The 138,261-nt window shown below is 49.3% G+C and overlaps 6 protein-coding genes and 1 long non-coding RNA gene across 13 annotated transcripts; 3 read left to right on the top strand and 4 right to left on the bottom strand.

Annotated features, from left to right (window-relative positions):
• The first annotated feature begins 42,691 nt into the window (after positions 1-42,691).
• Positions 42,692-66,204, top strand: RAD54L (RAD54 like). 3 transcript variants are annotated; one of them, XM_037403792.1, is made up of 19 exons: positions 42,692-42,824; positions 42,944-43,036; positions 44,077-44,196; positions 44,949-45,009; positions 46,758-46,893; positions 47,662-47,731; positions 50,179-50,467; positions 50,945-51,069; positions 52,903-53,053; positions 54,925-55,051; positions 57,199-57,273; positions 57,693-57,823; positions 57,930-58,040; positions 58,185-58,308; positions 58,627-58,705; positions 58,809-58,988; positions 60,354-60,517; positions 61,686-61,890; positions 65,846-66,204. In XM_037403792.1, the coding sequence occupies exons 1-18, from the start codon at positions 42,822-42,824 to the stop codon at positions 61,885-61,887; spliced, it is 2,241 nt and encodes a 746-aa protein (XP_037259689.1). In that variant the 5' UTR covers positions 42,692-42,821; the 3' UTR covers positions 61,888-61,890; positions 65,846-66,204. The 3 variants fall into 3 exon arrangements, with proteins under 3 accessions (XP_037259689.1, XP_037259688.1, XP_037259690.1); XM_037403791.1 differs by lacking the exon at positions 65,846-66,204 and having other exon boundaries at positions 61,686-62,577; XM_037403793.1 differs by lacking the exons at positions 46,758-46,893; positions 65,846-66,204 and adding an exon at positions 46,947-47,031 and having other exon boundaries at positions 42,693-42,824; positions 61,686-62,577.
• Positions 62,565-71,461, bottom strand: LRRC41 (leucine rich repeat containing 41). Of its 2 annotated transcripts, XM_037403788.1 has the most exons (10): positions 71,155-71,461; positions 70,992-71,078; positions 70,328-70,398; positions 68,369-69,533; positions 67,707-67,952; positions 66,651-66,815; positions 66,212-66,310; positions 65,648-65,770; positions 64,681-64,756; positions 62,565-63,480 (listed from the first exon to the last, which is right to left on the bottom strand). In XM_037403788.1, the coding sequence occupies exons 1-10, from the start codon at positions 71,336-71,338 to the stop codon at positions 63,246-63,248; spliced, it is 2,451 nt and encodes an 816-aa protein (XP_037259685.1). In that variant the 5' UTR covers positions 71,339-71,461; the 3' UTR covers positions 62,565-63,245. The 2 variants fall into 2 exon arrangements, with proteins under 2 accessions (XP_037259685.1, XP_037259686.1); XM_037403789.1 differs by lacking the exon at positions 66,651-66,815.
• Positions 71,462-71,585: 124 nt separating this feature from the next.
• Positions 71,586-73,065, top strand: LOC119155313 (cytochrome b-c1 complex subunit 6, mitochondrial). The gene is made up of 4 exons (XM_037403794.1): positions 71,586-71,701; positions 71,807-71,830; positions 72,138-72,299; positions 72,803-73,065. The coding sequence occupies exons 1-4, from the start codon at positions 71,660-71,662 to the stop codon at positions 72,833-72,835; spliced, it is 261 nt and encodes an 86-aa protein (XP_037259691.1). The 5' UTR covers positions 71,586-71,659; the 3' UTR covers positions 72,836-73,065.
• Positions 73,066-74,017: 952 nt separating this feature from the next.
• NSUN4 (NOP2/Sun RNA methyltransferase 4) lies at positions 74,018-77,551 on the top strand. 2 transcript variants are annotated; one of them, XM_037403798.1, is made up of 6 exons: positions 74,018-74,133; positions 74,521-74,951; positions 75,111-75,265; positions 75,431-75,585; positions 76,237-76,361; positions 77,129-77,551. In XM_037403798.1, exons 1-6 carry the CDS (start codon positions 74,032-74,034, stop codon positions 77,400-77,402), a joined length of 1,242 nt encoding a protein of 413 aa, XP_037259695.1. In that variant the 5' UTR covers positions 74,018-74,031; the 3' UTR covers positions 77,403-77,551. The 2 variants fall into 2 exon arrangements, with proteins under 2 accessions (XP_037259695.1, XP_037259696.1); XM_037403799.1 differs by having other exon boundaries at positions 75,431-75,568; positions 77,129-77,320.
• Positions 77,552-78,113: 562 nt separating this feature from the next.
• On the bottom strand, positions 78,114-90,576 carry LOC119155314 (vitamin D3 hydroxylase-associated protein-like). 3 transcript variants are annotated; one of them, XM_037403795.1, is made up of 15 exons: positions 88,277-90,576; positions 86,818-86,931; positions 86,361-86,504; positions 85,270-85,403; positions 84,681-84,887; positions 84,148-84,188; positions 83,796-83,920; positions 83,034-83,159; positions 82,108-82,205; positions 81,911-82,010; positions 81,017-81,060; positions 80,446-80,485; positions 79,863-79,971; positions 79,365-79,510; positions 78,114-78,717 (listed from the first exon to the last, which is right to left on the bottom strand). In XM_037403795.1, exons 1-15 carry the CDS (start codon positions 88,484-88,486, stop codon positions 78,592-78,594), a joined length of 1,764 nt encoding a protein of 587 aa, XP_037259692.1. In that variant the 5' UTR covers positions 88,487-90,576; the 3' UTR covers positions 78,114-78,591. The 3 variants fall into 3 exon arrangements, 2 of the variants coding, with proteins under 2 accessions (XP_037259692.1, XP_037259693.1); XM_037403796.1 differs by having other exon boundaries at positions 86,818-87,279; positions 88,277-88,357; XR_005106685.1 differs by having other exon boundaries at positions 78,607-78,717; positions 79,859-79,971.
• A 15-nt stretch (positions 90,577-90,591) lies between these two features.
• Positions 90,592-100,301, bottom strand: LOC119155318. The gene is made up of 6 exons (XR_005106686.1): positions 97,602-100,301; positions 96,027-96,375; positions 95,252-95,393; positions 94,781-94,966; positions 92,976-94,511; positions 90,592-91,927 (listed from the first exon to the last, which is right to left on the bottom strand). It is a non-coding gene; the product is annotated as an uncharacterized LOC119155318 (long non-coding RNA).
• A 4,053-nt stretch (positions 100,302-104,354) lies between these two features.
• Positions 104,355-114,399, bottom strand: FAAH (fatty acid amide hydrolase). Its single transcript, XM_037403797.1, has 15 exons — positions 114,128-114,399; positions 112,914-113,027; positions 112,052-112,195; positions 111,569-111,702; positions 110,316-110,522; positions 109,846-109,886; positions 109,152-109,276; positions 108,821-108,946; positions 107,637-107,734; positions 107,143-107,242; positions 106,799-106,839; positions 105,942-105,981; positions 105,269-105,377; positions 104,789-104,934; positions 104,355-104,700 (listed from the first exon to the last, which is right to left on the bottom strand). The coding sequence occupies exons 1-15, from the start codon at positions 114,293-114,295 to the stop codon at positions 104,572-104,574; spliced, it is 1,722 nt and encodes a 573-aa protein (XP_037259694.1). The 5' UTR covers positions 114,296-114,399; the 3' UTR covers positions 104,355-104,571.
• Positions 114,400-138,261: the final 23,862 nt, after the last annotated feature.

The following is a 138,261-nucleotide window of genomic DNA, read 5'->3' as shown; positions in this document are numbered from 1 at the left end:
CTTTCATTGCAGTGCAAGCTGCTGTTCCTGGGGACTGTACTTGCTGCCTCTTATCTGTAACCTCAGGAGTGAGATGTAAGGCAAGGTGACTGTGAAGCCAAAGTTCCCTAGGTATTTCCTAGACGGGTACTTTGTTTGTTGCTTGTACCATGCTCCAACTCATCAGATATGCAGTGTGTTTTTTTCTGTGCAGGCTGTGCAAAGTATGGCCCACTGGAAGCAGCTAAGCATTGGCTTTTAATGCAGCTGAGAGATGGTATTGCCCTGAATCCCCAAACCCAGTGTTTTATTTCAAACAGTGGCTAAACCGTGAAAAATCTCCAGTTATTTATTGCCATGGCCTCCCATGGGATGAATTTGCCTGCTGCCAACATGACCATCCTATTGATGAATTCTTCCTGAAACACGAAACACCACCATCCCCACCCCACCCCTTTCTTTTCTTAATGGACACCTTTGTTTCTGCCATGACCCTCTCCCTTCCCAACCATCCGGGGAAATATGCTCACATTTCAGGGCTGAATATCTTAGAAAAGAATTCTCTTACTTCATTATCCTGCTCAGCACCTCTAAGAAGGTATGATAAGAGTTGAATTCCTCCCTCCCTTTTATTGCTGGTTGGCAATAAGCTGTTAACAGGAAAAGATCTGGAAACACCCCTTGCTACTTTAGATTTGTTTTCACTTGTCTGGGCCTGATGTATCACTTTACTTCCCCTGGGACTGTCAGTGGACCTGTCACATCAGCACCCTGCTCTGCTACCCCTGTTCAGGTGCTGGGGCATCCTGCCCTGCTCTTACTGCTCTCTAACACCCAGCCTGTTTTTGTTTCCAACTGAACTGTGATTGGCAAATGCACAAATATAAATGTTAGTGTGAGTATTTGCTGAAGAGATTAAGTGTCCTTCTACCTTTTCTTTCTTTAGCTGCTTTTATCCCATTACCTGATATGGCTCTAGCTAAGCCCCTTTTGCCAGTTAAACGGGTGCTGCCCTGCCCCTCCCCGGGGAGCAGGAGCTGGACTTTGACCTCCAAAGCTGGTTATTCTCCTTCAGGAGCTGAAAGAACAAGTAGGTTTTTATCTTCTTCCTGAGTCAGAGGGCCAGCCTGATGGATCATTGTGTCCCTGGTCTGATGGGAGTGGGTGTGTGCCTGGCCTTGCAGCATGTGGAAGTGTCCTGAAGCTGCGGAGGTCATGACTCCCAACCCTCCTGTTTGCTCCACTGAGCCTTAGGCTGGGACCAGGGATGGCAGCTGCGGCTTGTTCATTCATAAGTGCCTTCACCAAGGCTGTGGAGCTCTACGCTGGCCCAAAGTGCTGTGTGACCCCTGAGGCAGGGGACAGAGGTTGTGGGCTGACCTCTACAGCTTTTGCACAAATAGTCTCTGCTGGCAGCCTCATTGCTGCTTCCTGTGTCCCAGAACTTGGTATACTCAGAGAAGGTGGTGCCACGCTGTGTTTTAGGAGAGAGATCATTGAAACACAGATCCGCCTCTTCTACCTAGAGAAATTGCTGTGTTCCACCCCTCAGTGCTCTCTGATGTAGCTGTAGTCAGGGCATCTTGATGCTCACAGACCTTTGGATTGAGTCTCCAGTTTTTCACGATCCCAGACACCCCTTAATACTTCCATACACCAAACATAAAATGTAGGTTTTCTTAACTAAAACTTCCCAAACTGTCCCCTATGTGAAATGCAAACTGAGCTGGCTGCAGCAAAGAGGTTCTCCTGGTGCATTGGTATCAGTATGAGAGAGATTTTTCCATCTGTGTCCTGCTGATACCATTTCTGGAGGTTTCTCTGCTCTTCAGGCAGTGAGTGCAACAGCCCTTGCCTCCTCTGCTGTACTGTTAGCTCATTTTGCTATGAAAATGACAAATGGAGGAGGGTGGGGGATACACCTACCTGTCCTTCAGCAGCAGTACTGAAAAATATTCTTATACATCAGGGTCATGCTTCAACCCAGGTGGTCCTGCCTGCAGATGGGTGGTTCTAGGGAAGGCTACAGGCACCTCACCCTCTCCAAGGCCCCTGGCATTGATTTCTCCTCTGGGCAAGTTGTGTTTTTCCAAACGCAGGACTTGGGAAATCAGAATGCCTTGTTCTGACAGTTTGGGGACTGGATGGGTCCTGGCTCAGAAAGGAAGTTTTCCTGAATTTTGATGTTACTGTGCTGTAAGTACCAAGCAGCTCCAGCACCGCTTTGCGTGCGTGGATGTGTAAGACAGCCAGATAGATGTCGGTAGGAATAAAGGAGTGGAAAGTTGGATGGTAGGAATGAAGGGGTGGATGCACGAGTAGAAAGATGTATGTGGCATACACAGACCAAGGCCTTTCAATCAGTAATGGGGCTTTCTTGTTCCACTTAAGGGCTGTTGTCTGGGACTTACTCCTGAAGTAACAGGGGGGACAGCTCCTGCCTGACTCCAGCAGGATTTGTTCAGTTACCGTCAGCGTATCTGTAATTCTCTGTATACCTCTGAACGCTGCTGCCTGTGACAGGATCAGGCCAAGGGGAGAGTGTCCTGACCGCTAGCAGCGCACACATTCTTCCCCAAAGCACCTGCCTTTCTCTCAGGTCTATTTCTGTCCTCCAGTGTCCTTTGATCCTCACTTCCAGGGGATGCTGTGACTCTGTTTTCTGCTGTCCTTTTTTCTTGCGGTTAAATAAGCATTTTACTTTAAAGTGAGAAGACAGGGGTGAGCGGAAAGGTTAAACCAGTGACTCTGGCACCTAGCGAGAAACCCATTCCCTGTCCACACTGGGGAGTGTATTGTTTTGACAGTTGGTTTCAGGTTGCTTCTTTTCCTCATTCCCTTTGGGAACCTGGCAATATTATTAGATGTTGGTTTGCAGATTATTTTGCATGGCTTCCCTCCGGTGCCTGTCTCATCAGGTTCTTCGTAGCTCCCAGCTGCAGCATGACAGGAGGGACTGTGCACTGTGCTGTGCAACACGACGGCTGGTGAGCTCTGAGTCACCAGCTCCAGGGCCTTTCTGCTGCTGAGTGTCTAATGGGGGGGAGACAGAGGACCTCACTCAAAGCACCAGTCCTACACATGAGCTCAGCTCTAAGCATGTGGGAAATGGATCCAAATCCTTTTGAGCAAACCTAGAGGTCTCCTGGAAGATGTATTTGAGTTCATACCTAGTATGAACTCTTCTGGTAGCAGAAATGGATGATTTGGGGACATAAGTTCTGCCTCTTTTTTTTGAGGGGGGATGTCATGACTTTTGGCAGGGTTTGTCTGACCCAGCTGTTGGGGAAGGCAAATCCTGTTCACCTGGGAAATAGTCCTGGGGAGAGGGGCAAGTGACAACACACAAGAGGTACTGGGGTGTTCATCTTAGGGTCAGCTGGTGGTGTGTTGGTTTCTGTGCACCACGGGGTTGAATTCATTCTAAAGGCATCTTCCTGGAGCTGACTTGGAGATGCTTGTGAGACATGGCCTGCTTACTGCCACATTTGAGCCCTCTTGCCTGCCAGCTGGTGGGGTGAACAGGCTGCCTACCTGGGGGGAGAATCCCTGGGGAACCAGCTGCCAGCCTCACCCCTCCTATTCATAAGGGCAAAGAAATGTTGCCTCCACCCTGTGACTATGCCAAGGCTCCAGCCATCCGAGGTGTAGAAAGTGCTTCTTGGCTCTGAAGGCTTTGTGGTGTGGCTTGTAGGTGCAGAAGGATTCTCTTCCTATGCCAGTCACCAGGTTTTAACAGGGCTGGAGCTTTCATTCCTTGGGTTCTCAGCTGTTCAGGCTACAAAGACCACTGTGAAGGTCAGACCCAGGTGCTCTCTTGTTCCCAGCCTAGCACTTCAGTAGGCAGGTTATATGAGGACCTGCAGCTTTTTTCAATGCAGACTATCCCTCCACTGTCTCTTATTTGCACAGTTGAGTTTATTGATCATAGGCTCTCTGCTCTGAGACTCCTCTCTGATTTTCTTCTCCGCAGCCCCCCACTGGGTGCTTTCCAGTGCCTCCCCAGCTCACTCTATAATCAGATCAGCTCCCTGCAGGGATCCATGGAGGGACACTCATTCTCAGTGTCTAACTGATTGGGTTTGTTTCAACACAGGCTGATTGTGAAGAGGTTTTCTCAGGGCTGTGTGGTAGCTCTGCCTTTGGAAATGGAAATGCCCTGCTATTTCAGCAGTTAATCATGGTGTTTTGCTGATGAGCCCTGACGGAGCTTTGCACAGAGATTTTTCTTGGGAAGGTTTTCATTCCAGGTGGCGTGGGTTGGTTTTTTGCTGGTATGTGTGGTTTTTGTATTTTTTCTCCCCCTTTTGTTTGAGGCTGGCTACAGGAGGAAACAAGAAAAGGGGCAAGCATCAACCTGCAGCCAAATGTCTTGGCTTGACTTCTGTGGTCAGATTCCTCCTTTCGGAAGATGTGCCCCTGGGGCTGACTTACTATTTTCTTGGTTTGCAGCTTGCATTTTGAAATGACTGCCATTTGGATCAGAGTTGGTCACCTTTTTAATGATTCTGATGCAGGTTCCTTTGTGGCTCTGTCCTCGCTCGTCTGTATCCTGCATTCTGACTCTGCTCCTCTGCATTTTCTGTGACCAGTCACACCTCCATCTGTCTGCTCATAGACTACCCAAAAGCATTAAATGGTGACAACAGTGGTGAGGTATAAGCCCAAGCTCTAGCTAGGTAGAAGCTTCCTGGAAGGATGGCTGAGTTCAAGACCCTGTTAGGTGACCAGATCCCACCTCAAGGCTGGAAGTGTCTCTTGATGTTCCCTGTGTAGTGGACCTTCTTCTTGCACAGGAAAATTTTTGGTCTTGTAGAGGGCTGCAGAAATTCAAGCTCCTACTTTCCCCCAAAGGAGGACGTGTTCATTAAAATAGACTGTGCTCCATGCTCAGTCTCCAGCCAGATGTGTTCCCCCAATGGGTTTTCCTATTGTTTAAGCCAACAGAGTCCAGGACTTCTCCCAGCGAGCTCAATCTCCTATCTGCTGTTTCCATGGCAACCTCTTATCCTAAAAGACCCTGAAAACCCTTTGTAAACACAGCTTGAGGATATGCCCACAAACACACGTGGGAGGGAGGATGGCAGGTGCCCCAGAGCCCAGAGGGGCACCCAGAGGAAGTCAAGAGTCATCTTGTACCACTCTGGCTTTACAAGCAGATTTAAGAGATTTATTTTTGCCAGCCCAGCTGGTGCTTTAATAACTCTGCTGCTGTTTTGTACTCAGAGGAAATGGGTCAGAAGACCCGTTGTGCCTGTAAGTGGCTCTGGCTGTGGGCTACAGAGAGACCTTCATAGCCTGGACCTGGTACCTCCATGGCCCAGAGACCCTGGCCTCCTCCTGGCAGCTTGCATCTAAGGAAGGCTTGATCCAGCATCCCTGGGCATCAGGGGAGAGGTTCCCTTGAGTTTAATGGGAATGGCTCACATGTGGTATGAGCAGGGCCCAACCTGCTTTCTCCGCAGGATTGTGAAGCCAAGCACAATATGCCATTGGGATAGAAACAGTGAACTCAAGCATAGTTCCATATTTGTGATGGGCCGTAAATCCTTGTAGCTCCCCTGGTTAAATCCAGCATGGATCACAATCCTCTGAATACAAATTTGCTGCTGCTCTCCTGTTCCTGAGGGGTGCTGAAGTCCTTCCTCTGGCTGAGACACCGTGTTGCTGGTGCGTGCTGAAAGCACTTGCTAATTGTTATTCTTTATTTGCCTGATGATGGCACACAAAGGCACCCAAGTTGGTGGCAATATGAACAGCTGATCAGAAATCAAAGCTGCCTTTAGGGATACAGGCATTCATCTTGCCTTTGGCCATGTGTACCTGCTACCTACCGAGTCCTTGAATTCCTCAATGGCTGTGTGGGACTTAACTACTCAGGGCTATTTTTCTACTCACCTGTGGGTTTTTGGCTTGAAATTTTCTAGAGGAAATCTCATGGCATTAGACAGCATGTTTTCCTATCTTCTGCCTAGGATAGACAAAGGGGTGGTGTAAAGGGCACACAAATGCTCAGAATAAAAACTTTCTGGTCCCCCATCATCATTGAGACCAGTAAGCAATGGATGGACACCCACAATATGTTTCTGGAATGGTTTTGTTGAGGCAATAGAGAGCAACTGATTTTCCCCAGCACGCAGGCAGTCCAAACCATTTGGAAGCTGAAATAATTGTTTGATGGCAAAGTTTCCAGCAAAAGTCAGAAGAACTATTTGTTCTAGATCTGGTATTTCCTGATAGTCAAAGTGAGGACAGCTGAAAATGTCAGGAAAACACATTTATAAAGGTGTCAGATTCTGCTATCCCCAGGCAGGCATGGCTGACCATGCATGTGGGTAGGCTGATGGGAGCCCTTTCAGAGCCATCTCAGAAGAGGTGCCCAGCCGCAACCTCTTCTCAACAGGTCTTTTCCTGGAAGTCCTTAAACACTGATTGTGCTTGACTTTGATGTGCCAATGGCCTTCTGAGGATGAACTTCTGACTCTGCCCAGCTGTGTTGTGACACTAGTTGTGTGAATGATTTTGAGGATGTGGAAGTTGTGGTTTAGCACTTATTCAATTTCATTGAAAAGAGCAGAGGGGTTGAGGAGCAGAGGAGCAGAGAAACTCTGTGGTGCAGAAACACAAAACAATTGGCATGAAATTATGCTGATTATTCATGTATTAATTGGAAAAAGGAAAAGGTCTGGAGGAGGCTCAGACTGCTAATTTCCCTCCTGAGACAGGCACAGAAATGTCTCTTAGAGCAAAATGCACCCCCTGGGAAGCCTTCCCTCAGCCTTGCTGAAGCAACATTAATAACACAAACCCAGGGAACTTGTCCTGGGGTTAATGTGACTGGTTAGACAGAGTGAGGTAGCAGTGTCTTCTCACACGCTTACGTTCCACCTCCCCTCCCAGGGTTAGGTCTAGGTGGAAACACTGAGCTGCCTTCTTGACACTTAGGCATCAGCCCAGACATTGTCACCAGCTGCTCAGGTCTGGAATGGGATTGGGAATCTTCACAGACAGGGGTCTGAGAGCTGATGGTTAGAAGTAAACCAAGAACCATCGCCTCTGCAGGTGAAGAGATCATCCTCATGCTAGACTGAAGCATCAGACCCTCCCAGGCAGCCCTCACTGCAGGAAGTCTTGTTTGTTTGTAGGAAAATCTCTGCCAGCTGTGAGAGGCTGGAAGGGAAGCAGAGAGGAAAAGCAGGGTTGTTGCTGGGAGACAGGGAATGACAACGGCTGAAGTCACTTCCCTGTTTTTTGGTGTGTTGGTTGTTTTTTGTTTTTTTGTTTGTTTTTTTTTTTTCTCACAGGCTTGTAACTGTCTGTACCTGTGAAAAATGGAATCTGAAAGCCAATACACAGGAGAAGGAGGTGTAAAATTCCTGACCTTGGAGATGCTGGGAGTGTGACTGTTTCAGTGACTTCATTTATTTTGCTGTGTTCCTCTAAGGGTGTGCTGCTGTGTAGTTTAAACCCTGGCCAGAAGTTCAGCTGTTTTAAGCCTTTGGTGTAGGTTGATCTTTAGATCCCAGTCCTTTTCTTTATAGTTGCTTATTGCCAGTTCAAACAGGGATGTGCTCCACCCCAGAGGTGATGTGGGCGCTTGGGGTTTCTCACCACAAGGAAGTTGGTCAGTCCTCGAACACTGTTTGCGCACAACACAGAGTAGTCTGATGTGGGTCAGGGATCAAATTGCTGGACATGGCGAAATCGTCCCTTCCTGCCCCCACTGAGGGGACAGGGGAGCCTAAATCATGGCAGTAACAACTGAGATTTTACTAAAGGAGGAGCAGTTATGAAAGTATTAATCTGCCTCACACAGACATGTATCAGGGCCATATTGCTTTCCACAAAAAGCATATAAAGTAGCAAAAACAGTGCCCCTCTGCTTACTTAAAACAGATTATTTGCCTTAGTAATGAAGGAAGAAAACACGAGCAAGGACAAATCGCTCTAGACCTGCTGTTTAGTTAAGAGCCTGTCTATATGTATTGCTAAACAGAGTGATCCCATAGTGAGAAGCCTGGTCACAGCTGCGTGGGTGTGGGCTGAAGTGACAGACTAAACCACATGTGAGCTCCAGGTAATCGATAAAGAGATCTCCCAGCTCCTCAGGGGTCTGCAGTGTGAGGAGCAGGGATTCTTGGCTGAATTGTGCCCGTGGCTTGGACTGGCTTCAGCTTTCATGGGAAACCCTCCCTGTGCTTGCTAGTCTGGCTGCTTGCCTGGGTTACTGCCGGGGTGATGGATGGTGGTTTGGATGTCACGCAGGCAATGAAACATTGGCCTTGCCCTCCTGGGCATGCAGCATCACCTGTGGTTGAGTGTGAAGGCTTATATTCCCTGTTCTTCCCCTGGGCTGTTAAAGGGGATGGGCAGCTCTGACCTCCCCAGAGAAGAGCTAACCTGCTTCCCTGAGCAGCCCATGAGAAAATCAACAGTCCTTGGAGACAATTAATTGAAGAATATGGAGGGATGAGTTAAAAGCCTTTGAGAGCCAGTGTCAAAATAGGTCTGACTGGGAACTGTGGTGTTAGCAGTGGGGCTGAGTTGTGTGGGGTTGGAGGAACCACTATGAAGGAGGCTGCTTGACTGTTCAGACCAGGACTGGGTCCCTGCAGAGGAGCACTGTGCAGCTGCTGAGTTTGGATTAGGGTGAGCAGTTATCCCTGTTTAGCCAGCCCAGTCTGGAGGTCCTGAAAAAGTCCTTGGGAGTCTCTTTCAGACAGGGGATGTGTCAGTACTTCTCCCAAACTGAGGTTTTGGGGAGTGCCTGCTGCCAGCACTATGGCAGGACAAAGGGGGACAGAGGACTCAACCCCAGCCTCCCTCAGGTCCTGTAGCTTGGTGCTGGCTCCATCCTGGACCAGAGAACCAGCAAGATATTCTATGAGCAGCAGAGCTTAAAAAAAAAAAAACACAAGCTGTTTTTCTGGTTTTCCCTGGGGTCTAAAAATGTATGAGGTGGGGCACTGCACACTCTCCCAGGGTGCTCTCTGGTGTCTAGTAAGGGGCTGAGCTGTCTTCACAGCCTGTCTCATCAGGGTCACTGTTCTACCCTGTCCCAATACCTGTTCCAGTGACACATGCACAAACTGAGTCTTCTGGCAACCTCCACCTTTTGAGTTACGTGGGTTGAAATTAGCTGACCGATTAAAATGTTACCAAGGTTGGCTGACACTCAGGCAGTTACATGTGGTGTGCTGTTGCCTTTCTTTAGAAAACCTGGTTAATAACAGTAATAAAGCCAGCAGCTTTGCTGCTCTGGTGATGTATCAGCATGCTGTCATGCTCTGATAGCAAAACACTTCAATCCAAGCAAGTAGAAGGTGATGGGCCTGTGGAAAGAGTTCTTTTATTTTTATTGTTCTTAATAGCAGTGTTTTTAAAAGCCCTTCATTTCCTGATCACACCTTTAAGTGACAAAAGCTGGCCTCCATACGGTGAGAGGGCAGGAGGAGAGACCCAGAGGAGGCAGGGACGGCCTCTCAGGCAGCCTCTGTTTAAGCTCCATGGCTGTGGGCAGAGCAGGCTGTGCTGTCGAGATGGCAGTTTTCCTGAGAAACCCTTTGCTTTCTGTTTAACCTTCCCTGGCTGGTAGTAGCAGCGTGTGCTGAGAAAGCTCTGCCACACTTATCAGCTCATCTTTGTACAAGCTGCCCTGAAGAGGTCTCAGCTCTCAGCAGATTAGTGATGCCCCATCTGGACTGATTTACAGGCAGAAGAAGCACCTGGTTTCCTTGCTGTCCTCCCCAGAACCATCGTTGATATCTCCCTCCTGAAGCACCACGATCTTTGTAGCCAGCTTCAGCTCAGCTAGCATCATGGACCAGGATGGGGACAGGGTGCATTTAACCTTTCTCTGCTGTCCTCAGCTAATAACCAAAGCAGGAATGGGGGGGTGCAGCCCCACAGCAGTCTTTTGGAGTGGGATGACTCTAAAACTGTATCTTTTGCTGAGAGTTGGTGAATTCCTCCCTGTCAGGGGTTACCAAATGATTTAGCTGAGCCATGGGCTTGTGTCCCTCACTGTAGAGTCACATCGGCTCTGACTGGGACCCAGATCCTGGCCCAGGGGCTGTCATCTAGGTAGGGCAGCAACCTGCTCTGTGCTCAGAGATCCTCAGAAGCTGCTAAATCAAGGATCGTTGCAGAGATCAGAAAGAACCTGTAATGTTGGTGCTGAGACTTTTGGTGTGACAACTTCTGCTTCCAAAGCATTAGAGAAAAATATCACCCTGCAGCAGCAGTAAAGAGTGCACCTGGCCCTGGGCTGGTGACGAATTGCAAATCACTGGTGTTTTGTAATGGGGTAACTTCTGGTTTTTCTCTCCAACTGCAGGAAAAGACATCTCTCTTGCAGATCAAAACAAAATAGATTGAAGTAAGAGTTCAGACAAAATAGATTGAAGTAAGAGTTCAGATGAAGAAGCCTGTCCACCCAGGGAACCCTGTAAATTGCTCTGCCGCCTGCCTGGGAGAGCAGGGGGATACATATGTATTTGCTCACCATTTCCAAAGAAAATGCAATGCAGGGAGGTTTGGAGGCAGCGAGACAGAGCTCAGGAGAGAGCCACCTGCGTGGGTGGAAGCGCTGACAACCAGGAAACCTCCGGTCTAATAGAAAATGCAACCTGATGGATGCGTTTAACGGCAAAGAGATCTGGGGTTTCAATGCCTGACAATCAACTGTGCGTGTGGGGATGGATGGGGCCTGCTGAGGAGAGTCCTGATCCAGCAGCTCCTGTATACACGTGACGGCAGGGCCTGCCTGGGGGTGTAAAGCTAAGCCTGTGCCTAAGTGATGGTTTGAGCAGAACTGACTGTTATGTGGTGGAAATGGTCTGGTCTCCCCCATCAGTGATTGCTCTCGCCCAGTAAATTCAGGGTATTTCCTTTCAGATGCATTAGTGCAGGGGTCCCTGCCTGCTGCAGTCCGTCCTGCAGCACAGCCACAGGGCAGCACCGCACCTGGGCCAAGCCTGTCTGAGCCCAGTATGCAGCATCGTCTATGTGACCTTTCTGACCTTCATGGGCCACAGCCAGGGCATTTGACTCTGTTTTCCCTGCTGGTCAAATGACAGGTCCTTTACACTGCAAAACGCTTGGAGCAGCAGCAGGAAGAAAGAAACCAGTTTGGACTGAATTGAGTTAGGGGGAGAGGGAGAAAATGAAAGGATGCATCCCTGACAGTCTGTGAGCTGGGTTGGTTTCAGTGATCAAAGGTGACATTAGAGTGGTGCTGGGAGAGGAGCCGCTTTAAATAAGTGGGTTTCATCTTAATTGCATCTCTCTAAGGCCAGTGTAGCTGTTGTGTGAGGAAACCTTTCTGAGCCAGAGCCTGATTGACAGGATGGAGCAAAGGAGGTAGGAAGGGGAAGGGGGAGAGCACTGTCGCATCCACTGCCTTCATTGAGGAAGGCTGGAAGAGGCTGAGACTTGCCAGGACACAGTGGTGTGTGTGTCCCTGGCACTCTACTGTACTGGGGTCTTGATTTTAAGACCTCTTTGGGTAGAGCTGTCAGGATGATGGGCCCAAAGGAAAGAGCAGTGGCTTCTGCAGAGAGTCCCCAGGGACTGCAGGCAGCCCAGGGGTATTTCTGTCCCATGTCACAGCTGTGAAGGAGGACAGATGAGACCGGTGGTGACTTCTGCCTGCCCAGGGCTTGGCTTTTGGAGCTGCCACATCCACAGCGACACAGACAGGAGCTGGAGTCCTCTCTGACTCCAGCACTGAGGGTCCCTCCTCCCTCTAGCCGAGGGGTCAGGTCTCTCCAAGTGCCTATCCTCAGACATCTTAGAGATTTCCCGTGCAAACAGAGGTAACCTGCCTCATTGCTGCTAGCAGTGAGCGTCTGGGTCCCCACGTTGCAACCAGGCTTTGTAGTGCACCAGGCAAATCACCCCTGTCACATCCTCTAGTCCCCAACAAACTTGCTGAGGTCTCTGCTCTCCCCAGATTCTGTCCTGCTGCTTGATTTTGAGCTGGTAATACACAGGTGCTCTGTGCATGCATATGCTGAAATAACCCTTCTGAGATATGAAAGTGGGTGGCAGAGCATGGGTTAATTATTTCATGTGAATTAGCAGGGGCTGGCAGGATGTGGGGGTGTGAGGATAACGGGATGGATGGCACCTACAGAGCACAATCCTCTGGCTCAGCCTCCTAAGGGGATACAATTTCATTGCCATAAATACCCTCTCCTGGCTCTCTTCCTTGCTGATAGACCGTTAGATCTGGAGTTGAAACATTCTGGAGCAGCTTTAACCCCATCACAGACCTGGGACGTCTGGTGGTGCGAGAGGCAAGGTGGTGGCCATGGGGATCAGCTGCCCAAGGGCTGTGGAGGCAGGTGGGATTGGTTTTGGAGTGGCTGTGGGTGATGTGAGGATGGAGATGGGAGGAGACAGAAGCACACTCTAGGGGTGTGAACCAGGAAAGGGGGTGAGAAAGGGGGGGGCTACATGGAGACCTGAAGGGAGGTTTGGACAGGTTATAAAGTACATGCTTTTTTCTTTGGTTTTGCCAGCCAGCAAAACTCTTCCTTTCCAACAATATTGGTTTGCAGCAGCTGCACTGTGGCTGAAAGGCTGGATCCAAAGCTGCCATGAAAGTGATGGTGCTTATGCTGCTCTTCTATAATCAGCTGGCTTCCCCGCTGGCTGTTTTTAGGGTCAGAGCTGTTGGCTCTGTGGCCATCTGCAACTCACTAGAGGTTGGCCTGAGCATCCTCTGTGGAGGCTATGTTGACGGGTAAATGATGTGGCTCTCAGACCTCTCTCAGCATGCTAAGTTGTGTAGCACCTCTTGTATAGCCCTCAGTCCATGGTGGCAGTTGGCTATCCCCTGGAAGCCTCTCAGGGTCCAAAAATCCCTATCTGAGACTCAGAGGCACGGTGCTGTAGTGATCAATCCACAGTCTGAAAGAGAGCTCATATCTGCTGGGATGAGATTTGCTTGCCAGGATTCAGCAGCAGTGCCCTGGACCAGGTGGGGATAGCAAGAGAGCTGCAGAACTTCAACATCCCCCAGTGACAGAGGTGGCTGTACACCGTGGGGCTGGTATATGATCAGCTGAAGCCAAGTAACACTAATGAGCAGTTGATTAGTATAATCACAGCTTCACCTATTCATCAGGGGGAATGGAGCACTTCCTAATCAGCTACAGGATGGGCCTGGGAGAGTGGTCCAAGGTCGAGGAATTTGAGAAATAACAGGCAGGAAGGGGATACTTGTCTTCGCATGTGTTGGAGATAGCAAGAGTTGCTCCTCTTCCTTGTTTTTGTTTTGGTACCCTGATGGTATTGTTGCAAAGTTATTCCCTGGCACAGGAACCAAGTGTCTATGAGAACCAGCAGGGAGCACAGTGGGGCTGCGGAGGAGTGGGGACTCTTTTGGAGGTTTATGATGTTTGTTGGGTTGCTGATGGGGTGTGAATTTTGAGCTTAGAGCCAGAGATACTCTGCAGATGACCAAAAACATGGTGTTAGTACTTTAGGTTTGTTAGCAGCCTGGGAGTATTTGGACAGAGAGCACTTCTGCTTCTCTTGAATACATTTTTTGCCCAAGATGTGGCTGTAATCTGAAATGGGAAATGCTTTGCCTGCTGCAGGAATGCAGCTGTCCCCAGGGAGCAGCACCACATTTCACATCACTGAGAAGCGCTCAAAAATTGCCTTAAGATTCAAGCCACGGCACAGGCTGTGCAGTCTCCCTGTTCCTCAGTTTCCCCACTGGGTTTGATTGCTCCTAGAAGCTGCCTAGAACCAGCCCCTTCAGTTGAAACCACCAGAGCTCCCACCCCTGGTACCTGCTGCCCTGGGGGCCCCTAAACTGTGGTCTGCCAAGGCTCGGCTGGGAGGGAAGGGCTGAGTCTTCTCCCCTAGGAGCAGCTTCTGATGCCTTCACCTTCAGAGCTACCTGCTTTGCCCTTTGCTTTTCACTGTCTTTGACTTCCAAGCCCACTTCTCCTCTGCTAGCCTGCTCCTCAGTCCTCCAGCATGCATCCTGCCAGCCTGGCTCTGCCCGATGGAGGAGGACGGGGACAGTTGCATAAGCCACATGCTGTCCTCCAGCCTGCATCCACATCGGCATTCATGCTGCACAGCCCCTATTATTGGGCTTGCAAATGACACTAATTTCCCTTCCCAAGCCCTCCCTATAATTTAGCAGCAATGTCCTGTACTCAGATATTATTAGCTGTGTCTTACGTGAACGGTTGCCCTCCTTCTGTTGGCGGGGGGAGATAATGAATTTGATAGGGACAGCAGACCCGGACCAAGTGCCTCTGTCTTTTATTTTTTAATTGACCCCTCTGGCTGGGGTTGGAATGGCATTAAGCAGACTCTGCTTAATGCCAGTCTCATTCCTCCTCAGCTGTGACCATCAGCTCAGAGGGGATCCCCAGACCTTTGCACTATAGGAGCAGTGTGTCTTAGGAAGCAACCCACGAAGGCAATGGACATAAGGCTTTCTAGCCTCCAGGTAGCTGTGATCTATTTCAAGACCCATCACTCCTTGAGAGGCTCAAAGCCACCCATCTCTTTTGTTATACTCCATTCCTTTAAAGTTTTATTGCGCTGGGCTGAATACAAGGTGACCTTGAACCTAAGACATACCACACATACACGTGCACATGTTTTGTCAAGAGCAGAGAGAAAAATGAACTGTGAAAAGATAAGCTCCAAATACAGTGACCTGTTCCAACGCATGGCTGCCTGTGCTGCGAGCGGCTCTGCCCACGCAGTGCTGCCTTCCTGTCGCTTCCTGCCTCGCCTTCCAGCCAGCTCACCATTTCCAGCCCAATACAAGATATTATATGGGGAATTTCTGGCCCCACAGCCACGCAATAAGACTTGGCTTGGCCTCCAGTTCCTCCTGCTCCTCCATCAAGATCAAACCTATGAACAGCCTAATGCAGCGTCCCCACTTTCCAAGTGATGCTTTGTCCTTGTCCCAGCAGGCAATAAGGTGGCCATGAGAGGTTTCCACCCCAGCAGAGTGGTCACTAGGATGCCTCTCTAGTCTACATCAAAGAAAATAACCCCCAGCCAGCAGGCAGGAGGCAGCAAGATTGTCTTCAGTAGGTACAGGATACTCTGGTGACAGGGTATCCATCTACTCCTGACCACACTTGGAGATGGTTTTGCACTTGATGCCATTACTGGTTTTCTGAAGTTTCCTGCTTTAGCAGGTTCGCTGGCCATGGGCAGACTCTGCTGTGGGTATGGACAAGGGCAAGACTCAAACCCTGGGGACTCAGAGAAGGAGCAGCCCAGGAGCAGATGAGGGAAGGAGGGCAGCCAGGAGAGAGAGTGAAACAGTGAGGTGCTGGGCAGGATCTCTTGGTTAAGAATTAGAGAATACTGCTGGAAACTCAGCTGCTGCTCCCTGGACACTGGAGAAGAGACTATTTTCCTTCCACATACTCACCAGGAGTCTTGTACTGGAGATAGATGAGGAACTGATGCTCCAGCTTTGTTAATTCTCTGCATACTTGTACTCAGCACTGCCATGAGTTTGTGAAAAGGATTTGCATCTGGCTAAGTAAACATATTAGGGATTCAGTCTATAGAGGAAGACTTAGAAGATCATCTTCTGTTGACCCCTCTCTTCCTGACTCCCAGCCTTCCCTTGAGCAGATGCTCAGCCCCACAGCAGGGATCACAGATGCTGGCTTTTTCTTAACTCATTTTCAGCAAGAATGTAATATTCCTGACGATAATTAAAGATAAAATCCAAGGCTCTGCTATGGGCCGTCTCTGCTGGTGACCCAGGAACTTAATCTGAAGCTTAGCAAAGATTTTGCTAGTTTAAAACCAGGAGGGGCCATTGGGCTGGACACAGTAACAAGGGGAAGGAGAAACCCCCAGGCAGAGTCAGACCAGCTTGTGCTGTCATTTCTTCTGGCTTTGATTTCACTTCTCCTGAGAAGACACCCAGCTGGGCCCTGCTTGTTCTCCATGTCACCTGAGGTTGCTCCACCAGCTGGCTTCAAAGCTTCAGAGTTGGCAGAGATCTCTTTGATATATCCTGTGTTCACCTGAGACTGCAAAAAACAGAAGGAGGAGGAAGAAGAAAGCAAGGAGAACAAAACCCTCTGTGGGCTTTTGTAATGTGTGATGGACTTCCCCCTGCCAGCTGTGTGCTGGATCAGCCGTGCACCACCATGGGGGCTTTGGGAAGATCCACCCAACTCACCTGCTGTTGAAAGGGTTCAGGCTGGGTGGAGAGGAAAGCACAAAGCACCTGTGTCACTAGAGCCTTTGCAGGTCCTTGGAGCTTCCTAGCCCTTGGCTGATAGGAGGGGACAGGGCTCAGCTACCACACAGCAGAAAGAAGGGGGGTCCAGCCACAGGGAAGGGGAGAGAGCTTTCTCCAGCTAGCTCTGCAAATCAGTTTCTTCCATCCCTACATTGGGGAGCTCCGCTGTAGTCTCCATAGCTATTCCTCCCAGGGGTTAATTCACGGCTTGATTAAGACTTCCCCTTCCAGGCTTCGGTCTTTGACATGATGGCAACATGACTCATTCTGCATGGTCCAAACGAAATAAACCAACCAAATGAATTCAGAGGGCTCAAAAAAGAAACCAGGGCCATGACAGAGGATGAAGACATACTCCTTGGACATGAAGGAAATACCCAGGGTATATTCTCCAAGGCCTTTCCCTTCTCCTGCCTTCACCCTTAGAAAAGCACCGAGCTCAGCAGAATTTCTCAGCAATATTCTTAACCCTGCAGATGTCAAGGTGCTGGTGTTTGCTGAACAAACCCAGAAGAATCTGCACCAAGTGTCAGAACCCTTCAGTGGCTGTGATGATATCTTAATCGTGATGCCACATGGGTGTCTTAGACAAGAGCAGCTGGTTGTGAAGCCACCCCTCTCTCTGGTTCAGCCTTCTCCCATGCAGAGCTGGTCTTTAGCAGTGATAGGGGTTGGGGATGGGAGGAGGAGGATGAAGCCCTCATCCCTCTCCTGGTATGTGAGGAGAGGCTGAAATTGAGAGGGCTTCATGTGAGTCAGCTAGGTTAAGGAATTGCTCTGGGCAAGCTGGAGCAGTGAAGAGCCAGAGATGCCCAAACTTGATATGCCCGCTTGGAACCCACTGGAGAATTTCTCAGAAGTCCCTGGAACCACTTGCTGGGGCCTTCCCAGCATGACCCAGTAACAAGGTAGACTTCACTCTCACACTGTCACTGATCCACACCGGTGACACACCAGGGACTGTGGGAAGAATAGCTACAGCAGAAGAGCCCTTCCCATGGTAGAGCTGAGGCCCCCACAGCAGCATGGCCAGCTGAGCTCCTGTTGGCTCTGAGCAGGTCCTATCCTGCTTGGGTCCTGGCCTCCTGGGGAAAGCAGATGACAAGCCTATGAGGCTGGAGAGAGAGTCTGAGCAGGAGCTTTCATCTCTTCCACTTTGTACTGACTCTGGTTATTTGAATTCAGCTAAAACATCCTCACAGAAAAAAATAGAAGCATCTGTCTGTGATTTGAATCCATCAAAATCCAGAGGCCCCACTGCTCTCCTGGGCAGGTTGCTCCTGTGGTTGATCTGTACTAGGGGAAGAAAAACAATATTCTGGTCACATTTGCATTTCTCTGACTTCAAATGAGGCCCTTGTAGCCCCATTCTCTGCTGGACCCTGTAGCCCTGGGAAGGTGTTTGTATGGGACACGCAGATCACCTCATTTCTCTCTGTGGAGGCTGCCAGTTGGGTTGCAGGCAGCCAAACGAGGACCAGGACCACAGGGAGGAACAGGCAGGGGACAGTGATGCCAGGAGAGGCTGATCTCTGTAGTGTCTGTTTGGAAGGATGTAGTGGGGGGATGACAGATTCTCTTTCCTGGGCAAGATGCTGCTGGGGGGTGGGTTAGCATTAGTTTCGCTGGCTCTTGGTATATTAAGAAACCTCCAAAATAAATACGGGAGCAAGTGGAGAAGGTGAGCTCATGCTGGTGATTATCATCACTCCAATCAGAGACACTCTGTAATTGTGCAGTCTTTTTTGGAGATAATGAGGTGATCTTTGTCGCTGCTGAAATCAGCTGGGGCTATCTGTTGTGGAGTAGGACTGGGCAAACCCTGCTCCCTCCCTCATGTCTCACCTGCTGGCCAGCAAAAGCAGTTTGCACATGGAGTGCGTGGTGTCTGGTGGAGCTGTGCATCCCTGCTCCCCGGGCATCCCTGCTCCCCGTGCATCCCCTCCTTCCAGCTGCTGGCAGCTGGCCTCTTCACCTGGCAGCAGGATTTTATCTGCCAAGTTCACGATGCCTGTTAACCTGTCTTTTTGCACCAGCGTGGTGATTGCTGATACCTTCTGTCTCCTGAGGGCAGAAGCAGATATGCCACCTCTAAAAGTTTCGGAGAAGGGGTATTAGACATGCAGCCATTGGGTGTGGGTGGAGCAGGGTCCTGCTGAAGGGCATGAGATGTCATAGGTGTCCATTGGAAGTCCCTAATTTTTATAATTGGATGACAACGTGGCCCTGGTAGGACTTGATAAACCAGAAGGTAAATCATCCTGACACAAAATCTTTCCAGCTGGGGTCATGAGAAAGGGAAGCCCCCCAGGCTGGGGCCGGCAGGGCACAGCTCTGCCTGTCCGGAGGGGACTGCCCAGAGACAGCTGGGACAGGAGGTGGATGAAGGCTTCCTCTCTTTCTGCTCATTCCTCCAGCCCAGTGGCAAGGTGCTTCCCCTCTGGGAAGGCTGCTGGGAGAATGAATCCCAAGGGGCAGAGATGTTAAGAGACAGCTGAAGGGAGCAGTGAAAGCAGAAAAATGAATCCTGGTGCCCTACAGAAGTGAATTTATGCTCTGAGAACATGCCAGGGGAGCACACCAGGGAGAGGTGATTAGGTGACCTCTCGGGACGCCTTCCCCTCTTGTTTTCTTCAGTGTACTGATGCAAAGATCCTTCCCCTAATCTCCGAATGACCAATGCAATCATGACCAGCCATTAAAAAAAATAATCCGTTGACCTGAATTTTTTCAACAGCTGTAAACAGCTTTTAATGTAGTTCCAGCTACCAGAGTCTGGCCTTTTGTGCCTGGAGTGGAAAAAAAAATGAAAAATCCAAGATTGAAAATACTACTTTTTCTCATTCCTTTGGTTGGAGGGGAACTACTCTCAATGCAACCAGTGCCCTTCTGCCAAAAGACTCACAGTTGTATACGGGTCTTGCATGGTGTCTTCTGATCCTCTGGTCCTAATGTCTAAGCAAATATTTGAAGCATGAAAATTAAGGAGAGACCAACAGATCAAACCATAGGGGTGAGGTGTGTGGAGAGGGACGTTGTGCTGATTCCCAAACCCTGATGTCCCACGAGCCTGCCAAGATTTCCTGCAGTCTGGCAGCAGATCACACCCAGGAATATTTGCTAATGAAACAGCTTTGAGATGTGTGGAAGGATGGGAGCTACTACACCTTCCCTGGGGCTTTCTGGGCTTCTGGAGATTACAGAAGTTGTGGGGAGATGGTCCTGAATTGTGAGGAGGGGATTTCTGCTGAAGCTTGGCCCGTGAACTTGGAACGGCATCTCAGCCCTGTTCCATGGTCCGGAGGAGTAGCACATGTTTGCAGAGCACTCTTGTGACTTCTCCTGTTGCTGCAAGAAGTTATTAGGAAAGGATAAAAGAAGAGAGCAGGGAACGTCTCTGAGCCACTGTATAAACCCAGGAACAAGAATCTTTAAGATTGTGTTTCATCCCTACACCCAAAGTCCTCATCTCCAAAGGTATGGCAGAACAGGGAGAGGCAAAAAGGGTGGCCACCAGTGCGGAATGTGTCTGTACAAAGAACAAGGGAGATGCGATTGTTTGGGCTTGGAGCATCTTTGCTGCACATAGTGGTCACACTTTGGCTAACCCTGAGACCACCTTTCTCAACAGATGTGCAGAGTCCACAGTGCTATCATTGGAGAAAAGCAGAAGACTGTCATTGCAAAGCTGGAGAAGGCAGAAATAGCCACCAGGCAAACAAAACTGGCAGGTGAGATATTTTCATGGATCCTATTTCAGAGAACAAAATTTCCAGCCTGGGGGGAGAAGAGCTGCAAGCATGGCAGCCTTTGCTAGCATGTGCTGTGTTGGCAGAAACATGCTTTAATGTGTGATCTTTTCAAATTCTCCTATGAAATCAAATATGTCTTGATTAACAAGGAGGAAATGCAAAGTGCATGGCACAGGGCTGATGATAGGAAATCCCTCTCTTGCTTTGTCTCAAGGACTTATTCCCCAACCTTGCAGGCACTGAGCTCCTCCAGAGAAGTGGTAGATGGTCCCTGCAATAGTCAGACAAGAAGCCTCAATGCCAGGCACATCGGTGCCACGTAAACAGCCCCCTGGTATCTCTGAGTTTGTTCCACTTGGGAGATAGTGTCTGCTCTACGAGTCTGCAGCCAGAGTGGTTTAGGCAATGGGGGCCAATTACCTTACACGTCAAACAATTTGGGAGTGATTTCATGCTTCTTGGGCATACCAAAGCCATGTCTGGAGAATCCATCCTTCTGGAGCATTGACGCTAAATATCAAACAGGGCTTGAATCTTCCAGCATTTAATTTTCCATTTATCCAAGGCAATTAAAAGCATCACCATGTAGCATGGCTGATTTTCTCCTGCATTTTTATTTGCCTGTGCCCTTAAAGAGATGGCTCAGAAGCAATCATATCCATTCCAGAGCAGTGTCCTGCTGCAGCATGAACAAGCCTGGATGCTTGCCCTGTCAAAGGCATTCAAATGTCTCTCCCATAATTACACAGCCATGAAAGCCTGGCCTCTAAGAGGATGCCCTAACCCACCTGGAGAACTGCTGTGCAGGCATGTCTCTGTACGAGATGGCTGTTGTAATGCTGGTTAGCCAGCAAGGCAGCAAGGGAAGGAGGATGAAAATGAACTTTGAGGACAGGGCCACTGATTGGGATGGGAGAGTTCTGAGAAGATGGAGCCAGGCTCTTCTAGGAGATGCTAAGTTAAAGGAAGAGAGCAATGGACACAAGTTGCAACCAGCGAAATTGCAATTAGGCATTAGGAAAAGAAATTCACCCTCAGGATGGCCAGACATTGGCACAGGAGCCCAGAGAGGTGGGGAATCTCAGCCCTTAGAGATATTCAAAACTTGGCTGGACAAAGCCCTAGGCAACCTGATCTAAGTTGCCTTTGCTTTAAGGGGTGTTGGATCAGAGACTTTCAGAGAGGTTCCTTCCAACTTAAATTATTTTGTGACCTGATGAACAAATCCATGTATGGGCATGATACCAGTAAGACTGAGGGATACAGTCCTGGTGTTAATGGTCAAGGCTGTCCGCAACTGGAGTACATCTGCAAATATTTGCCCCAGCACCCTGCTGGTGGATACGTCCCACAGGAGAGAGGGACAGTTTTTCTGTTGCTCTCTGGAGCTCCCATGTAGTACCTACCAAACTTCAGAGGACTTCAGAGCTGCCACTGAATCTGCTTGGTTGTGGCCATGGGATGTTTGTAGCCTCCCTAGCCAGTACCAGAGGTGTGAAGAGCGCTGGCAGACCTTCCCTGGGCTTTTCTGCCTGAGCTGTAGGCAACGCTGCCTGCTCACTTACCTGGAGGGGGAGCAGGTTACAGGGACAAATACCTGAAAACGGTGGTACTCCTGCTTCAGGCCAGGCACAGCAGGAGTGTCTCAAGGCATCAGCCTCTGTCTGAAAAATGGAGAACAGCACAGGTGACTGTAAAATAGGTGAGAGGTACCTGAATGAGATGGTTAAAGTCTTCCTGAAAGCAGGATAGAAATAACCCAGCTCTACACCGGCAAGTGAAGTTTGCTCCCAGTTGCAGGTCATCCCTCTGGCTGGCTGTTCCCCAGTCCCCAACCGTTCCTCGGGGCACAGCTAGTTATTTACTTCAGCGCTGGCTCTTGGGGGACTTTGAAGTGTGTTTCCTTCTATTCAATTATCTCTGGGAGCTATAAAGTGCAGCGGCAGAGGTGGCTGTATCGTTCCATTTGTTCCCCGGCAGCCAACAGGTTTTTAACCAAGTAATTAAGGGTTGGTTTTGTTTGTACCTGAGAATCAACCAGTGAGGCAGAGATAAGTTAATAACAACACAGCAGGTACTCCGCTGTTATTTCTGGCTATGAATTAATCACAGACGCTATGGCTCTGCGAATAAGTGCATTGATCATTTGCTACAACAATAAGAGTTTCAACCAGTTATGCTCTTTTCCTTTCTATAAATACTTTGGAGACTGCAGACTTAATGAGTACAAGTCCAGGCTCTTCCCAGAACACTAATAGCATCCATGTAAAAAAAAAAAAAAATCCAGCCCTTTATTTCGTGCCTGCTGAAAAGCCTGTCACTGTTAACTGCCCACGTCTGGGGTCTGCTGAGGGAGACTGAACTCTCCAATTCACAGGAGGATCCAAGCTGTTCCCTCAGAGAGCCTGGGAAAGATTAAAAGCAGCTGAAAGCAAATCACGCTGGCTTGATGAATGGCATTTGGATGCTGTCGTGCTGCAGCTGCTGGCACTGTCTTCCTTTAGAGCTGTAGCATGAGTCTCATGAAAACCAGTGCTTTGGGTAAAGCCTTGGGGAGTCACAAGGTGAGTCGAGAATCCCACCTTGCGTTTCTACTTTGGTTTTTACAGCTCCACAGTGATGGCAGATGAAGCCTCAGACTGGGAAATGAGATCGGATGGCCCCAAAAGGCTTGAAGGCAAAAAAGCATTGAAGCAAAGTGGATTATTACCTTTTGAAGTCAGGCATGTGATTTTCTGAATACTTGAAATTCACCCTCTGGGGTGAGGAAAGAGAGGAAGCTCAGGACTGGTCACTCCTTTATCCAGACCAGAACAAGCCTGTATCATGGGGGCGGCTTTAACCCCATATACCATTTATTTGATCATCCTGTTGCTGCCCGCACGGATGGTCGCCATGGCATGAGTGCTGTGGGGATGGGATGACATGAATGAATATGAAGCCAGGCTTTGTCACTCCTGCTGTCCAGAAAACCAGCGCTGATGGTGCTGAGCAAACAGCCTGACATGCATCCCAACAGGCACGACTCCAACCTGTGCTCAGGACCCCGTGCCGTCCCCGCTGCACTCTTGGGGTGGGTGGCATGGCTGTGAGAGTGGGCATGGGGATGGTCCAGCTGGACCAGGATTGTCTCCAGATGGCTGCTGTCGCATGCTTACATCCTCACGTGGCTTCCAAGGAATAGGAGTGATTAAACACAACTCTGGAGAAGCCGCATTTAACACTGTGTTTCCCTTACCCTTAAGTAGGTACTTGAGGAAAAAGTCCATGTCGTCAAGTGATGTTTTGGGCAAGTTTTTTCCCTCTTGGAGAAAGGATGATCTACTCAAAGGTAGGAAGATAGATTCAGAAAATCAAATCTAAGTTCTGTGCAACTCTCTAGCCTTTACTGAAATAATTAAATTCCAGTTTTCAAGGCTCTGGGTTTTGTTATGCACTTGATAAAAAAAGAGTAACAATCTTTGTTCTGTGTATTTACACCACAAACTCTTCCATGTCAAGACTATCCCCTAGTTTGTCCAGCTGGGATTGGTGGTCCGATTTTCAGATGGAAACTCGGCACATGCTGTTTTGTAACAAACAGGAAAGAAAATTCCCATGCAACCCTAATGACTTGAATAGGCAGGATTATTCACTCCAGTTTCCCATCCAAACAAATACAGGAAACAGCTGTCACAACTGACATACCTTTCAGGAGCAGAAAAGTCTTTCTGAACATGGGCTGGATTGGAAAGCTCAACCTTGACTTCTGTTGCATTCCCAAACTACTTAACTCTCAGCATGGGTCGAGTAGTATGTCTTCTATAGATACTCTGGTATGTTTTATTTTCTTTTTTAGCTAGTTAACCATTATTTGAACTTCTATTTTATGAATTATATTAATTAAAAAGATTAATCGTTTAAAAATTGATGTATGAAACTGGATTTTTTATTGTTAGAGCCATATTTGAGAAAAAGAATGTGGACTGAGTCAAAGTGCTTTTTCACGGGTTTTTTTTTGTTTGTTTCAGACAAAATAGCTGCCTTAAGCAGGCTTGGGCAAACATTTGGCAGGGTGACCTGCTTTTGGCCCACCTTTCCCACCTATGGATGGACCCTCGTTATGACAGTTCATGGAGCTGAGGAGACTGAAGATGTGTCAAGTCATGGTAGGATTTACCTACTTGCTAGTAAACACCCATTACTGATATGAAATTATTTCCTAGACTTAACCAGAACTTTAACTCAGCGCTGAATAAGCTGCCTCATTTGCCAGACAGCACAACCCAGGAAATTCCTTCACATTCAAGTGGTTAAAATATTTAAATACTGGCTTCACCAGCAAATAACCCCTGGGACAAAATGGGCTTGCTTGGTTTATTTGTTAAAAGTTTTCCTTTACTGAACACAGTTGCACAGAGAAAAAGGAGAAAACACAGCAATAATAAAGAGGTAGCTGCCCAGACATCCCTGGAGGAGGATCCAAACTTAGAAACCCTCTCTTGTCATCAAACAGGAGGGATTCAGATGAGAAACACAGAAATTAGTTCTGGGGAGTTCTTTTGCTTGTGCTTAATGTCCATTCTCCCAGAGATGCCCAGAGATGCTGGGGTTAGAAATAGAACAAATTAAAAATTAAAAATAAGAGTTTCCCTGGCCAACCCAAGATAAACTGTATTTTCTGGCATACCGTTTGTATATACTTTCCTCACCCTTTGTAATCCAGCTCTAGAGGATGGCTGTGACGTGTCTCTTTTGGGCCCCTGGCACAGAACCACACCTTGGTGGGCTGGCTGTGACACATCTCCTGATGGAGTGGATATAGCACTTTGATCACAGGAGGGGACTCACTCCATCAAGACACCCTTCCCTAAATATCCAGGAGAGTGGGAGAAAAGCCTCAACAGTCTTGAGGAGCACAATGAAATGGCAATTAGTAAGTATATTGTGCTTCTCACACAAAAAAAAAGGGCACCAATGAGAGGATCAGAGGATTTGAAACAAACAAAAGGATGTACTTTTTCACACGTTGTGTTGCTAAATTATGAATGTTATTGCTCCAGGCAAAAGTGTAATAGATCCAAAAGCAGCCTGAGAATTTCATGGGAGAAGAACCTTCTGGGCCTGTTAATAGCTGTGGGTCAGCCTCCACTTTGGGAGTCCATCAGCCAAAAATTGCTGGAAATGAGGAAGACATCCCAGGGAACAATCACTCCAGACTTGGTTTTTTTTTCCCCTAAACCCTTGCTAGAGTCCCCTACCAGTGCCAGACACAGGAGGAGGATGAGATTGACTTCTGGTATATCTTTTTTTTGTTTTATGCTCTTAATCAGCAATGCCTTAATTCCTACCCGTGGCAGAGCTTTTCCTTGTGTTAGGCTGGAATTTCTCACCAGGATGTGGCTGGTTTGTTGCCAGGAGGAACACCTAACAGGGTCAGACCACCAAGCCTTTGGAACCCCAGGCCCTCAGTATACGGTTTTGACTTGGAAACCATGAACATTGAGCTGAGCTTTTCCCGGTGACTGAACCAGGTTTTGCCCAAAGCCTGTGCTCAAACATTTTTCTGCCCCCACAAGAGCAAGGAACCTGGATTTTCTTGCTATTAACAGACAAAGAAGTGTCAGACCACTTTATACATAATACCCATGTACCACAGGCTCCTAAACGTCACCTTGGAACCACCCCAGCTCCCTTCTGGCTTAAGCCTGTTATTCAACTCCCTGTTGAAGGCACCCAGAGATACGGAGCGCAGTTCTCCTTGAGTTTGCTCTTCCCGTTTATCTCCCTCTCTGCTAAAGATACGCTTCCTATGTCTTATTTGCATTTGTCTGGCTTCATCTCTCAGCCATTGGCTCTTGTTCTGGCTTTCTCTGATAGACTAAAAAGCTCTTTAGAAACTGGTGTTTTCTTCCACTGACGGCACTTGTGCACTGTAATCAAATCACCTCTTGACCTCCTTTCTGATAAGCTAAATAGACTCTTTGAAAGTCTCGTTGACATTTTTTCTCTTGTGCTCAGATTATTTGCAAGCTCTTTCCTGCAGCGCTCATGGGGGTTTTAAAGAAATGGGAAAAGCTGTGTCGTAGCTGATGATTTGCCTTTGCTGCAAGGGCATCTACCTGGTCCACAGTCTACTTGGAACCCATGGGGTACTCCTCCTTTATCTCCACACACCAAAGCTCACCCTTCATAAAATCAGTCATGCTTTGTCCTTCTATTTAGGGCACAAATGGTCTCAGAACACAGCAGCCCGGATTCCCAGACAGGAATGCTTCTCTTCGGCAATGCACCAAGACTAGTGTATGCCCACCAAACAGATGTGACCTGCTGAAGTGTCCCTTGTGGACTTGGGACAGAGCTGTGCTCCAACACATCTGGTGCTTGCTACTCCCCTCTTTGACTGCCCCCTTCAAGAGAACATCACCTTCCTCTCTTCTCCACCCACCACTCCTCCATCCCCTTTATGGACCTGCAGCCCTTCTTCCTGGGACACAACATCAGCATCCTCACCTTGCATATATCTCTTGCAGACGTGTCTCCTCTCCCTCAGAGCCCACCCTTTGCCGCAGGATGACCACGTATCTTCTCTGCAGTATTATAAGAACCACCAGGATGTGGAAAATCCTCCTTTCTAGAGCTATATGTTGTCAGCCTTTAGTTTCTAGCTCTGTCATTATTAGAGATCCTCCACTGCTCCCACAGTGTCTGTATTTTTTTGGCGACGAAGCAAGGAGCCCCAGATTTGAAGCCATCCCTCAGTGTGTCAGACTTGGAATGACTCCACTGTCTTTTCCCACTGCTCAGAGGCATTCAAAAGGTATTTAATTAAACCCACATCAGAGAGCTGTTAGCAAGCTTTCTCCAATTAGCAAGGTAGAGAGGACTGCATGTCGTGGGGGGAAATGAGCAGACATGAAATGTTTTTTTTTTGCCTATGCCTTCCTCAGTGTCAGATTAATTGGCACTTTTCTTCCAATTTAAAGCAGAGCTCTGGGCACAGACAGGTCACAGCATCACAGTACAATCCCATCCCATCTTCTAGTTTCCCCCCCCTCTCTCTCATTATGATTGAAAATTTCCTTAGACACCTGAATCGTGTTGGGCCCTGTCTCTGTCAGGGCAAACAAAGAAGGAAAATTAGTGGCACTCAGATTGGTCCTAGATGTGGGATTCTTTTAGGGCCTTCACTCTCCTCTTCCTTTCCTGTTCCGTGCATGTGTGTTGGCTTTCTCTGTTGTTGTAACACATGGTCCAAAACACGACTGGCTCAAAGCAACCTCAAATGGACTTGCAGATGCTCAGACCTTCTCTGTGTGGAGCAACTTGAATTAGTCAGATGATGATCCACCCTGACTGAGGATCTCCCTCCATGGATGTCCATTCGACTTGCAGGAAGCCACGGGGATCAGATGCAAGGTGAGATGCCTCTTTGAAAGTGTGAACAGAAGACCTGCCCAGCAGAGGCACTCCCCCTGCCTCCCACGGGGACCTGCTGGCTCTCAGGATGTGCGTTTGATACTCACTTGAGTCCTTCACACGCATGGTCACAGCCCAGTGCCCCCAGCTGGGGCTGACACTACCCTTCTGTCACTGTGGGACCTTCCTGCTGGTTACAGTTGGCCAGTTCTGCAAGGGTGGCAGCTGTGGCACTGAATGTGGGCTCCTTTCATGTCTGAACTAATGCCCCACTGACTATTCACATATGTGTATGTCGGAAACAATGGAAGAGTTGCAAGTTTCAGACCTGGCTACTTCTACAGCTAAGGCTAGAAATGTGGTGTCTTTTCAGTAGGCTCAGTTCTTGTGACACGTTTTGTCATGGGCCATTGAACACTGCTATTCTAGATGTCCTCTAGAAACCCATGCTACATTTGCACTGTGGTGATACACAAAGACAGGCTTGAAAGGTCCAAGAGCCCTTCCAGACCTATGCAGCTCCTTGCATGGCCAGCATGGCAGACAGCAAATTTTAGTACCCAACAAGCTGGAGTGTGATCAGGGCATTACGTGATGTAGCATGACATGACATCACACCCCACAGCCTTGCGGCCCACTTAGGATCCTGCTAGTGATCCCAGTGCACACTGTCAGGATGACTGGGACAGACTCAGAGCTAGGTGTGGACCTGTGGCTCAGGGGCCGGAAAGAACCACATGCCGGGACTGGTTAAATAACCAAAGTCCTGCTCCTTGAGTCATGCTACACAAGGAATGACACAGTGCTGCCAAAGAGTGTGCTTCCTTTGGAAGGAGGGGGGAATCCAACTCTCATTCCAGAGGGCATAGAAACAAATTTAACAGTTCTTTTCTTTGACTCCCAAAATCTAAGTCAAATCTAGGCTGCATTTTCATCCTTGGATATGCTTACAGCGGTATCCTAAGGGTGTTGACAATCAATCAGCTCCTTTTTTTCCTCCCACATTTAAATGCAGTTACAATTGCAACAACACAGCAAATCCTCTTCTATCAAAGCAGGGCACTGGGTTTTGTTTATTATTTGCAAATTGCAAACCAGCACATACAAAAAAGCCCTACCTCAACGTGTGAGCCCACGATGGGGACATGCTGCTATGACAACAACATGAGGCTGAATCATTCAGACAGACAAGACACACATAATTGTGTGATCACCTGTTCCAGCTTGTTCAAAGGAAATTTTATTAGCGCTGCTGAAAGTACATTAGAGAACAAAGCATAAAGCATCCACACATCAATCAGGGCTCAGGTAATCAATGCAAGCACCGCCTGAGCCCAGTGCCTTACTGTTCAGCCATTCAGCATTTCACAGGCTTCAGGATAGCATTTACAAAAACTTATGTCTATATCTGAAGGATCAAACCCCCCTCAAATTCTACTAAACCAAAGCATTTATGGGGTTTGGGTCTTGCTGAGAACACCAGAGTTTTGACTGTAGGGTGTTTGTGGTCAGTGGAAGGACAGTCTGGATCCAGGATGATTGTTAGAAAATGGACATGACTGATGGCAAATGTGCCTTTTATAATACTTTTTTTTTAAAAAAAAAAAAACAACAATAATTAAGAATGACAGGTGGAAGAGGAAAGCAGGTCTATTTTGTTACAGACAAACAGGAATACACAGGGTCATAATTCACTCAGCCATACATATAAATCCATACGAGTTTATGCTGTGCAGGTGCATTAGCCACAGCATCCATTTCCAGCTGGTGGGAGAGCAGTTCCACTTGTTTCCTTGCTCCCTCATTTCTCCTAACATGAGGGTGCCAAAATCATGACTCTAATCTGCTTCATATGTCCTTTTTTAGCCATATAACTCCTGGACAGCAAAAAAGTGGCTTAATATCAATTCTAGAATATCCCTAAATGCAAGTGTCTGGCACTCTTTTTTATGCTCTGCCCTTTCTGAATCTACTGGTGGTTTTGTTTACTGAAGTCTTGCTTTTAAACTCAGTCTCCTTCCATGTCTTGGCAGACGGATTTCATGATTTGGAAAGGGCTGACTGAGCTGTGTAGAATGGATCTGCCTCAGACCTCTTCCTTGAATCCTTCCCCTGGCAAACAAAGCTGGTGAGGGTGAAAGTGATGGACATAGCGCCAAGTGTGGAGGTGGCTGTCATTCTGCTATGTCATGTTATCGGTCATCTCCTCTCCATCCCAGCTTTGGAAGGATAGGATCCTTTCTACCTGTCTCAGTGAACAGAGCCAGGGGAACACACACGCATACCACAGAGAACAAAAATAACCTAACCTGGCAGAAAGCAGACACGCTGTCACACCTCCAAGGGGAAAACTGATACAGCCTCTTGCTTCTGTTTCAAAATCAATTTCAAGCTGGTTCCATGAAAGAAATGGCAAAGAGGGCATTAGGTCTGGCAACAGAGGTTGCCATTCCTGGGATGATGGATGAGGGATGAGTACAATTACCTGGATGCCTAGAGCTGGTACACAGCCTTTTCTGTTCAGCCCGCTCTGGCTGTCCATCCCCATCAGCAGGAAGATCAAAACAAACTTTGCAGAACCTCTTATGTGGCTGGACTTGTCTCTGCTCCAGCTATCTTGGAGAACAAAACAAGAAGGAGCAGTGGCAGCTGCTCAGAAAGGACCATCTGTAATGTTGTATCAAAGACAATCTGCTGCACAGTGATGCAGAGGAATCTCTCATGCATCAGCAACAGTGCCACGGCTGCTCTCCTGTCCTCTGGTCCCACTGTCCTGAGCTGCACACAGTCCCATACAGGGTCCTATGAAGGGACTTTGCTGGCAGCACTCTCTGCAGCAGCAGCTTGACCTCCCTAGATGAGAACTGACACCTCCCAAGTGGTGTACCCTGTGTCAGCCTTCACCTTGATGGTGCTGATGTCAATAGCATCAGCCACAAACTCTTCACGAGGTTATCTACCAAAAGGCTCTTATGATTAACAACACAGGGCTGTGTTCACATTAGTTGTAAGAGATGATGTCAATGTCATGCCCACATCAGTCGAGCATCGACTCTGATTCCGTCTTCCCAATGCTATGCAGCTGTCCTGCTGCTCATCCCCAAGGCATGATTACACCAGCACTCCTAAAGGGATTTCCAGAGCTGGCAGCAATCCCACTGCTCCCTATACCTGCCAACCCATCTCTCCCAAACTCACCATCCGCTTCCCTTCTGCACTGATGAGCAGAATATGCAAGACCAGTTCCTACACGCACTCTCTTGCCAGCGCCAACTTCTTTCCTTTGGAGGCTCACCTGGAGTTGGCATGGACAGTGGGGTCATCGTGAGCTTGTGGGGAAAGAGATGCTGAGGTCCTGCACCATCCACATGGTGCTCACAGAGCCACCCATAGGATTGCAGAATGGGAACACCTGTTTGGGGGTTGTGTGATGCTCACAGAGCTGGCCATGCGGCAGGGAGAACCAGGTAGCCTGGAAGAGGCCAACATAGTAAAATAGCCAAAGACCTTTAGCCCATGGATCTCAGTTCTGTGGCAGGAGACATGAAGAGGCACAGAAGGCGAGGGGTGACGATTGCTGCATTTCCCCCTGACTGGCAAGGGCCTTCCACTGGCTTCTTAGCTCTGCTTTTGTTTGGAGATCAAATGCAATAGGAAATGCTAGAAAGTAGCAATTCAGAGGTTGTCACCAACTGCAAACTGGGTTTTCTCACACTGACAAAAACAGGCATCTATAGGCAGCTTTAGGAAAGATGGGGACCATGGCATCTCATGTTAGTTGGTGAAACTAAGGAAGTCTAGTCTTTTTTTTTTTTTCCTCTTGAAAATTGAAATGCTTTGGGAAAACTGTATCCTCTGTCTCATGGCTGCAGGCAGCTCTCCTGAATAAGCTATTGTCAGGCCTCAGAGATGTGAGTCAGAGCATCTTTAATCTCTGGGCGGGAGCATTCTCCATGGCTTTCATGCTTTGGAATAAATCTTCAGAGACGTTCCCAAATTAAGCACGATTCCTTTCTAATCTCCTTGCACTTCTTCCTCTCCCCGTTTTATCAGCTAGGCTCAAACACATTTCTCATGGCCTACTTCGAAGCAAACTGATTAATGCAATCGCTTCAGGTTTTAGGAGGGATCAGTGCTTACAGCAGGGGAAAGGGCTCCTACTGTTGCCGGCAGCCCCAGCTCCACAGCAGCTTGGGAAGCTTATAGAGATCTGCCTGTGAGCAGAGCTGACAGCAGAGGGTGGCAGCAGGGATCACACACCCACACGGGCATCTTCTGAACTCCAGTGGGAGCCTGCTCAGTGTCCAGGTGATTCTCCGAGCCCTCAAGGATCATGCTACATAACGTGGCTGGTGCCAACTGGGTTTGGGGGAGAAGGAGAGAGGAGAGCTGTTGGTTTCCAGAAGGGAGGTGCTGTGCTGCTCAGCAGCATCCCTTCCCTTCCTGCCCACCGGCACCAGCCTGATACCACAACCTCTGCCTGCTCCTTCAGCCAGAGGCAGATGAGTGGAGGATGGCAGCTCGTGCTGCTCAGCTGCAGCTGGCACACATCTGGCGTAGGAGAGAGGTTGGGTTTGCGTTTGCATCACCACCACGTGGGATTCAGGTCCAGCTGTATGATGTGAAAACCCTGAGTTGGGGAGCAGTTGTGTGAATGTCACGCTGCTACAGGACAGGGGTAGAGAGGGATGTTGAAAGGGGAGTAGTGAAATGCCATGGGAAAAACAGTAGCTCTGGATCCGTGTGTGTGTGTATTGATGTTCCTTGCTGGAGAGAAAACTGCTCCTCTTGGCTTTTGTGAATCAATTTTTCTGACAAAAGATGACATCTCTCACTGCCAGCCTTGCTTGCATTCAGCTCATGCAAGTCCTCTTCTGTTTGTCTGATGGAGGGGCTCCTCAAACATAGTGTCCTTGGATAGCCCCTAAGAGCTTACAGCCTAAATAGATAAAAGCTGTGCAATGATTAGCTGTGTTTTACAGATGAGAAGCTAGAGATGTGCAGAAGGGAATCTCTTTCTGCATCTGCAGTTTTGAAACAACAGGATCCTGAATCCAGCATTACATTTGCCTGGGGCTGGGAGATACAAAAGCCTAAGTGCCCTTTGATGTGTCAGCAGGCTTCCCAGGACCAGAGTGGGACAGGCTATGGTTTTTGAAGGTGAAGCGAAATAATGACTAAAATGATGAACTAAAAAGTCACTACATTTTGGATGGGTAACACCAAAATGTGACATTGCCTATGGAAAGCTGAAGCTCATGGAGTTCCATGGAGCTCACGGAGCACTGATGGTGGAGGGGGTTGGAGAAGCACAACTAAAACAAAATCAAAAAAAAGCCTTGACAGATGTGGGCCTCCTGCGGCTGCTTGTGTCCTGCCTCACCTGCAGAGTCTCTGCCTTTGCCTCACCCAGCGTGGTGAGAAGCCCTACCAGCCTTTGCAGTCTGGCCCATGTGTCTAGTCTTGGGTTTTTTTCTTGATTGACAAGTAAAGGACCCTCGTGCTTTAGTGAGTGGATAATGGCTGCCTTGATGTCATTTATTGAAGCTTTGGAATAGCTGTGCTTTCTAATTACTTTTTCCTGCCTGCCTGAAGAGCACCTTTTGCTTTCAGATTAACTTCTTGCTGTTTCTTTGAACTTGTGCCTCTGTACTCCAAGCACCCTGGGTTTTGTGAGATCAAGGCAGGCTTGGTTAAGGTAACAGGCAAGTAGTGATCAAGGTGGTTTTTTCCTTTTCTGCACACAAACGTGCCAGGTTTTCTAATTAGACTGTGTGTGGCACAATCAGCAGACTTAGGGTCCTTGTGCCTTCAAAAGAGACTCTCCAAGAAGAACAAGTTAGTAGGCTGCCTTTGAAGGGGAAAAGACTTCTTCCTGATGTTCAGAGGGGCATTGGTAACGTCCAGCATGTGCATTCATATGCACAGCACATGTATTTTGAACACGTGCAGTGGCCTCTCTGCTCTGGGAAGCAGGGAGATTTTTGGTCTGCGTGATAGATGCTTCCTGTGTGAGTGCAGTTTTACAATTCAAACTGAAAGGGATGATTTACTCCAGACAGCCAAATGTCCTGGACAGAAATAGCAAAGTCCAGATCCAGACTGACATTCTCCACTTTAGTGGGATAGTGGTTTGCCCGAGTGTAAATCAGTAACAGTCACATTGTTCTTACTGAATATATAGAATCACCAGAGCTTTTAAAATGCTAATTCACTGTAGTTTAGTTGTGGCATGGAGGAAAGCCCCAAGGTTTTCCTGAATGCAGATAGGAAATTCAGGGATGGATGATAATCTGGAATTTGCAGCATCCTTATTGTCCAGAGCAATGGGGCAGGAGTTGTCCTTGGGCTTTGTGCAGCACTGAACACACCAGGCAGGCTGATAAACTGGCATCCTCTCTTCTAAGGTTTCTATCCTGCCCCTCTATTTCAGGCATTGAGTGAAGCTGCTGGTGGTCTCCTCAGGGATGGTGGCTTTCTTCTGGAAAAAATCAGTCAGGAGGGAAATCTAGGGGTCACCCCTACCCAGCTGAAGGGTGTATTGCTTGCACTTAAAAACTGCAAAGGTGCAACACCATCCCTGTCTAGACAGGCTTATTTTTCCTCCCTCTTTTTTTTCTTTTCTTTTTTCTTAAGGTTTTCCTTAATTTCTAACGGGTATCCTCTCGGACCGCAACTGAAGCCTACCACTTCCTTCCCTACCTTTTCTGATCACAGAAAAGACTCCCTTCTTCAGAAGAACTTTCTGCAAATTTGCAGATTGCTCTCATATTTCCCTTTTCTGAGACTAGAACAACCGCAGCCTTTTCAGGCTCCTCCTGCACTTCCCATTTTCAAGGTCTCTGATAGTGCTGGTCGCTTTTCTCACCTCCTGACACATTTGAGACTAGGTACTCAAAACAGGGCACAGTCCTGCAGCTGTGGAAAGAGGAAAGATATCTTGATACATGTGATGGCTTATGCCTGGTGATGCACCCCAGGATGTAGCAGAGCTATTTAGCAGCTGCACATGAGGTTGCTCCAGCAGCTGAGGACTAAAGAAGACCTGGGCACAACCTCTTTCCATGCTAGAAATCAATTCTTTTTTTTTGCTTGCACACAAGCATTGCTCAGAGCAAACTGCAAAACCCTGGTGTAAAGCAGGACAACTTATTTGGGGGACAAGAGGGCTGAACTGGTGCAGCCCATTACCCACAGAGTTATTCCTGGAGGCCGAGCTCTGCTTGGACTCGCCAGTGCCCAGTAAATGAGATGTTTCGTGGTCCGGTGTGACTGTGACAAGAGGCATTTTGTGCTAGTGGAGTTTCTCTCCTCTCCCCAGCTGTCTGTTTATTCCAGACTTGTCAGAACTGCATGGCTGGTCCCCCGGTGAAAAATTTGGTGCAAGCAGCCAAAGGATTTAGAAGTTATTAGGAAAAAAAAAAAAAAAAAAAAAGAGAGAGAGAGAACAGCAGCATAATTCTGCTTTCTTCAGAAATAAAGCTTAAAACAGATGAAAGGTATTTGTCTTGACTCTCTGCAGGCTCTACCTTGGCAGCCAGCTGGAGAGACTTTGGGAAAGCAATTCCAGAAGCCTAGAGCTCAGCGTCAGAAAAACCTGCCGCTGGGACAGCTGAGCCCCTCACTGCAATCCGCTGCCCTCTGCTTCTTGGCAGTTTCAGGTTTTTTAGTGTTTTTTGGAGTCAAAAGTCCCCCCGTAGCTTGATCTGCTTCCTGTGCAGGATGGCAAATAATTGCCTACAAATGGCAAACAAATTCCTTGCCTGGCAGTCCAGGTTGTGGCAATGAGTTTTTTTCTTTCTGTTTTATTGCTGCAGAGACTCATAAATGAGCCCCGTGCCCCCAGAAACGCAATTGCTAGCAGACTGAAAGGGGACAAAAATAAACAAGGATGACAAACCAGGTATCACAGCTTTGGAGTACAACTTGGAGGCTGGCTTGTAGCAGCTGAGTGTCTGCAGCACGGCTGCTTTGGATGAGGCTGCTTTGGATGAGGCTCTGCTTTGGAGTTCACCTGCACTCAGTTACTCATGTCCCTACTGAAGGCTGTGGACAGAACCTGAACGTTTCAAAAATCTCTGGCCCACACCTTTTGCTTTTTGAGGCTCTTTCTTCTGTGACTGTAGATGCCACTGAGTATGCCAACCCTCCTGGATTTCTTCCATGACAATCCCAGGGTAGTGAGGGGCATAAGGACATTTTTTCATCAGGGTGCTAGACCTGGAGGCTGAAAACTTGAGTGCAATTTCTCTGTGAGTGGGATGAAGGTGCTGGAGTGTCCATCCTCAGAGATCTTCAAAGCTCAACCAGACAAAGCCCAGAGCAAACTGATTTAATCTTTGAAGTTGGCCCTGCTTGGAGCATGGGGTTGGACCAGAGACCTCCAGAGGTCCCTCCTTACCTAAATGAGCCTGTGATTGCTGGCATGGTTTGGTCTCCATCGCTGGAAGAAGAAGTCACCTTCCTAATTCTGCATTATCCATCCACTAAAATCATAGAGCAGAAAGTCAAAAATAAAATACCCAATCCCTTTTTTCAAGGCTGGGAAAATTGTTGTGCTTGTCAGACATTTCATTTTTTATGACATTTTCACTGAATTTTTTCCTTGAAAATGTTATTGCTTTTTAGTTTGATTGAAAAGCCTACTTTCAGAGAGGAGAAGTTCTCAATAGCCATCTTGATAATGCTTTCTGCGTTTTCTGTGTTGGCTTTTTTTTGTTTTGGGTTTTGTTTTGTTTTTTTTTCCTAAAACCCGAACGATTAAAAGCACTCATTACAAATGCTGAAAATCCCTCACGGTCTGCCTTTTTGGAACCCTGCAAAATGAGTACAACGGATATTTCTGAGTTATTTGGGTTATTTTTTTCCACAAAATAGCTTTTCCCCTTTATTTTTTAAGTCCTTCCATTCAGGCTGTAAGCTTTTCAGGGCAAAAATTGCCTCTTTAACAATGTCATTTTCCAGCTCCCACTTCACCAAGGTTTTCAATTTGGATGGGAGCTCTAAGTCAGATAATCATTCAAGACCACAATGTCTCTGGCTCAAAGCAGTGCTGACCATTTTAGGTCACAACTCCAAACTAAGACTTTCAGTCTATTAAAGAGCAAAGTTTCAAGGTTGCTTTTTCCCCAGTAGCTGAGTTTGCTGGTACCCTCCTTGTTTTGTAAACCATTATTAAAAAATAATTTTTTTTTTCAGGGAGATGCTGAAAGTTCTCTGCTTTTCATGAATTGCAGCTATCAGAAATTATTATCTTAGTGCCTAAGAGATCTGTCATGTCTGTCCCTTCCCTTAACAATTACAAACATGTATCACGTTGATGAATTTAGATGGTCATTTAAAGGCAAACTGCTTGTCCTACTTTTTGCTTCTTATTGATTGTCATGTAATTAACTGATTCATTTCATTAATATAATCCAGGGTGTCTGTAACCCACTTAATCAGCAGAGCCTGATCAGAAAACTAGGGTTTAATTAGACTGAGCTAATTGCCCCAATGAAATGATGTTTCCTCTGTCCTAAGCCATTACTTATAGGAGCCAGAGGTTTTTTTTTTCTATCGAGATTTAATCAGGGGCAGAGAGAATAATATTTTGCCTCTTGCCAAAGGAAGAGCTTCTCTAAGCAAAGACAAAGCAGCCGGGAAGAGCAGTCACACAGTTAGAGGTGACACATCCCTTATTAGCTGAGCAATATCATGGTTTGCCCACCCAGTGAGTCCAGGTGTGTTTAAGGTTGCATGGTCCATGCTGTGAGCTCCCAAGCTGGTCCTGGAGCTCACTGGAGCCATACACGACCTAAGGCAACTTGGTACCATAGTGGAAGGTCTGGGAAGGCCTGCCTGCTACCACAAAAATAATTTGAAACCCCTGTTGCCTGTGTGTTATACTCAATGCCTGCCAGTCCCACTTTAAATTGAGATGCTGAAGTGTTTGGGGACCACGTGTGCTTCTGAAGGCGTCTTCCAAGGGATGCTCCTCCATCATCCATCAAGATGGTTTCCTCAAACCCAGATGTCATGGTAGAGAGCACCTTTGTTGCCAGCCAGCCTCACTTCTGGCCCTTGGAAGTTGTATAAATGACAGAAATCATATGCAGGGGCCAGACTATTCACACAGGGCAGCCAGCGCTTTGTCTCTGCAGGGCTCAGACAGCAGGGAGGGAAGCAATTCCTTCTGCCCTGGAGAAAAACCCATTCGCAGAAAAGTCTTTCTTGGTCATTCAAGCTGATAAGCAAATATTTTTAAATGCACTGGAGGGTGCTGGGTAGCTTAACTGCTTAGAAAGTAAGTGTGTGTATAAGTGTATGTATATATTCTGTCTTTCGGCTTTCACACCCAGACTGACTGTGGTGGGTGTCTCTGTAGATCAGAAAAGTGACGATGGAGGTAGCTGTTATGGGAAGATGGCTGCAATCGTATTTATTTCAGTCGTGGTCCTGCAACTGGATTTGCATAAAGGCATATGAGCAGCACCCCTGAATGCAGCCCCAAAGAATTCTGGTGGTGGTGCTGCATAAGTGGTGAGGACCCACTAGAATCAGGGGCTGACCCTGGTCCCTAAGGCTGAGATCTGCCCTTAGATTTGTTCTGCAGCTCTTTGAGTGCCCTGTAAATGTCTGAGCTTGGCAAGGAAAATGGCATCTGATTGTAAATTTCTTGCAAAAAATGAACCTTCAGCAGGGCTAAACCAATTTGCGAAATCAAGCTGAATCTAGGAAGCCATTTCAGCCTCCCTTTAAGGAATGAGGAATGTGTTTCTGGAAGTGCTATCACAGCTTGACTCTGATGTTTCCTAAAACCAGGCTTTTTAGTGTTTGCAGGTTGTGTTGTTGGCTGGCCTGTGCCTATAAAGGTGAGGGAGATGACTGGCTAATTAGCTTTTAAACAAAATAGAACATTTTGCTTTGCATCAAATGAAATATTTCGGGTTGCTGAGTCAGACTTATACATGTTTAAAAACATTTTAGCAAAAAAAACTACATTAGAAGCAAAGGTGGTGCAGGGGGAAAGTACCCCATGGGGATAGCCTTCCTCTGGAATGAAGGGCTGGCTCTTGAAAGTAGGCCCATGGAGTGACAAAAGCCTGAAGCACTGAAGTTGCTGATGTTTTTTCTCACAGTGGCAGGTGAGATTTGTAGGTGAGTGATGTTAAAACCAGGTTGGTGGGTAAGCCTCTGCTTCCAGGTACCCTTCAGCCAGTGCCATGAGCCTGAAGAGGAATCAGCTGTTTAATGTTGAATTAGTGATTAGTTCTGGATGCAGCAACAACGTGAAAGGAGAAAGGCTGGGGCTTTGCCTCTGGAGGAGGTTGGGGCATTATCTGGATGCCACTTTTCTTCCTGCTTCCCTGCTCATCCCATGTCCTTTTCCTTCTCTGTGCCACTGGACCCTTCTCCACCTCATGGATTTCAAGCCATGTCATGTGGCTCAGCACAGTGCAGAGGGCTCTGCCCTCAAGGGAAGGGCATCTTGATTTCCAGCACGGGGCAAGGAGGCACTTGGTGAGGAACACATGGAATCCATGAGTAAGGAAGTGAGTGTGCAGCATTTCTGGGGCACAGAGCTCCCTGGAGTAGTGGCAGTGGAGATTTTTCCCTGCTCCTTTTGCCTTTGCTGCTTTAAGGAAATAGGATTTTGTGAGGTTTTTGGTTTTTTGGTTTTTTTTAAATAAACAAGATTAGCAAAGATTTATTTTTCTCTCTTCTAATAGTAATAAGGATTAGGTACCACTGGGTCTAGAGGGACAGCAGTCATAAATGAATCAAAAGAAACTGTGAAATCTAGTATGTAACGTGTGATGGTGAATGGCTCCTAGACCAAAGCAGGCAGCGGCCGCCCAGCTGTGCCACCCCGCTGCGGGATAGAAGAGCTGTGCCTTCAGGTGTGCTCGCCACGCAGCGGGGTTGAAGCCAAGGTAGGTGCTGTACAGCTGAGATGGCAGGTACTGCAGGGATGGCTGGGTGGGATGTGGGTCAGCCCCACAGCCCTTGCCACCAGGCACAGCTGTAAGTGCTTGAGTGCTGTGTGAGTGGGAAGGGCATTGGCCACCCAACTCTCATCACGCTGGGCTCCTGACTCCATTTGCTTTCAGGTGATATTCATGCAAATGTGCCAAAAGCAGCAGCAGTGCTGGGATCCTTGCTGCTGAACCTCTGCCTCTGTCCAGCATGCAGCCTGGCTGCATGTCAAATGGCACCTGAACCTCCAGAAAGTAAAAAGATTTTTGTCCCTGAAGGTAATATTTTTGAAGCACTTAATGTTTCCTCCCTCAGTAAGTGGACGGGCAGTTGAGCTGTCTCTGGTGGTGATGAAAGGGGATCACAATTCCAGCTGACAGCAACTTTGTATGATCGTACTCAGTTTCCCTCTCGTGGTTTGCAAAGGAATTAACTGGGAAGATATTTAATTACTTTCCCAGCTGAATAAGGCCAAGCTATGCTGGCATGCAGAGGTTTTCATCCCGCAGCCCTGGTAGCATCAGAGCTTCACCTGAGAAGATCCAGGTAGCACCACCGAATTTTGTTAAAGCTGTAGCTCTCCCTTCTTATGGTTACAGATTTTCACCTCTGGTTTTCATTGTGGAATGGCTGAAGCTGTTAGATGAGGTCTCCTTCCATCAGGAGATATTTTCTCAAATTATCTCTCCCTCATGCTGTTTCCTACCTGCTACAAGGGTAACAAGCTCTCTTGGGCAGGACCTGTCCTTATTCCTGCCTGCAAAGACCTGGACATAAGGCCCCAATTCCTGCAAAGAAGACCTGGGTAAAAGCCCCAATTCCTGCAACACATTTCTGAAAAGTTTTTTTATGGGGAATCAGGGAGGGCCTGAGCTCTGTCTCAGAGGAAGATTTTTGGCATCCTCCCCTCTGCTTGCTCGTACTGGAGGGATTCAGCATCCTGCAGAGATGGCAGGGAAATCACAGGATTATTCCCTATGATGATTATCTTGTGCTCTCTCAGGGCTGTATAAATGGGAGCTGATTACAGCTAGAAAAAAAGTAAATTGTGTAATTAGAAAGGGGGAAGAGGGGAGGACTTAAACCTCTGCCTGAAGGTGTCAGTTTGGAGAGAAGAGTGGAAAAGAGAATGTTGAGTGGCATCGTGCTGGGACCCACAGAACGGGAAAGAGCAATTGCTGACCTTGTCCCTGGCTGCTTCTGCTGCCTCAGGCAAGCCCCTTGTCTTCCCCTTTGGAGAAAGAATGAAATATTTTTCTGCTGTATCTCTTTGCCTGTTTCTTTGGGAAGGAAGGGGAACTCTCGTGCATGTCCAGCTTGCCCCAGGCTTGCAGCGTGGTTGGCTTAGGAGCAGGCTGTCCATGCTCAGGCGTTAGCATCACCCCAAATTTCCCTCTCGGACTTGTCACGAATGGTTAGAAAAGAAAAGCTATTGCAGGGTGGAGTTCTGAGCAGTTCTGTGTTGGGTGTAAGATGACCAAGATCCCTCTTGTTGGTTTACATGGAGCAGGAAAGGGCATTTTGCCTCCCCTTCCTCTTATTTTTACCCAGCCTGGTGTTGGCTAGAAAACATGTCTGTTCCTGTCGCAGGCCAAAAATCATGCAGCAGAATTGCTCTCAAAGCCACGGTGAGGGAGAGTATTAATGCAAACATTATTAATGCCGGGGAAAATAGCCAATTACCTTCCTACAGAACCACTCTCTGCTCAGTGGACCAGTAAGTATAATATGTAACATTTGCCAGTGAGCTCTGAAAGCACTTTGGGAATACAATACTGATAAATGGATTTGGATTTGAAAAAGACGGGGGGGGGGGCGGGGGGGGGGGGCGGGGGAAGTAAATTTAAGGTACTCGACATTCAGGAAGTGTAAAAGGCTGTAGGGAATCTGTGCCCACTTATAACTCAAGTCCTACAGATGCAAGAATTTGGCTTTGTCTTACATCCACTCTATTTTATGTTTTGTAGATGTGTAACTGCATTAACAGATGTTTAATAAACTGAATAGAAAAATAGAATGTAACTTGAGGTAAGGATACTGCCAAAGGGGCTTCTTGTGTTTTTTGATGTTTAAGAAGGTCAGTTGTACATCTGGAAGTGATCAAAGTAAGTTTTTACATGTCATTTATTTCCCAGGCTTACCAGTGAGACAACCAACAAAGGGGAAGTCCATCCTTCCCTTTCTCCTTTCCTCCTTGGAGGAAGAAGGAAAGACTAAGTCCTTTTTTAAGAGCTGCAAGGGCATAGCACATTGACTAGTTTGCTCTGCTGGATTTCACTCCCTGCCTGCCCCCATGTGCTCCTTGGATGGCATCTGGAGATTTAATGAGTCTCCCAAGATTTATTAACACTGTCAACTGCTGATGCCTCTGGGAACCCATGGGCTCCAGAGGACCTCCTCTGAGGCCTGTGAGAGGCACATCTTGGTATCGCAAGCTGTGTGGGAATCTCATCTTGAGGGTGCCTTCCCTGCCTGCTGGTAGAGGAGTTAACAGTGTGTATCAGAGGGCTTGGCTTATTTCATGGAGTTGTTTGGGGTTTCTCCTGTGTAGTGAGGAGAATTTAGCTGGGTGTCTCCAAAATGCTGTGATTTTGCAGTTTGTAAAGCCTCTCCTTTAAATGGCTTGGTGAGCACCAGTACTCATTTATCATGTCAGCTGTGATCCATGAAACAGGAACAGTTTTGCTCTTTCCCGAGGACTAGCCTGCCCTTCTCTTTCAAGGAAAACAAATCTACGCTCAAACTGCTGCTACTCTGAGTTTGCTTTTCACCCCAGCACCACTCTAAATATCCTTTAGGATGTACCAAAGGGATTGCCTTTATGTTCTGTGAGGGCACAAACAGCTGCTCAGTACACAGTCAGGGCTTTAGGGTCAGCTCTACTCGAACAGTTAAGTATGTAAAATAACATAAAACTGGAAAAGCATCACTCTGTTTTGAAACGTGACTGTAAAGGCATGTCCCTCCCCACGGCTTGCCTTCCTGGGCGCCAAGGGGCACCCGCCTGCGTTTGTCACAGCACCCAGTGATTTAATTCCTGCTGCCAGAGGTCAGGGCAGCCACGGGGCTCTGCCCTCTGAACCTGGGTCTCACTTCACCTCAGGCTCTTGTCCTCGCACCTTTGTGCCGACACGGCGCCCGCCCGCCCGCCAGACACCCGCACGTAGCACCAGCAGGGCCCGAGGGCCACGGCCTGCCCCCCACCGAGCAACCTCGGGGAGGCCAGGCCCCGGGGGAGGGCTGCCTCGGTGCAGGGCCCGGCCCCCCGGCCCGCAGCTCGGCCGCGCCCTCGCTCCTCCCGCCGCGGAGCCCCGAGCGGGTCGATACGGCTCGGCGCTCGCTCGGCCGTGCCTGTTGCCGTGGCGAAGAGGCGGGGCGGAGCCCGCCCGGCGCCTTTCCCGCCTGCAGCGCGGCGCGCGCGAACCGCTCCGCGCGCGGCACGTTACCGCCGGCCGTCTGCCCTGCCCCGTGAGGCGATGGTGAGTGCGGGGCGGGCGGGGGCGCCGGGCCGGGCTGAGGGGCTGGGCTGAGGGGCTGCGCGGTGTTCCCCCCGGCCCCGCTGTCCCCTCAGCGTGTGTGTGCTGTGCCCCTCTTCCAGAGGAGGAGCCTGGCTCCCAGTCAGCTGGCCAAGAGAAAAGCGGGCGGCGGCGAGGAGGAGGAGGAAGAGGAGGAAGGCTGGCATCCCCCGACGGTGAGTGAGGGGCCCTGGGACTCGGCGGCGGAGGGAACGCCCGCCACCCTCGGCGTTGAGGCCGGCCTCGCCCAGGCGGGGCTGGGGCGGGCTCGGCCCCGTGTGACTGCCGGAGCCCCTGCAGCCGGGGGCGGGGCGGGGGGCCGGGACCCGCCGCTGCCCAGTCAGTCCCAGGTGCCTGATCGGGGGTTGTTATCGCCCCCGCCTTCTGGGGATTGAGGACCAGGCTCTAAGTTTATGCTGTTTTCACTAGCTGGGAGAAAACTTATGTCAGGTCATGTAGTCAGTAGAAACTTCATTGTGTGCGTGTGATGCTTCGTGGGTTATGGAACAAACTATCCCTGGGAGAGCTTCCAAGTGTTTGTGAGAGGGCTGGTAACTAGGAATAGGTAGATGTTCAAGACAAAACAGAATGTTGTCATGCTATGTACTGTGTGATACAGGTTAAAGAGTCTCACCTAGCGCTTCCTGTGTCAAATCCCTTTTTCTGTGCCAGCAGGTAGTTAAAACCATGCCTCAATCTGAAGACGACTGTGATAAATCAGGAAACATATCAAATGACTTCATGCCACTTGCTAAGTGCCTGAAATTTAGGTTTCAGTGTGAAGCCTTTTCACCTGTGCAACAGCAGATGCTGTGGGAGCCTCAGGGGACTTTCATGTAGTTTGTTCTGTGCTTCTGACCCTTCCTTTTTTTTTTTTCTTCTGCTTTTTTTGTTTTTTAGGGGAGGAGTGGGACAGGACAAATCTTAGCACAGACAAAGCTGCCTTTTTAGGTTAGAAAGTGGTAGCTACCTTAGCTAGGAGAATTTTTTAACCTTTATGCAGGTTAAACTTTAGGGCATGGTGACCTTTGTGGTGTTGCAGGCTCTGCCCTGTGGTGAGGTGGGGGTGAGTAATGATTGTGTCTGTTCAGAGATGCTCAGCTGGCTGGGTGGATTGTCTGTGTGGTTAGGTGCTTACTGAGTGTGACAGCAATGCATCTATCTTCTGGTCTCGCCAAATGCCCTTGAGTTGGTTTGTCTTGATGCTGTTTTTCAGACTCGGAAGAGACAGAAGCCTGTCAGCGAGACAGAGGGTGGAGAATGTTACAGGTCGCCTTTCCGGAAACCCTTGGCTCAGTTGACCAATAGACCTCACTGCCTGGATAGCAGTCAACATGTAAGTGGGTGTTACTGCTGGCACACTGTAGCTGGTGGGTTGTGTATGGAGCTCGTTCATCAAGGGAGTCCAAATGCTTCCATGGACCCTTTTAATCAGAGGTGTTATGGAAGTGACATACACACAGAGTCTTTAGGAGAGGCTTTTGCTAGCTCCAGCCATTTAATGTTGAAGGACGTGTGGTGCGGGAATGTTCTATAATCGAAATCCTGAATAAGAGAGTTCTGTGGAGCCTAGGTGAGGGACAGTGCCCAGGGGCATGGGTAGCTTTCCACGCAGATGGCTCAAGTGCTGTCTGCTTGCCCAGTTTGGTCTGGGCTTCCACTTGCTGGAGACCAGGTGCTGGACTGGCTGGGTGCTTGCTGATCCAGCATGGTTGTTCCTACGGTGGTAACCCAGTTCCTTTACAGGAAGTCAATTGCCTGACTGAATTACCAAGGCGGGGGAAGCAATAGCATTTAAAGAAGTGAATAATGCCAGTGGATTTAAGAAGGGGAGTTAAGAAAAATCGATTTTACACATTAGAAAACCCAAAGGAAAATAGTTTTGAAAAGTGGAGTTGTGGGGGGAATTGTGCAGGTTTGTTACTTTCTTTCTTTTGGATATTCTTGAAAATATTTGGAGTTGAAGCTTGAATAGATGGACTGTCAGCACCTGGCAAAATTAACTTCTCAAAAAATGTTCTGGGCTTGCCTTCTTGAGCAGTCTGTGATTTTAGACTTCTTAAGTATGTTTTCTTTCTGAATTCCTAGGAGGCTTTTATCCGCAGCATTTTGTCCAAACCCTTCAAAGTCCCCATTCCAAATTATAAAGGTAAGATGAGGAGGTTTAAGGATTGTCTGTGTTGACTGACTGGGGTAAAACAGATGATGCTCAAGCCTGTCAGTGTATCTGTGGGGATTATTGTTATTTTTTGCAGTGATGCGTATGTTCCAGAAATCCTGATTTAATTTTGAAAGAAAAATACTGTCACATTAGCCAAGTCTTCATATTTCTTACTAGTGTTTAGTTTGGATAATCCTACATTTCAGAATCGGATTTTGTGTTCTTACGGCTATATATTTGATGTAGTGCCAGAAGATTGTACACCATATCGCAAATACAAAAGTAAGATGAATTCCAAGCGATGAAGGTTTACCATCTAAATAATACCCTAATGATACTAACAGACAGAAGGCTGTAGGTGAAAAAGATAGTACATGCCAGTTTTCTTTCTACTTGGCTTGGTGTGTTGAGTCACAAGGTGATCTTCAGAGCAATGTAGTCTTGAAGTTCAAAGCCTCAGCTGGTTTGAATCAGTGAAACACAAGATCTCAGAAACAAATGGGCCAGATCTTGTCTCCTTCCCCTTCACCGTTCAGCTGGAAAATTCGAAAGCAGATCAACCAGTTTCACTCAAACTTTAGTTACAAAAATATGTCCGTAAGCAGACACTGACTATGAAATGACAAGCCCCAAAAGAGTTCGGCAAAGTTAGTTTGTGGAAAAGCAGATTTGTCAGGAGGCTGAAACAGAACTGTAACTGGAGGAGCTGCTTTCTGCAGCTGTTACCTTCCTGTCTTAATTGGGAGATGAGGTTGTTTCGTGTGCTCTTTTCTTGGTGTGCATGCATTGGTGCCTCAGCTTGCAAGGAGCTTTAACAAGCAGTGGGCAAACTGACCCTGCTTGAATCTTTCCCAAGCAAAATCAATCCTGGGAGCACAGTTGCCTGAGTTTTGATGGGAAAAGGGATTTCTGTGCGTGTTCTTTTTGTGTTCTTCTCCGTTCCAAAACTGTGACATCAAAATATAATACTAGGAAGTACTAGGACTCATGCTTGGTTTCTGCTTTTCACAGGAATTGGCTTCAAGGCTAGACATCTACTGTTGCTCAGCAGAGAGAAAAATAATACCCTAGAGTATGTAATGGCAGTATGGTGCTAACTATGATACTGTAAAACTTCATCACTTTGAAAGATCAATTCCTGACCTTGCATAAAAGATACAATTTTGGCTAAGTCTGGGTTAAGTGATCCAGAAAGAGGGTTTGACCGAGTATATACTGTGTATTTGGGAATGTATTTCTTGAGCTGCTGAGATGTACGTTCTGGAACTCTGCTTGTCTTTCAAAAACCTTTGGGTACTAGGAGTAGCTCTGATGCCCAGAGACAGTTGAGAGAGACTTTGTGCCTGTTTATGGTTGGATGCCAGTGGCACAGGTCTGCGGTGAAGTTGTTGGTCACCTTGCAAGACAGCATATGCTGTTGTGTGTCAGCATATATGGCATCTGCTGCACCCAGTCATGCCCATTTTGGTGTACCCAATCTGGTGGCCAATGCCATTGCTCCATCTTTGCCTTTGTTCCTTCATTCTGTTCTTTCCTGCTGCAGAGCTACCTGCTGTGTGCTGGCAGAGTGCTGCCAAACAGTAGCCCTACGTAGGTGTGCTGTCTGCACCAGTTTGCATCTCCACTCCAGCACACAATTAACTAACTGTTCCTAAATGTAATCAGACCCTTCTGCAAGGCTCTGCTTTCTGCCAGGAAGGAGTTGTTCTTTGAGTTGTGCCTTTGTTTGCTTCCAGGGCCACTCGGTTTGCGCGCACTGGGTATCAAACGGGCAGGGTTGAGGAATCCTCTCCATGACCCTTTTGAGGAAGGAGCTCTGGTTCTGTACGAGCCCCCGCTGCTGAGTGCCCATGACCAGCTGAAAATAGACAAGTGAGTCATCACCTGGCGCAAATGTTTCAGCTCTGATCTCCTTGTACACATAGATTTACGCGCTTTCTTCCCAAATGTGTCTGAGCTGAACGTCAAGGGAATTTTAGTGCCAAGTATTCGGCCTCTGAATTGGTTCAGGTATAGTAACAATCAAAGGAGGAATGTACCCGTGCCAGATCTTTGTGTTCTTCCACAGGCTTTTTTATCTCACACTCATCCAAAATTTAAATCTGTTGCAGGGAATGAGCATGGACACATGAAGAAGCTGCTTAGAAAATCTTATGGCTTAATCGTTAGTCAGGAAACATCAGCATCTAAGGACAAGCAAAGGGTGACTGACAGTCAAATGTTAGGCTGCCTAATGGTTTCTATTCTGAAGTAGTTCCTGTTGTGCTGTTATAACTTAAAAGAGCTGTCAGCTGGATCTTCATGGACAGGGGAGGGTTTTCCACTCTCCAGTAATGCAGTTACAATATAGTTATCAAAACAAGAAAAACAATAATGACTTTTTAACTGTGTCTCCAAACCATATTCTGCCCTTGTTTTAACCACAGACCAAATACATAGTTTTACTGATGTTTCAGACCTCTGTGACTTCATTCTCAAAACTGATTCAAAATTAATCCATTTTTCGCTTTCTTGTTGGCAGTTGCTTCCCTCATGCCACTGGGGAGTCCTCAGTATAACAGTGAGATTTAAAAAACCCTAAACATATGCTGTGCCAAATTCATTAATCACACTGTCTTCTTCCTTGACTGCCTCCTGCAGGGACAAAACACCTGTCCATGTTGTGGTGGATCCTGTCCTCAGCCGTGTTTTACGGCCCCATCAGAGAGAAGTAAGTTTTCCATTGGGACCTGAGAGTGTGGCTGGAGGGCTTGGTGCATTTCTGAAAGCTGCAGTTCTGCTGGAATTGTTACCCACCACTGTGAGGTGTACATAGCCCTCACAGGCTAACAGTCTGTGACAGTCTAACAGACTCCAGTCTGTTGGAAATGCAAAGTGAAACATTTAACTGTCCTCTTAGAGGCCTGAATGCTGCAAATATCCTCTATTCTGTGTTAAACAAGAGGATGTGCTGGGAGTATGACAGTCCTGTTCATCCTTAAAAATGTGGAAATTTGCTGCTTGCTTGTGGGTAAGAATTTTCTCTTTTGCCTCTGATCTAGCAGGGACAGAGCACTCCCAGCCTAAACGTGATGCTGCCCAATGCACAAGTGTGTTCTCTGTGGGGTTGTAGGTCAGGTCAGCTGATAGTGGAAACTGGGGAGTTTCTGGACTGTTGTGCACTGGTTATGCAGGTCTAGGAAAGCACGTTGGCCGACTTCTATGTCACCAGTGGTACCTTAAGAAAAGACCAGATTCTTCAGGGAGATGGAATCTTGCAGACTTGGGGCTGAAAGTCCAGCCTTTACTTATCTTGAAGTCTGGAGATGGAGCTCTGCCGAGTGGAACCCTATGTGGAAGGTGGTGAGATATAGTTGCAGTAAATTATGTTGCAGTCCAGTCTTGAGTTGGGCAGGGCAGACTGCTGTGTTTTGCTGGTCAGCAGAATTAGTTGGATCTTCAGTCGCTGAGCCAGGAAACGCTGAAGCTCTTTTTCTGGTACCATGGTTCCCAGGACAGCGTGGAGTAGATTCCTGCTTCACTGTGTTTTATTTGGACATAGGTATTCACACCTTTGTAGGTGTGAGCTGTCCATGACCTACGTAGACTTGGAATTCGCCAGTGGAAAGTGCCAAAAAACATTTTATGTTGTAAATATGTGCAACATCACAATATTGAAGCAGTGGGTACTAATTGCCAAATATATAATGTAGGTATCTGAACAGTTTGAAGTTCATCACAGATGCAGTATGTTATCATTTAAGCCTAGAGGCAGCACAGATGGAAGTTGTGCTTGCTGATCTTGCAGGCTAAGCGGGTCAAGCTGGATGTATCCCTGCATGGGAGATCAGTTGGCTCTAAGAGCACTGTAGGCTGCTCCTGGCTTGTACTTTTATCTCAGAGTTGGTACTGAACCTGTGATCCAGTGCAATGCTTGTGTCTGGCTACATAGCCGGAGGCACTCTGGTTTTGGGTAAGATACTGCCTGCTGGTGCTTTTGTCAAGTAATGATAGTTATGTTGGTGTACTAGGCACGCTCTGGGTTTTGACAGCTGAATATCTCTGTTAAAGCAGTCTCTGTTCTAGTCTAACAAGTCTTTGCCTGCTAAGATTCCTGTGCTGCTTCAGGTGGTGCTCCCAGACTGTACAGCTTCACTCCATCTTTGTCATGTCTTTTGCCTGGTTGCTGGGAGGTTACCCAGCTGGATCCCCAGTCAAATGCACTCTTTTTGTCATTGATGTATTTCATAATTATTCAGCTGGCTTAAATAAACGTCATGAACCTGTTGTTAGGGGCCTAAGAAAGAAAGAAAAGGATTTGAAGGTACAAGTGAAGGTGTTCCATCTTCCGGTCCCAAGTAGTGGAGCACAGAGGCATGAATCCATCCAGGTGTGTGGTGACACAGTGCAGGAAGCTTATATGTTTCCAATACAATGCCCTTATTTTCTCTGACTGTCATCACATGTTAGAGGAACATTTTGCAGATCTTGGGGTGTGTGTGTGTGTGTGTGTTGTTGTTTGTTTTTTTTTCTTTCCCCCTGCTTTTAGTTTTGGTGATGTGTCAGAGCCTAATGCAGGGCTGAGCTCTTCTCCCACCATGTGATGTGGGCTATAATCTCAGCTCTGTGTCTTCTCTGAAGCTAAATCTGCTTTGGACCTTGAGTCCCCAGGTGAGTCATTGCACTTCTAGGCAGAAGTGGTGAGGTCTGCTTGAGGGTGTTCTGGGAGTAATCAGGCAGCAGAAACAATTCTGCTCGCTCTATGATTCTGTGTTTCTAAAACTACCTAATTGGGTGTTGTTAAGCTGATTAACCTCTTTGCAGTGATTGATGCAGGCTAGCTGATGGCCTGGGTCTATCTAATGCAACCAAGGGTAGAAATTTCTGGAAATTTATGTCAGGAAGCTAGTTATAATTGTACAGTTAAAATGTAGTAGGATGTTACAAGCTATGTGTTGGCACCAGTAATGTTGTTCCAAACCAGGTGTGGCTGCATTTTGGCTCTGTCTTGGGTGATTTCCCTCAGTCTCTTTAGAATATGCATGTCCTTAGGGATGTGCTACACAGATTTGCTGTTTGTTGTAGTACCAGTCCTGTGCATTGTGGTAATGAAGCTGTAATGAAGTTGTCATTCTGCTGGTGTCCCCATCCAGCTCTGAGAGAACAATTTTTTGGCAGGGAGTGAAATTCCTCTGGGACTGTGTGACAAGCCGGCGGATCCCCGGGAGTCATGGCTGTATCATGGCAGATGAAATGGGGCTGGGCAAAACCCTGCAGTGCATCACACTCATGTGGACACTTCTCCGGCAAAGTCCAGACTGCAAGCCTGAAATTGAGAAAGCCATGGTGGTGTCTCCCTCCAGCCTGGTGAGAAACTGGTACAATGAAGTAGAGAAATGGCTGGGGGGAAGGATCCAGCCACTGGCCATTGATGGAGGCTCCAAAGAAGAGATTGACCGTAAGCTAGGTACAGAAATGTTTGCAAATGGTGTGGTTGGTTGACTTAGGTCAAAATCTTGCATTGGAAGAAGCCTACAGTAGCTGATTTGAACATCTCTGGGCTGTCATTAGAGCTCTGGAAACTGACAAAAGTCTCTCCACTAACATGTTTAGGTCAGACCCTTGCCTGTTGGTAATAGCTGATCTTTTGCAATAATCAAAGTCCAGTCATGTGCTTAAGTTAGGGCAGTCCCAGTGCCTCTTCTTTGCTCTAGCCAGAAGCCAGGAAAGGACTGGGCAGAGGTAAGAGGGGGATGGAAATGGGGACGGTTGTGGGGAAAATAGCACAGGTATATGTGGGTGGAAGGGATGCTATGAAGTAATTGAAACGGACAGGTTTTCCTAGATTTTTAAGGCAAAAGTTTTAACTATAGAGGTTGAACCTTTTTCTGTTGGTTTTCCTCATCCCTTTTATTTTTTCTTTTTACCTCCTTTCTATCTGCAGTTGGCTTTATGAACCAGCGTGGCCCGCGAGTGCCTTCACCCATCCTGATCATCTCCTATGAGACCTTCCGACTCCATGCCGAGGCATTACAGAAAGGCAGTGTTGGGCTGGTGATATGTGATGAGGTACAGGGGAATCTTTAAGGGGAATCTGTTCCTGATAATTTTCTTGAGATCTGGGCAAAACTGGCTCTGCTTTCTTAAAAGCAGGGAGGGCTGCAGGAAACAAGGTTTAGCTGTGGACGGCACCCATTGTGGTGTTTGAGAGGCTCTTGGGTAACTATCTCATCCATACTGGCTGAGGCTGAACAAGAGAGGGTGTTTTTGGGAGCTGAGATATGAAGAAAATCCAGGTGGTGGTAACTGTGGCCACTTGGTAGGTCTCTGGCTGGTTGGGGGCACCTACTAGGGCCCTCTCAGTGTGAAATATGTAGTAGAAAGGAGGTCCACTGCCTATCTCTGACACTGAAAGAAGAGGCCTTACCGTGTTGGGAGGGTAGTGCCCTAGCTCACTGATCTTGTTTGCATTTGTTTGTGTCTGTCTTTGCTAAAGTAAGAAGTATTTTCTGTTTGGCCTGGCCTCATGTTCTGCCCAGTAATTTTTAACATGACTCTGTTTTGAGCAAGAGGTTGGACTGGAGACTCCCAAGGTCTCTCCCAGCGTAAATGATTCTGTGATTCAGCATGTTCCTGTGTGTAGTTGGCTGCTGGCATCTGGCCATCTTATTCTGTGCTTGGGGAGTTTGAAAGGCACTCCCATGGCAGGGACCCTCTTTCCCTCTCCGTAGCATCCTGCTTGAGGCAGAGGTAGGAGAGTGGCGTGAGGAGTTATGTCATGTGCTGCTTATTCAAGAGGAGACAAACCTGGCTTAGATCTAGCAATCAGGGAGTCAAGTTTGCCAAGCCTGTGTTATCAAGCTCTGCTTCCACCTGGCTGAAATCGAGTTGTTTTTTCATGTATTGATCCCTGTTTGTGGTTATAGGTAGTGAGAGCCAGAGATGCTCTAAAGGACAAAATAAAAAAAAAAATGCTCTCTGCCTCCTTGAAACGATCAAGCCAGGGGCCTCAGCCACTGTTGAGGTGTCCTCTGCTGCCAGTTAGAGGGAATTTGTTAAATTAGCGGTGCCACCCAGTGGTTTGGGTTCGTATTTGCTAGAGTAGTGCTGAGAGGAGCTTAATAAGAGCATCCTCACAAGTGTAACTCCAATCCACCTATCTACCAAGTCCGTGACTGCCCGCACCTCTCAGTGCCCTTGGGATGAGACCAACAGCTAGGGATGCTGGGAATACAGGTCCTTGGCCTTGTCTTCCATATGTTCCCAATAAATACACAGCTCTGCAGTGGTCTGGCACTTAGAAAAAGTGTCCCATCACTTATGCTTTAGCATAGCACTCAGATGCTAATAAAGTTGCTTTTCCCAGGCATGGGAAATGGGGCCTGTATTCATGTTACCCCAGTAAGAGGTGTGCAACCTCTTTTTATTAGTGTGCAAAGGCCTGAAAATCCTGGATATAGGTGGTCTGAGTGGTTTGTGGTGTTGACCTTGAGTGATGCAGTGTTACTTTCTCCAGAGTTCAGGGCCTCGTGTTGATAGCTGAAAACATCTCCATCTTTGAACAGGAAACAGTTTTTATAGCTAAGATTAATGTGGTGGTTGTTGTTTTTGTGGTAGGCCCTCTTGCCTGGATGTGACTCAGGTGTTCCTGGTCTCGGAAGCTTGTAATGTCATGTTGCCTCGCATAATGGCTTCAGGTTTCCCACCAGATTCTTGCCTTTGAAAGAAGTCTGTTGCAACAGTTAATACACATACACCACTTAGTCCACTACCAGGAATGGGAAAAGTGGTGAGATGCCTTGTGGGAGATACAACATACCAGTGTTGATGAGGATCTCCAAGCTGCTTCTGATCAGGGCCACTGGATTTATCAGCTTCATTCCTTTTTTCTTTTTTTCAAAGGGCCATAGACTGAAGAACTCTGAAAACCAAACATACCAAGCTCTCAACAGCTTAAATACACCTCGACGAGTCCTTATCTCAGGCACCCCCATTCAGAATGACCTGCTTGAATATTTCAGCTTGGTGCACTTCGTCAATTCAGGCATCCTAGGTAAGAGTTGAATGTGTGAGAGACATGAGGGAGGGGGAAATTGCTGGCAAGGCCTCCCCTAGCTACCAGTGTTAGTGAAAACAGCAACCAAGACATTAGTGAGAGGAAAGGTCACATACAGGTTGGAGACTTACTCTCCTTAAGTTTGTATCCAGAAAGCTTAGATCAGGGTGTCCTGTTCTAGAGGCTGTATATCATCAGAGCTCTGTTTCAAGAAGATTGTAATTTAAAGTACACCAGTCTAACAGGTATTTTGGAAGGGGAATTAATTGAGATGAAATAGATATAAGACCCCAAGTACTACATGGCTGATCTTGCCTAGCTATACTGGTTAGCCAAAATGTTCATGTAGACTGGAAGTTTCTTTGACAGTAAGCCCTTAGAGATACTGCAGGAGTTGCTGGGCAGGAAGAACCAGCTCATAATGGTACTTCCCACAACACTTCCAGGCTGTAGCAAGTTCAGAAATCTAAGCCAGGAATGATGTCTTTGTAGGAAAGGCTCCATGGGGAAGAGAGTTTGACATAGCATGCTCTCTGCATTGAGTATGATAGGCAGCCTGGGAAATGGCTTTTTCCCCCGTGCGTGCTCTCATATCCATTTGGCACAGGAGACTGAAGTGACTGGTGTGAGGTGGAACTGTGTGCTGTGTGGTAGAGTTAAGCAACAAAGCCCAAATTTCTGGCAGTCTGCCGTCCCACTTTCAGATAATCAGAGAAAGCTGAGGGTGGTGCCTAGCATTTGGAGTTAAGACTGCTCCTGTTTTTTAAGGCAATGGAGTCCTGTGCATATGGGGTTAACTTCATCTGAGAGAGAAGGAAAAATGTCTGGAGGAGAGATACCGACTAGTTTTCAGTATCAAACCCCTTCTGCAATTGCTGGTAGCAGACTGAAATACTCTGACTCTGGTTCCTATGTTCTGCTTATGCCAGCAAGCTCTGTTTTCATTTTAAAAGCAAAGTAGTCTTTGCATGCTCTCCTGCATCACTGGGTTAGGAGGTGTGCTTTCCAGTGTGGAACAGCTTGTTTTTGCCAAGAGAGGTAGTTTTTTCTGTCAAGGGATGAAAATAAACCAATCTGTAAATCATTTCCTTGTTGGTGTAACTCAGCACCCATGTTGGTCTGGGATTGTTGTGCATCTAGTCCAAGAGGCTTCTCATTAATTCTAATGCATGCACAACTCCAGTTAAACACCATTCATCAGATTCTTAGTCTTGCAAGCAGCAATTGGGATGTATCTTTCAGCTGTTGAGCCCTCAGGATTTCTCAAGGAAACAATGGGGTAGAGTGGTAGATGTTCTACATCTGCTTTTTCCGTGCACTTCAATTTTGGGTAGTTATTACAGGGAGCTGATGTGATTTCCCCTGCCCCCCTTGACCTGTACTTTGGGCAAGGCTAGTCTCCCTGTAGTTTCAGTTTGGTTTTTTCTATGATGAGGTTAATACTGTAACTACTGCTGGCAAAACTGCGTGCATGCAGCTTTTTCCCACTTCCAGCCTGTGACCAGTATTAAGCAACTGATTACAGATAATTTTGGAACAGGCACGCATAATGCTTGTGCTGTTGTTTGCAAGGATGAAATCTGGGGATAAAAGTATAGCTGGAATGTGAGCAAAACCAGTACATGCCTGATGACTCAGGTTTAGCTGAAACTGTATGACCTATGCAGTGCATTATTGCTGGAGTACATTATTTTCTTTGGTACTGGTTTGCTTTTCCTGACTAGAAAGGAAAACAATTCATACTGATGAGGCGAGAGTTTGTTTTATCTGCTAGGCCCCATGCTTGTGGTATGATAACTGGAGCTGTGGGGTACTGATTAAAGGTTATTTGGTGGTAGTTGTCACCTTTTCACTTCTGTTTTGTACAGGGACTGCACAGGAATTTAAAAGACATTTTGAAATTCCCATCTTGAAAGGCAGAGATGCGGATGCAAGTGAAGCTGAGCGACACAAAGGAGAAGAAAGGCTTAAAGAGCTGATCAGTATTGTGAACAGGTGAATGTCATCCCTCTTCTCTTTGCAGAGCTTTTGCCAGATCTTTGCAGACCCTTGGTGTACACTGGTATCTTTCCAAATTACAGTTGCAGCTATAATGAATTCTCTTGCCAGTTATGTCTATTCAGCAAGTGATTGTGCAAGTATGTATTGCCTGAGAAATCTAAATAGCATGTAGCTTTAGTCTGAAAAATAGCACATTGAAATGACACAGTTAGCTGCAGTCAGCCCCAAGCAAATGTACTCAGGTATTGAATCATGATTTGACTCTTATGTTTCTGTTTTCTCGTGGGATCTGAATAGTCAGGCAGCATCCTTTTATTTGTGTTAACATAACTACAGTGTAGACTGGGTCAAACTTGAGATCCATCCAGCCCAGGTGTTGTGTGGCAGACAGAAAGTGTCTAAGGAATATTGCTCAGTTCTGCTGTTGATTGCCTAAGTCACAAAAGAGTCCAGCTCACACTTTCATAGCTGTGTTGGCTCTGTAGGGCTAATGGGATTAGACTACAAGTGTCAGAGATGTGACTTATGATCCCCGAGAAGCGCTTCTGTGATGTAAAATGCTGTCTTATTTCTCTTTGGTTGATTTTGGGGATTTGTTTAAACCTGGTTTCTTTTCTATTCACGAGTACAACCAGTTTATCCACATCTGCTGGCAATCACTTGTGTCTCTTTAAGAACTCTTTCTAGACACTCAGTTGAATTCTCAGCATTGCTGGTGTCTTAATTTCTTTTTTTTTTGTTTTTAAATCTGAGCTTTTGCAACCATCACAAATATGACCCTGCAGTTCATAGTCATGGTAAATTGAATTTCACACTAAGTACAGCCTCTCTATGGAGACAGCTTTCACCTTGACTCAGGTCAGCTTGCAGAAACCTAAGAGAAATGAAAGGCTGGGAGGAGGAGAGCTTATTCCTTCTTAAGGTGCATTTATTTCTTTTTCTAGTTGATAGAAAAGAGGTGTAAAAGTGAGTTCAGGAATGCTTGTGCCTGTGTTGAGGTCTGTGTCCTTCCTTTATTGTGTAACAGTCACGATGCATAAATAGGGAAGATGAAGCTTGAAAGTAGTAACAGATTAATTTATTGAATTTGGTGGGAATTGTAAATGAGAGAGTGATGCAAAGACATGTGGAATCGTAGGTGTAAGGCTGGAAGGGCCCTGTAGAAGTTGTCTAATCCATCTTGCTGTCCTAAGGTAGAAGGTGTTAGACCTAAACCATCCCTTACTTAACACCCACCCAGCACTGAAGACCTTACAGATTCCTCAGGACACCTTTTCCAGAGCATCACTGTCTTTGCAGTTAGAAAATGCTCTTAATGTGTAACATAAATCTTCCTTACTGCAGTTTAAGCCTGTTACTTTTCATCCTACTGCTTATGAGTTTGGAGACCAGATTAATCCTTTCTTTAATAGCCTTTGACAGATTTTGGGGCCATCGTATATCCCTGCTGGTTGTCATCTTTAGGTTTTGTAACATATTTTTGTTGTGTCCTGGCAGAACTGGGTTTTTCTGCACTTCGTTCTTATTCTGGTTGCTCAGTTCAGCAGTTTTTCTAGTCCATCCCATCTTTTCTAAAGTGTGGTAGAACTGTTCCATGGGGCATTTCTACAGCCCCAAAGGATATGCCCTTCACTGAAATTGGGCCAGAAAATGAACCTGTCTTGGCTGAGGATGGCTACTTAATTATTACGTGGGGAGCTGCCTGCTTGTGCTTTGGGTTATGTCTGTAGTGTGTTGTGGTTAAATCCTGTCCTTGTTTGCTGTCCATGCTGCTGGTCTGTTGCAGCTCAAGTTGAGAGTGCTGTTGGTAGTCTGATGAAGAACTGAGTTTCTCTTGTAAGGGACTGGGCTTTGTCAGGTGGAATCATGCACAATCCCTCCATGTCCGATGAACCAAATTCAGAGGCGTCACAGAGACAATGGGTTATACTGGGCTCTGTAGCATGGGCTGATGGAGCTTCTTATCCTGGCTTTGTGTGGGTGGTGGGTGTCTGGCCTTTGACATGCCATGCGTTGGACTGTCACAGACTTTTGTACATAAGATATCTAAGGGACACTGTGTTGAGCTCATGAGGAATAATAGTGATAAAACAGGGTTTTGACATCATCTAAGCATCTGATCTTAATTACCCTCCCTGCAGGTGTTTAATTCGAAGAACTTCAGACATCTTGTCCAAGTACCTGCCAGTGAAGATCGAGCAGGTGGTCTGCTGCAGGTACCAAAAAGCACATACTCTGCCAGGAAACAGGAGGAGCAACAGGAAGGACTAAAGTGTTGCAAAAAGCCCTTCCGTGCTTTCCTCCAGGAATGAGATTGTAGCCATTGGCGATGTGTTGCTTTTCCTCCTGAATCGTGGATGGACAATCTGCAACTGGTGGATCTGCTGGCCAGATGGCATGCTCTGAGCAGCTGTTTACAGTAGAGCCCTGGGCTATGCAGAATACCTGCAAGCTTCTCTTCTAGCTCTGGGCTGAGATATCATTGTTCTACCATCAGCCTTGAAGGCAGTTCTAGGCTATCCATGCTGTGGCCAAAAAAAAGCAGATTAAAAGGAATGCACTGTGTAGATGGAGGAAGAAGGATAGGGTTGGTCTGGGCACAGGCTGAGACTGCAGAGCTCTTGTTCTGTTTCAGACTGACACCTCTGCAGGCTGAGCTGTACAAGAACTTCCTGAAGCAAGCCAAGCCAGTGGAGGAGCTGAAGGAGGGCAAAATCAGTGTGTCATCTCTCTCTTCCATCACTTCCTTGAAGAAGCTCTGCAATCGTGAGTTGATCCGCTTGTGTAATGGGTTTTGGTTTTGCACTGTTGGTGGAGGGTTTTTTGGGTCTCCCCTGTGTACTCTGCACTCTGAGCTCTGTTTGTTTTCCAGACCCTGCTCTTATCCATGATAAGTGTGTGGAGGAGGAAGAGGGTTTTATGGGAGCCCTGGACTTGTTCCCTGCTGGCTACAGCACCAAATCTGTGGAGCCCCAGCTTTCGGGTACTGTGGAACTCAACAGTGCAAATGTGCTGCCTAACACAGGCAACCATGAGACTGTATTTAGCACCTTATCAAGTGCCCTTCCAAGGTCTTGAATTTGGGAACTGGTGCCCTAACTTTCTTCTTTCTTTCCTTTTTATCCAGGAAAGATGCTGGTTTTGGACTATATCCTTGCTGTTACAAAAAGCACCAGTAACGACAAGGTGGTTTTAGTGTCTAACTACACTCAGACGCTGGACCTATTTGAAAAGCTCTGCAGGAACAGAAGGTTTGTCTTTGGGCTTCATCTGTTTAATCCTGCAAGACTGTACTTTCAGCCTACATTGTAAAATAAACTGGCTATTTTTAAAGTTTCTATCAGCAGGAACTTGTGATCTGTTTTTTACCTCAGATGTTTCCTGAATTGGAACTAAGTGGCTTATGCTTTGGCTACTGGGGTCACTCAGCAGAAAAGCTCTGGCCCTCTGCAAAAGCTCCTAAAGCCCAGGCCCTTGTTACAAGGCTGTTTGTGAAAGATTTTTCTCTTTCAGGTAGGATGTTCTAATGGTTGCAACAGTCTGATTGCAGTAAATGCTGTATATTCCAGGTATTTGTATGTCCGACTGGATGGCACCATGTCCATTAAAAAGAGAGCAAAGGTTGTGGAGCGATTCAACAGCCCCTCGGTAAGTAGAACCTGCCAGCTGTGAGCAGCTCTGCTGCAAGTTCTGAATGCTCTAAAAGAATCGCTGCCTCTGTAGTTTAATCCAAGCCTGTCTTTTTCCACAGAACCCTGAGTTTATCTTCATGTTAAGCAGCAAAGCAGGCGGCTGTGGTTTGAATTTGATTGGGGCTAACAGACTGGTTATGTTTGACCCAGACTGGAATCCGGCTAATGATGAGCAGGCCATGGCTCGTGTGTGGCGGGATGGCCAGAAGAAGACATGCTACATCTATCGACTGCTTTCAGTGAGTCTTACTCCTCTCACCTCCTCAACATGGAGTTCTTGGTGCCAGCCCAGACGGCAGCTGTGATTGCGACCAGAAGGGGAAGAACTCTTTTGTGTTGGCAACCAGAATTGATTGGAACTTAATGGCTTCCTACTCTTAGATGTGTTGCCATGGAAAACCATGAAGGTTCAAGCCGGAGGGTCATTAGTGCAGGCCTTGGTTTCTAATGGTGACTGGCTTCTGAAAAATAGAAACTGGAAACTGTGGCTTTCCAGATGAGATGCTCCTTTGAAGTCATTTAGGCATCTGATTTCTTTAATTTCATGGGGTGTCTGATGGTGAAGTTGCTGTTTTTCAGTCTGGCTGCAGTCTGTTTTGGTTGGGTGTATGTGTACTTAATAAACAGCAAGTACATTCTCAGAATTACAGCAGCTTTTGGAATGGGATTGCCAATTAGCAGGCTCTGTAAAGGAAAAACACGAAGGAGATTAGTCTTTTCAGGCTGCTGTAACACTTTGTCCAGCAGTGCCAGTAATGATTACTGCTCAGAAATGTTGCCTCTGCCCTTGCTCACCGTTACCTCTCATCAGTTCAGATGGTGAGGTTTTGTGTTTTGTTTTGGGGTTTTTTGTAAGCTTGTGTTCCTTGATCAATTACTGTTTCGCTTTGACAAAACAGATGTTCTTTGTCCAGCTCTTCCTAATGGTGTTCCAGTTTTTATCTGACCTGGCTGCACTTGGAAGCAGGGTCCTTCTTGGCTTGTAGAACTAGGAAACCATTTTGCAAATCCTGACTAATTACCCCCTCCTTTATATTACATCTGTTTGCAAAACAGACATTTTGCTTTTAGATTTTAGTTACCTCCTTCCAGACAGTGGGTGTGATTGATCTGTGTGTGGGTGAACCAGCAAATACTGCTGATGCTTGTGTCACCCAGGGCTACCTTGTTGCTGTTTTGGGGGGGGACTTGTGTTTGTGTGTGTTGGGTTTTTTTGTTTGGTTTTGGGTTTTTTGGGTTTTCTTTTTTCTGAGGCAGTGGTTATAGCTGCTCAGCTCCTTTCCCTTCCTTCCTGCCAGCACAACTTGGTGCAGTGTGTGAGCTTCAGCCACGAGTGGCAGCTCCACCTTTTCCTCATCCATATCTGTTGAATCCGCACCTGTAGCCACGGCAAAAGACAAGAGAAGCAGAGTTGGGTTAGATCAGCAACCAAATAGGACATAGTTGGAGTGCAGCTAGTAAAACTTGCCTGTCAGCTGTACTGCTCTGGCAGGGCACTAAATGGTCCTGACAGCTTACTGCCATTTGATCTGTGCCACTTTCCCGTTGTCGTGCTCCTTTAAACTAGTCCAACTGTGCTTCATCTCTGACACTCTTTCCTGCAGACAGGGACCATAGAGGAGAAGATATTCCAACGCCAGACCCACAAGAAAGCCCTCAGCAGCTGTGTGGTGGATGAAGAGCAGGATGTAGAAAGGCACTTCTCACTTGGGGAGCTGAAGGAGCTTTTCACATTGAATGAGACCACCACCAGTGACACCCATGACAAGTGAGTATACTGAATGACTAATGGATGGGGTCAGCAAAAAAAATCCAGATTTTCTAGTGATTCAGGGGTTCCTCAGGCAGCAGGAGGAAGCTTAAGAGAGAGAGGGCCTCCAGTGTATCTGCTTTTGAGGCTGTTAACCACCTGAAAATGAGCACTTCCTTGCTGTCCTCCCTTTTTATTGTCCTAGAAAAGCTGTGCTGACTGGACAAGTGAGCAGACTATCTTGTTGCTCCCTGTGTTTGGAGGCTATGAAATACTGCAGCTAATGAAAAGAAATTGATCAGAGCTGTTCAAATTGGTGGGGCCCGACTTGGTCCTTCCTTGCTGGTCTCTTCCTGATGGTTTGTGATCTCCAGGTGCTGAACTGCTTCTACTGCCAGGCTACTCCATCTGCTAAGAATTCATGAGGCCAACCCTAGTGCTGTTCTGGGGGCTAAAAGAATCCTCTTCTGCACTGCCTTCCCTTCTCCCCCACCCCTGAGACCTGTGGTATTGTAGCCACCAGAAAGAGGACAGGGAGTGCAGGAAAATGCTTCACTGTGAAAGTTAAAACTCTTTAGTTCAGGCAAGAGTGAAGAGGATTAGTTTTAAGCCGGCTCGGAAGCTTAGCTCTTTGGAGGTGTCTTGTCTGCATGGCAACAGCGCTTGCTGGCAAGGCTGCTACTGCTCTTTGTCTCATGTGGCAGCTCAGTAGGGTGTCTGCAAAACAGCCTGAGCACAACCCAGTGGCCATGGTGGGAGCCAGGATGGAGCGGTTTGGAGGGTGGTGTGCTCTCTTGAACTTGGGAAGCCTGACACAGTGCTAAGGTGTTAGCAGTGGGGGGTGTTCGCTCAAGATCTGCCCCTAGCAACATCCCTCACCTTTGAGGAAACACCTCCTGAACTTCCTCTGGGTCCTGCTGGACCATTCCCACATGGCTAAACAGGGAGGGGGCGTGCTATTAGAAACAGAACCCCAGAGTTTCCAGAAAGTGAGAGAGTCATTCCTTATCTGTTGCACGTGCCACAGAGGAGTTGTACTTTTAAATGAAACGTGGCAGTAATTAATCCTGTCTGAAAATCTACTTGCCAATGTTTCCAGTCGAGGGGAGTTAATCCAAATGTTACTGGGCTGCATTTTTAAACAACCTGTACACTAAAATAGAACCTCACGCTGACTCTGTTCCAGGATCAAGTGTCATCGCTGTGTGAATGGCCACCAGGTACGGCCCCCTCCCGAAGGGTCTGACTGTACCTCTGACCTCTCCCAGTGGAACCACTGTGCTGATAAGAGGGGGCTTCAGGACTCTGTGCTGAAGGCTGCATGGGATGCTGCCGTCACCTTCACTTTTCATCATCATTCCCATGAGGAGCAGCGAGGGATTCCCTAACAGGTTACTGTCCCCTGTGGGGGCAAGGGCAGGCTGCTGTGGCAGTCCATCCCACTTCAGTCCCTTTGAAGGAGAGGGGCAGTGGGTGGCAGTACCTGCTGGACAGTTGTGTGGCTGTGGAATAGCATAACAGTGTGGTTTCTGAGAGGCTGGAAGGCGCTTGGCATTGTTCAGTCTGCTGCAACAGCAATGAGTCCATGGCTTTTTCTCTGCTGTCGTATTATGTGCCTGAAACACAGTCCTTTCGGAACAGGGAATAACTGGTCTTGTAGACTTGGTCAGATTCAGCACTGGTTCTCATGCTGTTGGTGTCTGTGCCTTCTACTTAGCCAAGTTTTTTCTTCAGGTTCTGCAGTTTTATAGCACTTAAATGTGCACTCGTGTTTTTCCTTGACAGCTATGGCTTACAGCTGCTGATCAGTAACTTGCAGGATCCATTTCTGTGGTGAAATGTGAACCTTGCTGATTACTCAGGAACAAAAGGATTTGTACAAAGGAAAAAAAATTCACCTTTATGTTGAACATCTGGCCTGAAAGATCATGCAGGCAGTGGGAAATCAGGTTCTGTTGAGGTAACTCCATTTCAAAAATCATTTGCTTTGTTACGGGCAGGATCCCCTGATCTAGCAGTGTTTTTTAATTAGGTCACATTACAAGCCAGTAATAAAATTCATACATTATGGGTCTTAACTATATTTTTATTATAAAAACATTACAAAAGAACAAACTACTCAAAACCTCTGTAAAATGACCGCAGAGAGTGTAGAGGGGCAATATGGTTGCAAATAAACAGGAGGCTGGTTGGTCCATAAAGAATTTTTTTTTTACAAAGTAAAATTTTCCAAATGTAAAAGATCAAGGCTTGTTTTCTACTCCCTTTAAGTGGAGGGAGAAGTTCTTATTCACAGATCAGTTGAAGTTGGAAGGGATCTCAAGGTCATTGTCCAACACCCCTGCTCAAAAGCAAGGTCACCAACAGCTGGTTGTCAAGGATCAGAACCAGATGGCTTTTGAGTCTCTCCAATAGTGGAGACAGTTATTGATGAGACATTGGCTGAAGCAACATGAAATCTGGCAAGAAGTCACACAAACTCATTTGATACCTGTCCCACTTAAAATCTTCAAACCAAGAAGATGATAGTTAGATCACATGGAAATACAGCTGTTATCCCACATGTTCTTGTGTGTCACTTCACTGTGGTACCCCTTCATCAAATGAACAGAAAAGTGATGAGAACAACTGTATGCTGCTTGAACCAGGAGAAGAAAACCCCACCTGTGCTGTGAAATAGGATCTGCTGCCCAGGAACTGAGCTGCTTAGTTCAAGCTGATCTGTTTTCTCCTGCTCCTGCATCCATCACATGACGCTGATGTAGTCAGCAAAGGCCTGGGAGGAGTCCCACGAATCACTGACCACACTACACACAGCTTTGAGACGCCGAAGAGCTTCTTGAGCTGTTTCAGCATCCTGGTCCAGCCAATTCTGGAAGAGGCGGAGGTGTGTGAATTGAATCTGCCCCCCTCTCTGCTGGATGTGACCTTCCAGCTTCTTTGTGAACTCCAGGAGCCCATCAGGTTTGATGCAATTTGAGCTTTCAGGGAAAGAAGGACACAAGTCATTAACTGTATAAGCTATAATGTAAGCAGTTTCAATTACTGTTACTTCTAGTAACCGCCAGTGCAGGTACTTGAGGACATTCCAATGCAAAGTACAACTTTCTTCACCAATACAAAGCATGAATGGTCAGTTAATTTTGATGAAAAGCAAAAACTGAAGCACAGTAATACAAAGGGCTGCAAGCTTTACAAAGTTAAGGTGGTAACTACTGAGAACTTATTATTTTGGCCTCCTTACTACTGACTTTAGACCTAGCTGTGGCCTTAAAATGGTGCTGGACCCAAGCTGCTGGCTAAGCAGTGCCAGAAGCACCTTGGTCTCATAGCAGCTGTCAACTTCCTGGACCAAGGAGCCTGGCTCAACCTACAGCTGCCAGTGTCAGCCTCATCATTTCTCTCTTCCTTCTGAGAAAACCTGGAGAGCATGTGTCAGGTCCTGGTGTTTCTAGGAGATTAAAAGGTCATTTCCCCTGCATAGATACATAAATATGAAGTTGCATGATGGATTTAATCTTGAGAGAGGCACAGTAACAATCAGGATTTGAGGCTGCTGAAGGACTGGCCATGGCTAAATAAACAGTTATGCCTATGTACTCTAAACAACCTGAGAGACATAAAGAAGGTGGGGGCAGGGGGAGGAACCAAACAGTTGTTAGTACTGCAGCAGCGCTACCCTCCATGTACATCAGGAAGGTGAGTGTCTGCATGGCTGCTCAGGAAGAGAGCAGCATTTCAGGTTGAACACCAAAGATAACAAAAGGAATGCAGAGGCATTCACGGGATCTGACAGGGCAACAACAGCATTCTCTCCTTATACAGAAGCAGTGGAAACAGCCATTCAAGTTTGGTGGCTAAGAATAAACATACATAGGGACATTAGTTCTAACTTACAGTACAGGAAAGGCTTGCAGCAGCCTCCCAAGGGAGCAGCAAACCAAAGCTGCTTTTAAGATAGAGCTTGACTCGTTTATAAAAAGGACAGTGAGATGCCTCAGAGATGCTGGAGGTCCCAGAGGCTGTATGTGCCCATTGCAGTGTTCTCTAAGCAATTCTTGTGCACGCAGTTCCTCGAGGAAGGAACAGAGCCATGCTCGGGCTTCTCAGGTTGTCTGAGGCTAGTTCAGCTCCAGCCCTCCCCAAACAAGAAATTCGGTGTGTTTAGAGCAGCAGAATACCTGACATCCAGCTGGCAAAGAGAAGAGGAGGAATCTTCGGAAAAAATGTCTGCAAGGGCAACCAGCCTGTGATTCCCTAGAAGGGGAGAAATACGGGTGTTAGGTGCAAACTGGGAACTGTCTTAAGTATTTCAATGGCCACAGGGCTGGGGTAATAGTGCAGAAAGGAGGCTGTAAGCATGTGCATGCAGCACAAAGGGCTCAGCACTGTGTTCAAGGCAATGGGAACATGTGCTGACAGGGCAGTTCGTTTCACTAGAAAAACCCCAGTTTTGTTTGAAAAGTCAATATGCAGCTTTGTTCTAAAAACAGCCAAAAGCACACAACCATGCAGGGTTAAACACAAACCTTAGAAAATAAGTGTATTTCAGGTGATCCCAAGCTTTCCCATTTCATTTCATTAAAAGAACAGAGAACAATATTCTGGATTTACCTGAAATTGATTTCTCAAATGTTTTTACTTGGCCTGTGATCCAAAAAAGTCTGCAATTTCTGTAAATCCAGTTCCACTTCTTTGACACAAACCCTTACTTTACTTGTTCCCATCCCTCCAGTGGCTACCAACAGCTTTTAAGGCACAAACTACCTAAACTTGGGGAAAACCTGTGCCTCTAAATGAGAGTAGTGTGTCTGCTGCCGGATCTGTTCCTGTAAAGAGTCTGACGCAGATCAGTGTTCAGGCACAGCTGAAGCCCTGCTGATAACTTGCTTTTACTGCAGAGAAAAGCAACCATAATGCCTGCACAGCACCTGGGCTCTTGGTACACTGCTGAATGCAACTGAAATTTTGCCTTTAAAAAATGAACTCTGTGCTCCTTACTTTGTGAACTAAATCCACCCTAATGATGCATGTGTTAAGTTCAGCACTAAGGTCACCAGCTAGCATAGTCCTAACTCCAGCCCTGAAGCTATCTCCAAGAGAGGTGGTCTAAGGTCAAGGCCCCATAGCAACATGCACAGTACGCACCAAGGCGATTCCCAGGCAGTTTGAGGCTCTTCAAAGATGAGTTTCTTTTCACAGTGTCGATTATTTCTGACAAAAACTCAGTAGTAGAGCTTTCAAACAGCCGGCAAAAGGAAAATGTGATTTCTGCAGAAGAAATAGATAGACAGTACACATTAGTACTCCCTGCGTGCTTCATTATTCCATAATTACATCCTGCAGGCAGCTCCAGTCCCTAATCCGTATGCAAGAACGAAGCTTCCCCAGCAGTGGATTGCATACAACAGCACTGCCGCTCTGTCACAGGAAGAGAGAAGAGATCACACCCAGGGAAGTGGCTTTGCCAGTTAAAGGCTAACGTGCTCTGCAGGTTAAAACATCTTTGGTTTATAGCCAAGACTATGGACTCTTCTCTGCAGCATACACCAGCTTTGCAGCTGCTCCTGTCTCTGCCCTGCTGGCACCAAGAACCAGACATGTTCCAAATCTGCTCCAGGACAGTGATATTTGCTACACCTTACACATCTGAAGGTCACCTCTTTAAAGGTCAGCCAACCAAAAGCAGCCACACCCAAGATTTTACTGTACCTTGCAGGCCAGGATCCCGAAGCAAAAGCAGAACTTCTTTCTGGTGCTCAGCCAGGTTCACATCATGAAAGCTCAGTTTGTTCAAATTCGGATTACACTCTAAAAGGAAAACAAGTTCTCAGGTGAAGCACTGTACGTCCCTGGGATAAAAAGACCCTGACCCAACTACCAGCTAACACCCAGAAAACAAGTCAGACTGTGGATAATTTGTGCCGGATTGTGGGTAATTAACAAGGAACCATCCTGCTCTGCAGGATCATTCACATGCTCAGCACAAGAAGTGGGATGGATGACACCCACTTCCTTTTCTCAGGAGACTTCAAGGATGTCCACACTGAAGAAATGGACTCATCTAAGCGGGATTAATGCTAAAGGATGGAAGATCACAGCAACGAGACCACTCTGTCACAGTGATGCTACCTGCAGGTTAGCAGAGTACCTTTGAGTGCCTCCAAAAGGAGCCCAAGCTCCTGAGAACAGGGCAGCGTGGCGCTGTCAAGGGACAACTGCTGGAGGGATCTTGATGCCTTGAGCACTGGCAGCAGGAAGGCAGTGTGCAGAGGTTCCCTGGGGAATCGGATCTCCAGCTGCTCCAGGCAGCTCTCTAAGGAAATTAAAACCACAATCAAAGAGCTTGGTCTGGAGTGCTCATAGCTAGGTCCTACAGCAAGCAAGACGTCTGCATGCCTGACACATGACTATCATTTAGGTTGGCAGAAAATGCCTATGCATCGTGCCCTGCCACACAGAGCTCTACGGCAACTCAGACCTATGGTAACGTAGATCAGTTAAGGCTCATTTCAGGACTCCTGCCAGACCACAGGGCCACTGATTCCTACTGCATTCTGGCAGCGAAACAACACTTGAGAAGAGGTCACCCTTTACACACAAACCAGTCAGTGTCCTCCCAGAGCACAGCTCTTCACTGACCCCACTCCATACTCGCTCAGGCTTTGCTCACTGCTTTTATGGTCATTCGAGGGCTAATAAGGGTGATTAGAGACCTGTGAGGCGAGAACATGCTGCTATAGCTCCCAGACCGCAATCCAGAGGCTGGGGCACTGCTTTGCCATCACCTGTGGGATTGTGACAATTAAGAGATGCTTTCCCTCTGCTTAAGTGTCTGTCCAAGTCTTACAGCCTCACAGTCAATAGGATGCACAAAGCAGAAGCTTCCAACCAATTTACAGATCTGGTGGGATACACTCCCTGTGGGCTGTGTGAACAGTCAGTGCCAGCAGGGTATGCCTGGCCTTGTACAAAGCTGATGTTGCAGCAGGCTGGTACACAGCAATACAGTGCTTTGTCCAAGACTCAGGCTCCACACAGCACATCACAGACTGGAAATGACAAACAGCAACACCATCTAAATCAGAAAGGCAAGGCAGTAATCGCTTAATTTACACTGTAACAGCGTAGAGTTCAAATCCCCATGCCAAGCTTTTACAGCTCTGCCTGCCACGTCCCGATCATCACTCAGAATGACGATTCCTACCTGGGATTTCTACCTCACCGCAGCTTGGATTCCCCTCTGGCCCGTTCCCCTCCAGCTGGTTTTTGAGGTCGAAGCTGACTGAGAGCGTGTGGAGCTGAGGAAAGGCGTTCAGGATGCAGCAAACGAGCTCCATGCAAGGCATGTGGGAGAAGATGTCGCTCACGCGCACCACACGGAGGTGGCAGTCCGAGTGGCGGGAGAGGGCCCGGAGCCCAGAGAGGATGCAGAAGATGTTTGCACCCAGGCCTGGAACAGCATTTGTACAGAAAGGTGTTAGCTGTGCCTGCAGAGACACCAACACACACGCAGCTGGAGCTGCACCTATGGCCAAGCAACCTAAGTCAAAGGCAAAACTCACAGACTGCTTTATCCACATGTTCTTAAGCTAGACTGTGTATATGGGAGATGGCGATCTGGCTCTTCGCCCTCTCTGGATGGCATTTAAGCACAAGGCAGGGGCTGTTGTGGGGCAGAACAGCCCCATTCTCTCCCTCAAACTAGTCCTCACACTTCTTAAACACCTCTACTGATGCGCTTCTCAGGATCGGGTACCAATACCTTACAATGCCCATTCCAGTAAAAATAAAACCAGGGTAAACCCGAGCAACAAGTCAGACCGTTAGACCAAGGCTGGAAGGCAGCAACCTGTACAGACCACTAACCATTGTAAGACAGAACCAAGTTTTCTAAAGACACCCAGGAGCTCAGCAGGTTACTCAGAGTACGACATGTTTCCCCAGTCAAAGGAATGGAAAACAATTCCAGTGTGGACACACTTCGGAAGCGGCGAGCAGCTTTCAGAGGAAAGATCCCAGTAGATGCTCCTCTTTTCTTACAGCCAGCATGGCCAGTGCATGGGGATCCTGAGGAGGAACTGGTCCAGTTCTCTGCGTTTTCTCCTTCTGTGGCACTGTTTTTGTACAGTCGCTCCGAGTTATCCTCTCTAGCAACAGTAAAAACAAAATCATACAGGTCTTCTGGGTCAGTGTGTGGTCCCCTGCTTCGTCTGAGGCAGCGACGTTTCTTTCCCACTGCAGATTTCAGCCGTCTACGTGTCTTTCGAAGAACTGGGTGACAGGACAGCTGCTCTGAGATGCAGAGAGGAGCAGATCCTCCCTGAACGCTGGTGTGGTCACAGGGCACCTTGCTGCTTGCCTCCTCACACAGCTGGTTTTGCAGAGGAGGACTTCTTGGTCTGGAGAGGACAGAGTTCAGGTAAGCGTCAGCCTCACATCCATCCACCTTTGCAGCAGCCTCCTCCGGGGCCCTGGGGGATCTCTGTTTCTCACCATCGCTCCACTCCCTTTCACCACAGTGGCCCCTCTCTGCTCGCTCCTGTGCTGACTCCCGGCTTTGGGCTTTGTCATCCTCTCTGCAAAGGCCACACGGGCTGCTGTGATACGCAAGGGCATTTCCCGAGCGCCAAAACCCAGCACTCATGCTCAAAATGAGAACAAGAAGAACCGTGTCGGGAACAGGCCAGGAATACATGGACACCTGACTGACAGAGCCATGGTGAATCAGCCGGTGAAGAAGTAAAACTAGCGAACGCCTAATGGACTGGTCAGAGGAGAGGAGGCGCTGGAACTTCAGGATCCGCAGGGAGCCAGCCAGGTTTTCAAGCACTTTCTGGTTGTGCTCAGCAGTGAGCTCCACTGCGCCCTGCAGCATGTTGCAGAGGGTAAGCTGGGAAACGTGCGGGGAGCTGTGGAGCAGCGGGGAAAAGTGATGGTCGTTGAGACGCCAGTCAGAGGAAATATCCAAGACACCATGAAGAACATTTGAAAAGAACGTTTCAAGGAATTTCTTCCTCCAACAGGTTATATTCTGCAATTGAACAACAGGGCCATATTAACCAAGTCAGCCACAATTTTTCTGGTTCTTTTGAAGTTACATTATTGCTATCTGCTAACCTGGTAAACGTGGTGTCCAAAAAAAACCTACAGCTAGTGCAACCGAGACTACCTTGTTCTCGGCATCCTTCCTCAGTGTATTAGTTGAATAACTGAGTTACTCCTATTGCTCTCCCTTCATCCTGCTTCTGGCCTTAATTAAACATAGTCAGCAGTTTGAAGCTATGCCATGTTTTTGCCTATTAAAACCCACATCATCAGGAATTTCTTCCCAGGAATCTATTTATAGGCTGTGATTAAGCTGTCTGTTAACGATTCTTTTGCAATGCTGAACCAATGGAGCTGCTACAATCTTCCTATGTAAAACCATTCTTCCAAGCTCAGTCTTCTGCATTTTTCCAGTGCTTTCTAAGACATTGGCACATTTTTTTGCCAGCGTAGGTGTAAGCATGATGTAAGATGCTGTTTTTATCCTCCATTTCCTGAAGAATTACATCTTTAAAGACAGGATTTATTCCTTCTGCAAACTTGCTGTTGTGAATGAAGGGTGGACACTACAATTCCTTTTATGAACCCCGTTTCCCAAAATTACGGTACTACCAGGGTCACGCCTTGGTCTGGAGCATCATGAATGTTTACAAACAAGCACCAGCAATCACTTGGAGGTGACCAGCAGCACTGGCAGGCTTCAAAACAAAACCTTGTGGAAGACATCAGAAATGGGGTGTCTGCGTTGTACCCCTTCTCCCACCGCCAGCGTTTCCTCACCTCCGAGTTGGGCGGTCTGGTTTTCATCACATCGTCCCACAGCTTGCGCCAGATGGGCTGTGTCGAGAGGCCTGGGGGGAAAAAACAATCAACTGGGCACTTTCACCCCTTCTCCCTGCCTGAGTGCGCTGCCACAGCGCGGGCAGGGACACTGGGCAGACAAGGGACCGTGCGGGGGGACGCAGACCCAGACCCCTGCAGCAAAACGAAGGTGCTCTGTGGCGAGGCGAAGGCCACCTCCTTTTAAAGGACGCAAATTAACAAACGGCAGGGTTTGTCGGTCCTCAAAAGGAACGTTACAGCTGGCCCGCACCACTGGTAACCCCGCCTGGCTACGGGCCGGGGCTCAAGGGTCTGGACGCAGAGGGGCGTCCCAGTCCCGGCGGTAGGGACTGTGCTCCGGGGGGGTCGCCCCCCGCCCTGCGGGACTGTGCTCCGGCGGTGCCCCCCTGCCCCGCGGAAGGGCTCGCCCCCCCGGCCCGGGTCTCCCACTGCCAGCCTGGAGGGGTCGGTCCCTCCGGCCGGGGGTCCCCGCGGCGTGGGCCCCACCTCCCCAGGCCGGGGGGCGAGTGGGGCGGCCCGTTCCACCCCCTCGGTTCTAGGGACTCGTCCCTCCCGCCCGGGGGTACGCGTAAGGGTTTGTCGCCGTCCCCGCCGGTGTCACCTGCTCTCCGCGCGGCGCCCTCGGCCCGCTCGAGGCGGAAGACGCTGAGAAGCGGCAGGAGCCCCCGCAGGAGGTGCCCGGGCAGCGCTGTGGGGAGACAGAGGGAGACGGCGGCAGGGTGCGGGCAGGGCCCGGGCCCCGCGCCCCGCCGCCCGCGCCTTACCCCAGACGTCCCGCTCCAGGGCTCCCATGCTGCGGCTCACCGCCGCCGCGCTCAGCGCGAACAGGCTGCCCGGCCCCTCCGCCGCCATCGCCCCGCTCAGCGCCGCCGCGCCGCTGCCGCCGCCGCCGCCGCCATCTTGGGGCGGGACACCCGCCCCCCGCCCGCGCGCCGCCGCCGCCGCCATCTTGGGAGGGGAGGGAGCGGGCGGCCATGGCGGGGAGGTCGCGCCTAGCGGCCGCCAAGCCCACCCAGCCCTAAGGCTGAGATCCCCAGGAGGAAAGGCAAAAAGAAGGCAGGGAGGGGAGCGGAGCGGCGGCCATCTTGAGGCGGCCACAAGCGCAGCCGCCGCCGGCTGCCATCTTTAGAAGGGACGCGTCAGGGCCTGAGGCGTTACCCTGGGGGGGCCGGCCCAACGCGCCGTGGGAGCGTTTCCGCTTCCGGGGCGGGCAGCGGCACTTCCGGTGGGTGACCCTGGCGAGTCCTTCTGTGTGTCGGGAGCGGAGGCATGGGGCTGCGCGACACCGTCGTTCACGCCGGGGAGCCTGAGGTGAGCGGGGCTGGGCCGGGCCGGGCCAGGCCAGCGGGGGCGGCGCTGAGAGCCCCGCGGGGCCTGGGCGGTCGGTAACGGCTGTCCTTTTTTTTCTTTCCCTAGGAGGAGGAAGAGGAAGAGCTGGTGGTAAGACGGGGAGCGGGGCCTGGTGCGCCCCTGTCCGGGGAGCTGGCGGGCCTCGGGGGCGGCGGAGGAGGCCTGTAGCTCTGCAGTCACGAGTCTCCCGGGGGTAGATGGCCGGTGCCTTTCAGCGCTGAAACTCGCAGGGCCTTGGGCCCCCCTCGCTGCTCAGTGCGGCAGATCCAAAGCTTAGCGGGGAGGCAGCTTGAATCCGAGCTTCGATGTGAATATACGGCTCCCTCTTCAGTCGCTGGGTCTTGGGGGAGAGCGGTGTTTCGAGGTCTCTGTTCTCATGGCAGTCCCGTCTCTGCAGGATCCTTTAACCACGGTCCGGGAGCACTGCGAGCAGACAGAGAAATGCGTGAAGGCGCGGGAGCGGCTGGAGCAGTGTGATGCACGGGTGTCCTCCAGGTCCCACACAGAAGAGCAGTGCACAGAGGAGCTTTTTGACTTCCTGCACGCTAGGGACCACTGCGTAAGTGCAGCACCTGTGGCTGCAACATCCCTGCAGGTGGTGGGAGCAGAGCTGCCTTTAGCCACACTTCCAAAAGTGCAGACAGCTCAAGTGTGAGATGTGGTAGCTGCTCAGAGGGAGCTTTGAAGAACTGTGAGCCTTGATGCTTTTTCTTGTTAAACGTTTGTTTGGCTCATCTTTGTTATAAGAGTTCTAACTGGGATTTGGTAGGTCATTAAACGAATAAGTCAAACACGTGGTTTCTGCCCTGCAGATGGCATTCTGCTGTTTCTGTGTTCTGTTTGCCATTTTACAGTTAAACGTTTTTAACATGAGCTGAAACTCTGTAGAAAATCTCAGCTTGTTACTTTTCTTGAGTGACTTGATGCAAAGCCTTGAGAAGAGCGGAGTCCTGTGGGGCCATGTGTGTTAGTGGCCAAGAAAACCAAGAGGCAGGTGGTAACACCTTACCGATTTCCAGCCCTACACTATGAGTTACTGAGTGCTTTGTCTCTTTGTTTTAGGTTGCTCACAAACTCTTTAAGAACTTGAAGTGAAGGTGGGCGTGATTGTCCATCTGCTTCCACAGCTCGTGTCAGCAGTTCCTGGGTTCACAGTACTGCTTCCTGCCCGTTCATCCTCCATGCCAAGAGCAAACAAAACTGCCTGGCAGCGACCGAGCGTCAGCATGTCACTGCAACTGTTCTCGTGGAAGATGTGCAGCCACGCAAAACCCATGTTGATGTTCTGTGATTTTCCATATTAAACATTCAAAGTTCCCATGGAAGTACCCTCTGTTTATTCCCTTGTTCTTGTGCTTCTGACTTGTACTAGGTTAAGATGAAATCAGTGGGTGTTGGAGCCCAGTTTGTGGGAGGAGACTTTTTCCCACTTGTGGGAAAATCCTTGTTGTGCAGCTGTGATGTGCAGCAGCTGGAGCCTGATCCCATGGGAGAATTTATCTGTTGGAGACACGGAGATTATTACCAAGCCCCACAACACCAATACTGTTCATGCACTAAGTTCTGGCTAAATTAAAGGGAGTGACCCTTTTCTAGCAGAGTAGAGCTGAGGGAAGACTCTCAGCTGTTCCTCACTCACTGTCACCTACTGCCACCAGCCACTGGAAGAGCTTCCAGGCTGGGGTTGGCTTTGCCTTCTTGCTCGGAGTGACCGACCACGTGGCTGCAGATGGGCACAGTGGTGGTTCCACCTGCTGAAACCTCTGCCGGAGCAGGAAGGGTCACCGGGGGGAGGGGGGAACTGAAGCCCTTGTGTCTGAGTCACCAGCCCTTTCTGCTGACCTGGGACTGTCCTGCTCGTGCCCTGCCCGTTTTTCTTCCGAGGAGGATGTTTAGTAGCAAGAGAACTAGGAAGTTTCACAGGCATGTTACATGAAAAAGAAAATAACCTTCTCGGCTATTCAAAGTGGAAAGCAAAGCACCACCTTTTAGATCTGACTGTGCTACCAACACAGCCGTCCGTAATCCTCTTGCTGGTGGACTTCAAGTTCAGCCGCCAGCGCGGTGCCCCGGGGCTTTGCCAGGGTGAACGTCACACGTTAATTCCCGGAGCTGCGGGGGGGGTGTTCCCCTGGGGCACACGGTCTTGCCGCAGAGCCGAGGGGCTCCGTTGCTGGAACCTTCCCGGCAGCCGCTGCCCGAGCACCCCGGGGGGGCGGTGCTGGGGGGGGGAGGGGCGGGGGGTGCCGGTGCCGGTCCCGCCCCGGAAGGGCAGCGGCGGAGCGCGGGCGATGGCGGCGCTGAGCGGGCGGGCGGCGGCAGCGCTGCTGAGGCGGGGGCCGCCGCCGGGGCTGGCACCGGGGCCGCGCCGGCACCGCTACAAGAAGAAGTGGGTGAGCGGGGCCGGAGGGGGGACCCGCCGCACGCCGCCGCCCGTTTCGCTCCCCGTTGCATCCCCCTGCTCTCCCCCTCGCACCCCTCTGCCTCTCGCGGCACCCTGCAGCACCCCCGCTCCTTACACCCCCGCTGCACCGCTGTGTAGGCAGCCGCTCCCCTCCCTGCGTGCCCGCCCCGTGCCCCCAGCCCCCTTCAGGCGTTCCCAGGGGACCACCAGCCCAGGGTGTCACGGGCACAGTCGCTTTCCGGGGCTGCAGAAAGGCCCCAGGGACTTTTGGCAGCACAGAACCCAGGACTGGATTCTCCCAGAAAAACTTTAAGGCTGGGGACAGTCGTTGGGATGTATTTTGTCTTTTAACATCTCTGGTATTTTTTCCCCCGAGGCTACCACGGCCCCCCGCATCCCGGCCACACGCCTGGCCCTGCACCACTTCGACACCACCTACAGCCTGCAGCTGAGGGACCTGTGGCCCTCCGTCCGAGCCAGCCTGCTCTGCGAGCAGAAGTACGGCGCCCTGCTCAACAACTTCTCTTCTGTCGACCACGTCACCCAAGAGCTGGAGCTGCTGAATGCCACCGATTTTATTTCCCAAGCCCACAAAGAGGCGCAGCAGTTGCAGCAGGGTGCAGCCACAAAGGAAGGGGGGAGAGGGGAAAACAGATCCCAGGAGGGCTCTGCCCGGGGCAGGACAGTGATGCAGGCAGAGGCGATGACAGAGGCAGAGACGTCACCACCACTTCGTGCTTCCATCAGCTCCAACATCAAATGTTACACCTTCCCCAGGGGTGACATCACACGTTTTCGCCCTGCACGGTGAGATCCCTGGGACGGACCACTCGCTGTCATTGCCAGCCTCGGGGCTGCACGTGTGTGAGCGCTCGCTGCTTCTCTGCATCCCTGCCCTCACTGCCCACTGCTGTTTTCTTTCTCTCTCACACGTTTGCTTTTTTTACGCAAACCGGTGATTTCCAGGCCGGATGTTCTGGGGCTCCTGGACTATTATCTCATGGATGCAGCATCTCTCCTGCCCGTCCTGGCGCTCAACGTGCAGCCGGATGACTCTGTCCTGGACCTCTGTGCGGCTCCGGGTGGCAAGACTCTGGCTCTGCTGCAGACTGGGGTTTGTGGTAAGTGGAGGTGGGTGTTCCTTGTCCCCATGTGTAAAACAGCGCTGGAAGAGTATGCTGTGCCCATGAATGTCTGACCGTTAATAATTTCTGGTTATAAGAGTTGGGAATCGGCTGTGTTTTTGCAAGAGTGACATTCCCAGTGTGCCCATTTTGGCCTCGCAGGGCATCTGGCGGCCAATGACATCTCCATTTCCCGGACAAAGAGGCTGTACCAGGTTCTCCAGAGCTACGTTCCCAAAGAAATCAGGGAAGCTGTGAGCGTCACATCCTGCGACGGAAGGGACTGGGAGCAGTTGAAAGGTAGCACCTTCCATAAGGTAGGTGATGGGGAGCCAGGGAAGGTAAACCCATCTAGTTCACTTTCCTCCTGTTTTAGAGGAAGACAGCAGCTTATCCTATGGTATAATTGTATGGTTTTCCATAATCTTAAATGCATAGAAAGAAGACTAAGCCATATATGGAGTAATATTTCCTCCTGCTATACCCTTCCTGCAGGATCTGGTGGATATGGGCAACTAGGGTTGTACCTGTTTAGTAGCTCCTAAAAATCCTGTTCTAATCCATCACCTGGAAGGGGTTAAACGTAAGGATTAGATAATTCTTGTATCTCATCTGCAGGAGCTGGGTTTGTTTCTCTGGGAGATGCCACTGCAGGAGCTGTGGCCATGTATCACTGTAGCCATAGGTACTGCAGTAACGCCTACCAGGAAGATGCACAGAGCAGAAAGGTTAAATGAGAACGTGTGTGAGTGTGATGTTATCCAGCACTTCTGTGTCTGTTCGCACATACCAGAAACAAAAAAGCAGCCAGACAAGTTACAGTTCATTGTGGGTGCACACCTGCGCTCAGGCAGCATCAGCTAGGTGCGTGGCAAGGGTGGAGGCGTTGGGCAAGGGGCAGGTGACACCAGGAGACTCACTGAGCTTGAGCTGGGCCCAGGACTGATGCAGGACCTCTGCTGCTGCAGGTCCTGGTGGATGTGCCCTGCACGACGGACAGGCACTCTGTAATGGAGGAGGAGAACAACATCTTCCACAAGAAACGAACCAAGGAGCGTCAGATGTTGCCCATGCTACAGCTGCAGCTGCTGATGTGAGCGAGCTCGATGCTGTGTTTTGATGCTGTTTGCGTTATGGTAGCAGTCCTCCAATGGCCAGCACTGAAACCTCTTCTTCTTTTGTGTGTCCCCACCTGGGAAATGTGGAAACCATGTGTAGTTTTCTGGCCTAGCAGTAGTTGAACACATCAAAATAATAGTATGTGTAAGAAGGTGCAAATGTCCTCAGTCAGGTCACGTGTCCTTCCAGTCCCTAGCAGTGGCTATAGGAGGTAGGGAGAGGTGTCTAAAGGAACGGGATGGCTGTAGCGTTGTCCTGCTGTGTGATCTCTCAGGTCCCGGCAGTCAGCCCTGGAGGATTCCCAAGTGTCCACATCTCCCAACATGGAGAGGACATGGGGGCACTTTGTCACCCCATTTCACTGGGAAGGATGGGTGGGCTGGCTGCAAGCTGGGTCAGTGAGGAAACAGATTGGAGAGTCCCATGGCAGCACTTGACCTGCAAGAGCCTCTTCTCCTGTATGTACTCTTATCCCATTCCCTTGGAGGTGAGTGCAGGATTACTCCTTCCAGCTGCTCTCCAGTAGTGTCTCTTCCATGTTAGGTACTTTATCAATCTAAGCACCTTTCTGACCCTGCTCTAAAACAGTCCTCAAGTTGCGGTGACGCAGTGAGACTTTGAGCCTGTGGAGATAACTCCTACGAGTTATGTGTTGACTTCCCAGTTTCAGCGTGGGAATGCTGGTGCTCCACACAATCCTCCTTTTCCCGTGATGATGTGTGTGTTCGTTCTTGCTTGCAGGGCTGGGATTCTTGCTACCAAGCCAGGAGGAGAGGTGGTGTATTCTACGTGCTCCCTCTCCCCGCTGCAGAATGAGCATGTGATTGAGAGAGCAGTAGAAATCGCAGAAGCCCAGTTTAACGTCAGTGTCCGCGTTGAGGACTTGAGCCACTTTCGGATACTCTTCCAGGACACATTTTGCTTCTTCTCAGACTGCCAGCTGGGGGAGCTTGTTCTGCCTAACCTCACAGCCAACTTCGGACCTATGTATTTCTGCAAATTATGTCGGATGTAGAGTGACAGACTGTGTTTGCTGGCTATCAGGAAATAACCCAGATTTCCAGGAAAAGCAAAACTGCTTTGTATTTATTTTTCTTTTTAAAATGTCCCAAAGGAAGTCTGCTTTTTTATGGCAGATTTAGAGAATAAATGATAAAGACCTGCTGTGGAATCTTCTGAATATTTATCTGTTGGAGACTGAGGTGTTTAATTTAGGAAAGAGAGAGATATCTTATCAGATGCAGCAATTTTTCTGTCCGCCTCGGATGGGGTAAATAGCCCTGTGTGGCTGCTGCTCTCTCCCTCCTGTCTGACTGCTTTGATCCTACATGAGCTGGTTTGAGTTAACAAACACCATCTGGGGATCTCAGCCTTTCTGACCCAGACCTCACCATCTGCATAATTGAGTTGCATCTGTCTCCGCTTATCTCCTACCTTCAGAAAGAGCAGCCTGAGGTCCTGAAATAAGAGGTTCCAAAGAATGCCCCTGCTGTGAGGTTGCAATATGCTTGGGATGCTTGAGATCTGGTGGTGGAAAAAGCTTGGTGCTGTCGAAGGGCCAGTGACTGTTGCCTTCCCTCACAGACAGGAAAGCTGTGGTGGAGAGGGAAGGTGTGAACATGCTAGATGCCATTTAATATCCAGTGGGAGGGTGTTTGCATGATTTTGAGTAATAACTGCCTTCATATAATCATAACCATCAGTGAAAGATTACTGGAGCTTATGGTAAGAGTTGCTTAATAGCTACGTTTTTATTTTTGTGAGCGAAATACAGTGATGGGAAGGGTAGACAAGGCTGTATTCCTTACAGGGCAGCCCATAGTTACATTATATGAAGTTACTCAGGTGCCAGCAAGAAAATAATGTTGAGCTTTTGTAATCACCTTCTCTCAGCATCACCCTGCTTCTGCAAGAGGCAGCATAGATGATGTGGGTAACCCCCCATCCGTGCCCATCCTTCCAGGAAGGTGCAGGTTCATAGATTTATCATTATTTGAACCCAGCTTAAACCAGTCCTCTGCCCTGCATGGCATCTTATTTCCTTACAGGATCTGTGCTTATTGGCAAGGAGGGTGTCAGGAAATTGCTTTTCCTTCCTCCTTCCCCCCTTGCTGTAATCCCCGCACTGCCGATTGCAAAAGAGAAGTTGTCCATGGTGTCCCTTTTGCCTTGCCGCTGGCCCCGCAGGCGTGGGACCACAGAGACTATGCTGCTCGCTTCTCCTGGCTGAGGGTCTCCACCTCCTTCATGAACCTGAGGCACAGCTCCTCCTGCCACGGCAAGGCCACACACTGCACAGCCACCGGCAGCCCCACGGCTCCTGCCACAGCCTGCAGCGGGGGCACAGCGGTGAGGGGTTACTGGGGTGCCCCAGCAGCTTTTGGAAACTTGGTTTAGGCATGTGGCTTGTCCCGGGGGGTGGTGGTGGAGGCTGAGCCCTGCCATTCAAGCAGCGTAAGTGCACTAGGGCAGAGGGAAGGCTGTTGCTGTTCTCGTGATAGAAATGGTTGCCAAATCTTGGGCAGCATGTTTAAGACACCCACACACCCCAGCCAGCTTGGCTTTGAGCTGTCTTGCAGCCAGATCCCTTTTCCTTCAGCATCCTCATTCCTGATCCATGCTCTGCTGACCGCCTGGGCCTGGCGAAGGCATCAGAGCAGGAGGAAAGTGCAGTGCAGTGCTGTGGGCTGTGACTGTCACAAGGACCTACTGAAAGAAGCCTGGCTGCGTGGCTCCTTTCTGGTTTCAGGCTATAATCCAGCCTAGGGGTGTGCACCCAGTCCCCCCAAAGCTTAGTGACTCATGGTTTTGGGGGCTTGTGAGAAAAGGGGTTTGCAAGGGGTATATAAAGAAGAGGTGATTTTTTTCTGCACTGTGCTCATACTGGTAGAGACATTGAGGAACCCCTGATTTCAGTGACACTATTACTTGAACGTCCATCAGCAATTTCTGCTCCACCACTTTCCATGTTGCATACCTGTTTCAGTGTCCGGTCCCAGGGGTCATCACAGCATCCTTGGTAAAGCTTTAGCTCTTCCTCATCAGCTTCTGTCACTGTGCTGACGGGTACAACTCCAGCGGGGAAGTTCAAGACATTGTACAGCATCGTGGAGGAGATGGCAGCTGAGAGAAGCAGAAAAGAGAATGCAGGTAGTCACAGCCTCCTGTCTTCCTTCAGGGTTACAAATTACATGGTCACTGAAGCCCCTGAGAACCAGCTGCTGCTGGGAGGAGAAATTGCACAGGGTTGGTCATCTGCAGGTCCAAGTTCTACTGCAAGAAAACTGCCATCAGATCACTTCATCCATGTGTCTTGCCCCCATCTGCTCAGATGATAGGTTTACGGTAGTTATTTTTCCTTCCTAATGCCCTTAATGCTTAGGTGGGTGGTTAAGCTCCATGGTAGTGGACGTTTCTGTCCAGTTGCAACCACTGTGGTCCTCTGCCCTCCCGGGAAGGTCCCAGACTCACTTACTGAGGAGTTTCCCGGGGTATCCTGTGGTGAAGGCAGGCCCCAGGACAGGGCACAGCACAACGTCCAGCCGAAGTTCCCTCCAGCGGGCAATGAACTCGGTGCGGTATGCCTTGGGGAGGAGAGGGAGATGATGCGGAGGTCATGTCCACACCTGGAGCATCTTGGCTTCTCTAGGGTATGCGCCAGGCTCTGGCATGGCCGAGAAGGCAGCCGCAGGGAACTGGGCGTGAGGGAAGAGGCAGGGAGCGTGTAAGTGTCTGCCTCCACAGCACGTGGCCAGCTTGCGGCCAGGAATTGGGAAGGTCCCTCTTTAGCTGTCCCCACTCCCAGGACAGCCTTCGTTGTGCTGGGACTGTTGAATGTGGGCGTTTGGGCATGAGCACTGTGGGCAACCAATAAAGTCATGGCTGGGTTGACCCAAAAGCCTATCTACCCCATCCCTGTCTCTCTTGTGCCTTTCCCTCCACCTTGCCTCCTCCCCCCTGCACACCACCTGTCCTAACTGATGACCCTCCGACCTGGCGCTTGCCGTAAAGCCTCGACTTGTAGCATGATGCCAGAAAGAAGAGTCCTCCAAACACACCTCTATTTGATGGTGATGATTCCACATCTCCTTCACTGACCTGCAAGTGGAAATAGTAGCACCATTTTTAAGCTTTAAGAGGAGGAGGAGGAGGAGGAATTGCTTAAATAATCCTCCAGGCTGATAAGCCTCGGTCATTTTAGCGATTACTTATTGTACAATGCTTGTAACAATACTGATGTGTTGTTATACATCTTTCACAATTTGTCTGAAGTTTCCTTTGGCATTTGGCCAAACAATTAAGCAACAAACGTCTGGAAGCGATGGAGAGAGGTTTCTCTTGTGAACCTGGATGTGGTGGTCATTGCTGCTGCAGGCTTCCTGTACGACCTTACCCTTCCGAGCCCCCCAGTCCTTTCAGGATAACACTAGGGACAGCGCAACGCTGGGGAGATGTGTTCCTAAAGGCTGAAGCCATGCCCAGGATGGAGGGACAGCCTCTGCAGGGAGCAGGTCAGAACCTGTCATGAATCCAGGCTCCACCTCCCCCACCCCCACCACCCCCAAGGACACTTAGAGGAGAAGGTACCATGCATTTTCATGGACATCCCTGGGGACGATGCCAACTTACCTCATTCCACCCAAGGCGCTCAGATAGTCAGCCAGGCGGGGAAACTGGAAAGGCAAGAGGTTCCTGTTAGGGACATGACATGGGGGTGCAGTAACTCCAGCCATTCCAGGAAACACCTGGTCCTATGCTGCCTCTAGCCCTGGGGATGCTGCACTGAGGGCAAACGATGATGATTAAAAATGCTCCTCATGGTTCTGAATTTACTTTGTGTCCAATTTCTGATTGTTGATTCCCAATTTGTTACTTACAGCCCAATATTCCCTGTTCACAGAGGCATGCGCTGACTTGAACCAGGTTGCCTTTCATTATTTTTGATGAACCTGTTTTAGCTTGGTATCTCACAGAAACAAGACCTCTACAAGCATTTTGATTGCCTCTCACTCACTGCTACCTTTTTAATCCTGTCAGCTGAGAACAACCCAACCGGACAGAGAGGCAGAGGAAACAGAGGATGGAGGAGAGAAGCCCTACAAAAGGATGCTCAGCTGGTGAAAGGGCTACAGTGAGGGCCAGCCCGTATGAATCACCAGGACCCCCCCTGAAGGTGGGATCTCTGGGAGGCTTCCAGCACAGGGACAGAGCTGCAACCTCAGTCCCTCTACTGCAGTAATCCCAATGCACGAATCTGTACGAAACGGGGCACTGCTAGGTCTAGCATTTGAAGAACCACTCACACTAATCTTGTACAGCTTTTGGCTGGTTCTTCTCTCCTTTCCCTTTACACTGGGTAAATCCCAGCAGAGGTCTCAAACGACCTTCCAAAGTGATTGTATATGCTTTGGCCTGAAATCCCAGTGTTTCCAGTTAAAGGTGTCTCTTGGTACCGTCACACTTCCAAGCACCTCAAGACCTTGCTGACACCACTCTGCTTTGAGCCGGAGGCCAGGGACTCACCAGAGGTTTAAGAATCAGAGCCAGTAGCTTCTTCCCCACCCTCGGGATCTTGCAGCAGTTCACCTGTGATTTCAAGTTTGGATCTACAGTATCTCCTGTGCTGAGAGATGACAAGAGGAGGGGATCATGCCGGAGACGGTAGTGCTCGTTTTGCCTGTGTGTTGTGCTCATGGGCATGCCAGAGGGCTCCTACTTACAACATGTCCAACCAAGCACGGCCTCCATCAGCAAAAAAGGTCTTCAGAAACAGTTCAGTCATGACGTGGTGGATCCGAGGTGGAGAAAAGGGCACCAGCTGCACCAAAACGCAAGGCTATGTGAAAGCCTGGGGGTGTGAATGATTTCCAGGGTCTGTCTGTGGATATACTTAAAAGGCAGAGCAGCACCTGCCAGCGGAGGCCCTATTTCAATCCCATACCAGCCCAGGCATCTCCCTGTGGGATTATTCCTCCCTGACAGCTATTTGGCTCAGCTCCGAGATCTCTCCAGAGCTGTCTCCTCCTCCATGCTGCTCCAGGCAGCCACTGAGCCAGAAACTGCCCTAGTTTCCTGCCTGTCCCAGCAGAACTGAAATCTCAGACATGGACTCACTTTGCTGTGAAAAGCACTACTAGCATGTTTCCACAGGTAGGTCTAGATGGAGGGAAAGGTATTTTCCATCCCATGCCCCGTGGCCCTTTTCCCTCAGTGGTCCAGGATGGAGAGAGGTCTCCATGGGCATTGGGGAGGAAGGAGAAAAACACCTCTCAGAGCCCAGCTGGGGAAGGACAGACCCAGCAAATGCTGGGATAACCTTCCAGGGTCAAATGCAGCACTTCGTGGCTGCTGCTGTCCGGTGTGGACCACAGCCCCCAGGAGAGCGGAGATGGAGTTATTAACACTCCTGGCCCCTTGCAGGTACAAGTTTGCTAATTGCAAGTGCTGTTTGCCCACGAGAAGCAGTGCTGCTGCCCCGGGTGGGCATGTGTACGTGGCTGTAGTAACTTAATCTCATACCTCTGGTAGGTCATTTATCGCACAGCTGGGCTTGGGAGCTATGTCTGGTTTCTGAGGGGCAACTTCAGCGGCGAGGAGCCGAGCTGGGGATCCCCCGGGGAGAAGAGCGCGGGGTGGCTGTGCTCACCTGGTGCCCGGCTGCCTGCAGAGCCCCCCTGGTGTCCTGCACTGCCCGCCGCATGCAGGGGGGCAGCGGGAAGTAGCCGTCTGTGTCGTAGTAGCCGATGCGCAGGGGAGCACAGCTGGAGTACACCTGGAGAAAAGAGCCACCACTGAAGCATTGCCAGCCCTGCTCCGGCTAGGACTGCCCCCATGCTGAAGCCCGCTGCAGAAGGGGACAAAAGCCCCAGATGTTAGGGAGTAACTAATTTTCTGGTTTGCTCCTTATAGTTCCCATAGGTCACCCTTTCCAATTGTCCACCCCCACCTTTTTCTCCAGCGTCCCCTTCATCCCTCCCCTCAGGTAGAGCACAGCCACTCAAGACCAGTAGATTCAACCATTGCTACAAAGGATGGAGGTGGGGAAACCTGAAGTTCATCTGCTGCAGAGGGAAAGGGAATGTCCTCAGTCAGATTTGCTGCAAGGGTTTCTGATCCTGTCTCATCTTCCCCTAAAAACCTCCAGCTTTTTGGTCCTGGTGTTGCCTTCCTTCCCACCCTTTTCTGGGGTCTCTCAGTCTAATAAGCTATACGCCAACTGAGAAGGCAGAAAGGATACCTACTTATTAACCTATTTTTTTCTAATAATTATGAATTGTGCCCTCAAAAAGAGCTAACAAGTTACTGGAAACCAGTACTGTAAAGATAACTGGACCATTAAAGAATGCATATGTTGAGTGTGCAGCACCCTCAAAAGAACCAGGGCCTGCTGACTTAGGGGCTTACTTACCTCCTCGTTGAAGGGGATAGGGGGCACGGTGGGGTCCAGCTGGAACATCTCCTCGCAGAGCAGCGCCTTCATGCAGAGGGCCAGGCTGTCCACGTCCCTTGCCATCGGCCCCAGTGCACAACGAACTGGAGTGGGGACGAAAGCAAACATCCCCATTGAGCAAATGGATGTGCCAAACACTGGTCCACCCTCCCCCCTGCACGGCCACTTGGCTGCAAGGGATGATCAGGCAACGGAGGATGTTTCAGATGGATTCCAGACAGATCTTGGTTGTCTCAGGCTTTCCTCAGGCACAGAGGAGGGCATAGGGCTTTTCACAGCATATAGAGAAAAGCAATTAAAATTCAGGTACCTGCCACGATCCCACCGACTGGGACACCTGCTCCGGACAGGCTATGTGAAAAGAAAAAGCAGCGTATTGTCATTTCAGTAATGGTGGGATATTCCCAATATGTTTGAATAGCATAGCGGGGTCTTCAGTTCAGGACCCAAACCAGAAGGAAATTATTAAAAGCATTTGACTTGGGTCACGGGAAACAAAAAATGTTGGTCAAAATGAAAAAAAAACCCCAACCAAACAAAAACCCCACCACAAACCCCCAACCAATCTTAGTTTTAGTTTAACCAAAAATGTTCCCTTTTGGCACCATTTAACCACTTTGCTCCCCTTTTCCTTTTAACTCCAGGCCAGATTTACGACGCAAACAGCCATTTCCCCACGCAATGTAGCAACGCTGCCTGTTGGGAGAGGATTTGAGCAAAGCAAGCCAGCTTCAAGAAACTCTCCTCTCGTTTTCCCCCAGGTACTCAGTGAGCACCTTGCCCCCTCCGCTCAGTTTGACAATTAGCAGGGTCCTTGCAGGGCGGGGAGACCCCGGCACCTACCTGAGCCTTTCGGCGGTGGGTTTGAGCCCGCACAGCCCGCAGAAGCTGGAGGGCAGGCGGATGCTGCCACCCATGTCCGAGCCGATGCCCAGGATGGAGCCTCCCCCTGCGATCAGAGCTCCCTCCCCTCCCGAGGAGCCCCCGGGGCTCTTCTGGTGGTTGAAGGGGTTCAAGGTCTGGCCAAAGGTGGGATTGCTGCAGTCGTAGCTGGGGAGAAGAAAACCAGCAAGTGGGCTGTCAGGAACAGCCTAATGCGTTGAGTTTGTTGGCTCTCCCCTGCAGTGAGCTTATGTGGCATCGCCAACCCCATCCTTCCACCCTGCAAATCCCTCAGGACATTCCCATGAGACGCTGCTCTCCCTCCCGTGTGCAACTGCACTTAATTTCTCTTATGTCATGGTAGGTTTGTTCCTCTTAATCTTATCTGAAGGCTATTTTCAGTTGAACTGAGATTATTGGCAGCTGATGGAAGAGGAACTCGTCCACACAACATCTCAGGAGGCAGGAAGGAGCCTGTCCCAGGACCTACAGGTTAGGGTTTAGCTTCAGGAGCACAACCAGAGGAAAGATTTCCAATGATGTATGTTACTTGAAGAGGGACTGGGGCACGTTGGTCATTGCAAATGGGATGGCCCCCTGTCTCTTCAAAACCTTGACTAGGACGCTGTCCTCCTGCACTGGAGTGCCCAGGCATTGCACAAGCCCACAGGTCGACAGGTGCCCCTGCAGAGAGGAGAAGTGACAACAATATGGTCAGCGCAGCTCCCCTGAGGTTTTGGAAGGAAGACCTGGCGTCCCTCTCTTGGGCAGGGAGAGGGCAGGTACTAACCTGCTCCCTGGCAAGCCCTTGCGTGAAGGACCAAGGACTCCCTCTCCTTCCATCCTTGGTAGAGGGCTGCCAAACATTTACTGGGTTAAGGCTTCTCCTGAAGCTGTCCTTGCCCTTTTCCATGCTATTTCTCTCTCCTGACCCGGGTCCAGTGCCATAGATGCACTAGCTCAGGAACAAACCCATTGTCCTGCTGTCCAAATAATGCCACCAGTGGATGTTCAGGGAGGGAATATACACCCCAGACAAACACAGTGTGATCCTTTCTCAGTGAACCTGGGTGTCTGGGGCTTGCTTTGGGCTTACAGCCCTCTTAACTGTGTTGGTCAGTCAGCAAGGAGGAGGAGGAGACTGCCTGACAAGTTCAGCTCAGGAGTGTGTGGTCAGTCCTCATCAGGGCTTGTCTGTGAGGGGTTCTCTGGTGTGGCTCATGCACAGGCTCTTTGCTAAAGGGACTCAGCAGCCAACGAGGTTTTGAGGTTATCAGTTCCTCCCACTAGTGACTTTCTAGAAGCTGAGGCCTATTCTTACCCCTGATGCTGCAAACCTCTGAGAAGAGGTCTGAGTTATGGCCCAAACAGCCATGTAGCCCAGTTTGCGCTGCCCCATGTATCAGAGAAGAAATTGTGTGGGTGTGTAACTGTTCACCCCTTGGGTTTTTTTCTGATGGAAGCTTCTAATTGTCAGGATTGCAGCTGCAATGAGATGTGAGGCCACAGCCTCAGACCCAGCCAGGCTCCCCATGGCTTAAGCAGAGGTGGATTGGGCCCCTTCCCTGTTCTCTGTGTCCCACCACTTCGCCACCCCGCCCAGCTTACGATGGGACACTTCACGGGCACAAAGGGAAGCACCTTGTGGCTGATGTGATCCTTGATGCTGATGGGGATGCCATAGAGCAGCCCTTTCTCCCTCTGCCGTTGTATTTCTTGGAGCTGCTCCTCACACTCTGGGATGAAATGTCGCACGCAGTTTGTCTGCTGAGTCACTTCCAGGGCCTTTGACGGACACATGGAGAAATAGGTGTTAGCGAAGAACAGCATTGTTACACAGCACACAGCTGCACTCAGCAGCTACCTGGATCTTCAAAACACGGGCTAGTGGCTTGGCATGAATGGTAACCCCCTTCCCAGAGCGTTAAGCCATCTCAAAGGACTGTCTACTGATGGCTCTGACCCAGGAGGCAGAGAGGTCCTTGCTTTTTCTCTCCTGGTATCCGCTATATTGAAGACTTGTCATAATCTTGCTCCAACAAGTCATCTCAGCCACCAGCCCAGACACCATGGCAAGGAGAACGTGACAGGCACTCACCTTCTCTAAGTAGGCGTAGAGGACGGTCTTGGGGGACAGAGACCCTTCCCGCAGTCTCCCAGTGAGTTCCAGCAGGGGCAGGGAGAGGATGGCATCCGTCTGGACACTGGGAACCTGCAAGGGGAAGATGAAGGGGGTGCCAGGACAGAAGCTCCAGCTGCCCTTTGGCTCAGAGGGGATAAGTCTCTTCGGTTCTGCCAACACTATCAAAAGAGCTTGCTGGAAAGGCGGACCCTGCATGTGAGGTGTTCAGACCTTGAGCTGCTGAGTGTTTCATCCTGAGTTTGGATGTCATGGACGTGATGCAAACAGAGGAACCCAGCTGTCTCTGAAGGTGCAGATGAGCTTCAGGCACCCACTGCAGCCAGAGGGCAAGGCAGTGCCTCACATCAGAGCCTTCCTCCTGGCACCGTGGGACTTAACCTCTTGGTCAGTAGGTATCTCAGCTGAGCAAATACCAGCCTGGGCAGAAGGTACCAAAGGTGTTGCACACAAGTTGCAGGCTGGTCCTTCACCCTTCAGGAGGGGTACAGGCAGTGTAGGTCAGCCTGGGCTGAGGACAAACAGCTCAAGCCCAGCAAACTGCAGAGAAGTCAGCAGGGACTCACAGGTGGTGGGTAAGGTCTACTCAGGTGAAGAGAACTGGCAGTTCTCAGCACCACCAGCTTTTTTTTTTTAAGATTTTATATATATATTTAAGAAAAAAAGGTTGTAAAGATACGTATCCTTTTAGCTAGTATGCTTTATCTCCAGGTGTGGTCTAACCGGTACCTACTTAGAAGGAAATGGAGCAGGAAAGAAAGGTGGTTAGAAATCAGTGCTGAGGTAGGAATTCAGAGCCACATCCATGCTGGTTGTAAGCCTGCCTCATTTGTCCCTGTGTCACGTCCTGGTTGCTCCAGGGGACACTGAATGCCCTGTGTTTCATTAGTGTTAAATTAGGCCAGCCATCTTCTGGGCAGCCTGCTGGGCCAGGAGGTCCCACTTGCTGGGAACCCTAGTGAAAGCCCTTTTGGAGGCTCCAGGAACCATCCAGAGGCCAGGTTTCAGAGACAAAGATATAGGAGTGTGGACAGATGTGTAAACTTAGAGTCAAGAAGAAGAAAAAGCTTTCTTGCTTCTACCCATAGAGGCAAGAGACATTTCTAGATCCCAAAATAACTGTATTTTGGATCAATACAGGTCCAGTGTTTCATCACCTGTGTTGTCCAAAACCTCTTCCTAGTGAGTAATTCACATCTCCCTGGCTCTAAACTCCTACCACATCTCATCCAGCTTGAGGAGAACAGTGAAGTCCCTTCCTCCCAAGGCAGCCTTTCCTCTTGTTGAGGCTGCTGGCACATCTCCCCATGACTCCTCCTTATAAAAGCTATGGAGGCATGAGCTGGAAGAAGGAGCTGAAGAACGACATCAGCAGGCACCTTGGTGGGACTCAGACCCCCCCAGAGAGATGGGTTACCTGCTCCCTGAACTGCTGGACAGCCTTTGCCATTTTCTTCACGCCCTCATCCCGGGTTCTCCGAGCCTCTTCCATTTTCTTCTGGATCTGCCTTTTGCCCAGCCATTTCCAGACCACCGCGGCTGCCGCCGAGCCGCAGAGCAGGGTGAGGGCAGCAGAAGGATCCACCTCCCTCTCTGGCAGGAGCTGTCTCAGCTGTTGCTGGATCATGACGTGGCCTTCTGATCTCTGGGGATGGAGTGAGAAAGAAAAGCAAGGCAGGAGCAGGAGACCTTCCCTGCCTTCCCAGACCTGTCCCCCCTCCCAGCATCACTGCCTCGGGTCAGCAAATAGTTTGTAAGTCCAAAGCTGACCCCTGCAAAGCTGCCTTCAGTGGAGCGTGCAGTGGAGAATGATTGACTGGGAAATGAAAAAGGTGAAGTTTGTCCATTGAACCTTGGGGCATCGGGTTTGTAGGGGCTTTTTGGACTGTGGGAAGTTCTCTGCTGGGGAGGAAGGGCTGTGGGACCAGTTGAACAAAATAAGCAAGGAAATAGCTGTTCTTCTATTTCCTGTGGAGCCTGAGAGGACAATGGGAGAAGAGGAAAAAACAGCTTGAAATCATAAGACTTCCCTGCACAGGGATGGGGAACGATCCGACAAGAGGATGCATAGCTGTGGGGTACCCCACTCACTCATCAAATCCCGTAGCCTGTGCTGCTCCCATGGTGGCCAGAGGCTGTTTCAGGAGACCTGTGGGGCAGGGCTCAGCACCGCCATCACGTCTGCATGCACCGTGTCCTACCCCATGACAAAGCACGCTGCTATTGCCTTAGGAGTGGAAAATCCCAAGGGCTGCAGGCCAGAAGCAAACTGTTTCCAACAGATGTTGAGGCAGCTGGTGTCTGAGGTCTTTCCAGCACAGCTGCCACTCACTACAAGCACACAAGAACCATGCGCTGAGCCGGAGCCAACAACCCAGCTAACATCAGCCCCAAAACAAATGCCACGGTCTGTCTGTCATCTTTGTGAGTTGGGGATGGTGGGTCCTCCTATGGGTCCCATCTTGAAAAAGGTTTCTAGGCAGCTAGATGGGGCATTGCAAAACTTTGCAAGGTTGCACCTGATGGCCAGAGGCCCAGAACGTGATCCTGCTTCAACAGAGTGAGGAACCGGATGTGGAAAGGAAGGTGAAGAGTCTTTTCCCACCAGGGCCAGGTAGTCCTCTAATGCTTGATTTTTCATCCGTTGTCATGTCTGTTCTTAGCAGGTGTAAGAGTTCGGTAAGTGTCCGGAGCTGACAGCACGGTACCAAATGAAGCTGACCTTTTACCGCGTTCCCTTCCAGTGGCACCCTTGCTCAGAGGATGGCTCCTCAGCCAAGGAACTGCTGGTTTTACAAAAGCGGGGACTTGGGGACATGCCTGCAGCCCGTCCTGCTCCTAGCCCATGGTGCTGGCTGCAGCAGATGCCTCTGGCAGGGGCACCTGAACAGGTCAGCACACGGCAATACCAGCCCTCTCCCAGCCTCCGGGAATCCACGCAGGGGCTTCCTGAGGTACAGGTGGGCTCTTTGCCTATGTGGCAGCAGTTGTGGGAAGATTTTTCCCCATGCTGGGAAGTGTCAGGGGATTGGCTTCCCACATCCACTTGTGCACTGGGACCTGTGCTCTGATCCTGCCCTTCAGATGCTCAGCAAATATTTAACAGAGCCAGAGCCAGCTGTGGCCGGACTGACTTGGTGTTTCAAAGGGCAGATTTACCAGCAGGTGCAGCTGCGTTTCCAGGTGGCTGGATGCTGCTGAGGATGCCCCTTTCCCTATTAATGTGTGAGCATCTCCACCTCCTTTGGGAACCGGAGGTACAGCTCCTGCTGCCACAAAGCCATGCACAGCATGGCCACAGGCAGCCCCACAGCTCCTGCCACAGCCTGCAGCAAGGATGCGGCCAGTGGGGAGTGACTGGAGGGAGCGAAGGTTAACTCCATCCTCAGGACTGGGATGGTTTCAAAATCCAAGCTGGTTTTGCACCCTCACACAGTAGACCTGCTCAGGCACTCCAAGAGCCATACGGAATTAAGGTGTCCCTGCCACGGAGGGGAGCAGCTGCACTGGGGCAGATGGGCTGGGTCACAGCGGGTGGCTTTGTGTGGACCCACAACTAGCCAAAGGGGAGCAAGGGGTGCTTGGGAGAAAAGTCTGCTGAGAAAGAGACCACTGTCCGCATGGGGAAACTGAGGCAGGGAAGCCAAGGTATGTCCCAAGTCCATGCCGGAGGAGACGGACCTGCCTGACTCATAGCTCAGCGTTCGCTCCTCCACATCGCACTGCCGTGCACTAAACAACCAAGGCCAAGAGCAACATCTTTGCAATTTTTTTTGCACCTGAATCAACCCAAGTCCAAGGTCAAACTCACCAGTGTGGGGTTAAAGCCAAGACCCTTTCCGCAGGAAGAGTCAGCCTGTAGCAGCTGGCTTGGGAGTTCACTGTACCATCCACAACAGCACCCTCACTTTGGACCATCACAGAAGAAAGGCAGTTGGACCAACTCAGACAGGCCACTCCTGTCCCCAGCAAAAGCTCCGCTGTCTTTCCTTGCAAAAAGAAAACTGCACTGACTCACCGCCATCACACTCCATCCAACACCTTCGGCTCTCAAGCAGGCTGGGTTTTGACAGAAATTTTCTATAACTAAACTATCATCCCTCTAAATTGGTAATAATTATTTTTAAGTCAGCTTTGACTCCATTTCCATTAAAATAGAAAAGACCAAATCCTGACAGTTGCATCTGTTCATTTTTTTGGAACCAAACGCCCTGATGTGCTTTTTCAAAACAGTTTACAAAATGAGGTATGTTAACTACACTGCTCTGAATGAATTTTAAAGACATTTCACGAAACGTTGAAATCACAGGGGGCTGGTCCCCTCTGGAGAGCTTGTTTTGCCTGGCTCAGAGGGCTGAATAAGTATTTTCTGGGAACTTTCCAGTTTCTGATTCATTTCAGCCTGGAATATCTATTGGAAGCATCAGACTTTCCTCAATTCCAGTCCAACTCCACCAACACTTACAGAACTTAACAGCCGATAAGAAATTTGCCACTACTTCATCTGCACCTTTCCAACAACCAAGAGCATCAGTGGACAGGTGAAGGTCTGTTTCTATCAATCCTTTTCCACATTGCTCAGCCAGGACCCTGTTGGTTCTCACTGAATAAATATAGCAGGATGGGGAGGGAAACGTCCCGTACCAACCCTCACACCTCTGACGGCAGGGACCGCTTGCTCTCCTGACCATCCCTACATCTTTCCTACTTTTGTGGGTATGGCACTGTTTTCCTTGGGCCTTTTCCATAGCCAGGTGGGTTGTATGGATCCTACTTACAGCTTCTCCAAGTTGTTTTACCAAGCAAGACAGAGACACTATCAGTAAAGGTGTTGCAGAGAGCTGTTGGCTCTTCACCAGAAGTCCAGGAGCATTCCAACTTCTTCCATCACGCCTGGTGTCTTGCCCAGGTCTGTCCCCACTGAGAGAAAACAGAGACTTGTGTCCTGATGGTGAAGGACTGGGATGCTCCCAGCTGCTCCATGGCTGGGCACAAAGCTTTTCACTGGTCTCAGTATGGGCAAACAGGGCAGAGGGAAGCCAGGTGATTTGAGTGCGAAGTAGGAGAACTGTAATGGAGGGGGGGGGGGAAGAAAAGGAAAAAAAAAAAGAAAATATTGAGACCATGCTTGGAGGGATGACACTTTTCACAGCTAACAGCTGTTTCAGAGTGAAAGATGTACCAACCCTAATTCTTGCATTTTTGTGCTTCCCGGGGTGAGCCTTGCTATGTCAAGGTGTTTCATTTCACCTATTTTTTTAAACACTTGCTTTTAGCTACTTCAACTACCTCCTCCCTTGAAACATGCTTGAGATGAGTGCCTGGGATCCTGGGGATGTCCGTGTCTCTAATGCCCCCTGCCACTTTCTGTTACATCAGGGAGCTCTGTTTGCTTTGGATCTGTAAAAGGCCAACTGACCGGTCCTAACAGCTCATGTTCTGCTGATATCAGTTCTTCTCGAGAGTTTTATTTGCTCCTGATGCTGTGGCTATACAAAGTCTAAACTGCAAACTGAAAAAAAACCCCAAACCAACCCTGCAAAATAAAGTAAAACCAAACACAAAAGCTGGATTGTCTGATGACTCCACCTCTCAACCTTGCTCACTTATTTATCTGGCCACAGAATGAAATGGGGGTTGAGGAGAGAAGATTTAAATTCTTATTAAAATCAGGAGGAATGAGGAAAAATGATCAAAGCAAAGACTGCAGCCAGGATACGGTGCTGGAAGTGAGAGAAACTAGTAGAAACAAAGCCCTTCTGGCCCAAGCAGCATTGCTACCTAATTCTCCCAGATAGACCAAAGCCTGGGACTTTGGCCGGTGCCAGGTGGCTGCACAAGCGCTCTGCAAACATACAGTGCTGGTCTGCAAGGGCTGAAGAGCCTGAGCCAACAGCTTACGGTCAAGGAGCCACGGAAGGGTCTGAAACCCAGTAGCACTGGGCTAGTGGGTTTGGGAAGGAGCCGACGTCCTCTCTCCAGCCCGGAGGAGGTCTGGAGGAAGAAGTCTTCTGCAAACCTGAAGTTATGCCCTACTAAAGGCCTTTCCCTCCTTGAGTCTCTCAGCATCACCCTCCCCACTTTTCCCCCACATTCATGCAGCAATGCCAACTCACATCATGGACAATCTGTCTCGAGAAGGACCCTGAGTTTTACTCAGGAAGGTGCTTTGCTCTCTGCCAAGCCGAGGCACTTGCTCTTTAAATTCCTGAACAGACTCCTACATCTGGTCCAAACCTGTATCTTGTTTCCCCCACGCCTCGTCCACCTTCTGGACGTGTCTCCACCTCATCCACTCCAGTGCCAGGAGAGCTTTGGCTGAGCTGCAGGCCAGGGCTGAGAGCACCCACGCACGCCGCTTCGGTATCTGCTGGATCATGGTGAGAACTTCCCTTTGGGTGCTGGGTGCAGGAGGTAATGCTGCAGGATCCTGAGACCTAATGACTGGCTGGAGGCGGGAGGAGCAGTAAATCCGTTCCAGAGCAACCCACAAAGAACAGCTGGAATGTAGAGCACAAACATGTATGGGGAAATTCCTTTTAGAAATGGGACTCTCTCACTTCATTCAGCCTTGCAAAGATATAAGGGGGTACATGAGCAAATGTCACTGTCCTTTCCTTGCAAAACAAGGTCTGCGTGTGCCCAGATCTAGACAGGAATACTGCCTGGGCAGGTTACCTGTTTTAATAGCAAGCTCCAATCTTCCCTGTGGGAGGTTGGCTACAAATCCTTTGCTCCTGGCCTGAGATAGCCATGCTCACTTGGCAGACCCCCATCAGGGAGAAGCCCGGTGCTGGTGCTGCCCAGCAGCACTCCTGCAGAGCCAGGGCATCCTCTGGGAACAGGGCTGTGCCGCGAACCCCCTCCCTGCTCAGTGCCGAACCGAGGATGGGGAGCCAGGCTGAGCAGCCAGGACCCGCCGTGTGTCTCAGACCTGCTTGTGACCACGCGAGGTGGCTGGATGACCACAGCATCCCTGCGCAGCCCCAGGGAGACAGATAAATCACAAGAGCCCTCTCCTCCTGTTGCAGAAATGCTGCCTCCAGCCCCAGTGCCCGGAGAGATGTGCAGGCTTGGAGAAGGCATGGATCTTCGCTAACACTGTGCCTTGTTCCAAGGCATGCTTGCTTATTCAAAGCATTTTAGTCTCCTCCATCACTCCCACCTTCCTTTCCAGCATCTTCTTCTGCCCTTGAGAGTGAAGGATGGGTCACAAAACAGCACACAGTGGTCACGGTGAGGTGGGAACTAAACAGCGCGAACAGTGCATCTACATGTAACCACAGAAATGCTTAAATTCAGTTTTCCCTGCAAGTGCTTATAGGCAATAAAAAACCCCCCAGCCTTCTTTTCCCATTGCTTAACTGGAAGAAACGATGAGGAACAGGAGTGAAGACAAACCGGTTACCATTCCTCACCACTTATGCTGAAAGAAAATTAAGCTTTCCACTACTCACTGCACCATTAAACTGCAGAGCCCACCGCCACTGGATGGTGAGGAGATCCGGAGAGTGAGCGAGCTCAGGAAGGGGCCCAAGAAGCTCACAAAAAAGATCTTTCCTGGCAGCGACTAAGACCGATGGCACAGCCAGAGAGGGAGTCTTGTACTTACCGGCTTACACTCTCCCGCAAACACCTGCTCCTGCCCACTGCTGGAAGTAAAATACCGGGGTAAATACCGGGGTAAACAGCTCTTCGGTCTCATGTCATGCAACACATATCATTGACCTATAGTTATTGGACTCCTTTGGTCCAGCATTAGTTAACTCTCATTCCTTTCTTTTGTGGGTTTTTTTTGACTCAGTTTAGCTCTAACAAAGCACAGTTGGGACAGGGATTAGATTTTTGCTGACTGTTTTTAAACAGCATTTATTGCCAGTTTATTGAAATGGCGGTCCAGAGTCTGCAGGTTGCCACCTACTTTGCTTTGTGCTTCAGGGACTTAAAAGTCATCAAAGCGAAGGCAGGTTCCCAGAAATCACACATTTCTCTTCATGCTGTGGGCAAGTGTCTCCACCTCCTTCACAAAGCAAAGGCACAGCTCCTCCTGCCATGGCAGAGCCACGCGTTGGACAGCCACCAGCAGCCTCACGGCTCCTTCCACAGCCTGCAAAAATTAAGAATGGTGCTGAATCAGAGCACCGGGGGAGGCACAAGAGAGAATGCTGTCTTCTGCCATTATAGGAACAGAAGACAAAGGAAGACACGCAAGGGGACAGTTGTCAGGCTGGTGGACACTAGCCTAGCTGCACCACATGCAGGGTAGCAAAATGGTGTATGCAAACTGCGTTACTGAACAAGCTCCCACTCTCATCAGGAGATGCAGACAAGCCTCGGGACAAGGTGCCAGTCTTCTTCTGCTGAGGCTTAATTAAGCTCTTTTGCCGCTGACCTCTTTCAGCCTCTTGTCCCAAGGTTCTCCCTAGTGCCCTCAGTGCTTCAGTTCTTCTCTGTCAGCTCTTGTGACCATGCTGACAGGCACCACACCAGCAGGGAAGTCTAAGACATTGTGTAAGTGGTACAGGAGGTCTCAGCTGAAAAAGATCACACAGAACATGCAAAACAGGAAAATCTGATGTGCTGGGCCAGCAGTGACTTTCAGATGATGATCTGGGTTGTAGGAATTGTAGACTGGAGCTGCTGGACCAGAAGAGACCATGATAACATGCTGCTTTCAAAGTGACTTTTGATGGAGAAGTTTGAGAGCCACATGACTGCTAAGACCAGAGAGAGACCCGTGCCTTCACCTTTCAGTCAGGTGGAGGTTAGATCTGCTTTAGGAGAGACAGATAGGAGTATCTGATGGGATTCAGAATCTCCATCTACGTTTCCCATACCCCAGGAAAAATCCTAGCTATCTCTTCAAGCTAATCCAGATGTCTAGTTCTGTAACACCATCTTGGGGATTTTGGATCCCAAAGGGCCATTGCTAGAGGGATGGAGGACCCTTACTGTTTGCTGGAAGCTATAAAAAATTGCCTTTTTCTGCAAATCACAGGCAACGGGCCTTTCTGCTATTTGCAGTCTTGGGAAATGTAAGATGGCCACATTCAGAAGAGCCTGGCCTTCTACTAAGGTCTATCACCCCTCTGACAACTATCTTCACAGCCACTCTCAAGAGTAGTTCATGGGCTTTTGACAGGACAGACGATGCAGGCGAAACTCACCCATGAATGACTGGGACAGACGTTCCACTAATTGCTGCCCCATAATAAGCCAAACACCTGCAGCTCAGATGAGGTGGGGGCATGAGAAGACACACCCACAGACCTCTCCTCTGCTTTCTTCCCCAGACGGAAGGCCAAGTACTGCACATGGTTTGGGGAATGTTCAAGAAACCAAAATATCTTGCTCTGGCTCTGCCCACAGACATCACCATGGATGCATCCAGACCTCGGTGAAGATTACCAAATAGCTTCCCAGCACAGTGTGGTTAAAGGCTGGCCCCAGCACGGGACAAAGGATCACATCCAGCCTTAGCTTCCTCCATTTAGCAATGAATTCGGTGTGGTAAACCTAGAAGGAAACACAGAGGAGATGACAAACGTCTGTTGGACAGCAGTGACAGATAATGTCTACAGCATGGGAAAAGGAGGAAAGAAACTTCCCTGGCTACAACTGGAAAATAAAATATAATCTGAGCTGTGCTTTGAAAGAGCCAATGGATTTTGTTCTTCCACCCTTAGTCTCCTCTCAGAATACCAAGTGCTAATGACCTAGACATTAATGCTAGGTGGGCACTTCAGAGCTGATTTCTTCAAGTAATAACCCAGTCCTTCCTGTGAACAGTTTTGTCTTTGAATTTTACTGAATCGATCGACACTTGTTTGAAAAATTCTGTGTAGCTGCCTAAAAAGTCAAATTTCCTAAGTGTTTTGGAACCTGAAGAATGCAGGAGACATGAATTCAAAATATTTTCACAAAACCTTCTTTCATTTTGCATGAGGATACAGGTAAGACAGAGGAGCAGCAGAGGACAGCTAGGCAAGCGGGAGGGCTTCCCCCCAGCACGCAGGAGGCACAGCTTCAGGCTTGTGCTGTAGATCTGAGATCTAGATTTGTCATCTGGTTTACCACAGCTTTGCTGAGCATCACGCGATGAATGAATCCATCCTCAGAGAGCTGTTCCACTTTGTCTTAGTAAACAGACGTGGATGGGCCACAGTATGGTGGCCTCTGCAGCCATATTCTGGTTACAGGGACACGTTTGTCTGTGGACCTGCCCCTTTTCTGCACAACTCCAAGTTCTGTCTAAAAGGATCTTCCACATCTCTCACAAAAGCCCCGGCTACGAGGCTATTTTTCAGTCTGACCTCAATTTCCATCTGCAGTCAGAGATCTTTCCTGCTGAAAGTTCAGCAAACAAGATGGGTTTCCAGGAAATACAGTCAGTGTATCTAACCTGATTATTTTTTTTTTTGTCTGAAAGAAAAGCTGATAGCTAGCCAAAAGTTTTGAATCAGCTCTTGTTTGCAGTGGATGAAAAAATGTGAATATGGCTTCACTGAAGAAAAACAATTCAAAATTTCTCTGAGGCAAACAAGCCTTTTTAACAGTTCTCTTTTGGGCTGGTTTTTTTTGTTTGTTCTTTGTTGGGTTTTGTTTTTTTTTTCTGGGGGGAGAGAGGAATCTGTTTTTATCTAAAAAAAACCCAAACCCATTTCCTTCCAAACACCCCTGTCAGCCCAGTGGCCATGCATTTTTGCAGGAGTTTTTTTTCTTTGCCCTATAATCTGTCAGACCTGCTGCAAGTGAGAGTGCACATCCATCAAGGGAGCGGCACCGATGGTGCAGGCTGGCGGCACGTTTCCTCTGCGGGAGGGATGCAAGGGTGTCCCAGGGAACACCAGGGCACCAGCACAGCTCCGGTTCTTCAGCCTTGCAAAACACCAGCTGAAAGGGGATACAATTGCTCTCTATAAATAGATCAAGGATGAGGGAGGCAGTGAAAAATACCCGAGAGGAGAGGTGCTATTTAAGCTCAAGGACAGGAATAAAATGAGGATAACCTGGACGTGAATAAACAGCATGGGAAATATGAAGGTTTCCAACCATCAGAGCCAGGGAAAAGAGGAGCTGGCCAATAAAAACAAATGCAAACATAAAACTCAGCTGGTTTTAAAGAGGAACTGACCAGTTTGCGGGCAACACTGGACTTTGCTGTCCAGGAGAATGCTTCCTCTCCTGTGTTGCTGACCCCAGATGAGTTTATATGAAATCCACCTAATCCAAAGAGTTCACAACCACAATTTTTGACTCCTAAGGCCTCTGCTTTATAGTTCAAGCAAGATCTTCACTCATGACAATAGCATTTAATGTTTGAAATTAAGGATTTTCACCAAGACACAGAAAGAAGAAAAAAATGAAGCCTCACCTTTAGTGGCTGTTGTTATGCTCTTTCTGCTTAGAAAACGCAGGGCAAAGGATAATCTTTCTTCCCCACCCTCCCTAACTAAAAACCTCTATGTGAACATCTACTACCTTGGCCTCTTACCACTTCTTGCAAAGCATGACTTTGAAAGAAAAGCCTAGCTGCTTTATTTCCAGATGATCCATTTCCAATCCTGAATCCGTCACAGAGCTCAAAGCAATTGCTTAGAAACTTTAGGGATCTCTCACTACATCTAGTAAAGAAAAAAAAAAAAAAAAGAGAATAAGAAAAAGATCACATTACCACCACTGCTCCATGCTGATCCCAGAGGTCTTTGGCAGACCTGGAAAGGCGACAGAATTAATCAGCTTTGGGACTGTGGCAACAGAAAACAATTAACAAAATGCACAGACAACCCATTGTCATGGAAACCCTGTGACCCTTCTGGGAACAAGCTGTAGTATCACCCAGCTGACTCCCCTGGGTTCACACACGCTTACAGGTACATCAAAAAAGCTTACATTAAAAGCATGCCACCATGCCTAGGCACTCTGGCACCTAGACAAAGATCATGGCAGTCTTCTAAATTCACTTGCTCCCGATTTGGTGTGTCTCTGTCTCTCCTGGAAGGGCAGATACTTCACACCACACTGCACCGGCACGCAGAGACCTCTGCATTAACTTGGCCCATGACGTTCTGGGTACCAGAATCTACCTGATGGGGAAAGTAGCCCGTGTCTTTCTGCGCTGATCATGGAGACATGCTGGCCCTGCCACAATGTGGATCCTTGAGCTCTTAAAGTAACCTCTAGCTGCATAGCCCAGGGTAACACTGTGCTAAGCCCAGGTGGTGCTGAGGCAGCACATATTAATCTGGCTCAGCATGTGCTGCACAGCCCCTTGGCGGTGCCAAGTCCCATGGCCCACGCTGAAATGGGGGGTTTACTCACAAGCAGTCCACCAGGTGAGCAGCACCACCCGAGAAAACCCCTCTGGTGAGCAGCTCATCTACCATGTAGTTGATCTTGGGTGGTGCGAAGGGAACAAGCTGCAAGAAACCCATCCCTGTTCAAGAGGCAGCAAGGACAGATGACTCACAGAGCCCTCTGGGAACCTCACCCTGCCTCACTAGTGAGGTCAGTGGGAAGTGGTGGGAAGCTCGGGTCTTGCTGCTGGAGGACAACAGACCTCATTTTCAAAGGGACCTGGGCTAGCACCATCTGCCCGCTGTTCTTTCCCGTCTCCAAAGCATTAACACATATTGTGGCCTGGTACAGGCTCTACTCCTCCACATATTAAAGAAGAATGTTTAGAGGTTTCAAATCACCAAGTATTTTTAACTCATTTGCATCACTGGAACAGCTCCCACATAGAAATCCCCATTGGTGGAACCACAGAATAATCTAGGCTAGAAGAGGTCCTTGGGGGCTCCAACCCCCTTCTCTCTTACTCACCAAGAAATCTGTAAACTGCATTGAACAGCTGTGTGGAAACTGTTAGGAGTTTGACATTTATGGGAGAACCAAACATGACAGAAACCAGTGCTTTAGAAAAGGGGTGACTCAGAAATAACTGAAGGTCATTCTCCTGCCTGCTGGGCCAGAAATGTAAGCAAGATCACCTTGGTTTGGGAAACAAGCTATCACATTTGCCTTGCTCTTCATGATCCTTGCAGCAGGGAGGGATGGTCCCTGTTTTATGGGCAGCAAAAGTCGAGATGGGAAGTGACTTGTCCAGACTTTGTAAGAGGCAGGATAACAGCTCCAGGCAACCGTGGGCATGAAACCCCACCATATGCCCTGCATCCTGGAGGAGCTTGCTTGCTTGCTGGATGGCCTGTTTCATGCTGGACAAGGACTGGAAGTAGCTGTTTCCTTCATATTACACAGTGCTTTGAAGTGGTGTAAACCTGTGAGAAGCCATCGTGTGAGACGTACAAGATTGGACCATTCCCAGGGCTCAGGGAAGCAGCAACTGAGGTCTCCTGGGTTGGAGGAACGGTGGGAGCAATGGGCCTGGTGGAAAGCAGTGCTGCCCAGGACACAGGTCTGCCGCAGTGGCCCTTGGTTTGGTGTTTCTGACACCACCTCCTGACATGTGAACATGTACCAACTTTACGATAGCAGGTGTGACAGCACTGGTACAGGCCACATGCCTGGGGTGGCTACAGACAGAGTTCAGGGCCCTGTTCCTCCAGGGTAACTGACTGGTCTGTATTTTCTGGGTGTCAGGGTCAACTGAGAGATCCTAGGACCTGAGCCCGAAAGACACGATCAGATTGCAGAAGCAGAGAGCTAATGGCAAAAGGCGATGATTTCTTAGGTCAGTGGCTGTTAAATCAGGCTCCCTAATTAAAGGTGTGGATCTGCCAAGATCTCAGTTTGTTGTGGGGCAAATGGAGACACGGGATTGCCTCTGAGCCTTACCTCTTCGTCAAAGGGGATGGGAGGGGGGTCCAGCTGGCATGCCTTGCAGAGCAGTGCCTTCATGCAGAGGGCCAGGCTGTCCACATCTCTTGCCATCAGCCCCAGCGTCCCCGTCTCTGTAAGCACAAAGGTCCTGTTGCTGCCGGCAGATGGGCTGGTGCTTTCTCGTTGTTACTGGTAGGGACTCAGCATGGAAGAGTTTCAGTTGTGCCGGAGAAGAGGCATTGAGGAATGAGTGTAAGGTGCAAGAAGTAAGCAAGGATCCCAGCAGGGACAATCAGCGGGTCTCAGAGCAGAGGCAACTGACCAAGGCTGACCTTCTGGGCTAGGCTTCTGCAGGCACAAGGCCACGCACGAGAAGCAAGGACTGCAGCGTTCCTGCCAACAGCAACACTGCCTGGCAGCAGCTGAAGCCAACAGAGTCTCCTGGAAACATCTTCAGCAAAACATCCCAGGCTTTGGGGAGGCACATCTCAGATTTCTCACTGCTATGCATTGCATTGCCTGAACGGGTATTGCTTCGGTTCTGCTCGGCTTCAGCTAACACTTACCACCATCCAGAACAGAATAAACGGTGCAAAAAGGTAATAGCACAAGGCAAGCCCTGGTGTAACAGATTGCCGGTTTCGCAATTTGCAAAATAAAGCACGTTTGCTGTCATTTCAGCAGTAGGAGATGTAAGCAGGAAAGTTTGACAGCAGTAACACATCATCTGGATGGGTTTACTTGATTTCATTCCTGTGATGGGAGGAACCACACCCAGATTGCTAGGAGCTTAATGGGAGAAGCAGATTAGCAGCAGCTCTTGCTGTAAGGCACCATGCGGAGTTGCAGATGTCCTATTTGCCCACAGTCAGCATTTAGGAGGGCAAAAGGTCCTGTGAAGACTTGACACTTTCCAGGCTAGGAAGACTTCCATGGTCTGTAAGCTGCTAGGTGCTACAGACAGTTTTTATCTCCTTCCACTGGTGCATCTAATTCCTCATCTGTGCACAAACCAACTCAGAGAAACAGAAAACTCTTACAAGCAAAGAAAGGACTGGAAAACACCTGAAAAGGAGATGACCCTGTATATTTCCTTTCAGCTTCCCGGCCAGGGCTATTAAAACCTGAATAAATCTTTGCTGTTTTAACAGATGGAGGTCATCACATGATGTTAACAGAGCCCTTCCACAAGGGAACAGGCAGGTTAGGGTGCTAGCTTAAACCTGGAGGAAACCATGGACACTGTTGCAAAGTTTGATGCACTGTGGGGGACACTTTGCAGTCTCCACGGTGGGTGGAAGAAGACAACAGATGCTGAGATGTACCTGATCCTGTTGCCTGTGGGTTTGAGGCCGCACAACCCACAGAAGCTGAACAGCAGGCGGGTGCTGCCAGCTACATCCGACCCGATGCCCAGGATGGAGTCTCCTGTGATCGGAGCTCCCTCCTTTCCCAAGGAGACAGAAGTACCTCACTCACCTGCTGATCTTCTCCCCAGCTACGACTGCAGCAACCTCATCTTCAGCCAGATGCTGAACCCTCTCAACCACCAGAAGAGGATGAAGGTGCAAGCAGGACACAGTGACTTTAGGATGGCAGCATGGAAGGAGCTATATGAAGATGCCTTCAAGGAGTATGACTGCTTTGTGTCATTTTCAAGCCAAGCCCCTTTGAAAAGCCTTTTGGCAACCCAGATCAGAGGGTCAGCACTTTTGGGAAATCCCCTTTGATGGGCTGAGCTCTACCTGCTCTCCAGTGTCTAAGCCGTCCTCCAGCCAGCACAATGCAAAGAGGTGGACCACATCATCTCACCAGCCCCAGGAGCTGCCCCTTGCCATGGGTGCTCCCCACCCATGGGACTGTCCTGTGGCTTAGTGTGGAAAGGAGGGGCTGAAAAAATTAAGCATCTTTCAAACCTTGAGGGTCTGCAAGCCCATGGGGAAGTAACAGGGAATGCTTCTGAAAATTCACTGCCAAGATGCAAGGCAACATTGCTATATCTGGAGAGATGCTGGCTCTGCTCCAGGCAGTAGAATAGCAGAGTTTATAGGGAGGCTACATCCAGGGTAATCATTGCTCTCCGGCAGAGAGATCTTGTTTGGGGACCGAAAGCCAGCGATCGTGCTGCTGTCGTGTTACCTTGTGTGTCACGCCCCATGGGATTATTCCTGTAGCAGCAGGGAGGATAGCTCGGGGCAGCAAGACCTGGTAGAGAAATTGGTTGCTGACTGGAAAGGTGAGGAGGATCCTCTCTGTTCGACCAGGACAGAGAGCAAGAAGAGCCAAACAACTCAATGTGGATGTCACCAAGCTCTCCCTGCTGACCATGGGGATGTGGTCTTCATCACCCCGTCCCAGCTTTAAGTTTCAGTGCTGCCATTCACACCAACCTCCCCCTGTCCAGGCCGGGCTGGGAGCAGCCTGCAGCTAGCCCTTTGTGGCAACCTCAACTCCCTAAAGCCACACAGCAGCTTTGGCCCTGCCCAGTGCACTGTCCCACGGCAGCGGGCCCAGCTCACTGGAGGTCTTTGCTCAGGGCTTCCCATGAGGCATTTTTACTGGTTCAGGTCCACTGATGTCTCCTTTGGTTGGGGCTCCTGCACCCTGCTCTCCGTGTTGGGGCGGTGGCAGTTTAACAGAGCGAGGCAGTGCTTGGCTCTCCAGGAGCTTGGCATAGGTGGTGTCGCCTCTGCCAGACAAGCTCCTCCAGGGTTGAATTTTAAAATGCAAATATATCAACCCTGACCAGCATTTTCTGTGTGGGCAGGGAGCACCAGCAGCTGCTGAAAAAACCCCACCCAAGCTCTTCTGCGGCTTGCCTTTACATAGCATTCAGTCCTGGGATGCTTGGAGCTCCCTTCCTTTTTTCAAAGCCTGCTGATACGAGAACCAGGGTCCTGGGAGCTGCTTTCTCCTAGGCTGGGATAAACCTCTCCGCCCAGCCCTTGAAAGAGGCCCCCAGCTTTTGCACGACTCTTTACGTTAAAAAACCAAACATAAATCCTGCCAGAGCTTTGTTACAATCTGCTTGCAACATTGCCGCATTGGGAAAATGCTTTTGCATTGTGGCATCCCTTTCTGGAGTGCTTTCTGAAACCTGCCCGCAGCAGCCGGTGCTGCCAATCCTGGTGTCAGCGCTGCCAGCAGCTGGAAAACCTGGCACAGCCCCCTCTGCCACACACGGGGGGGGGGGGGGGGGGGGGGGGCATGCAGGGCAGGCTGCCCAGCTGGCTATCCGACCCTGGCACGCTGCTTTACACATGCAATACCATGAGCTGAAAAACTTTGAACATCTGCTCTGAGGAAAGCAGGAGTGGGTGTGTGAAGGAGACGGGAGTTAATGATCACCCCGGACTCCCCCGCCCATGGCATGCAGGGTGCCAGCCGCCCTGTGTGGTGGGAAGCAGTCCAGCTCCCTCCCTGTGTGCCAGGCTCTGCAGCCAGGCTCAGCTTTGACCTCGGATTGCTGGTCTGCAGCAGGGAAAACACCAGATTTCATCCTCAGGGAGCTGAATACAAAGGGGAAAATCCCTTTTCCTAAAGCACTCCAAGCAGGAGCCTGAACACCTCAGACAAAACCAGTCCCCGTGCCTCAGTTTCCCCACGTGTAACAGAAAGACCCTGTTCTTGCACTTCCCTGAGGGAAGTTGGAAGGGTTATTAAAACCACCACCCCACCCCCCGCCCAACAAACACTGACTTCAAATACCAGACTTTCCGATAACAAAAAATACTGTATTAGGACAATGACTGGACGTGCTCCACCGCTGCAGAGCTCGCCTCGCTTTCCCCTTGTGCCCCAAAGCCAGCAGCCAGCCCAGCCACCAGCACATCCTCACGGAGGGGAACAAGAGTCCTGCGGGCGAGTCACCCCAAGGGATGACCTGCGTTGATGTTAGCTGGCATCCTGCTCCAGGCGAGCCCCGGGGAGTCAGACGAGCCCGTCTGTCTTCAGGACGAGGGTCTCCACCTCCTTCATGAACCTGAGGCACAGCTCCTCCTGCCACGGCAAGGCCACACACTGCACAGCCACCGGCAGCCCCACGCTGCCGTGAAAAGCCTGTGGCACAGAGAGGGGAGTGGGCAGGGAGATGTCTGGGCGAAGGGATGGGGATGCCTGTGCCCCTGGGGAGCCTGGCACCACTCACCTTTGCCAGGGTCCGGTCCCACCAGTCCCGAAAGTACCCCTGGTAGCCCTTCAGCTCATCCTCATCCTCGTCTGTCACTAACGTGACTGGGACCACGCCGGTGGGGAAGTCCAAGATGTTGTAGAGCATGGTGTAGCTGACTGCCACTGGGGGAGAGGGGGAGCTTGCAGTGCCAGCCCGCTGCAGGGAAAGCCTTCACCCCCTCTGCATACGCCAGCTTCCAGCTAATGGGGCGCCTGCACTGGGGACTCCAGGGCTGCAGGATGGAAACCTGCCCCTTGGCTCCCACATGCTCTGGGGGGGTTGTTCTGGGTGTACCCCACCAGCTGGGGCTGCAGCTGCCCCAAGAGCCGAGCTCTTCCCACGGCTGGCCGGTGCCTTGGGGACGCGAGGGGAAGAGGCGGCAGGCTTTGCACCGCTACCGGTGGGGTGCTGCAGCAGCGGCTCGCGGGAGCCCAGGTCCCCTGTCGGCAGTCCTACCTGAGAGCTTCCCAGGGTAGCCGATGCCAAGAGCCGGGCCCAGCATGGGACAAAGCATGACGTCCAGGTTCAGCTTTTTCCATTGGGCGATGAACTGGTGGCAGAACTCCTGACGGGGAAACGCACTGGTGGTCAATGGGGTGGACACACTGCCCCATGGCTGCTGGCTGAGGCTCTCCTTGGGTGCCTTCACCACCAGCAGCCATCAGGCTACAACAAGCCTGACCCCACTAAAACGCAGCGACCCTTTGCTGCTCGGCCAACAGCCCTCCCAGTGCACAAAGCACCCTCTGCCCTGCTGAAGCTGGCGGTGGGGAAAGATTTGAGATTTGAGTGCAGGGGCACATGGCAAGCCAGGGCACGGGCACGGGTCTTGAGGAAACCAGAATGGGAATAATGGCAGGTCTGCTGCAGCTGATGGCCTACATCTTTGAGTGTAGGAGTAAAAAATTCAGGTCTGATTCAGGATCATGAATGTTTCTATCTGTCATTCTAACCTTTAAACATGCTACGAATTTGTACATCCAAGTGAGATCTGTTGAGTGGTGATGTATATTGCTACCTCACATCACCAGTGACTCGATCATCTCCCAACCTTGGAGGGGACTGAATCTGCCTCTTCCCAGAGAGAAATAAAACAGAAAATATCTAACTCCAAATTGCAATACTTTACCTCAATTTCATGTTGAAGACTCCATACTTCATCCACTGTACTGAAAAAGGAAACAAAACCGATGAAAGGCATCACGAGGCGCTGCAAAGAGCAGCTTTAGGGGCAGGGCAGAGCATCAAAAAGCACAAGTTAGCTCTGCTCCTGGGCCTGCAGCCAAGGGAAGACTTTGCCAAAGTCCTGGTTTTCCTCTGAAGGGCTGGGGGTCTTATTTCTGCTTCTGCCCATGATGGAGGGCTGAAGACTACAGGTGCAGTACTGCTTTGGCCTGACAAGTGTCCAGCCCTGTTACTGCAGCTGTGCTGAGAAGGTGCAAGCCCAGGCACATCGCTTCTCAAAGGCCAAGCTGTGTGAGGTGGACTGATCCTTTGATGTGGGGACAGACACCCTGCCTTGGAGGAACAGCACGAAACACACCCTGTCTGCTATGGGATTTGAGTCCTTTCTCACCACTAACTGCTCAACGCTGACATCGCAGCAAGGAAGAGCAAGCCTCCTTCCCTGTGCCTTTACCTTCTGCCTGTCTGATGGGGTCTCTACCTCATGGCATGATGCATGCATTAATCAGTGCTGAAGCCAACACCGTATTTCACTCCCACAAGCTTCATCCAGTTCCTAAGCCAGAGGCTGTGAGCCCCTGCCCTCACTCCTGTCCCCAGTACTGGAACAGTTGGCCAAACCCTGCAGGGTTATGGTGTTGACATAACCTGCTCTCAGTTTGCTCCCACCCTTGTGTTTTCTGCCCTGTATTTTCTCAGACGCATGCAGCTGGGGCAGTGCCCCCAATGTAGCAAACACTGCTGCTCTCCAAAAGAGAAACCCAAATCTTCACACATTTGCTTAGGCTCAGATTTACTCACTTTGCTCTCATACTTCTTAAGATACTTGAAAATCGAGGCATCTGAGAAGGAGAAAGTAAAAGAAAGAAAATATTTCACATTAATCCTAGCCCTGTCCTCTGAAACAGCTCTGTCACAAACACAAACTGTTGACTCAGTGCTCTGGCAAGACTAGAGGATTTTCCTCAAAGTGGGAAGAGGATAAACAGAAATAGCATCATCACTCCAGTTTGAAGATGAGTCTAAGCACAGCTGTAAAGCAATGCCTAGAGACTTCTCAATGATAAAGCCTTACTGCAATGGGAAAGAAGTAATTTACCACCTATTGCTTAACTCCATCTATGCTAGAAAGAAATGGACCTTACGAAAGGTTTGGCAATCCAGGAGAGGACAGTTTTTAGCCAGTTTGGTGACTTCGCCAACCAGAATAACAGCCCCATGCTGCTTTTCTCCAGCTCCCCTTTGCTGAAAGAGAAAAGTGTGTTTAGCTGAGCAGTGTTAGGAAGCAATCACAGTAGATCAGCTTTCTGATGTTAGAGATGCCCTCTGAACAGCATCTCTAGGTGACAAAAAGAGGTTTACTCAATTGCAAAAAGAAGAATGGGCTCTTCCGATTCTCACAGTATTTATAGATATCAGCACCCAGTTTCCTTTCATCTGTCAAGGCTGGTAACAGTCCCAGAGACCCAAGGTTCAGCTGACTTGCTTGATGGTAAGCTCCCCAGGAAATCCCAGTGTCTATCAGCCACGATCTACATCCAGTAGATCTGCTGCCTGTACCTGGATGCTAGCCACACCCTAGGGGGGATTTTCAACAGAAAGGCACTGATCCCACCAGACCGTTCCAGGTTACACTTACAATTTCTTGAGAAAGGATGCACCCCCATCCGCAAACATTCCCCTGATGCAGAAGTCAAAGACCATGTGGTCCACATTCGTGAGTTCAAAGGGCACCAGCTGGAAGGACAACAGAAGAGGAGTCAGTGGCACAAGCAAGCCGCGTGGGAGAAGCCATCGAGGGCTGGCAACGAGCTAAGCTGGACTGAGGATTTCCTGACAAGCCCTCGGGACAGGGCCAAGCACCTGAGGCCACCACGTCCTCCCCATCCCATCCATCCTTCCCCCAAGGAAAGTTTTCCCTTTGAGGAATAACTGACAAGTCAAAAGATACAGCGTGGGCTTGGCCTCCCTGCTGTCCAAGCAGCCCCAAGGCACAAAGGTCCCCCCAAAACTGGCAGTGGGTGACAGAGAGCATGAGTCTGCGCTCCTCACTTCACTCCCGATCCTCGTGCAAGGTAAGGGGAAGGTGTGCAGCCATGACCACATCTCACAAGATGACTTGCTTAAATGGCAGAGAAGAGAAAGGAGACAACCTCTGCACAGCCCCCAGAAACCTGAGACCCTAGAAGTGGGTCTGGGTCAATAGGAGACGGCTTGGCTATGAAAGATCTGCTGTCTGCAACTGCCCTTCTATTTTCTCCTTAGCTCCTCGATTCCAGTAGATCTGTGTAACTGCTTGCCAGAGGATATGATGCAGAAGAGATTAAATTGGCTTGAGGATAGACTAAACAGACACTTGGACAAGAGCTCATCACAGGCACTGAAGAGAGATGGTCCATCGGGCTCAGGAAACACGCTGAGCTGACAGTAATCACACGCCACCAGGACTGTGAGCACTGCCTCAGGACCTGGGTTGTACAGCACGCAGCACAACGTGCATCTCAGCCGGGCTGGGAGTAAACACCCAACTACAGACAAGTCATACGGCAGCATGTCTGCTCCCCAGCACGTGTTATGGGTGGGTTCCCTTTTGTGTTCACCTAAAGAGCACTGAGGTCCTGCTGAGAGGATAAATCAAGTTGCAACATGAAAAATTCCTCTTTTTTCAGAAGCTGCTATCTACTTTCATCAAAGCTGAGAGAAGCTGAGTGGATTCCAGGCTCCCTTTCCTTGCCAAATTTTCAGGACGTTCACCCACGGGCCCCAAACAGTAGGAAGGAAGAATAGATGCAGCATGACCACTGGGTTCACACAACATCCTACCGTGTGGCCAGCATCCTCCAACAGCTTCTTCATCTCCCGAACTGCACGTCTCATGGCAGGGCTTGGCATGGTGAAGAAATCCGTTTCATAGTAGCCTATGTGGAGGGGCTGCGTGCTGCAATACACCTGCGGAGCAAGGGAGAGCGCCAGCTGGAAGGATGTCAGTGGTGTCAGGAGCCAGCAGTACACCCATGCCGCAGGCGAGCCTGGAAAGCAGCACTTTCTCTCGCCCACCCACAGGTTTTGGAGGGCTCCCATGACCCGCTGGTGTTTTCAGCCCAAGCAATGCCAGCTCTTCTCAGAGACCTTCGCCCCCTTTCAGGTGCTTTACCTCTTCGTTGAAGGGAAGGGGGGGCACCGTGCTGTCCAGGCTGAACATGTCCTCACACAGGAGCGCCCGCATGCACAGCGCCAGGCTCTCCACGTCTTTTGCCATTGGCCCCACGGCTGCGACCACTGGAAGAGACCAGAAGAAAGCATTCAAGCAGGGGGTCTTTCAAGGGCACGTCCTGCAAAAGCAGAGCCTCTTGGCACACATTTTGACTTAGTCTAGTGTTGGCAACAGTTCCCCTTTGAGAACTGGGCTGGGGATACCTACAGGTGTCTTCCCACCAACAGGCCTATCGTTATGGACCCAGAATTGTTATCCATCAGCACGTGCCCTGATGTCTCCATTTCATGATTTATAAAATTAAACAAAAAGCTTTGTTGACCATGACAACAAGGACAACATAAGACACATCCTTTGACTGCTTATCCCACCTCCCATGAAGCAGTGGCAGACAGCAACCTGGGGGTTACAGGGTGTGTCGAGGTTTGTGTTACACAACCTGCTCCTCTCGGCTTCTACATACTCTGTTTTCTCAGGATTCATGGTATGGGGGTGGCTCTCTGAAAGAGTCCCTGAAAGGGAACCTGCTTCTCTCTCTCTCTCAATGTATTGGAGAAGGTCCACCATGACCAGCTGAGGGTCCTTCTCACCCCTGCCCTGCTGCCCTCCCTGGGGGACAACCATCAATTCCTACCTGCCTTCTGCCCCAGGACACTAGGAATTACTCCTTTTTTACTGCAAAGAAAAGAGACAAACAAAAATACAGCAGCTGAGTAGTTTTCGTTGAAGGAAAAGGCTTTAAGCAGTAGCAAGTAATGAGGAAAACACTGGCCTCCCTTTGCAGATGCAGAGGCTGGCAGAAGGAAGGGTCAAGGGGAAGCCCAAGAGAGACCCAACCTAGGCCAGAATGATTTATGCCCTGTCAGTCAGGAACAACCACCCCCTTCGCACGCAGATGGGGAGATTTCCCCGTCTCCGATTCTGGGGGAACCAATGCTTCCCTCCATACAGGCCCCAGAAAATGTCCAGGCAGCAGGGAGAAGTGAGCCCCTCCCGGTTCCTCCCAGTTCCCCCTTGCCCAAGGAGTAAGAGCATCCCAGCACAGCGGTCGGTAGGATGGTGGGTGGGTCTCACCCAGACACATCACTGCATTACTCTCAGTACCTGAGTCTGTTCCCGGTGGGTTTGAGTGCACAGATCCCACAGAAGGCAGCGGGGAAACGCAGGCTCCCTCCTACATCTGTCCCAAAGCCCAAGATGGATCCACCTCCTCCTACAAGTGCCCCTTCTCCACCAGAGGAGCCTCCGGGGCTTCTGGTGTAGAGTAGAGGGTTGAATGTCTGACCAAAGATTAAGTTCTTGCAGTCATAGCTGAAAAGAGAGATTGCAAATGAGAGGAGTGTAGATACCTGCTGCTGTGGACCCCAGTCACTACAAAAAGACCTTCAGAAGGTAATTAGATAATTTGCTAGTTGTTACATTGATATCATTTAGTCTAAGGGAGCTTCCCAAAGCTCCCATGAAGACCTCCAGCCTCTTCACAGCAGTCCCAGGACCTGATTCTCTTCAGCTCATTTCAGTGTCATCACGCCTGCCCCAGTAAGATCCTCCGGCAGCACAAATACATCAAGCCTCCTGGAAAGCCTCCCTGTTCGGGTGGTCCCAAGTGACACTGGACATCTAAAAGCAGGCCACCTGGAGCTGATCCAGGCCCCTCCTGTGAGGCAGCATTGCTATACCCCTGCTTTGGAACAGGCCAAACGCCAACTGCAGCAATCTCTGAACATTGGACTCTCCTAGGAACCAGTGCAAAATCCGATAATCTCTAGGGCAACCTCTCTGAGTGGCTTTTTGAACAACTTGGTCAGTCATTGTCGTGTCACCTTAAGGAAGGCATTTCGTACGGCCTGGGCAACAGTCCTCCATGGAGGAGCTTTGCCAGAGTTCACTTGGCAGGACACAGAGACACTAGCAGGGTGGCTGTCCGGCAGAGCACACCTGACCTCACCCTGCATCACTGACGTCAAGAGTGGTGTTGCCAGATACAACAGGAGGTTTGGGGGCAGGATAATTTAAGGTCGTTAGCTTAACTAGCTAACTAGCTTCCCCTTCCACGAATATGTGTTTGTATTGTTACAGTTAACAGGACCACCTCTGAGGGGTTAATTGGAAAAAAAAACACCAAACCAAACAGGTGATTTAAAACCACCCAGCACAGTACAGAAGGGCACTGATTTGTCTCCTTTTCTCCTCTTTTTTTCATTTGGAACTAAAGTTAATTTTTGTCCTTAGTGTAAATGTGTTTACTTTTTAAAGTTCAAAGTTAAAGACATAAAGGATGGGGACCAGGTGTTGTTATTTTAAAAGAACTGGGGAAATTAGAATTAGACCTGAGAGAAACACAAGTGCCCACCTACCTGATGAGGGACTGGGGAACATTGGTTTTGACAAACGGAATTGCCCCCTGTCTCCTGAGCACCTGCACCAACACGCTGTCCTCTGCCATGGGTTTATTGAGGTTTTTTATAAATCCTAATGTGGAATCATGACCCTGGAAACACAGGACAATAAGGTTTCCAAATGGAGGACTGCACTTCCCCCCTGCCTCCATACTTTTATTTTTATATATATATATATATATGTATGTATGTAAGCAGGTGCATGCACCTCCAACAACCCACCCCCCACGCACATGTCGCACAGCGTATTGGCAGTAAATCTCACCAGCCTTTTCTGCTGGCTTATATGGCAGACAGGCAGCAAACCCCACCGCCTGCCAGGGCAGGCCAACCCACATCAGCTGTGACAAAGTCAAGCCCGATGCTGAGGTCAAACCTCCCCGTCACCAAACTTCAAACCACTGGGATCTCAGAAGACACGCGGTATTGCGCCGGCGGTACCTGGCAGTTGATGGAGTCTTTGATGCTGACAGGCACCCCGTAGAGCAAACCCAGCTTCCCCGCCAGCTTCGCTTTCCGGAGCTGGGTCTCACTCTCCTGCAGATACTCCGTGATGCAGTTGGTTTCGGTGGCGATTTGAAGGGCCTTGGGGAAACCCGACAAAGCCTGTGGGTGAGACACAGCCCGCCGCGCCGCACAACAGCCTTCTGTTTTGCAAAGGACATCTGCCTCTTCCCCCTCTTCCACCTCCCCATCCGAGTCGTTGGTATCAGGGCAGCCCTTTCTGCTCCTTTCAAAGGTATTTTCATGCCAAACTCCAAAACATTGTCCAGACACGGGGGACCACAGCACCAGCTGGTGTGTAACGAAGGGAGGCACTCAGCCCAGCAGAATACCAAAGGCTATTCTCTTGATTGAGCATCTGGGGTGGCATAAAATGGTAAGCCCAAAGTGTGAACCCAGGAGGTGATCAGAGCATCGTGGCAAAAGTAGAGAATGAAAGCGGACACCAAGCCTTTGGGGTTTACCAACCCATTTGGAGATAGAGGCAAGACAACAGCCATGCTCTGCAACTTCCCTGTAGCTATACCCGCCCCTTGGAAGGTACAGGCCCCCCTAGGAATGTATGGGTCTCCCCAGGTGCTGAGCTTGCTGCTCCAAACCAAGCTGCGAGCCATGGTAGCCAGATGCCCAGGTCCCCCCTCGCTCACAGAAAAGCACGGAAGGGCCCAGCACGAACCAGCGGGCAGTGACATCCCAGCAGCACATGAACCAGGTTTGAACCAGCGTTTGGGCTTCTCCCCCGAAAAACCAACCAGCCCCATCACGGGTGAGATGCTGCCCTACCACCCTTGCTCCTCACCTTGCCCACGTAGGAATAGAAGACGTGCTCTGGAGGAAGGGAGCCATCCCGGAGTTTCTTGGAGAGCTCCGGCAAAGGCAGAGAGAGGATGGAGACCATGCTCACGGAGGGGTGCTGCGGGAAAGATCCAACAGGCAATGGCACACCTCTGCCTCAGCTGGCGGGCTCCTCCGCTCCCCATGGCACCCACTGTAACCCCATCCAAAATAAAATATCTGCCAAGTGCAGCTTTTGCCTCGGGACCGCAATCCTGCTCCCCGGCAGCAGTGAGCTAGCCGGGCTTCCCACAGCCTCGCCATCCCCGCCAGACCAGGCTCACCACATCTAAGAGAAACCTTTTTCCTCTCCCAGGGGAGGTCTTGGCCAGGCCTGGGGGAACCACTGGGTGACCGCTCTCTGCTGAACCGCGACGGGAATTGGGGGCACATTCATGGACATCGCTCCAGAACGGAATGGGACACGGTGCCCTTCTCGTGGCACCACCCAGATACCCAACAGGGAAGCGCCCAAGCCAGGGAGCCCCTCGGCTGAGAGCAGGGGTGGCATTTTGGGGCCAGCAAAGATTTCCTCACCACCTGATAAATACTATTGAGGGAAAAAACAAAACAAAACAAAACCAAAAAAAAAACAAACACCCAAAAAAAAGCTCCGAGCTTCCCCCTGCCCCAGGCTGGACTCTGGACCCCAGCCTGCCACAGCCCGCGCAGCCCCACGGGCTAGCAGGAGCACGGCGTGGGCCAGCCGGGTTTCAGGGCCGTGGGGCTCCCGCTATCCCCCCGCCTCGACCGAGGCGGCGGAAGGTACCGGGAAGCCCGAAGAACCGGGCCGGCCTTTGCGCGCTGGCGCCTGCGCCGCCCGTTATCCCCCGCCGCACCGGCCGCCCCCAGGAAGCGCTTCCGCCCCATCCAGCGCAGCGCTGCGCCGCCGCGGGAGAGGGGGGCGTGCATGCGCGTACAGATTTAGAAAGGAAAAAAAAAAATACACCGAAACGCCTGTAGCTCCATACGAGGTGCCGGGATGGCGCCTGGCAGCCCGCTGCGCCCGGGCTGGGGCGGGGGGGGGGAGGCTGCGGCGGGGGGCTGAGACGCCTCCGCCCGCCCGGCGATCGCCGGGCGGGCGGAGGCGGCTCAGCCCCCCGCCGCAGCCTCCTCCCCCCAAAAAAACCCCGTGGGGGGTGGGGGGTGGAGGGGAGAAGCGCGGCTTATGGCACCCACCTGCTCCCGAAAGCGCTGCACGGCCATCTGCATCTGCACCAGGCTGCGCTCCTGCCGCTGCCGCGCCTGCCTCACCTTCTTCCAGAGCCCCCGCCGGCGCCGCCATCGCAGCAGCAGCAGCAGCAGGCCGGCCGAGCCGCACAGCAAGGCGGGCAGCGGGACCCGCATGACGGAGCTGTCGCCCCCCCCCCCACACACACACCCCCTCTAACCCCCGGGACCCGAGGGGACCGGCTGGCTGCCGCGGCGGCGGGCGAGCGGGCGGCCAAACCGGGGCAGGAGCGCCGGGGGAGGGCCGGGCTGGCTGCGGAGCGGCTTAACCGCTTCGCTGATTTGCGAGCGGGGAGAAGGAGGAGGAGATGTGGGAAGAGGAAAAGCTCCGGGATGAAAACTCAGCCCTCCCTGTGCTGGGTGGTCTCTCTCTGATATGGTTTATTTGCTTTGCCGTTCCCCAGGTGAGCTTTGATCCCCCTGTCAATTGTTCCACCTCCCTGGGTATGGCCTTGGCTCGGAGCATCAAAAAAAGCAGGGAGGGGGGTTATCCCAAAGACACCCGGCTCCCTTAACGTTTCCTGAAGCCAAGCAGCTGCGTGGGAAAAAGAAACGATAAATATCCCCGCCTAGGCCCGGCAGAGCCCCCTGCATCGCTGGCAGGTCGGGGTGTGCCTGTGCTTCGGGAAGTGCTGTGGCTTCCAACTCCACAGCCTGGCATCCCGGTGCAGGTAGGGGAGTGCTTGCCAGGGCCTTGCACTTGGTCTTGAGGGAAAGTCCAAAATAATTTGTCGCCAGCCCCACGTGGGGTTTGCCCTTAAAAAACTTTCACTGCTTGCAAAAGTTCATCAGCCATCAAGACAGCCAGTTTAGATGCTGCCCACAGGACTCTGGAAAACCTGTTGGGAAGGATTTGGGATGTCCTCTCTCCCTCCCTGCCTCCCAGCAGGACGAGCTGTGCCCAAGCCACCCCTGGGTGGGTGCTGAGCTACAAAATGTGATGGAGTTACATACCTCCAGCCCTGATTTTGCTGGCATTATTTCTCAGGCCACTGGCTTTACTTCAACCGTGTGTACACAGCATCCTGGCGCTCGTTGCTGAAGGGTGGTAAAGCCTTGGATATACTCAGTCCTCACTGAACTTGTGGCCTATAGCTTCTTGCTCTGTATTTGGGGATGAGCAGCTCCCTGTTATCTGGGTCAAGGAAATGACAAGCAAGAACAGCCTTTTTTCCCCACTTTTTTCTTTTTCCTTATTTTTTTCTCCCCCCCCCCCTTTCAGACTGTGAGGCTCAGAGGATTACACAGTAATGCAAGCTGCCAAGGGCACTGCAGTTGTACGCATGCAGACTACTCGGGGCACAAGGAACTGCAAGGGTGGTGGGGGTGTCCTTGCAAGTGAGCCAGGAGTATAGAATCCACTCAGAGTTGGGGAGAGCAGGTGCTGTGATCCCTGCCTGCTCCTTTCTTTCTCACGCTGGAGGCTTCACGCTCTCCTCCACTGCATTGGTCTCACCCTATGGCAGCACAATACCAAAACAGGGCTGTTTCTCTGCATGGTGTGAAACCAGGTGCATTTGAAGTCTTCTAACAAGAGAACAAGAAAGGTGGTGAAGTTTGGAGAAACAGAAGTGAAAAACTAGTTCTGGTGGAAGACAAACTTACTTCTCCAACCCTCTTCCCCCTAGTTTAAACCCTGCTTAAAATCTCTCATGCAAGAATAATTTCCAACTTCTGCGGTTCAGCTTGGCAAAACCAAGAAAACAGAATATGACATTTATGCCTAGAGCACCTGTGCCTCTAGGAGCTGCTGCTGGAGACACCCCCCCCCCCCCCCCCCCCCTCCTTCTCCCCTCTCCTGGGCAAGTGTATGGGGGTGAATAAACAGTGTTGAGGCATCAGGCAGGACAGTGGCAAGGCTTGGATCCCTGCTGGAGCCAGCCAGCTCCAGGAAATTAACCCAGGACATGGGAAACCCCAGAATGCAGTGGGTCTCTTCTGTGACCCACCTCCATGCAGAGACGGGCCAGCAGATGGGAGAGGGCAGAGAACAGGGGGGTTCCAGCATAGGCAGGTAGTGGCTGGGGACACCCTGTCCAGGAGGATGTGCCTGGGACCACCAGAAGTAAAATGGGTCTGGCCTTGCTCCCTGTGGGCCGGGGTGGGGGGCCACCTGCTGGCTTGTGGAGCGAGTGATGCCCTGATGTCCCTTTGGGACACTGGTGTGTCCTTGCCAGATGAGCAAGTGGAGCTTTTCTGCTGTTATGTCTCCATAGGACTGCCTATACGCTGCAGCAAAGGGGGCTTGAAACTTGGGGTGCTGGAAAAGAGCATGGATCCTGCCCCTGCACCTCCTCCACTGCCTGGCAGGGCTGGAGCCTATGGCTAAGGGAGCTGGAAATGATCAGCTGGATGTGTTAAGGCTTCCTTCCCCATAGCCTAGACCCCTCCCTGTGTCCACAGAGCTGTGACTGGGTGGGAACCCCCACAACTCCAGAGATGCTGTAGCCCTGTGGTTACCAAAGGAGTGGCAGAAAGGCGTCATCTTCTGACCATGACACATCATGCATGATCAGCTGAACTGGCTGGCGCTGAAGAACCAGCTAAACCCTGTTCACCTGACACCAGAGCAGATGCTGAGAGCATGATAAACACACAGCAGTGTCTTCCTTAACACTGTATCCTGTGTCTGTGGAGCTGTGGCTTCTCAATCCAGAGATTAAGTTTTAGTGACTAATAGCTGTGTGCTCGTGTAGATATTTCTGGTGTGAAGCAATCTGGTTCTGGCACTCACAGCGTCCTGCAGCAGGGAGATCCACGGTTCATCCACGTGCTGCAGGGAAGCAACAGCTCCTGTTTGCTGCCCTCGGCTGATTTCATTTGCTGCCCCTTATTTCAGAAGAAGCAGTAAGAAATTGTCTGCTGGTCAGCCGGCAACGTATACACTTCTGTTCTTCCATTTCACCCTACGGCTTTTAGACTCTTTCCCAGAGGTTAACAACCTGCTCCTGCCACCAGGTGCCAGACACCAGCTTCCCAGGTCCTTGCCCTCTAAAGGAAGACCCAAGCTTCATTTACAACAGCCAACAGTCCCTCTTGCTTCATTTCTCCTCTTCTTGTAGGTTCCAGAGTCTGGAGTGGGATTTGTCACCTGGAAGGTGAAGCAGCTCCACTCAGAGCTGGAGTTTAACCCCTGCAGGAAGGCTGCCCGGCAGCTCAGGCAAGAGGCAGTGTCATGTGGGAGCAATTCCTTTCGACCCTGCAAAAAAATCGCATGCTTCTGCCAAGTTGTTCACTCAGTGACACCTTTGCTGTCCACTTTGTAGTCATCTCTTCCTGTAGAAGGTGCTTGTCCTCCTCACTGATTGAGCTCCAGAACTCTGCCAGTGGGAGGGCTGGTCACCCTCAAATCTGCTTCAGGGTGGAATATCTGAGTTACTGTAAGCAGACTGAACACATAGTTTGTACCAGCTTTGTGGAATCTGTTCTGAAGCGGATTAGGGAGTGCTCATGTACTTGTTTTCTTCACCAGCAGCGTGGAGGAGGAGCTGACCTGGAAGAGGACCATGACCACAAACTCTTGCTCCTTGTATACCAGACAGCTGTTGTGTGGTAGCTTGATGGGGAATAAGGAAAAGTTGAAGAGATCATAGCAGTGGGGTCCCTAGGATCCAGGGGACCCTTTGAGAGATCCCTAAGATTGCTGAAGGCATCTCAAGCAAATAGGTTAAAGCCCTGAAAACTGCCTTTCTATGCAAAAGAGAGAGTGGGGACTTATTTCTTGTAGTGCCTGTGTTAAAGCAACCTAAGTCCAAACAGCTTTGCATTACATGTGAACATTAAAAAATAAGGAAAAAATAAGAGAGAAAGAAAATTTAAGTGGGTAAAATTACTCCTGGAGTTGTTTTACACAGCTGAATGAAGATAATTGTATTGGCAATTGTGAGTGATTACAGTATTATCTGCCATCAAAAAAGTTATTTTTTTGAATGCTAAAGGAATTAATGATACATAAAACTGTGCTTAGATTGAGTGCATTCATCAGCAGAAATGCCTCGTGCTGGCACTGCTACACTGTAATTACTCCAGCCGCTCAGAGAGAGAGCAGGAGATAGGGGGCTATTGTGGATACTGCCAAAGATTTACATACATTTACACGCTGAGCAGCTCTGGTGCTCGTGGTGGTGGTGTGGGGGGGGGGGGGTGGGTGGGAGTGGGGGTGGGCAGAGCCAAAGCAGCAAAGCTGGGGGCGGAGGGGACGACGCCACAAGTTTCACCTCTTCTTTTTCTTTATTGTGCATTACAGAGCAAAGGCTGGGGGGTCATCTCTGTGTTTAAAACTTTACAGGGTGAAGCCAGTATGGAGAAGATGATTAAATACTCCTCAGAATGGCAAAGGATGAGCCCAGCCTTTACAGGATGCTGCCTCATGGCGTGTTGGATCGATAAAACTAATCCTGGGATCACAGGCAGTCATTGCCCAGCCCTGGGAGACTGGTGGTGGTGGTGGGAATGGTGGAGGTGGTGTCCCCAGGGACCTGATGCCAGGGCTCATGCCCTGCACTTTGAGCAGGCCCATCATGCTGCCCCATCAGTGGGGCTGGGACCATGGCTACATCTCAGCGGCGGTGGGGTGAGAAAATCTAGAAGAAATGCTCCCCAGCTTGCTCTGCACCTTGTGGCCCTTCAGCAAGGGCACGTGATATCAGGGCGGGGGATGTTTACAGACTGGGGCATTGCAGGAAAGGCTGTTGCAGGGGTTGTGAGCAATCTGCGCGGAGCAGCAGGATGCTTGCAAAGGATTTGGAGGTGCTTTTGAAAGAAGGGTGGTGGGTTGCAGCCTCTCCATGGAGCCCACGGGCCCCCTCCAGTGATGGAAATGGTAACCCTTCTGTGATCTCCATCTTCTTGTGCGCAGCTGCCTTCTGAGCTGTGTCTGGAGCTGAATGAATAAAAGAGGAGCACAGACCGTTTCCCACGGGGAACCCCAGGCCGGGCATGGTGAGCATCTCTTGCTCCGAGAAGACCTGGGTGCTGGGTGCGCTCGGCCTTTCGGGTGTGAGCCACCAGAGAGCAGGGCTGAGCTGCTGGCCTGGCAGAAACGTCCTCCCGTCCTGAAACCTTGCGCTATGTACTCGGAACTTGCAAGCAGTGTTGAAAGAAGCAGAAAGACTTTTTCTGGCTCTTTGGGTGATGGGACAGCCTGAGCTTTCGTGGGGAGTTGCGCTTTGATTTCAGACAGTTTTACGTGGTTTTATGCAATGATGGGAGTTTTTGCTGTCGGTCCGTCTGCGGTGGGTTGGTTTTGCTAAGGAGGATGTCCCAGCAGGATTTGACCCTGCGAGCTGTCAGTGCTCAAGAGCCCTGCAGCTTTGCTGCTGCCAGGGTTTGTTGCGGTGTCCAGGACCGTGCCTCAAACCTGGCAGGCTGCCTGCGCTTCAGAGTGAGCGAGGGCATCCCCACCCTCTCTGACTTCATCTTTCTGACGGGGGGAAACAATTAATATTATTTGTGTTTGAAGCCCCACAGGCCAAGTTCTGAGGCTAACAGGGGCAGCCCCAAGTTTAATCCTAACAGCCTTCCCCCAAAGCAATGTCACTTTGTATTTTGTGGTCAAGATTTAAGTGGGGTCCTGAGTTGCAGCGGGGTCCTGAGCCCTTGTGCATCTCCGAGTGTGGCTGGGCTGAATCCACACCTCCTTGGCCACTGGTACTGTGTTTTTTCTTGCCTGGAAAAAAGGACACAAAACCTGAATTTTCTTTTTTTATTCTTTTTTTGTCGTTGTTGGGGGTTTTTTTTGTTTGTTTTGGTTTTGTTTTTGTTGTTGTTGTTGGTTGGTTGGTTGTTTTGTGGTTTTTTTTTGTTTGGTTGGTTTTGTTGTTTTTTTTTCTTTGAGAGCTCTGCTTTCTGAACAGGCCAGGAGAGGGAGCCAGCCAGCCAGTTACTGCACAGCCCAGCTCCCCCGCTCTCCCAGTTTGCCTGGGATGGGAGCACACACAGTTCAGTATACCCATTGATTTTCCCAGAGGGAAGGTTTGATCTGTGCAGGCTCCTGGGTGAGATGCAATTTACATTTACACAAGCTGGATGGGCAGCCGGCGGGGAAACTGAGGCACGGAGCAGGCCCATACCTTGGTGGAGCTGGCTGGTGGCATCCTTCTTGAGGACCTCCTAGGCCCTACTGCACGTTGTGGTTGCTCTGCTGATGGGTGTAAACATCCTTGTAGTCTGGGTGGGTTCACCAGGTCAGCTGGGGGGGACCGTTTTAGCATCACGGCGGATGTCATCCCCATAGGGAACCCCAACTTGTGCAACACGGATGCACCTCCCGCCCCATCCATGCCCAGTATCTGTGCAGTGTCTTGCACAACTGGCAGCTGGTCCTTGGTTCAGACCTCCTGATGGAGAAGTGGCGGGGACCCCCACCTGCAGGCAAGCTGTTGCTGGCAAGCTCATCCCAGAGCTGTGGAGGTACGAGGGGCATGAACATGTAGAGACAGTGGCGAGGGGGCCCTCGCTGACTCCTGCCATGTCACCTTCCCGGAACGATTGGAAAGCCGGAAAGCATCGATCGGTCCCTCCCCCTGCCCGTGTTTTCCCTCTCATCTCTCCTGGGCCAGCACTACCAGAGGACTGGCGAGATCGGCCCTGCGTTGAAAAGAAATAAATAAATAACCGAATAAAAATGCTGACGTGGAGAAGTCAATCAGCTTTGTGTGGCCTTGTAATATCTCATTTTATCCGCGCCACGCTTTATTAAATTCTCATAAACCTGTCAATGAGGACAGATACCATTTCAGTTTACCCCATTAGTTCTACACAATGACATCGGGGGAGAGGAAGACAGGGAGGTGGGGGGAGGCACTCGGCGTGGAGAAAAGAGGAATGAATTTAAAGAAAGAAAAAAAAGAGAAACCCAGAGCTAAACTCAGCTTCGTGACAATAATGTAATAACATCAGCGCCCAGGGAAAGTAATTGAATTAAGTGGCTTTTGTTAATGGTTTTAAGATTTAGAAGTGTAAATAACAGTTAGGACTCTTTAATGGGACTCTGGTTTTAGGTAGCTGTAGCCCTAAGAACAAGAAATGGTTTGCCGTTTAATATGATGTCAGATAGTTTTGTTACTCTTCCAGTTTCATGCCTGCAAAGCATATTTTGCAGTTTTAAAGCCGGGTGTGTTTATCATCTTTCCTTTCTAACTTCAGACGGAGCTTAATTCGGGAGTATTTGCATGAACCCTTCTTAGCCAGTCCCTATCAGTTATTTGCACCGCCAGGAATAAAGTATGATTTCTCCCGAGCTGCTTTGGAGAACTTTCTGACTGCAGGGTTACTCTGCTCCGAAGCCTCCCGTCTATTCACATGTTCATTAAAGGCAGCAGCCGCCGGTGCTCTGCGGCAGGGCCGGACTCGGCTCCCGGAGTAACGCTGCTGGGAGCAGTGACGTTACACCGGGCTTAGGCCAGTGGGGATGGAGAATCCAGCCGACAGGTAGGATGAGCTGGGCGATTTGGAAATGACTTTCATGGGAACTCGTTCTGCTTAAAATATTATAGGATTTTCATTTAGGAACCTATCAAAGTGCAAGAATAAAGTCTGAGCTGCCTAACCCACATAGGTCTAAACAAACAGTCCTTCCTTCTGCTCTGGGATCTGCCAGCTCGCGGATTGGGAAGGGTCCTTCGTTAAGGCATGGGCTGAGTCTCATGGAAACCCACTGTGCCAGGCAGAATAGAGGGCTTTGCATTTATTCAGGCTGAAAATCTTCCCCTTTGCAGGATGAAGGCGCTCCCCGGACTGTGCTGCCGGGATGCTGCCTTCCCTGCTTCTCCCCTTAACTCTGCCCGCTGCTGCATGGGCAGCAGCTGCACGGGGCCCTGCAGCTCCACTCCTGCTGTGCAGGGAGGCAAAAGCTCTCCCATAGCTTGTGCTTCAGTCCCACAGCAAGTGAGCAGCTCTGCATACACCGGGTCGCTCTAAAACCTCCTCGGGGGAGCTGCCTTCTGGTTTGCTTCAGCCATAGCCCGCAGTGATCTCTGCTGTTGATGGCTTCAGCTCTGCTTCCTTGGCTGGAGAGCCTACCTCATGGCTGCAAGCTGTGCTTCCCATCCAGCGGGATCTCAGGCCCTACACAGCCTCAAAAACCTTCCACCATCACCCTCATAGACCTTCTGCCATCACCTTCATAAGTCTTCCCCCATCACCTTCATGGGCTTGGCTGGAAAGAAAGCGTAAAAGCCCCAAGCCCAAGCCAAACCTAACCCAGCTCATGTGGGCAAAGGAGAGAGTTGTCAGATTGTAAATGAAAAAAACAAGGGTTCGAGTTACATATTTCCCCCAGGGGATTTCTTAAGTAAATTGTTTGCAAAAAAAAGGAAATAGTTCAATTCCTCCTGGAGAATTTGAGAAGAGGTTTCTCACTGCTGTTGGTTTGTTGTGTATTGCTGTACTTTAAGCAAAGCTGGGCTAGAACAGAGCGGTTTGTTTCTTCCCTTATGGAAAAAGAAAATCAGAACAAGAATAATATTGCAATTAAATCAACAAATCCTTCACTGTTTTCCCTGCATTAGAAAAGAAACCCCAACCTATTAATGATCAAATTCTTAAAAACAGCCCCTGGCTGAGCCATTCTCTTCTGAGAGGTCTCCATGGCATTGACCGTGGCAGAGGGAGAGGCAGCTGCAGGCTGGACCCCTGCCCTGGGCTCTCCAGCCAGTGCTGCGGCCTCACACGGGGTGCTGGATTCCAGCACAGCCCCTTTCCCAGGGAGGCTGTAATGCAAACGGGATCGGTAGCTTTCCCTCCTCTGCAAACAAGAGGGGGCCAGATGCTTGGAAATTTAGGGGCTTGGTGTTTTCTGTGCTTCACTGTGAGTCAGCAGAGGTAGGCTGCAGGCTCACCACCTGCCTCTGACCCTGGGATCCTGCTGGGATGCTGCTGTGTCCTCAGGAAGGACTACAGGACTTTTCTCCCTAAGCCGGAATCCTGCTGTCCTTCCAGGGAACAAGTGACCTGGTTGGGGAAGGAGAGCCAGGGACCCGGGAAAGGGCTCATGAGCCCCTCTGGCTCCAGCAATGTCAGGGGCCACTCTGGCTCCCTGCCTGAAGGGATGGCACAGCTGTGACTGTGGCGTGTGGCTCTGCTTTGCAGGTTGGGGTGCTCAGCCATGCAGCAGGATAGCAGCTGGAAAGAGGTTTGCACAGCCTTATAGACAGGGAAGGGCTATTGAATGCTTGGGGAGACATTAAATAATTTGCCATGATAAGACCCAGGCGATGCTATTTTCTGCAGATAAAAGGCAGGTTATTTTTCATTAGCTGCGAACAGACTCTTGGTGGCAGCGAAACTTGCCACCAGGGCTGTAGCTTGACACAACACAAGCAGATATGAGCAATATCCTAAAATTAATTGAAATCCACTGAGGGTTGTATTGAACTGCTTTTTTTAAGTGCATCAGGTGAAGCAACAAAGGGATGGGATGACCTTGATTCAGGAGACCGTGCCGATAGATGCGGAGGTGCATACACGTTGGGCAGGAGATGGAAGCATGGCGGAGCCGCTCCCAATCTGCCAAAACTATGCATGGATGGGAGCCTGGCCCTGGCTGCAGCATTTTGTCCAATCCAGACTGAATTGCAGGTTTTTTGGTGCAACTGTTGGGACTGTCTTCACTGGCAAGCTCCCTACTCGGCCAGGAGCCTGTTAGAAGCAGAGGGGGGAAGAACGGCCCTGTGAGCCAAAGAAATCGGACTCCAGGTGATTTACATGGAGCATGAGAGGCAGCAGAAGGGCGGCCAGCCCAGAAAATGAGATTATAAACTATCATCCCCTGTTACACGCTGGGACGTGGCTGCAGGGTGGCCCTCTGGCATCATTCAGGAAGGCAGCCGTGGTTTAGTGGTGAAAGCAGAAGGCTTTTGTCTCCTCAGATTGGAAAATCCCCCATCCTGAGGAGTGCCTGAGAATACGCTGGACTTCTGCCTTCCCTCCTGCAGCCCTTTCCTGACCAATGTGCAGTGCCTGCCGCCTTGAGAGGCCACAGGAACATCCTAACTCATCACTGCCACCTCTTGCTGACCCCATGGCATGGTCTGGAGATGTTTGTGAAGTTAAATGCAGGAGTGGCAGTCTGGTGGACTGAGATGGGAGAAGAGAAGCCCTTCCTCCAGCTGACCATGTCCTACGGAGTGTAGTGCCCAAGGTGGACCCACTCTGCAGTCAAGCTAGCAGCTCTGGGGCTGGTGGTACCTCCAGGGCATCACTCTGAAGCAGTTCAAACATTGCCTCTTTTGGGGAAAGGAGAGGAGAAAAGGACCTGGAAAGGGCATACAGGAGCTCTAATGTGGATGCATCAAGCTGCTTAAACTGATTTAGGGTGCAAGCAAGGCCAGTGTGGCATCTGAGCCAGGAAAAAGCAAAACAGCCCATCTGCTCACGTAAGTGTGGAACCCGCTGTAGAGACTTGGGTGTTTAATGTTCTTTACCTCTGTGACATGAACCGATAGGAGGGGAAAAGAATCACTAAAAGGAGTCCTTGGAAGAGGCAGAGCCCCATGTTTAATCTGTGCTGGCGTGGAGGTGGTTAATAAGATAATCTCTGGTCTCTCTAACACAAAGAGAAAGTGAGTTTTCTGATCCATAAAGGATCAGTCTGCAGGAAGCCCCATCAGACTCCTCAGCGTGAAATTACACCACAGCAGGGGGGTACAGTCCTGCTACTGTACAACATTAGAGAGATGAATTAGGACTTGACATTCATGTGCTTAATATGCCTATTCCTGGCATTATCCCACAAGGACCAGTCACCGCCAAGGACTTATGGTCACCGGGTCTAGGAAGGTATTTAGGGTTGCTCATTTGCTTGCTTCCAGAGCCAGGCTATCTGGCTTCCCCATCTAATCTCTTGGCATTAGGAGCAGGGGGGCATGCAGACCAGCTCTTCTGTGTCACAGCAGTCGGGTCTGGTGAATAAACACTGGGCGCACCCTTGTCACTGTAAAAAATCACAGTGATCCTCTGGACCAGTGAGTATCGAACGGGGGAAACAACATGATGCACACAAAATCATGACTTGGTCCTCAAGAGGCTGAGAAAGGGGAAAAGAGACAACCCTGAAAGTATGTCTCTCAGTAGTTGCTGGTAGCAAATGATAAATATGAACCGGAAAGGAAAGAAAATTTACTTGAAATTATTCAGACTGGGTTAGCCTTCCCAGTGTTAAACTGGTTGGGAGGTGTACCTTGGACTAACGTGGGTGCTCTGAGCTACTTTACTGAACAGGCTTTGCTGGGAAGTCAGAGCCTTTCCAAGCCCCAGGTCTGGGCTGTATGAAAATTCCCACCTGTTTGAACTCCAAGCCAGGACAGAGTGCTTTGGGTTTGCTTTTTATCCATGAAATATTTTGTTGAGAACAAAATTTTAGGGGGAGGGGGAGAACGTACTCCAAATTCTGGAAGAAATAAAAAGGAAAATGTTGGCAACGAGGCCGAATAGTTCTGGGTTCGAGCTGATCGTTTTCCAAGAGAAAATCCAAATTGGTTTTTTTTTTTCAGAAAGTAGCTATCCTGCAGGAAATACCTGATTTCGCGGGTGTGCTGCACTTCTGGCAAGAGCACTTGCGATCAAACTGATTGAAAAGCCACTTAATTGGAACTGTTTTAAGAATGAACTAAAGTTTGGCAAGGTTAATGGGGGGAAGCATGGACAGGCCCAGGAGGAATAAATGAGAAGCAGAGTCCTCCCAGAAGCCGATTTGGCAGTGGTCCGCCGTGGAGGAAGGACGAGAGCCTCCCTGGCATGAGGACACCCTTGCGCTGTGATCACGTCACGTGGCACGTGGGTGCTTTGCAGCCCACAAACCCCACTCCTCCGACTCTTCATTTTCCCTGGGGAAGGGGCGGAGGGTGGAAATATGGTGGGATCCTGGGACTCATTCAGATGTGGAAGTGGTGCTTAGCCTGAACATACCGAGCATGAACACACGGGATCAGCCCTGATCCTGGCTGTACAAAAGCATCTCCTACGTTAGACGCAGTGGGTGTCTACATTTGTAACCCCTCTCTACGGCACTTTGAATACAGGCACGTTCTTTCTTGCACCCTTTGAGAAGGGATATAGCAGAGAGGCCACTAGGGAAATTCATGGAAAGAAAGGGAATTGGGACTCTAGACCACAAAGCTGCAGTATCGATACAGGGACTGTACCACCCTGCCCCTTCTCTGGTTTCTCCTCTCTCTGTTAAGCTCATGGTCACCCATGGGGGTGGAGATAAAGATTTCCACAGGCTGTTTTTTTCCTTAGGCACAGACTTTGTGGGAATATTTTTCTAACTAAACGCAAATCAGAGCTAGCATTGTTGTGGGTGAAATCAAAGAGCAATTTATACACAGGTATCTTTACTCTTTTCCAGCTGGTGGAAGTTTTGGTGCTGGGCTCATACACCCTGACATCAAGCCAGACGTGGAGGGGCTTCTTGGACATATAGACTAGTCTCTGGTGAGTGCAGTTGCCATCAGATAAACAAAAAATAGAGTTAATGGTTGAGGTGGCTGAATACCCCATCCCCATGGATAGGATGTGCTCCCCCCAGGTTGTTTTCTCTGCCTAGAGGCACCATCTAAGCAAGTTACCTGTGGTCACCATCCCATCTCCCAAATCTTCAACAAACCAGTCCTCAAGCCCAAATAAATACTTTCAGGGTGAAACAAGGAGCCTTAGATGCTGAAAACTGTCCAGCATTCTGGTTGTCCCACTGTCCAGACAAGGCAGACACAAAGTATTCCCGAACCCATTCTGCTGATTTAAAATAAATCCCAAGGAAAATGCACCCTGAGTAAACCAATGTGTGGAGGCTGATGGAGCCCTTTGCACCTGAATGATAAATCCCCATTCTCCGAGAGAGTGACAATTCTATTTTTTTTTAGTGTGCTTGGCTTTTGTCTCCTATGAAATTAGAAGTCTCCCACCGAGGGTTGAGTTTCATGTCTGGGTCACAGTTTCTGCAGAAAGGAATTTTCATTATGGTCTTGGAAACACTTAAGCCTCCCTGTGCAACTGATCTAGCTGAGCTTTTCATAACCAGCAGGACCATGGATGCCATCAGCAATCAGGGCTGAAATCTCAAGCAACCTGAGAAGGAGGTATGAGCCTTAGGATGAGACAGGACCTCATAGCGAGATTAACATGAACTGTGACAGTAATTAACCACAGTAACTGTTTGCTGAAGGTGAGGTGGGGGGCATGTCCTTGTTGGCAGACTTTGGACGAGAGGATAGATTCCCTGTTTCAGGGGGAGTTAATTCACCAAAGTCCTTTGGCTTGTGATGTGCAGGGTGACAGACTAGATTATGAAAGTGGAACAGAGGTCTGGGGACCAGTCTAGCACTAGCTGAGTCCTTGGGCCACACAAAGTGTGAGAAGTAAATAACTATTACCCACATATCAAATGATGTGGGAGAGGGAGTGTATCCCAAAGAGATATGAGACCCAGGAACTTCTGACAGGGCATAAAACCCCAGATAAACTCTGATGAGCAAAATTCAAAGAATATCTTTCTAAGCACAGGGCTTGCCTTGTTTTCTGAGGACACTGTGAAGATACTGGTTTCTGCTCTACAACAGCCCTTTATGTAGTTAAAGCTGGCATGTATCTGAAACTCCCGTTGCTTTCCTCTCTCCAGGTTACATAGTAGTATCAATAGTCTTAATTTTTCTTTATGCTGTTTTCCAGCTATTAATCTTATTTTTCTCTGGACTTTCTCCAGCTAATACACATCTTTCTTGAAGTGGTACTCAAAATCAGACATGTTTTTCCATCTCAGGTCTAACCAGAGATGAGTAGAGACAAGATGCAGCCCCATGTCCTGTGGGCTCCATCAGGGCTCTCCACGGCTGTAAAAATACCTCATAGGTATCATATGGCTTAAATCAAGCACTTCCACTGAAAATCCGTGGCAGCAGTTGTGTAGGCTGAAAATGGCACAGTCTCTTGTGATTTTTCCCTCTTGTTGAATGTGATGAAAATGAGGAATGTGTCTCCTCCCCCCATGCAGCCTTTTCTGCATAGGCGGGATGCCAAAACCACAAAATGAGTTAAAAAAAGCAAAATAACTGTTGTAAGGTGGACCTCTTAATCAGCGTGGTATATTCAAAGGGTTTCTGGACTGAATCAAAAACCTTTTGATGTATAATTGCAAGAGAAAAGAGCTGTAAAGACTCTACCATAGCTCATGCCCTGATAATGGGTGATGAGCCATTGCAATCCAGCTGGACTCATGAGATCCGGGGTAAAGCTGACGAGCTGTGAATCTAGAGCATCAATGAACGTACAAGGATATTCAGCCTCCTTTGGCAAACAGGAAAACCAGAATGAAGAATGTGAAGCCTTTTCTCCAAACCACATGTAATGGGGCAGTGGAGACAACAGCAGCAAGACAGTCATCTTTGACTTGCTCAAGGTCAAGGCTGCCCTGTTTCTTAACTGAAAGTTAACCCTTCGGTGTGGGCGGTGGGAACTCTATTTTTAGGTCTCTCTATTCTTTTGTAGCTGATCAGATTTTTACCTCCTGGAAGCTGCTACACAGTCTCACAGTGCTCTTCTTGCAACAACATTTTTTTCAGAATAAAACTGCTTTTTAAACATTTGGCAGCTGAGGAACATGCTTGGGTGGTGCTGGGGCATCTTTAGGCTCTTCAGACCCACCTTCTGCCTGGAGCAAGTCTGGTGCCAACACCTGGCCATGGCTGTGTTTACCCAAGTTTTTAAATTCTCCAAGGATGGAGATGCCCCACCTCTGATGTCCTGCCCCAGGGCTGTACCACCATCACTGTCAGGAATTCCTAAATTTCAGTCCAGATCTCCCAAGCTGCAAGTAGTGGCTTTTGTGGCTTGTCATAGCATTGTCTAATACAACAAAAGTTTGGCTTCATCATCTTTGCACCCTTCTTCAAGCAGCTGTTCAGCTGCAGCTGCTGGGGAGGGCTAAGAAGAAAGTTCTGATGGAACTGGTGTGGATGGAACTGTGAACCAGAGCCAGTGTGAACGATGGTGATCCCAGGAGAGTGAGCAAGGGGACATTTTTGCAGTGCTGGGGATAACTTGGTGCTCTCAGTTATCTGCACTCTAATGACCCAAATTGCCTGTGCCTTGTTGTAAGGCAGTTCCTCTTGGATCACAGTATTTAGAGCAATAATTTGGATTGGAAAGGGTCTTTGAAGGACATCTGGGCCATACCTCACCTTGGTCACGCTAGACAGCATGTGAAGTCGGGGTTGGTAGGAGCTCATCCTTCATCAACTGCACAGTAAGCAGAAAGCAGGTCCCTGGTTTCTAGATGACTGAAGTGAGACAGGATAGAGAGACTGGCGTTGTCCTTGGCATCCCACCTTTTCCTTGGCCCCAGAAAGGTGGCATGTGATGCACAGCAGAGGAGGCTCACAGCTGCGTGACAAACATGAGCGCTTCTCATGGGCTCAGATGTACACTCTTTCCATGCAGGAGCTGGTAACCTGTGTTGGGGAGCTCTTCAGGGAAGGTCATTGGGTTTACACGTCTCTGAGTGCTGAAAACTGCTTCTGATGGGAATTACTGGCAGCTCCCAAACTATGTTCACTCATTTCATTTCTACAGCAGACTTCTAGCATGCTGCTGGGCAAATCTCTTGGCGTCTCCCCATTTCTGCTTCCTACCAGGAAAATCTCCTCTCCTTCCCCCACCTCCATCTTCTCCATTTACATGGTGCACCTCTCTGAGGGAAGGGTTATTTTTACACACGATGGCTACGTACAGCGCTTTGCACCACCGAGCTCTCATCCTCCCGAGGAAAAAAAAAAAAGCCTCAAGCAGGATAAAAAATAAAATACTAAAAATAGCAGGCTGCTGAGCAGGTTTGTGGGGCCGCACTGCGGAGGCAGCCCGTAGGAATGCAACCAGAAAAGGACACAGGGTGAGGGGAGAGACGGCCCTTTCCACCAGCCCCCACCTGCCCCTCTTTCCCCTACTGTGTGAACCTACTGTAGATTTCTTGAATTTCCCTTTGATGTTTATCTCCCTCCAGTAATTCTATTTGGGGGATTTGCTAAAGCGACGGTTAGAAGAATACAGCCTGGAATAGGGCGGCCGAAGGGCGAAAGAATGTTAGAAACAGGATTAAGATCATATTCTACAAGCGGTTGTCAGCCGCTGAATAGGGCTAAAGTTTCTTATCGGGCCGGGGTGCCAGAATGCCTTTGGATTCTTCTCCTCTCCATCCCTCCCCTCCGCACGGGGCTTTCAGCGTGGCGGGGGAAGCATAATCACAGCCCTGAATGGGAAGGTGGGCTCTCGCAAGCTTCACCCCATGGCGCAGAAGCTGGGAGAGGGGTCAGGGGATTGCTGAGGGTGTCGTGGGCAGGCAGCCCGGTTGCTTGGGAAAAATTAAAAAAAAAAATTTAAAAAAAAAAAAAGGCAGTGGTAGTTAATGTTGAAGTGCCTGGAGGATTTTAAGGTGCAAACCTCTATATTAAGGGGAGAACATTCCCTTTTGAAAGTCTCAAGCTCAGTTTCTTGATTATTTTTATTTATTATTTTCTTTTTTTTAGTTTTTGCATGGGATTCCATGGTTTTCACTGGGCATTTTAGTTGTTATTGCTATTTTTTTTTCCTTGTTTTTTTAGGTGGGATTGGCATCCTGGTGGGAACTTAGTTGGAAATATTTGGGGCTTGCTTCTGAATGTTAAGATGATAGGAAACAAAAGTTGCAGAAAAGCAGAAGACTTTGGAAATAAGGGGTGGGGTGTGGGGAAAGAAAGTGTATTTTGAAAACCAACAGAGGCACAAATACTTGTGAAAGAGAAGACATTTTGGAAACTTTGAAGCTACTTTCATATAAAACAAAAATACAAACACACTGAGCTTGCTTGGGCAATGGAATCAAGTAGTATTAAAGTCCCCTGTGTGCTCATTTCAGAAAGCTAAGGGTATACAGGCTTTTGAGGTTGCCAGCTGTAAGATGGTTTTGCCTTTTTTACAGGTTAGGGACTTACAATAGAGAAGATTTTGAAGAGGCCAGTGTCCTCCCAACGTGCCATCCAACAGATGGACCCATGTGTGAGTCCTCTTGGATGTGCATGTTCCAGTAGAAGTGTTTCTGGTAAGATATTCAGATTCATTTAGGGAAATCTGGGTTTTGTTTGACTCATGTATTTAGGCAATGTGTGTGTGGAATGTTTTTCACTTGTTCTGCACAAAGCAAACAGAAGCCTTGCCACGATTTCTGGTTTGTGTTGGAAAAGGAAGCCTTGCAGGTAATGTCATTTCTGGGCTGATCGAAATAGCTGGAGTAAGGAACAAATTAGCTCTCTGAATCTAGACTATGCATGGCTATTCTATAAGGAGGGATTGCGTTTTTCTGTAGCCCTTGCCTGATTTAAAGCATCAGGAAACCTTTGTCAAGTGACCTGCTGACAAACGAGAGCTCAGCAGAAGCACTCAAAATCCAGCAAGAGGAACTGTTTCCCCAGAGTTTGCAATATCTAGGGAGCGAGGAAGGGTGAAAGACAAAGGGGTTAAAACCCAGCTCCTGGAGACCTGTGAATATGAAAGCATCTCTGCTTTTAAATGAGTTTCTCCCTTATGGCTTACAGAATTTTGACAGCTGAATACTGAAGTCAAGGAGTCCTTTATCTGCATGACAAAATCTCATTAATTATTTTAGGGACTTGAAAGTAACTTTCCTGATGCTCGTGGTTCGCAGTACTGTGAAACTTCAGTGAAACAGGGGGTCAATGGCATTGCCATGTCCAAAAGCAATGAGGTTCAGGAGAGTTAAATAGCCCACACAAAATTATGTAAAATAAATTAGATTTTTTTAATTCCTCCATTTTTCATAGTCCTTAAAGAAATAATGCTTTCAAGTCAAACTATGAGGCTACATTCTGTAGTTCTTATTGGTTTCAATTGGAACTTTACCTAAATAAAATGTGCCGGCTATTTTTTTTTTATTCTTTAAATCCATCATTCCTTGCTGTTACTCCCAGACTTTGTCACGTCGCTCCCTGCTACAATCAGCCCTTGTTGCATGAGGGCAACCTGCCGTAAGATCTCCTGCCCCAGGGAGCTGACAAACTGCTGTATTTTTGCACTCAAAACTCATGCTTCCAGTCATCCTTAGTCATTTATAGCACCGGAATATGAACAATCACTCCTCATTCAAGGTGAGCACAAGAAGGTGGGGTTACAGGAGCAGAAGGGAGCATCACGAGGGCAGTTCAGGCAAAAGATGCTCTTTGGTCAACATCCACGTGTATCACTCTCATATTCCTTCTGCAATTCTGCTTGGATCAGTGTTTTTACATAACTCAAGGGTTTATACAAATGAAACCATGATGAATAGATAATGCCAGCTAAAGGCAGTGTTGTTAGCGTCCTCCCATAACTGAGGAACACAGAGCACCTTCAAAGCCACGTCAAGCAATTGCAATAGCTACATTGAGGTGAGCCAGGCTACAGGAACCACCTTAATGTTCCTTCCACATCAACCTGCCCCCCAAGAACATGCCTGAGAGCGACGAGCCTGCTCCTTCCCTCTGCTTTGCATTGGTCTGTGGTTGTACCAGCTCCTCCTGAACACTCGCTGCTGAGTGTAATGGGGAGATGTCACAGGCAACTCTCCGAGAAATTTTCCAGGAGAGCAACACAACTTTTAGAAGCCAACTGAACGCAAAGCAGGACTAGATTCAACTCCTTGATACTCATATCCCAAATGCTGCAGCAATGCCTCTACCTTGTGCAAGGACAGCTTCGTGTCCAGGCCCACCCTGTGACTCAAGCAGATAAAGCAATATCAAGTATTTATTCTATAACAACACATAATCTCTATAATCACTTTGAGCCTTTTAATTGCTACTTTTTTTTTTTTTTAACCAAGGTGAAGACATCATAAAACAAGGGATGGTATCTTCGAAATAGGCAAAACCTTTTCAAGAAACACTGGGAGTTGGGCTGTTACCCCAAATCCATAAAAGAGAAGATTGGTGAGAAATTGGCTTCTGCCTCAGACATTTATAGTGCAACTGTCTGCCGTTAGCTCCTGGGGTGGTTTGGCACTGCCAGTATGGTGCAAAGTGCTCTTCATCGCATCAAAATCAGCTCTAGGTTCATCTGGACAGAAACACAAATACAGAATTCCTTTCCTCATGATGCTGGCCTGTGCTGTGGCCATCTAGGCTAAGGCTGGTGAGCTCAGCGGTGGCTACCGGCAGCAGCAAACAGCTCACTGGCACTGGGTGACAGTCAGGGTGACAGCTGGGAGCTGGCAAGGGGGACAGGCGACTAAACACATGCTTAAACACGGCGCTATTTGCCCAATAATCAGTAACGTCGAGAGGGTGACATTAAACAAAATAATAAATTGTGTGCTGGGCTTCAAATTGGATCCCTTTTTTTATTTGATTTTGCTAGGATTTATTCCGTTTGACAAACCATGCTGTTTAGAATACAATAGTGGCATAATCACAGCCCGGGGCCCTCATTCTTCAAGATAATGGGATACTTATTCATCTAAGGCAGGTACAAGTCTGTCCTTGGCTTTCATTTTACAAGATTACTTGTATTTCTGTCTCATTTGCAATAGGTGATATCTGTCAGAAAGCAATTTTCACCCAATTTGGGGTTCTTAATATTTTGTCTTTAAACTCCTTTGTTGTTGATTTTTCCTCCCCTCCACCGCTTGACAGGCATTTGGCAGGCAACCTGTGAACAAGCTGCTTTGCACACCCACACCCGCACACCCCCCCTTTAAACAAACAAATAAATAAATAAATAGCATCCCTGTCCCTGTTTACATAGCTCGACGATTTATTAGTTCAGTGTGACAGCACGGGAATTTTTCAACGTACAAGACATTCTGGCTGGTGTGTGTTCCACTCCATCCTCAAGCAGGAGAGAGCTGCGCTCGCTTTTGTTCAGCCCGACAGACTGAAAGTTCGGCAGACAGAGCCCCTCGTCCCCCCGAGACGTGCCAAAAGCGATGTTTTACGGGCCAACTGGAAGGGCTGAGCCGAGGTCCTGATTCAGGCTCGAGGGCTTAACTTCATTTTTTTCAAGCAAAGGTGAAGGAAAAGCAGGTTCTTTTTTTTGGCTGCAGCACAGTGAAATTTTCAGGTATTGTTGGGAAATGAAAAGAAAACTAAACCCAGTCTACTAGGGCACTTCTGCTTAGTGCTAAAAGAAACATTTGTTTTCTCAGTTAAAAATGAAGTGAAATGGGAAAAAATATGTGATAATCTGTTTGGACCTAAAAAGCGTTTAGATAAAATCCCGGCTATTTGGGGTTTCAACCTTTCCGGATTCCCTACGTAAAAAGCTCTTCTTGTTTCCCTGCTTTCCCATTTCCTCTTGCTTACCCCTACAGCCCTCTCTGCTGCTTTTGGGTACCCCAGGTTAATTTGTCCTTAAATTTTGACTCTGAAAGTGCAACCGCTCCACCTCAGCGGATGCTTTGCTTTTCTTTCCCCTCTTCCCCCTCATCCTTGCTGGAAGCTGCAGGAACGTGGCCAGGTGTGAAGCCCCTGCACAGCCCCGACTCTTGTGCTTGAGACCCGGTGGAGATGTGACACCTTCCTGCAGGTAACATAGAGATGTGACACATTCCTGCAGGTAACGTAGCCCTGCAAACACCCTGGGAGGTGGAGGGACTTAAAAATGCAGGTGGAAGCAAAGCAAAGCAAACAAACGAAATTGGGGAAATGGGGCTGAAATCAAAAGCACATCTCTCATCTCTCTTTGTTTAAGCCGGTCAGAGGAGCTCTGTGCAAAGAGGAATTACTTTGAGGCAGCTCAGACACCTTTCTTTTCTCTGTGGGTGTCTCCGAAGGCAAAACTAATTCACTTCTTCTGCTCCATCAGGTCTCCCCTCCATTGTTCCCCACTAATGTAATTTTTTTTGTCTTACTTCAGAAACATTCCTGCCTGAGTAATCGTCTCTAGCACGGAGAGCAAGGGGAGGAAATTAAGATGTTATTGAGGGTTGGAGAGATATCTCATGTTTCAGAGTGGATCAGGCCTGGGTGTTTTTTTCCTTTAAGGTGCCTGTTACAGGGAGGTGAGGCAAACATGTCGGGTGGCTTAGCTGGGGGAGAGGGCTGGTCCTCAGGAAGCTGTGATGCTTCTCTCTTCTCTTGACACAGCAATAAATATGTCCTTAATTCCACATGTGGGTCTGTCTACAGCAGATAATCTCTCAGGGGAAGAGTTTCGTCTTTGGTGGTCTCCACAGGGCAAGCACAAGCTGTTTTTATGAGAAGGTTCCCAATTTTACTTGGGGAAGGGAGGAGGCTGGACTATGGGAGGTGTCAAATGAAATTTTTTTTTGGTGACGTGAAGCAAAACTGAAGCTGACACATAACTTTTGGGTAGTTTTCTTGCTTTCAACAACCACAAGCTGAAGGGAGTTGAGCTGCTTCCACCAGACAGTGATTTATCTTGTTATAGGAAAGTTCATTTTTTAACTAAAGAACAACGGGACCGTACGCATGAAAATCCATCAGCTAAGGTTTTTCCAGGGTAGCATGGTGGATTTCATTTTTTCCTCACTTGTTTCCCAGGGCAGTTTTAGGGACTTGCTTGGAGATTTTAAGCCAGCTTCAGAGCTGCTTTATTTCTCTCTGCTCCTTCTCACGGCGTCCTTGGAGAGATGGTCTCCTGTCCCCGACAGTCACCCTGGCCATGGCCAGCAAACCACTGAGATGAACCACTTGACTTAACTCACAGAGCCTTTGTGGCGCACATGACCTATTAATTGACTCCATAAGAAAGAAATTATGGGGAAATTAGCATAAATATTGCAAGTGGGATTAAATTGTGCTTGCAGCTGCCTTTGCAGTAAGGGGTGGTGTAAAGTTTACTGTGCAAAAATGATAGCTCCAAAGTGCCTCATCTGAGCTTCGGGGCAGTAGTGTGACCCCATGGGCATCTTTTCATATGGAACAGCTCCAGTCAGATCCCATCTCCATGTCCAATACCATGTAACTCTCAGCCTCCCAATGTCCTATGGAAAGGGACATCGTTCCCCCAGCTAGAGATGCACTCTGCAAATGGGACCTCCTTGGTTTGCTTTGCAGGTGATGCAGTGACCTTGGGTTTGTTCATTCAGCACCCCAGTTCTCCCCAGTGCAAGAGAAACAACTCCATGGTTCGGGGGGCTTTGCAAACTCCTGTTGAGCTTTGATGGGAGCTGGACAGTCACGGTGTGCGGTGGAGTGGAAAATAGTGCTGTGCAGATAGTGTCACCAGCACAGAGCGCTTTATGTCAGTTCACATCATTTTCTGCTGGCTGTTATAAACCTACCCAGACTTCGCAGTCATGTCCCAGAGTGAACCAGTCACTGTGTGATGTGTTTTTCCACTGCAATGCCTATAAAAAACATAAGGAGGAAGTCTGATCTCCAAGGAGATGAAACATCCTACCAACATCACCTTTTATTGGACCTTTCATTATGTTTATTGAAATAACCTCGGACCTCTTTTTATCAGTTTGCCCATATGTTTTCTTGTGGGTACGGTGCAGTCCAACACTCCGATATTTCACTTTACTAATGCAGAGAGAATGTGTTTGAAAGAAAGCCAAGCTGAAGGAAATCCATACCTTGCCAGTGGACTGGATATGCTTTTTCCCTCTGTGTGTGAGTGAATTAACTTTGCTTTAGGTCCCTGCATTCCCTGCTCAGCACTTGTTGGGAAGGTGATTTGCAAAACCCTGCAGAGTGGGTACTGCTGAAAGCTCAAAGGTCTGAGCACAGCCTCCTGTCTGCTGGCTTCCAGGAGGAGCAAAGCTGAGAAATGGACTTGGCTTGTCCCAGCACTGCCCTGCTCCCAGCAGGAAAACAGCATGAGGCACAGGCTTGTGAAAGAGAAGCAGTATAAGGGGTGCAAAGATGCAATACAGACACCTTGTTCCTAGTCCTGCAGCATGGATGTGAGTCTGGGATGAATTGCAGGCCTTGGCAGAAATGCCTGGATCAGTACCAGGGCTTGGAGAAAATGTATTTCACTGACATCTGTTGATTTCTGTGGAAGTCAGACAGCTAAACACCTTCCAGGCTCTGCGCCTCTTCTGGTAAGCCCATTGTAGGTGAGATGCAGTCCTACCACTTCTGCACTTGGACATTATCCTGCTACTACAGGAATGGGAATATTTTCCTCTATCAGCTACAAAAGGCAAAGGATTGGCTGCAGCCTGATGGCAGGGAGGCTGTGCTTCATCCCACTGCAGAGTCACGCTCACCTGGGGATGCTGGACTGCACGTACCTGGTGGTGGGAGAGATCAGAGGATCAGAGCTGAAGGATTTCCCAGGGGAGCAAAATGCCAGCCTTCATCCAGAAAGGGGCTACAAATCCTCAAGACACCAAGTAAAACATAAGCAAGAGCCTCAAGTGATACACAGACAAAAGTTGCAAGTATCTAAGTCATCTAGGCATTATTCATATTTGCTTTGTGGAAGGTGAGATAGTTTTCCCTGACATGTGCCTTGCATCAGGTTAAAATAAAAGACCAGCACAGTCCCTTCTGGACTTGCAGCTCCTGAAAACAGAGCCAGCCCCAGTGTGTAATAGGATCTTCACTGCTGTTCCAGGCTTGAATAACATTAGGGTGACTTTGCATAGATTTTTGCCCTTAATGCAAATAGGGAAATGATTTTCTAATCAGGTAAGATAAGGCTGAAACATGATAGATAGAGTTGGGCTTGTTAATGAAATACAAAGAAGTAGCCTGTAGCTCCATAAACTATTCTTAAAAATAATGCAACATTAAAAAAAAATGAGTTTCTTTGGCTAACAGTGATGTGAGAAAGCCTTGATGCAAATCTTTGTAATGAGTGCATTTCGATGAGCGTTTGAAAAATATATATGTATTTATTTGCATTGATATGTTTATATGGCTTTACATATCAACTTAGTCAGGAAAAATTGAATAAAATGTCTCAGGTCTGGGAAATGAGAAGAGATTATGAAAAGCAGATTTAATATAGCACCGTTTTTTGATGTTGTGGCACATTTCATCATATTGCCAGAGACACCCAATTACACAGCTTGCAGAGTAATCAGCAAATGGGGGATCCGAAGGAGAATATAACTGTGGTCTTTTTTTTTCCCCTTCCTCCTCCTC

This window comes from Falco rusticolus, chromosome 11 (assembly GCF_015220075.1).
Source record: "Falco rusticolus isolate bFalRus1 chromosome 11, bFalRus1.pri, whole genome shotgun sequence".
In the NCBI taxonomy this organism is placed as follows: Eukaryota; Metazoa; Chordata; class Aves; order Falconiformes; family Falconidae; genus Falco; species Falco rusticolus.
The sequence above is the reverse complement of the archived record's forward strand: the minus strand, read 5'-3'. Positions and strand labels throughout refer to the sequence as shown.

Coding starts and splice junctions, on each gene's coding strand:
- RAD54L (XM_037403792.1), top strand. Junction 45,010..46,757: donor CCCCATTCCAAATTATAAAG/GTAAGATGAGGA, acceptor GTTTGCTTCCAG/GGCCACTCGGTTTGCGCGCA. Junction 58,041..58,184: donor TGTGGAGCCCCAGCTTTCGG/GTACTGTGGAAC, acceptor CTTTTTATCCAG/GAAAGATGCTGGTTTTGGAC.
- LRRC41 (XM_037403788.1), bottom strand. CDS start 71,338: ATGGCGGCGGCGGCGGCGCGCGGGCGGGGGGCGGGTGTCCCGCCCCAA. Junction 70,399..70,991: donor GGGCGCCGCGCGGAGAGCAG/GTGACACCGGCG, acceptor TTTTCCCCCCAG/GCCTCTCGACACAGCCCATC. Junction 66,311..66,650: donor CCTTTTGGAGGCACTCAAAG/GTACTCTGCTAA, acceptor TTTTCCTTTTAG/AGTGTAATCCGAATTTGAAC.
- LOC119155313 (XM_037403794.1), top strand. CDS start 71,660: ATGGGGCTGCGCGACACCGTCGTTCACGCCGGGGAGCCTGAG. Junction 71,702..71,806: donor TTCACGCCGGGGAGCCTGAG/GTGAGCGGGGCT, acceptor TTCTTTCCCTAG/GAGGAGGAAGAGGAAGAGCT. Junction 71,831..72,137: donor AGGAAGAGGAAGAGCTGGTG/GTAAGACGGGGA, acceptor CCGTCTCTGCAG/GATCCTTTAACCACGGTCCG.
- NSUN4 (XM_037403798.1), top strand. CDS start 74,032: ATGGCGGCGCTGAGCGGGCGGGCGGCGGCAGCGCTGCTGAGGCGGGGG. Junction 75,266..75,430: donor GCTGCAGACTGGGGTTTGTG/GTAAGTGGAGGT, acceptor TTGGCCTCGCAG/GGCATCTGGCGGCCAATGAC. Junction 76,362..77,128: donor CTACAGCTGCAGCTGCTGAT/GTGAGCGAGCTC, acceptor TCTTGCTTGCAG/GGCTGGGATTCTTGCTACCA.
- LOC119155314 (XM_037403795.1), bottom strand. CDS start 88,486: ATGATCCAGCAACAGCTGAGACAGCTCCTGCCAGAGAGGGAGGTGGAT. Junction 86,932..88,276: donor TCCAGCAGTTCAGGGAGCAG/GTAACCCATCTC, acceptor TTCCCCTTGCAG/GTTCCCAGTGTCCAGACGGA. Junction 79,972..80,445: donor ATCATCACCATCAAATAGAG/GTGTGTTTGGAG, acceptor CTCCTCCCCAAG/GCATACCGCACCGAGTTCAT.
- FAAH (XM_037403797.1), bottom strand. CDS start 114,295: ATGCGGGTCCCGCTGCCCGCCTTGCTGTGCGGCTCGGCCGGCCTGCTG. Junction 109,277..109,845: donor TGTCCTGGGGCAGAAGGCAG/GTAGGAATTGAT, acceptor GGTCTCTTCCAG/TGGTCGCAGCCGTGGGGCCA. Junction 107,243..107,636: donor GCATCCTTTCTCAAGAAATT/GTAAGTGTAACC, acceptor TTTCTCTTTCAG/CAAAGGGGAGCTGGAGAAAA.